This window comes from Takifugu flavidus, chromosome 18 (assembly GCF_003711565.1).
Source record: "Takifugu flavidus isolate HTHZ2018 chromosome 18, ASM371156v2, whole genome shotgun sequence".
Taxonomy (NCBI): domain Eukaryota; kingdom Metazoa; phylum Chordata; class Actinopteri; order Tetraodontiformes; family Tetraodontidae; genus Takifugu; species Takifugu flavidus.
In genome coordinates, this window is record NC_079537.1 from 170075 (window position 1) to 295101 (window position 125027).

Consider the following 125027-nt stretch of genomic DNA (forward strand, 5'->3'; position numbering starts at 1 on the left):
AGCCGGCCATCAGCACGAGGGTCCCCCTACATGAGCCTGGTCCTGCTTAAGTTTTCTTCCTGTTAAAGGGGAGTTTTTCCAGCCACCGTTCCTTGTTGGGGGTCAGGCCATGGGATTCTGTAAAGCACCTAGAAACAATTTTAATTGTATCAGAAGCTATATAAATAAAGATTGATTATTTGTTTGAATGAGCATTTTATCATCAGCTTACAGCCTTACTAAGTGATTAGTCACTAAAAATTATGAGTTATGAATTGTAACACACATACAAAAACACATTAGAGCAGTTACTGATTCATCACAAGGAGTACAAATGAATAAATTAGTACAATTCCTGCAGGTGGTGATCCTACAGGAAGTTGGGTCCATGTCGCTATTTCGGGCTACGCCTGGCCAGGTCCCATACCCGGCCAGCAGACGCTCACCTGCGAGCCCCAACCACAGGCCTGGCTCCAGAATGGGGCTCTGGTAACGCCAATCTGGGCAACGTAAAAAACCTTGATTGTATTGTCATTATGATCGGTTGGTGAACCACCCTTTAGTCTCGCCCATTTTCTAGGAAGGCATTGCCTCTGGTAGTGCCTGGACAACCTAGCACCCAGGATCATTTGGGATTGGTTCAAGGCCCCCCTTGAACAACCACTATTTGAAGCTGCAGATCCAATCAACCTAAATGCAGCAGGTGAGTAAGATGTTGCCTCGGACCTGCCCTGCTGGGAACATGGCAGGAACAGAAAAAAAACAGGCAGGAAAACACAAAACACACTGAATCATAACAGATGGATCTTGAGGGAGTATTTTTGTTTTCTTTTTTGTTTATTTTTTTTGTCTTGTTCTGTTTGTTAATTATTGATATTAATATTATTTATTCTGTATGCCTGCCAATGACTCTCAGGTGATCACCCAGATCATTAGCATGTTAATGTTAACAGGGGCTGTATTTTCAAGCTCTGCCCTCAGGAAGTTTAGAACTGAAGAAGCCTTCTGGTGAGAAGGCGCAACGTCTTCAAGAAAACCCTAACAAATCCAGTTGATGCAGAGATCAAACTAATTCTGTATAAAGTTACAATAATTTGGTGATGCCGTGTGTGTGTTTGTGTTATTTATATTATATAAAGTTGTATTAAACAAATAAAAAATATGATTAAAAAAGAGTTTAAAAGACATTAAAATATTTTAAAATAGATATGGGTCAGATTGGGTCACTAGATTTTTCAGAAAATACAAGCAGTTCCTTTGATATATATTTGATATATTATATATTTGATATATTTTATATACCTGGGGATCCAGGTATATATAATAACACTCCATCAGTACCACGTTCTCTGCCCTGCTCCAGGTGTATACCTGGGGATCCCGCAGGCAAATGGTAACCATGAGGAGGCAGCTAGGAGGTCAGCCACAGCCAAATACCTGCAGAGGTTAAGACAGGTCCTGAAAAGTCAGCTGAATGGTAAGCATAAGATCCAGGCCATAAACACTTGCGCCCTGCCAGTAATCAGATACCCTGCTGGCATAATACCCTGACCACTGGAAGAGATACAAGCCACTGACATCAAGACAAGGAAGCTCCTCACCATGCACGGAGGGTTTCACCCTAAGTCCAGTGACCTGAGGCTGTACACAAAGCGAAGGGAAGGGGGCCGAGGACTAGTAAGTGTCCGAACTACTGTCCAGGAGGAAACAACAAGCCTCCGAGAGTACATCAAGAAGCTGGCCCCCACTGACCTACTGCTGAGTGAATGCCTCAGGCAACAAAAGCCCACCAAGGAGGAGGAACCTGAGGGGCTATCATGGAAGGACAAGCCCATGCATGGAATGTACCACCGACAAATTGAGGAAGTGGCTGATATCGAGAAAACATACCAGTGGGTGACAAAGGCCGGACTGAAAGACAGCACAGAGGCACTACTCATGGCTGCACAAGAACAGGCCCTAAGCACCAGAGCAATAGAGGCCAGGGTCTACCATACCAGACAAGACCCCAGGTGCAGACTGTGTGGAGATGCCCCTGAGACAGTCCAGCACATCACAGCAGGGTGCAAGATGCTAGCAGGCAAGGCATAACCAGATGGCTGGCATAGTGTACAGGAACATCTGCACTGAGTATGGACTGGAAGTCCCAGGGTCCAGGTGGGAGACACCCCCGAAAGTGCTGGAGAACAAGCAGGCCAAGATCCTGTAGGACTTCCAGATCCAGACTGAGAAGATGGTGGTGGCCAACCAGCCTGACATAGTGGTGGTGGATAAACACCGGAAGACAGTGGTGGTGATAGATGTAGCAATCCCGAGTGATAGCAACATCAGAAAGAAGGAACACGAGAAGCTGGAGAAGTACCAAGGGCTGAAGGAGAAGCTAGAGAGAATGTGGGGCATGAAGGCAACAGTGGTCCCAGTAGTGATTGGGACACTAGGGGCAGTAACACCCAAGCTTAGTAGATGCTCCAACAGATACCGGGAACCACATCAGAGATCTCTGTCCAGAAGAGTGCAGTCCTAGGAACAGCCAAGATCCTGCGCAGAACCCTCAGACTCCCAGGCCTCTGGTAGAGGACCCGAGTCTGAAGGAAGGAGGCACCGCCCAGAAGGGCGAGGAAGAGATTTTATATATATAGTAAATGTATATAAAATACGCGGAAATATATGGAAATCGTTACATATTAGATATACCCCTATAAATTTATACAGATGCTTATGTGTATATTATTTATTTATATGAATACTGAATTGACTGTTGCAAATGATATATAACTGTATCTTGGTTGAATATTTGGTGGATATCTCTCCTTTCTTCCTCTCTATCTTTCTGCTATTTTATCTGCATATGAGACTTTTGAGCGATCTGCGTTCTACACCCACTACTGAGCCTGTGGTGGAATTTTTATTTTATTTTAATTTTTACTGTGGAAAATGAACCTAAAACAATAGAATTACTAGAAACACAAGATGGTGAAATAATACATTATCTCGTCAACTCCGGATCCCACTTGCTTAAAATGTGGATGACTGAATAAATTCGTTCACAAATAAATACATAGCGTAAGATAGTCACACTCTTTTGTTAATGGTGCCAATCACCCTTTGTCTTTTCCGCGCCGCCACTGCTCACAATATCCACCCAATCGTTGCCTTTTTTCCCGCAAATGCAAAGCAGCGTTTGTTCCCGGCCAATCAGAAGGCACATCATGGGCGTGTTCAATAGCTGCGCGCGGGAAAGAACCGGAAAAGGACGCGATTTCCCGCGAAACAGATGCATAGGCGGTAGGTTATTCCATCTGCGAGTTCACATACAGGCGCTTATACTTCTCCACAGAAAACTTCATTATGTCTGGATTTGACGACCCGGGAATTTACTATAGCGAAAACTTTGGAGGTGGAGAGGGAACAGGGGTGGACGAAGGTGGACTGAAAAGGATCCACATCAAGAGACGGTTCCGTGAGTTTCTTCGCCAGTTCAGAATCGGAACCGACCGAACTGGCTTCACTTACAAATACAGGTGAAGGGAATGAAAAGCTTCATTAAAAGATAATTTATTGATGAGGTGGTTTGAAATCTATTCCAATAACACGATAAAGTTTCACATAGTTTGAAAACTGCATATCTACCGATATTGAGATTGAGAAGATGCTTTGTCATCTCAACATGAACTCAGAAGACAGCTCGCTGCCTGGTTTGACGGAGGCGACCACGTTGTTTATGGCGAATATATGACCCACAGCGTTGTCTTTATTTGGTGTTTCATAATTAAATGTTTATTAAAAAATGTAGATGATAATAGTTTAAACGCTATTACGTTGAAGCAATACTTGCATTATTTTTATGCAGAGATGAGCTCAAGAGACATTACACACTGGGAGAATTTTGGGTGGAAGTGGAGATGGAGGATCTTGCCAGTTTCGATGAAGATCTGTCAGACTGCCTTTACAAGATGCCCACTGAGAACCTGCCACTGGTCAGTCTATGATGTTCCGTCATCCTATTTTATTTTTTTTAATATCAATCTTTTGTGAGTATAGATTAAGTCAAACTTTGGTCCACTAACTTACATTGTAACATCTGGTGTTTGAATGTAGTAAATGTAGTTATTCTTTTTCAAAATTGTTTTATAGCTGGAGGAAGCTGCTAAGGAGGTTGTTGATGAAGTGACACGACCCCGACCTGTAGGAGAGGAGACAGTGCAGGACATTCAGGTCATGTTGAAGACTGATGCACATCATGCCTCTATTCGAAGCCTGAAGGTATTTGTATACTTCACTGATGTCGTTCACTCCTGGTCACCATTGGTCATGTGTTGTCATTTCCAACTTACAGTCCGATCAAGTGTCCCGTCTGGTGAAGGTGCATGGCATAATCATCTCGGCCACAGCGGTGAAAGCAAAGGCCACTAAAGTATGCCTGCAATGTCGTGGTTGTCGCAACATCCTTAACAACATCCCACTTCCACCAGGCTTGCAAGGCTATGCTTTGCCACGCAAGTGTAACGTGTAAGTACCAGATTTAGTTAGATCAGGGGTATTTTGGCTCGGATGCCGATGTTTTAATCATTTTTAGTTTATTTAGCCTTTATTTGAATAGATGACCTCACTAAGACTCAAGGTCTCATTTGAAAGACAGACCTGTAGCAAACAGACAAACAATAGAAAGATAAAATGACAGGCATATGGATATATCATACAAAGCATAAACTACCTGGTCAAAAAAAAGATGCCACCAGGTGTCGGACCACCTTTAACTTTGATTATGGCTTGCATATTGCTGTCCACTGTTAATTACATTTTCAACAAGATCTTGTATTGTGGGAGAGTTGGACCACTGCGGAGAGCCTTCTCTGGACTCTTAGAATAGGACCCTGTCATCAGGGAAGGAAAAAATTAATTAATGAAATAACCTGCTGTTCAGTATATTCAGATAGTCTTTTGACCTCAGTTGTTCAGCACATAATGTTTCGCAACCTACACCTGACCGACTGCAACAACCCCAGATCATATCACTGCCCCAAGCTGCTCATTTCAATCAGTTAGGGTTAAACGACTTGTTGCCCACTGAAAGAATTACCCATTCAGTAATTATCCAATTTGAGTTCTCATCTATTTGCTTAGAGAACTGAAGAAGCCTTCTGGATAGAAGGCAAAATGTCTTCAAAAGAGAAGAAAGACAGTCCAGTTGACACAGAAAACAGAAAACTACTACTACAAGGTGGTGACTTTTTTGGCCGGGCAGAGAGATAAAAGTAGTGAGCAGAGAAAAGTAGAATATTACTAAAAACAAGAGCAGACTTCCAAGGGTGCCTGTCCTCAGGTTTAAAATACCCAAAGCAGAAAGGAAAACAAATTGTGCCGAATCCTATTTGTAGTTGCACCATATGCAAATAGCTTTTTCAGAGTCCTGTCTGTACTGAGTATAATATGATGACATGTCTGGGGCGCAAGTTATACTAGCACTTTTTTTTCCACACAAGCAATAAGTATTTCAGCAGTATTCCAAGGGTTTGTTACCATAGAAGTTGCCATAGCAGTGACAGAGCCTGCTTATAGGTAAAGTTGTCCAGTAAACCAAAGTACAGTGAGGCAAGGATGAGTGCAGGCTTTACCACCTGTTATGAATCTTTGTGCTCTATGATGGATGATGCCCAACATCTGTAAAGACCTGTGAAAAATTAATTTACAGAGAATTTAGACTTGGGGAAACAAAGGCAAGGCTAATGGGTATCACGTAAACTCATGCTCTTTAAAAAAATAAAAATAAAAAATGTTACCACAGTGAGAATCCTGGCCAGATGAAGTGCCCCGTGGACCCTTACTTCATCATCCCAGACCGGTGCGTCTGCATTGATTTCCAGACTCTCCGCCTGCAAGAATCCCCAGATGCTGTTCCTCATGGTGAAATGCCTCGCCACCTGCAGCTTTACTGTGACAGGTAAGAACACCTGGGATGCTATTTCTTTTTTTTTTTTAGATTGCAAATTGCGTAGAATTACGAAGTGTAAAGAAAATAGTCAAACTTTTAGGTAAACATAAAGGTACAAATAGAGTATTTAGCAGTACTTTTATTTGAAACTGTAGTAACATGGCAGAGCTAAGCTGAATGAATGAATTTTGTTTTAAATTTTGCAGGCATTTAGCATTAGACATTGCCCATAAAAGAGCATGTGTCTGTCTACATCTATCCTGTGAGACGCATACAATATTATAGCTTTTGCCTCCAAAATCTTTATTCATAGGGGTAATTACTAAAATTCAGTACTCAAAGGTAACTTTACCTTCCTGGTAAAAAACATTTTGGCTGCATCTCTTTTCTCAGGTACCTGTGTGACCATGTTGTCCCTGGGAATAGAGTGACCATCATGGGTATCTACTCCATTAAAAAGGCGGCTGTCTCAAAAGTCAAAAGGAATGAGAAAAGTGCTGGTGTGGGTCTCCGTTCCTCCTACCTTCGAGTTGTTGGCATCCAGGTAGACACTGAAGGAACAGGTAGGGTTCTTCAGTTAAGGCAGAATACAACAATATTCAGATGCCAGCTGCAGGACTGTGATGTGGATATTTTGACCTGATTTGGCTGATCTGCTGTGTTAATTCTTTGGCACACTTTTTGGAACAAATTCTTCAAACAACAGAGAAACCTACTAAAAAGTTGTTTCTAGTACTGTGGTCAACTTGTGACAACTTCCTTTGTTTTCCAGGTTGTGGTGCTACTGCAGCAGTGTCTCCACAGGAGGAGGAAGATCTCAGAGCTCTGGCTGCAACTCCTGATATTTACACCTCTCTTGCAAGTTCTATGGCTCCATCCATCTATGGTAGTAATGATCTCAAGAAAGCCATTATCTGTCTGTTATTTGGAGGATCAAGGAAGAGGTGAGAATGTTGATTGTATTCCACTTGTGAATGATGAACCATGTCCTCCTTGTATATACTGTAACACTTACAAATGTGTGGTTATTTTATTTTATTTTTTTAGGCTGCCTGATGGTCTGACCCGTAGAGGAGACATCAACCTGTTGATGCTGGGAGATCCTGGGACAGCCAAATCTCAACTGCTGAAGTTTGTGGAGAGATGTTCACCTATTGGGGTAGGGCTTCCTGTAATATGTTATTCTTTGCTGTCTGATTCTTTAAATTGTTTGCGAGCGTCTGAGTGTAGTTATTTGCTATCAGGTATATACCTCAGGTAAGGGCAGCAGTGCAGCTGGTCTGACAGCCTCTGTACTGAGGGATCCCATCACCCGTGGATTCATCATGGAGGGTGGTGCTATGGTCCTGGCTGATGGTGGGGTTGTGTGCATTGATGAATTTGATAAGGTAAGAGGTTTTTCCTGTAGTTGTTTGATTTTATGTTCATGTCTTAAGATAAGTTTTGAAGACAAGTCATCTAATCCACCTCACCCTAATGTGTTTAGATGAGAGAGGATGACAGAGTTGCAATTCATGAGGCCATGGAGCAGCAAACCATCTCAATTGCTAAGGTATTAACCATAAAAAACATTTTTACTCATCAACAAATAACAATCTAAAATTTCTCAGGCTGGTATCACCACCACATTGAACTCCCGCTGCTCAGTGTTGGCTGCAGCTAACTCTGTGTTTGGTCGCTGGGATGACACAAAGGGGGAGGACAACATTGACTTCATGCCCACCATCTTGTCCCGTTTTGACATGATATTCATCATCAAAGACCAACATGACCAACAGAGAGACATGGTAAGAAAGCCTAAATTACTCCTAAATTCTCATGTAGTTATATTTATATTTCTCATTTTTGGTTTATTTCTAAAAATGTGTTAGACCTTGGCTCGTCACGTGATGAACGTTCACCTAAGTGCACAAACGCAGATGGAGAGTATTGAGGGAGAGATTCCTCTGACCACCTTCAAAAAATACATTGCCTATGCCAGAGCGTGAGTCTGTGTACTTTTTTTGGGGGCATTTTTATGTTATTTTTAATAGAAATTATGTCCTCTTCTCTGAATCATTTATATGTTTGGATTTAAATGTTAGAGGGCACAATATTGCTGAACTCCTTTTTGTAGGCCCATCATGTGCTTAGATATGTTTGTTCTTTACAGTAAATGCGGCCCCCGACTTTCAGCAGCAGCTGCAGAGAAGCTGAAAAACAGATATGTGTTAATGAGGACTGGTGCTAGAGAACATGAAAGGGAGATGGATAAAAGGCCCTCCATCCCCATCACCATCAGGTATGCTCAAATGTTTTATAGATACTGTATTTGACAACAAGTTTAAAGTGCAACTAAAACTTAACACAACTTGGCTGTCCATCCATTCATGCGTCTCCCGTTGAAGCATGAATTAATTCTTGCTTCTCATAATGCAGCATGAAATAATTCATTTAGTTTTTCAGTGGGGAAAAAATAGAGATTTGCTACTCCCCACTAGTGATTGGTCCACTTTGTAATGCTGTGGCTGTACTGCACCAGAGAATCATGTTTTACATCTTGTCTCAGTCTGAAAATCCTTTTTTTAAATTTTTTATAAACCCCAGTCAGATATAATTGGTCTCTGCACTAAAAAGGCTTTACCTTTTTAACTAGATTTTAATTCAAATGTCCAACTACCTACAGACAAACTGAAAATAGTCTCAAATGCATGCTTGTTTGTGCATAAACAATTGTAGGTTGATGTGTCCAAGTTAATTAAAACATAGCATTGGTATGACTTGTCAATTAATTTGGTTCTATCAAAGTCCAAAGTTACATCAGGCCACAAACATGACTTCCACCTCTGAAACTAAAAACCTTATTTCAGGCAGTTGGAGGCAGTTGTGCGTATTGCAGAATCCCTCGCCAAGATGAAGCTACAGGCTGTGGCTGGGGAGGAGGAAGTTGATGAGGCCCTCAGACTCTTCCAAGTCTCTACCTTAGATGCTGCACTGTCTGGCAACCTTTCAGGTACGGTTCTTTCATTTTTCTGCAATAAAAAACTACAGTATATGGCATCAATTGCAGCAGACATATTGCTGCCATAGTACTCGACAACACACCCTGCTGGTGGCACTATATGCAATATCACCCTTTACATGTCAGGGGAATTCCATTCAGAATATTAATATACAAATGCTGTTATATACTACATTCTAGTTCATACAGCAGTTTATACAGCAATGAACAACCAGTTATGTTAACCAATCAAAAACAATTACAGAAACAGTTTAGAAATAAATAAGTGAATTTATTTATTTTTTTTTTTTTTACAATGTGGCACAAATACTATCTTTGGCTTTTTGTGGTTGTTCCAGTACATTACTGTAGGTGTCAGTCCCAAATTTACCCTCTGTATTATGCAGCATGTTTGCATCATGCACGCAGTCATTCCTTGGATTTTGTTATTCAAGGAAAATTGAATTGAACTGCGTTTTCAGAAGGAATTTTCAATCTTGCCGTCAAATACAGATGGTAAACTTGATGCAACATAGCAATCCACACTAGATGCAATGACTGGTAATGGTACAGTGGGTTTTAATTCATTAACTATTGTGGAAAACTGTGGAATTTGAAGCAGGCATCGACAGCCACCATCCCCGTTCTTAGCCAAATAGCATTTTCAGCTATAGTTAATCTTACGTACACCATGTCTTTAAATAAAGCAAGCATTAACCGGTTGTCGTGGTTATCTATTTGAGTATTTCTATTTTTTGTTATACATTTATCTAAAGCCATCTTTATTTATTTTCAATTCAGATGTATTATTTCCTGACTGGAAAAAACATGGTCCCCAGTTTCTTTTAGAAGAAAGATGGCTTTGGGTGTGATATTTTTATTCTTAATAACAAAATGGCCTGGCTGGCAAAAACTGTATATTGTGAAATGGATATCTAAAGATGTGAAAAGGATGCCGTCAAGTCCATTCACAAAAAAGCTACGCATTAAATACCCGATGTGACTTTCGAAATGGGCTAGCATCTTGCTAATAAATGTTGGCGTATGTTTTTTGCTGCTTGGGAACATCGCTACCGTGACTACTGAGAACGATAACTAATTAATGAGGGAAAGTACCTGTCTTTTCCCAGTTGTGTGTTGTCTAAACCCTGCCTTGATCTCTGTAGGAGTAGAGGGCTTCACTTCTCAGGAAGACCAAGAAATGATCTCTCGCATCGAGAAGCAGTTGAAGAGACGGTTCGCCATTGGCTCCCAGGTGTCGGAGCACAGCATTGTTCAAGACTTCACCAAACAGGTTGGTATGTTATGGTGGTAAAAGAGCGTTCAAATTAAATAATGCAATGTTCCCTGTTAAAAAGGAAAAATGATGTATACTTGATATTGGAAACAGCAGCTCTATTTTCAACAAGGAATACAAAGACATAACAAATTAGCACCTTGTAGACACTGGTACTTAATTTGAAGTACCGGTATTCAAAATAAAGTCTTGGTCCATCTGTGGCACCTTTTAAATATGAAAATCAGTGCTACATTTTGAAATTCAGCTGAATTCAGGGTGTTTATAGTGCTAAGATGTTTTTGCCAAATGCAATATTTGAACATATGGGAGAACTGAAGAGTGACTTTACTTTTCTGATTGTTCTTTTACTTTTCCAGAAATATCCAGAGCATGCAGTCTACAAAGTCCTTCACCTGATGTTAAGGAGGGGTGAACTTCAGCACCGCATGCAGAGGAAAGTGCTTTACAGAGTCAAGTAAAGTATAATTAAATGTTGTGAATAGTTGTACTCTTTTCAAGCTCCTGATTACTATGCATGCTCTCAAATTGTTTTTAATCTGGAGTCAGCTGGTTCAAAGTGGTGTTAAAAATGGATAATTTTGTCAGCTAAATAACTCAGTTGAGATATTGTAACAGTGCCAGTGATGCTATCTAATAAAGTATTTGAAACAAACTTTAATTTGTGGAGAGCTGTTCTCTCGGTTAAATACTAAAGTAGTTCAACAAAGGAGTAAATCAGGGGTGCTCACATTTTTTCAGCATGCGAGCTACTTACAAAATGACCAAGTCAAAGTGATCTACCCACCACAAAAATGCAAAACATCTCATTTTCAAATGTATTGAGGATTCTTTGTATGTACAATGTATGTTGATGTACCTTGCATAACTGAATGAGCCAATTTTGCAAAACACACATAATGGGATGCATAGTCCGGACAGCAGCTGCTGACAGCCAGTCTCAAGCACACTTCCAAATGTTCATCAGTCATGGTGGAACGTATTTGGACTTAATAATCTTCATGTACTTAATAATCTTCAACGCGCTTCGAAAATGACATCGTGAAAAAAAAGTCCACCTCCCATTCCGTATGTTGTTTGCGCTTGATTGGTCACCTGAATGTCAAATTCAGTTGTCATCTAACTGGCTGCCCTGTATATCAATCAAGTGATGGGATAAATGATAGGCTGATATTTTTTAATGCCACGCCGCGATCGACGTAATGAGCACCCCTGGAGTAAATGGTTAAATATCAAATGGTCAGCTAAAATGAATGTAAACGGCTGCATTTACTAGCCAAATGTAAGTAACAATTTTGTATGTTTATTATTTACTAGCTAAATAATAATGGCTTGTTTAAAACCTTAAAAAAAAGCACTAGAGCGTGGCCTCCGCAAAGCACATAATATCCCCACATACTGAGGGACAGAAAAGCCTGGATAACCCTTTTTTTATGAAAAAATATTAGATGCAATATATTGTAGATCACAACTTCGCATAATCAATTTCATGTAATGCTGGAAACTACAAATACAGTACACTATGCTGCCACATGTCATATAGTAGACCCAAAACCATCATTGCATGGACTCCACTAGACCCCTGGCATGGTGTTTTCTGCCACCAAGATGTTGGCAGCTTATCCTTTAAGTCCTATAATTATATGAGTCATATTCTGAGGTGCTGTCTCTGTGGATTGGACTTGTTTGTCCAGCACAGCTTACAGATGCTCTGTTTGATTGAGACGTAAGAGATTTGGAGGCCAGGGCACATTGTACTTGTGAAAGAAGCCAAAGCCTCCAGGAAACATCTTGAAGGGTGTACTTGCTCTGCAGCAACACTCAAGTAATTCTGGTAAGTGTTACATGTTGAAGAATCAACCACATTGATGGTAGGATCTACGATTTTCTGACTTCAAATTGCCCAAAGCATCACACTGCCCGTGCTGACTGGCCTACTGTCCACAATGCACCCTGGTACCACGTATTTCCTGGTGACACACATGTAGCTGGGCATCCATGTGATGTGAAATGAAATTAGATTTTTTTTTTCAGGTTAGCTCACTTTTCCATTGCTCTATGGTCAATTTCTGCTTCTTGCATATCCATTTTTGCATGCTTTTCAACTGACGGGTTATTCTAGCATAGCATTGTACCGGTAGGTAGTCCTCGGCAGTGTATGATTGAAACAAGTGATCACCATAGTCAGTAATTTTGTATTTCCTCAATATAATTTTTTTTTTTTAAATGTTCACTTAAAATTCAATGTATTTATATATACTGTATATTTATCTATATATTTCTAATTACTGTTTGTCTGGCAGTTGAACATGGGGTCCCAGAAATGACATTTTCTTCATTCTGGAAGCATGTGCTATTTATTTAATGCAACAATTTTCTTGGAACTGGTCAACTGGTGACACAGTTTTCTCAGTTAGTCTCACTGATGCATGTGAGGAGCGAAGGCCAGACCAGGCATTCTGTTCCAACAGATGAGCTACGGAAACTAAAAAGGCTAAAGAAGTTAAAGTTTGTTCTTACATTAAGGGGTCAGAATACAAAATAGACCACAACTTGTAATGTATTAAGCACACATAAGACATGCCATTAGAGCATTTAATTTGAACAGAAACAAGATGATTTTAAGAAATGTTAAATACATCAGCATATTTTTTTTTAAAAAACACAAAAAAAACAATTGGATAAAACAATGTGTTTTAGTATGAATCGTGATGTTACATATACTCTAAGACTTCACACTAAAAAGAATGTTAGGTTTGGAAGATCATAACAGAATATTTGATAAATTTGTAGCAAAGATGCTTGCAACTTTCTGGCCTCCACCTCACCTTAATTTTCTCTGTCTCTAATTTGTGGATTTTGATGTCAAATATCAAGAACCCAATTGCAGTATTGATTTCTCCCCCACACACCTGGAATTGAATTCACTTTGCCAGTTTTCCTAAAAGTGTTTTACATTGTGGTTTAAGCTTGTGATAGATGTAATGTGGGGAAATGTAAGGAAACGGTATAAATGGGAACCAGAATGTTATTTCTTTTGACAGTTTTTTTTTCTCTGCACAAAGTGAATATCGGGAGTTCTGGTTCATACAGAACTTTATAGCGCAATGAACAACCAATGATCTTACCCACTCAAAATAGAGATATGATTTGGATATAAATAATTGGATTAAACTTTTCCAATCTGACATGAATGCTATACGCTTTTGTTTATTGTTTCAATCCAAAGTGTGGCGTGGACATCCGCCGGACTGTTACGCGCCATGTTGGTTTCGCGCCCTCTTGCGCCGCAGTCACTCCTTGGATGTTGTTATTCAAGGAAATGTGGGTTGTTCTAGTGCTTTTTCCTGCGAATGTTCGAGCTTTGCGTCAAATGCGCATAGTAAACAGGTTACAGCATGGTAATCCACACTAGTTTCACATGATGCAGCGACTCGTCGTAAAGGTAAAGTGAGTTTTAATTCACAAACTTAATGGAATTTACATCCTGCTCAACTGGCGCTGATAGCCACGGTCGCCGTCTTCTTACTCGAGTAGCAATTTCATCTCAAGTTATTCTTACTTACATCTCATCTTTAAATAAAGCAATCCATTAACCGGATGTAGTGATGATCTAGTTGGAGTAAATTTGTAAATACGATGCGACTGGGCCCGCAAATACTCATGCTCACTGTGAGGAAACTAAAACCAACGAAAATCAGCCATAAAATTCCAGGACACTACGAACACAAGAGAAGGCTTTGTATGAAAGGAAGCATGCATTCCACAATCTGGTCTGCATCAAAGCAATTCATAACACATAGAACTAATGTGTAAAATGCTTTGTTTTGCATTTTCACGAACCAAATGTTAAATGTTACTGTCCTGTTAAAAGTGAAGGTCTAACATAAAGGTCAGACTTAAGGTGAGGCGACTAAACACTGTTCAGGCACAACTTTATGACTGCCTGCTAAATAGATGTCCAAGTAATCTCCTGATGACATTGCTTTCCCGTTGATGGAAATACTGAAAAGGATGTGAATTCAGTTACTGACTAATCTAATATATCAAATCTTTGTTCAGCTTGGTTGTGCTGTTTTAGGAGAACAACCTTTTGCTATGAGGCAACTATGTTAACTCCCTTTAACACTTGCTTAAATTGATTAACAAATAGGAGTCATTTATTTTCACTACCTGTGTAGCCTGCTATTCAGAGTCAAGATGTAAGAGTAGCCCTTTGTTCAGCAACTCACTGTGAACCATTCAAAGGAAAAATCAAATCTTCCCAAACTTTTAAACGGCCTACGTGAACTTATTTTCAGCAGGTTTTGGATTCGGTCCTTCCCTGTTTGGCCCTTTTAATTGTTGTTGGCCATGTTCAATCCTCTCTTGGTAACCACTACCACCAAAATGCCAGTCTCTGTTTTGACTACTGTGTGATTGGTGCTGGGCCAGCAGGACTGCAGATGGGATATTTTCTTTCAAAGGCTAAAAGGGATTATATTATCTTGGAGAGGAACACAGGACCAGCCAGCTTCTTTAGAAAGTAAGATATGTTATGAGTGCATCTCTGTTGGTAAACTGTACTATTAGTTATGCCCCTCTTTTTTCCCACCCAGGTATCCCAGGCACAGGAAGCTAATCAGCATCAACAAGGTCAACACTGGAAGACAGAATTATGAGTTCAATCTGCGTCATGACTGGAACTCACTGTTGAGCGATAAACCCAACCTGTTATTCAAGAGAGTGAGCAGTGAGTTTTATCCTCCTGCTGATAGCATCATACTCTATCTAAACATGTTTGAGAAGGAGCTGGGCCTCAATGTCAGGTATGAAGTAGATATTGGGAGGATCAGGACTGTTCAGTCGCAGGCTGGGAGGAGCTACATATTGACTGATCAGCATGCATCTGAATACAAGTGCAGGTATTGTCAGAAGAAAACATCATGTTTGTCTAAGATCTGCAGAAAGCTGTGCTCTCTATTGTTCTGTGTTTTAGGGTTCTCTTGGTTGCCACAGGGCTTTGGGTTCCTAATAAGATCAGTTTCATTGGTTCTGACCTTATTGAAGGTTATGAGTCCATGTCCACTAATGCTGATGACTACAGGAATCAGGCAGTACTCATTCTGGGCAAGGGTAACTCTGCTTTTGAAACAGCTCAGAACCTTTTGGGAAAAGCAAGTGTTGTGCACATGCTCAGCGCCAACACCGTTCGACTGGCCTGGCAGACACACTATGTTGGAGATGTGAGGTAAAGTCTTTTATTTCATAGCAAACACATTCACAACAGCTTTATGTGGGAAGACAAAGGTTTTGTTTTGTGTTACGGCCTCGTGTCGTCAAAGACAGCATTTGAAATTATCAGAAACTGCCTTCTAAGTTGAATTTGTCTCAAACGCAACAGCCATTATCGCCATGCCAACAACTAAGTGACAGTTTTCTGTGAGAACACTCCTATCATCTGGTTTGCACACCATGTCATCTGGTTTGTGATGCAGTTGACAACATAACAACAGTGAACCACTGTGTTGTGCCTGTGTTGTTGAGGCTCCTCAACAGGATATAGATTGTGCGAACCCAACACGACAAATGAAGTAATTTTGTCTTTTGGGGTGAAATGTTGTGTAAACAGCCTCAGTCTGCCATCTGCAGCAGTGCTGAGCACATATAGAGCATAGAAAAGGTTAGTACCGTATCTTCACCTTCTAGATCTCCCACCTACCAGTCTCATCACTATGCTAGCTTCTATTCCCACCTTGTGAGTGAAAATATCCTATTAAAGAAATGTTCTCAGCATTATAGTCTTTGTTGTAAAGGCCTTGGTATAAGATTTACCTGTCTGTTGCAAATGCTGCTCATTGGCCAGAGTAGTAAACATTTAAGGATTTTAATTTTATTGGCAGCAAGAAAAAAAATGCAATAATGAAATAAATTAAAAAAAATAAAATAAAAAATCAGCTACACTTGAAAATGCATTTGAGTTCTGTTCTGGTTGGATATCTAATTAAAGCATTTTTATTTATAAAGTTATGAATATAAAATGTGCACTGTAATAAGGAGGTAGGAGGTAATCAGGAGAGGTCATTTAAAAAAAAAAAAAGATACTAGCATAAGATGTGAAGGTTAGAGATTAATGAAGTCAGAATAAAAACAAAACCTTAGCACCATAGTTAAAAAAGCCCATCTTTTCTTAAATTACAGTGAAATTATTGTCTGAATTACCTGATAACATCCATTTGTTTTTTCCTTTTTCCAGAGCTGTGAACAATGATGTCATAGACACATACCAGTTGAAGTCTCTTGATGGCTTAGTGGAAAACAACATTGAAAATCTTGCCATCATTCAGCAAGGTGGAAAAAAGCTTTCAAATATGAAAAGGTTTTACTTGCTTTCAAAGCATCTGTATGAAAACTTGAAAGAAATGAACAGTACTTATTTGATGAAGGATGTGCTGCAGAAGCATGAGAAGGAAAGAGAAACCTTTTTTTGGCAAAAACCATACAATCGAGTTATACGGTGTACTGGGTTCCGATTCAACTTCAGCATATTTGACAGGTATAGCTCAATGGAAAGTGGTGCATTTATTACATTACATCAGTTTGCACTCCTGACTTTATGTTTGCCTTTGTTCACAAATAAATCTACCCAGCTCTGCCACTCTACTTAAGAGTAAGAAAGCGAACGGTAGGTTTCCTGGGCTAACGGCCTGGTATGAAGGCATCCAGACTCCTGATTTGTTTGTGCTGGGAACTGCATCACATTCAAGAGATTACCGTGTATCTGCTGGCGGTTTTATCCATGGATTTCGTTACACAGGTAAATGTTTGAAAGATAATTTCTGTGAATCAAATTGAGGCTGTGTTTATATCTCAATAAATAATCCTTAATTATATCTCTCTTTTCTGTATACTGTACTACACTACTTAACAGTTTAAAAGCTTTAAAAGGTGTAGATGTTCTACTGTTCTACTTGTGACCATTAGTATTGCTGGTCCATAATGTTTGGCCACTCATTCAACTTCTAAGCCTTCTGGATTTCACAAGTAAATGTAATTTAATTGTCAATCCTGAATTTAATAGACAGCTAACTAAAATGAGTCTGTAGAGAGAATTGTAATCCCTGATGCTAACTCCTGTCAGCATCCAGCATTTTGGATCAACTGGAGCCTTTTTTTTCAGAAATATTTGGGATCATTGAATTACAAGAGTCCAGCCTACAAGAAAAACATGCATGGTCTAGTTTTCCAGCATTAGATAGAATGCTCCTTATCGTGGAAATTTTACTCAAATAAAATAAGACGATCCAAGAGACCTGTTTTATATATCAGCTCAAGGACAGATCTTCATTAAAGATTACCCCAGCATTTCTCACAGTTAAACTGGTGGGCAAAGAAATGCCAGCCTTAGTAGCTGAGAATATCTGATATTGAGGCTAATGAAGTCTTTGAAGGGATATGGCACCACGGCTGTCTGTCCGTCTGCCTGTCCGAATACAAAACTTGTGTGTTTACCTCGGAAGATAGAGATCAGAGTTGACCTTTGACTTTAAACACCAAACAGTCCAGACAAAATAACCAGACAAGATTTAAAAGGCTGTGAAACTAGAATTCAGATTATACTGTATGAACTGGAAAATTGACTGAATGGATAACTTTGGTTTGCATTTAAATTAATACTGTAAATTTTTGATTAGATCTTGGTGATTGGTCAGGTTTGGCTTATTTTGTTTGGGAAAACTGGCATGACCATCTATTTATGTAAAGGTTTAAAACAGGCAGATACAATTAGAAATTAATCTTTCCTTTCTACCCCTTCCTGTCATGGAATTGGTATATACATAGGTGTTAATTACTGTACAACACTATTTTCTTGATGGAGCAAAGGAAGGATGTGCTACTCAGGGTGCACAGACAGGTGAGATAGACCAGCAAAGACAAGAAAGCAGGGAAACACCAGGAAAAACACAGGGTCATACACAAACCTAGCACACCCTATCTAAGGAAGGATGAAATAGATTTTAAAAAATCAAACAATCTGATGGCCAAATATCAAATAATTTACAAACAGATTTTGAAACAAGAGATCTAATGTCTAGTATGTAAGGCACATCTAATTTACCTGTTAACTGCAGTGATGTAATAAACCTTATTAGAATAATTCATTTTAAGGTGTTTTTGTCAGTGTCCACATAAAATGGATGTTTGGTGTTAATCAAACAACCGGAAGAGGACATCCTCACTCGTCCAGGCCATAAAAACTCTAAGCTTAATATAAAATAAACTGGACTTCCTTTAATATTTCCAAGATGTTTCATCTTTTCCAAGAGGCTTCTTTAATTCTAACTCATCCAATGGGAATCCCTGAATTCTATCATCATTGGTCATTGGTGGTAATTTGCATCATTAGTACGGTAAATATGAAATATTAGCGATCGCTACTGTTATTTATGTAACCAGGTAATGCTTGTTGAGATTAAAAAAACTCTTTTTCAAGCGTGACCTGGCCAAAACAGCAGCACAGTAACAGAAAACAAGAGTGGGATCACATGATTACACGGCACAATCACACAACACCATCAAGCTTACTTGTTATTTATATTTGTCTTAAATTCCCCAAAGTTACAAGACCTATCAATTTCAAGCCCTCTACATCATTCAAGGTAGACAGCGAAGAAAGCATAGAGGGCTTCTGACCCAGTTCAGTTCTGACTCTCGGGACCTGCATTTATGTGATATCCTCAATCCAGTAAACCAGCACCGTACGTCAAACTCACCAGTTTGAGAAATTTCCTGGATAAGAGGTGAAACAGTAAAGGAGGTCGAGTTAATTCTTAAAAACTAATAACATTCCCTTTACCTTTTTTGTGTTCAGTCAAAAAATAACAAGTTGTTACACTAAATGCAGACCTTTATATAATGTGAAATAATGCCACTATACTAATCATTTGCTGTTAAAATACTTTTGATAATTTTATTACATTTGTGAGTTGTATAAGTAAACATTTAAACGTGAGCTTTTTTAAACATATAATTGTGGGGAAATTTAAGTTTTTCTTTTATGAATTTTTGTTTTACAGTACGAGCTGTACACAGATTACTCGAACAGCGTTACCACGGCAACCCATGGCAATCAACTCAACTATCAGCAACACAGCTGGTGTCCTGGATACTTAAACGTGTCAACGAGGCCTCTGGGCTCTACCAAATGGTGGGGATTCTTGGTGATGTTATAGTTCTAAAAGGGCAAGTACCGCTTATGTCTTTTTGATTCAGTTTTTTCCCTGCTCCAATAAAAATGAAAAAAATCTTATTACACAAAGCCCTGTTACTTTGATTTCTTTGACTCCAAGGTCTCACGTTGAATATGTGGAAGAGTTTCCTGTCCAGGCCATGCCTGTTTTCCCCTCCATCTCAGGTCATGAGATCTCCAGTGGGGTCATAGTTATGTTGCTGCAATATGGGACCAGGAAGATAGACTTTCTTGGAAAAGACAGAGCTGAAAAAGAATGGGCCAAAGCTTGGAAATCGAACTTTCTGCATCCTGTTTTATACTATTATCAAACTCTACCTACAAGTGAGTGCTAATATCACTATTAGCCTTTACTGTCTAATGTGCATGTCATTCAGTTAATAACTAATGGTCTGAACTTGCTCACATATCAAACAGGTGACACTTATTTTCTGAGTTCATGTGAAAACCATTATGAAACATTATTATTTTTTAATATTTTTCAATATCTTTGCTTCTATTAGTACTCTTTATGTAGGTTATGTAGGAAATGGTTTGCTTAAACACTAAAGGTTATTTGACGACTTGCAATAAAAACTCTGTAGCTATACATTTATTTATTTGAGAAATCAAATAAGCTAACCTTATCAGAACTGATATGGCACAGTGAGCATAATCCAATGGATTAATCCAAATCAAGGTGTGGAAGTGACCTCCTCTTATCAGACCAGGCTATCTGCAGCAGGGTTTCCAGTTCATATTGGACACATTGAGTGCTGGACACCACCTAGACAGCCAACTAAATAAAGATGGCATGCTGTCACTGGTCAGGTTAGACAGGGGTACAAAGTATGAGTACGTTTAGCATAAATCTCAACTGGTAACACAAACAGAAGAATAGAACATACTAATGTACTAAAATTGCTTTATATTTGAAAAAGGTTTTTTTGCTATTGGTGGTTGATGTAGGCAACAGGGTTAAAATCAATCAGAGCTTTTCAGCTCCAGACCCACAGACAACTTTCATAATGTTATTCATGATATAAATAAAAAAAAGATTCTAAAATTTAGTTAATGTTGTTAGCAGCAATTAAAGCTTTACACTGTTTTTCTAGAGAAAGATATGAAATTCCGTCCAAAAGGCTGGCCCTTGCCAAAGCCCAAGGCAATTCATCACATCATTGAGAACTTTTTTACAGAATGGCATGCTCCTAAAATTCATATCCAGCCTCTACGGCGATTTTTGGAACATTGTATGCAGACAGATCTCCGGGCCTTTTATGCAGGTAAAGTGTTTTTAACAAAGTGTCCAAATGATGCATCAAATAATGAATGAAGTAGAATATATTAACATGATGAAAGATTTCTGGCTATCAAAAACAGAAGTGTTAAAAATTAAAGCACTGTTCAAAAGGTTCAGACATTTTCGAAAAATATGAATCACATGCTTCATAATCAAATTATTATCATCAAATAACCAGCAAAATAGTAATTCTTTTTAAAATGGATTCCTGTGACACAAATTATATTGTGTCTGCTTTCATTATATGGTCAGTGAAATTAAAATTCAACATCCTGTAATATACAGTTCAAACAATTTTGATTCAATTCATTGTACTTCATAACTTAGTCCCTTTGTGTTTGTGAACACAGCAGTAGAATCTTTTTTTAAAATATTGACATAGCTCCAGTGAAGAGCTCCACTCATAAGAAAAGTAATATTTCTGTGCATTTTATGTTGGTATGAGAATGCTACAATATCAGAATGTCTAAAAACATTTTAGATTTTCCACTTTGATAATTCTGACATTCTTGTCTTCTTTTTTTTTTTTTTTTTACAATTTTAGAATCATGTTTCAGCTCATCCCTCACCCATTGCAAGCCTCCACTGTTTTGTCAGGAAGGATACTTAAAGCACCATGGAGTTACTCGCCGTATCCAACCATGGCGGGACAGTTATGACCCTGTTATAATGACCTTTAAGCAGGGTGCAAGCCAAGACGCATCAGAAGCCGACTCTACATTTTCCAAATACCTGGCCCAAGCTGGAATGTTATTTTCCTCAGGACTGAAACTTGAACTGTAGTTGCCCCACATTCTCTCATCTGAAAAACTCATTTGCACTTTTGTCCAAACGTTTTAAACTGTTTGTCAAAACAAATCAAACAACTGTTCAAAAGCAGATGAGAGTCCTACTATTAAAAATACAAACTATTTCTACTCTTGATGACCCTTGCCATTTAAAGTTGTTTCCCATGAATATATAGCTGCCTGCTCTTAACTGTACAACTATTAATTCTGACATTTTGCTAAAATAATGACATAAAAGGAAACTGATTAAATTGAGATATTCTGTTTTATATTTTTTGACACTTAAAGATGTGTTAAGATGTATTATTTCCAAAGAACTTGCTTCAATCATTCTAAACAATTTTTATGTAGTGAAATATATTGCAACTATATGTATAGTAAGGTAGATCTGTCCGTCTGTCTATCTCACAATGAAAACAAGGTCTTGTTCGTTTCCTAGTTTTTAACAAAAGACGAGGAACTAATTTATAGAAAGGCAGCCATATGCATAAATGCATAATAAACACATAAATGGTCCCTGAGTTCCTCGTCTTTATTGTTTTAAACCGTGTTATAAATTTAACGAGACATATTCATTGCATAGTTTTCCAACTTTCCTTTTTTAATAAAATGATTGTTTTGTAATGCAGGACTAGACCTGTAGATGGCAGCACAGAATATATCCTGCTCGAAACTAGAAGACGAGGAAGAATCCACATATATTTTCTTGCTGTTTCGAAAACCTACAAGATGTTTCTGATTAATAAGTGGAGAGAAGGACATTATGGCTCTATTCATCATGTACGCTAATTAATTGTAATTTACAGAGCGGCGTCATATTTAGATCTTTTATTAACAGCTTATTTCACCCCTTCTACAATTGCCGTAAACGCTGTAGTTTCACAATAGCATCTATAGTTAAATATGAACTGTTGCAACCCAGAAGTCACAATATCGTCGGAGATCGAGCGATCGAGTTCCGAAGGAGAGTATATGGTGGAGCCGGGAGACGATGCTGACATTCGGGAGGCGTCAGTGTACAGAGAGACCCGGCTGAACGTCGAACCTATAGAGGACGGAGGCGCCGCTATAATAAGTGGGGTTGGCGGAGGCAACGCAGTGCTGGGTAGGGTAAGTAAAGAAGACGACGATCTGAGGTACTTGCATTTATTATGGGAGCCAGGACGAGCGGAACGGTGTACCGGAGGTGTAGCAACCACGCTGCGGAAGATGACGGGGAGCAGGGCCAGAAGACAGCACAGAATGGCTCGGAGCCTTGGTCCTATCGGGAAAGAGATTTATGGTAAAATTGCTTTAGTCACCACATTTTCGAAAAAAGTGCTACATTTTTAGGTTGTGTTAGGTTAAGCCCGTCAATAGTTTTAGGACACAAAGGCATCTAGATGAACATTCTGAAGGAACCGAAGTTGAGTCGTCTTACTAATTACGATTAGGAGTTGTTCAAGACTACACATCCCTGTTGAAATGGGAGAAAGTAAAACACCAAGCACGCTTTTGTTATACCTCCTAGCACACAGAGAAAACAATAACTTGGTCATTCATTCAGGATACCTGTCTTCTGTATCTGCAGTTTTGATATATTGACTCATAAAGCAGTATTTGCAGCGTTTGCATTTTTGTCTCTGCAGCTGTGAAGCGACTGAGAGAGGCAGCAAACTGTAACGACATCGACGCAGGTATCATCACTTAAGCATAACTTGTGCATGTTCACCACTAGAAGTCAGTTTTTTTGGGGGGGTGGCAACTTACTCTTTTTTTTTCTTTTACCAGTTCGAAAGCTCCTGCAGGATGATGTTGACCCCTGTGCAGCAGATGACAAGGGAAGGACAGCCCTACATTTCTCCTCCTGCAATGGCAATGAAAGCATAGGTATTGTCTGAACATCTCGTAGTTAACAACAAACTAATTAAGACTGAAATTCACATAACATTAAGTGAAGACCAAATTGTCTGTCAATAGTTCAGCCTGGTGTCCTGTCCAGGGTATTTTGTTGGCTACCTCACCCTTTTTGGTTCTGAATAGGAATAGGTCATTATTCCAATTGGATGGATGGATAGCTAATGCTACATGTGAAATGTTTTACACTTTTAATCTAAGCATAATTACTTTGCTTTGATTGTTATAACTAATCAATGTATATTTGACCACATACCGGTAGTACGGTACATTTTTTCCTTGACTGCTTTATCTCTTATGGGGTCACAAGAGGGTGCTGGAGACTATACTATCTGCATATAAGCAAAGGCTAGTTGCAGGGTCCTATATGATCATTTGAGGGTTAGATGCCTTCCTTTGTGTCCTGGCATCTCCCTCTACTACCAGAACACAGTCCATATTTTGTCTGGACTTGAAGTGAGAACCTTCACAGCCCAGTCCCACACAGACTGAGCTACCACCACCTTTTTCACACTAAAATAACTCCAATCTTTTCACATTTACAGTACCAGTTAAAATGAAATTTTAACATTTGCAGCTATTTTGTTTTTATCATTTCAGTGAAGTTGTTACTGAGTCACGGAGCTGATCCCAACCAACGAGACAGCCTAGGGAACACCCCCCTCCATCTGGGTAAAAACACTTTGATTTCATAATGATGATTCTGACTAATAAATAACTTAATGATAGTGATATATGTAACTTGCATTTTTAAATTTTGCAATGCAACACTTTGACATATGGTTTTGGAATGAGATTGGTACAATTGTAAGATACAAAAACCAAAAATGGCTACAACTCTGGTTTGCTGTGATCACTCTTTAGCTATGAATGCAATAGTAACAGTTAGGATCACTTAAAATTTGTTTACTGCAGCGGCCTGTACCAACCATGTGCCTGTGATAACCACATTGCTGAAAGGAGGTAAGACACGGGATCGTTTTCTTTTTTCTTTTTAACAAGACATTGAATGGAAGGATAGTTTTAGCTGGCCAAAACCCCTCACCCCAAAACCCCTTTTTATTTTAGAAAATGGTAAAACATTTATTCAGTGTGAATTAGAATTGTTTTAAAATGATAACATTTAACAGAGATTGGGGCTTTTATGGTTGCTGTAAAGGAGCCCGTGTAGATGCCCTGGACAGAGCAGGCAGGACCCCTCTGCATCTGGCACGCTCTAAGCTCAGTATTCTGCAGGATGGAGATTCTCGCAGTTTAGAGACCCTGAGAGGGGAAGTCACACAGGTAAAAAATCAGTTACCTTGAATTTTTCCATATGCAAAGTGGTAGAGCTAGGCTTATCTGTATTTTCTGAATGATCACAGAATTGGTGGTCTTGCTGGAATTATTTCTGTCTAAATTTTAGATTATTCAAATGCTGAGGGAGTACCTGAATATAATGGGTCAGAGAGAAGCCACAGAGAGGCTAGAGCACATTTCAGCACAGCTGCAGGACACATGTACCAAAGAACAGGTGACGGCAACATAATCCCATATTTCTAATTATTTTTTTCGTTTCTACTGCTAGACTGTAGCTAAATACCTTTGTTTTTCGTCTTTTACTTTTAAAACTTTACATTATTTTACATCATTTACATTTATTTTCTTCAAATTGACTTTTAATCAACTGCATATAGCCACTATCATACAAGCATTTAAATGAGAATATCTTTATAGCCTTTAGATTGATTTTCTACATTACTATACTGAGCTATGTTTAATGCATTTTTTCTTTATTTCAGGTGGATGAGATTACTGATTTATTGGCCAGTTTTACATCACTCAGCTTGCAGAAACAGTTCCAGGGATAAGTAAAGGATGAAGTTTTGTCCTGCCCCGCTGCCTTTACTATAATGTCTTTCATCATACCGTACATAAAAAGTTCAAATACGTTCCAAAATTATTTTTTTTAAAACCTCCTTGTTTTTTTTTTCTTTTTGCAAAATGACTTGTCTTTTATACAACCTTCGTATGTACCATGTCATCACAGGGCCAACACAGAAAGACAAACAGCCTTTCAACTTTTAAGGTTAATTTAAATCAGCCAGATCACCTATTCCCCAAATGCATGGCTTTGGACTGTGGGAGTAAGCCAGATTACTCAAGGAAAACATGCAAACACCACGCAGAAAAGTTCTGGGCCCCCAGGATATTGACATGCAGTTGCACCTCAATTTACACACCAATTTGAAATAAATATGTGTTTTTCTTAAAAAAAAACAAAAAAAACTTGAAAGGTATTTGTGAATATCTTGAGAAAAGTACAGGTAAGCTTATCCTTGCAAAATGCTTAAAAAACCATTTCATTATATTTTGCCACCTTTTCTCTAGTAATGCATTGATATTAAACCATAATTGTTATTTAATTGACTCACAGTGAATATTTTGTACAGATGAATAAATCAGTATGTGAGATCTCTGATGCATTGTTTTTAAAAAGCAGAAAATGAATGACGTCTCTGGTTGTCTGTCTAATTAAACAGAACCACTTGATCTTCTAAATCCATTTCTTGAAGCATATCTTTGATATGATTTCCTCCAGCAGATAAACCAACCAACTCATAACTTCAACCACACTCCTGACTTATGGTGTTGAGGTAGAACATGTGTCAGTGTTCCCTCAGAACCCCCTCCTGTCAGATCATTCTTTGATCACTTTTACATTTATGACTAAGGATTCTTCTATCCTCAGAACAAAGTCTTACTATAGCAGATGTCTTTCAGATAATGCTGTAGCTAAGTTTAAGGAAGCAATCCCTGTGCTAATCCCAGGACCACTGTGTGTTTCTCCAGGGATCAATCATTATAATCTTAGCCCTGCTGAGGTTGACTCTATTGCTGAAGGTGCAGCAACCTCACTGAGAATCACGCTTGATTCTGTTGCCCCCCTGAAAAGAAAATAGTAAATCAGAGGAGGTGTGCCCCCTGGTATAATTCACATATCAGGACCCTCAAGCAGAAAGTGCGAAGACTGGAAAGGAAGTGGCATTCTTGTAAAATAGACAGCTATCATGTAGCCTGGAAAGACTGTCTATTAGTTTACAAAAAGGCCTTTCGCAAGGCTAGAACAGCTTATTTTCTTCTTTAATTGAGGAAAATAAGAACAACCCCAGGTTTCTTTTCAGCACTGTGGCCAATTTAACCAAGAGTCACAGTGTTTTAGATCCACGTATCCCTTCTTCCCTTAGTGTTGAAGACTTCATGAGCTTCTCCACTGATAAAGTTCTAGCTATCAGAGAAAAAGCTAACCATGCCATCCCAACAACTGGACCATCACCAGATGTGCTGACTGTGGGAACATACAGGTTCTCCAACGAGCCCTTAAGCTCCTTCAGCCCTATATATTTTTCTGAGGCGTCGTCGCTAATTCAGAAATCCAAGTCCACCACGTGTCTTTTAGATCCCATCCCAACACACCTGTTGAAGGATGTTTTACCATTGATAGGCAGTTCTGTCCTGGACCAGATCGTTGGTTCTTTAGTGACAGGTTATGTACCCCGGTCCTACAAGGTGGCAGTGATTAAGCCGTTGCTTAAAAAACCATCACTGGATCCTGATGTCTTAGCAAATTATAGGCCAATATCCAACCTTTTATCTCTTTTTTCACTTGAGGAACATCACAAAGATCAGGAAACTACATGATGCTGAAAAGTTAGTCCATGCATTTGTTACTTCCAGGCTGGACTATTGTAATTCTTTATTATCAGGGTGTTCAAACAACTCTTTAAGAAGCCTCCAGCTGATCCAAAATGCTGCAGCCAGAGTTCTGACAGGTATTGACAAAAGAGATCACATAACTCCTGTAATGGCGTCTCTTCATTGGCTGCCTGTTAAATTTAGAATAATTTTCAAAACCCTTCTTTTGACCTACAAGGTCCTCAGAGGCCTAGCTCCATCCTACCTGGAGGAGCTAGTGATACCTTATCAGCCCAATAGACCTCTCCGCTCTCAGAATGCTGGTCTACTTGTGGTTCCCAGAGTCTCTAGGGGTAGAATGGGGGGCCGAGCAGGCCAGGCCCCCCTGCTGTGGAACCAGCTCCCTGTCCAGGTATGGGAGGCTGACTCCATCTCTACTTTTAAGATCAGACTTAAAACCTACCTCTTTGAAAAAGCTTATTGTTACTAATTCTGTAGTTCCAGTTACTATCATAGATAGACAAATTATCATACTTAAGGGGTCGTCTAATCGTTAGGTTAACATCTTAGCTGTGCTGTTATAGGCCAAGGCTGCCGGGGTCTGGAAACATGATCACCTGACAGGCCTCTGTCACCCCACTAGGTCATGGTTTCCTCTCCTCTCCTCTCTCCTCTCCTCTCCTCTCCTCTCCTCTCCTCTCCTCTCCTCTCCTCTCTCCTCTCCTCTCTCTCTCTCTCTACCCAGTCGGCCATCAGCAGGAGGGTCCCCCTACATGAGCCTGGTCCTGCTCAAGGTTTCTTCCTGTTAAAGGGGAGTTTTTCCTTGCCACTGTTGCTTGTCTGGGGTTAGGCCCTGGGATTCTGGAAAGCACCTTGAAAAAATTTTGACTGTAAAAGACGCTATATAAATAAAGATTGATTTGTTTTGATATCGACATATCAGGCTTTACTCACAACATACAGCCAATTTATGCCTCAAGGCAAGTTTGGATTATAATAGACACCATATAAATAAAGATGGCTTCATTTAATCTAATTCAAGTGTACAGAGAAATATTGGAAATAAGTTGTAAAGAGTAAATATACAAGAGGAGAAAATGTTGGATATTGTTAAATTCAGACCAAAAACAATTGTTTGCAAAAATGAATGCATTTAAGAACATTTTGTATTCAGCATAAATGGCATGTATTAAATGTGTCATTTGAAATGTCCAGTGCTTGTTGTTATCAACATGATTCTAATGCTTCTCGATGCACAGTGTGTGCACGGCGCTAATATGGCTTCCTTCCTCCCGCAATGGTTGGTTACGGCGCCAAAGCTCCTCCCAACACTAGCTCGCTGTTGTTCGACGACGGTGGAAGATGTGCTGAGGACATTGGATGCGCCTCAGAGGTACACATATTTACTGCTCACGCCATTGCGCTCTTTTCTATGTTATTAATAGCATAGATATTTGACTATTGTGTGGGAAAGCAGGCGTAGATGCCCAAGGGTCGCAGTGTTTGTGCGCCTTGGCCTAGCTGTAAAAGAAAGCCTCGACCTTTCCTGAGTTCTGCTCTGCTGAAGCGCACAATCGCCTTTGCTTACGACGATGATAGTCTGTGTAGGTAATCACTTAATCAGGTCTGTGCAAGGGAAATGTTTCGCGATCTTTTCCTTTTCTGCTGACTAGACTTATTTTAGCGTCCCATTTAGTCATTCCTATAGAGTTGCTCCACCGCTGCTGTTTCGTTTGAGTTAAGTGTGAATTATTGCTGAATTATTTAATCAGTTATGGGACATTTGTGTCATGTTCTTTCTTGTCATCTCAGCTTTAGGTCAACACTGCAAGGGGCAGTTTTCTTGCTTTCGAGGAGCTCAAGTGCACAGGAGGAATGGGTAAACGTGACTGCATGAATATTTTCTATGACAATAGTTTTTGACAATAGCAGATACTCGTATACAAATGACCGGTGACTTCTGGGAGCATTTTCTGAAAGAACTACAAACCTCTGTATTTTAATATAAAGTTATTAAGTTCACATTAAGAAAACCATGCACAGTGTAGTCATTGAACCCCGATTTAGTTTTTTTTATTTCTTTATTTTATCATTCCTAGGAGTAGCCATTCAACATCACTAATTATGAGACTACAAACATGCTCCTGCTTTAACAGGTTTTACCAGACTATTGAGTCAGGATTAATGGTAGTCTTGGAACTTATTGTGAAAAGGGATTCATACGGTATATAAATATACATCCCTCGTTCACAGTGGTCTTTTAGATTAGTAGACCCCTCCGGCCACACCGCTCCCTCTCTTTGAAGAGTTTAAGTACCTTGGATTCTTGTTGAGGAGTGAGGCAAGGATGCCTCAAGGAGCCACTGCTCCTCCACATCAAGAGGAGCCAGCTGAGGTGGCTATGGTATCTATAACGGATGATCCCTATATGCCTTGCTCGGGAGATTTTCCAGGCATGTCCCACCCAGAGGAGACCCTAAGGAAGAGCCAGGACATAGTGACTATGCCACTCAGCTGACCTGGGAATGCCTTGGAATCCTCCTGGAAGTATTGGAGGAAGTGTTCGTGGAGATTGAAGTCTCTTTGTCCCTGCTCAGACTTGCTGCCCCTACAACATGATACTAGATAAGCGGAAATGGACGGATAATTAACAATTATTTTAATTAGTAAATTCTTGTGTTTTAAATGGAATTACACACTTAGCTTATTTAATATAACCAATAACATTCTGTATTTTGTATGTAGAGCTGGGGATGGAAGGAGACAGAAGCCTTGTTGCTGGTCGTAGCCAGAGAGAAAAAAGGCGGTCATACAAGGACTTATTAAGGGAGGAAGAGGAGATTGCTGCTCAAGTCCGAAAAACATCGAAGAAACGGCTAAAAGTAGGTCCAGAGCAACTTTGTAATTCAATATTATGGTCAATATGAAGACAGTTATAGTAACTGAACTTGAAATCTTAACCATACTTAACTAGACAGAAATCATCAGAATAAAATTAACAAGCATACCTGAATTCTTTTTTGTCGATTTTAAGAACTTTAATCCAAACAGGCTCATTGCAATCAAGATCGTTGGTTTATGTCTGTTGATTTTTCGTGAAACAAGATCCATGGAAACGGGTAGTCAGATCTGAAGTGGTAGTGGAAGGGCACCAAATTAGGGGTTAGGCGTCCTGTTGTGTAAGAGTCCTGTTGTAGCCTACCCCCTCACATAGAGTGCAGAAGTGTGAACTTCTGTGCTTGCAGCTTAATTCGCTCCATTTTGAGGGTGGACACCAGGCATGCTGAGAGAGAAGGTGAGCATGGAGACAGTGGTGAGTAATGAAGGAATTTCTTAGGGAAGGAAAGGTTCTTCTGCCCGGAAAAACTTCTCTGCGCTTATCATAGTGGGTTTATTCAAATCACAGGCTTTTATGCCTGTGTATGTGTAATGATAATATTTTCCCAAAGTACATTTTTAAAATAAGTGTACAGTGGAAATTGTAAAGTGATGCATGTCTTTTCAACAACAGGATTCGGAACTGTTCTTGCTTGGTGGAGACTTGCATAAAAAGAAAAAAAAACATGGCGATGACTACTATTACAGAGGTGACTTTTACACACACACACACACACACACACACACACACACATATATATATATATTAATGCAGTTTCAGTAACTGTTGCTCTTTTCTTTCACTCGGTGTCAGACCATGATGGTTCAGGTCCCCCTTCCCACAAGAAAAAGCACAAATCCGTTGAGCATTCCCCTACTATCTCATCCCCATCATCCTTGAACCCAAGAGACACGGCAATGGGTCTTCTACAGGCCATCACGTCCCCACTGGCCACAGGCTCCGACCCCAGCCCTCTTCACAAGAAACCCTCTTACCCCTCTTTTTCCTCACACTCTTCAAAGGACCAGAAACGTGACAGCGGTGTTGGAAGCAAAGGCAGCCATTCCCTTTCCCACTCCCGCCCTTTGGCTTCATCGTCAAATTCTTTTTTCAAGAAACATTCTTCCTCCACCAAGTCATCTTTGTACCATGGTGGGATGCCAAAAGAGGAGTCACTGACATTACGTGAGGCTGATGGGTTAAAGATGAAACTCATAATGTCACCGGAGAAAGAAGAAATGGAGGGATTCTCATTAACTTCTCACTCACCCAAAGGTGTCCTAAAGAAGGAGAAGGACCTAGACCGACTGCAGATTTCCAAATCACCCAAGAAGAAATTCCTGCAGAGTCGAGATCCGCTACCTATAGTGGGGAAAGAAGTAGAAGTGGAAGGTAAAGGCATTATTTTTATGATGTAAAATAATATAAGGCTTGTGTAGAGGCAGATGTGCTTTTTTCAATAAAAGGGCACATTTGTCCACTTTATTTACTTAGTGATTGGATTAAAATCATCATGAATAGAATGCCAGCAGACAAAAATACTCAGAATGCAAAATACACTAAGAATGTCACTGATATTAAAAAATAGAAGGAAGCACACCATATTCTACTATTACCCCTTGCGCTGATCTCCATTAATTAATTATTAAGCTTTCTTAATGGAGATCTAATAACCAGTCACAGGGGTGTAAAACTCAATTGTATAACTCAAAGCACACTTCAAAATCACTAAAACACCATTGCAAACTCGGTGCGCATTGCGCTCAGTTTATCATCAAAATGCAAAGTGGAGCGGAAGGTTTAAAATGTTGGGATGAGCTGTTATCGCTCAACTCATATTTCACCTTTTCATCCTGCAAAACTGTGGAGTCTTTTCCTTTACTCGACATGAACTGACAGATTTCCTTGCTGAGCTTAAAAGCTATGGAAAATTTCCCCTGACTTGGCAAACACAGTTCCTAAAAGGTTGAAACTGCCAGTGATTTAAACCTTTACCTGGAAAAACTTTATGGTTTGTGTGACATTGCTCATTACATGCTCCATTTTTAGGACTTAACTGCACAGCATTTCCTGGTGTATGATGCAGTGATATGTTGTTCACTCACCTGTGCAGTTCTCTTGCGCCTTTACCCGCATCCTTCCCACTAGTCCACTTTTCTCACCGCATATCGCCGGTGCTCCGTCTGTTGTAAGTCCAATAAGTTTTTCCAAGGGCAGTTTCATGTGGGTAACACTTTGACATATGTTTTCATATATTTTCTTCTTGTTTTCCCATGCATTGATTTTAAAGGCCAATATTTCCTCCATAATGTGCAAATTAGAGTCCCCTACATGGAAGATAAAGATAGCCAAGTGTGCAGTGTCAGTCATACCAGGGAAGAGGAAGAGAGTATGTGATAAAGTCTTTGCATTTTTCACTCAGCTGTTTTCTTAAATTAGTGGACATCTCAAAAACTCAGGTTTCTACTCAGGTTTACATTTGCCAACATCTGCTTGTCTGCACACAAGACATTGCAAACGATATATTAATAAATGCTTTGGAGTGTTGTTCATATTCATGTCTGTGTTCCTTAACTTAAAGGTCATTATGGAGGTGGCATTGCTGATGTGAGTTCTTCATCTGGAGGGGAACTGGAAGCTGGTGAACTGGTCATAGATGATTCATACACACACCTGTCGAAAAAGAAGAAGAAGAGCAAGAAAAGCAAGAAAAAAAAGGACAAAGAAAAAGATAGAGAAAAAGAGAAAAGTGGAAAGGACAAGAAGCACAGTAAAGGATTTGGAGGTGACGTTAAATCCTCTGTTGGCTGTTGTGGGGTCAAAAATAAGTGATTTTGCAGTCTGAAAAGACATATAAAGCAGCAAAAGGTTAAGATTTTACCATTTGGATTATATTAATGATGATTACTGATTATTGACTGAGAAGATTCTCTAAAGCTCAAGGTATTATCAAATGATAAGAGGTTAGCCCAAAGAAAAAGAGAATGGTCTGCCTTCCAGGCCAGCTAACAAAGGGCCGTCAGACTGGAGGCTCAACCTGTACCCTTCGTACTAACAACCTCTCGTCTAGGCCCTAACAAATGGAAAAGAAACTGACAACATCTGAAAGACAGGACCAATCCCATCAGGAGTGCTGACATTGATTCAACTTATTGTCTCCCATTTTTCAAACCCTTTGATAGATCAAGCAGGAATTTTATTTTTATTTATTTAGTTAAATAAGTGCTTTAAGTGTGGTAAAATTTGCACTTGTTTGCCTGATTCCAGATAACTAATATATGTTGCTTCATCCTTGAACCATAACGCTAGCTTTTTGTTTCAAAGAAAAAGTGGATTCACATGGATTCACAACATTGCAACTAATTGGCTATTTGGAAAATATTTTCAAAGCTTTAACACTCTTATAGAGGTGGAGGTAGTTGAAGAACATTGGGCTGAGAATTGGAAGATTCCTAGTTCAATTCCCAATGTAGACAAACCTTGGCAGGCCTTCTGTCAGTGTTCAGGTCATGTAGGGCCCTGGATGAGCTGGCACAGGGATGTAAACTGCTCTCTGTAATTTTTGGATAGAAACAGGTATTCAAATCAAATCAATCTTTATTTATATAGATTGATTCAGATTCATAAACATCCAGGTTTAGAAAGAAAGACTGAGTGGACTAGGTCACACCACCATATACTGTATTTACATTAATAGAAACTGATTAAAGTATACAAAGTCAGTCATACAATATGTTCATGATTTACATTTTGAACCAGCTTTGTCTCACCTGATGTTAAGACCAATTCCAGATGGATACATATTTATGCTGTTAAATTAAATGCACAAGGCATGGCTGTTCCATTATTTTGAAATATGTGTGAATTACTTTTCAGTTATATTTTAGTTTTTTATTGTTTTGTTGTAGTTTGCTCTTTATTTCAAGATGTGATCATAACAGATGTGGTCAACATTTATTGTTCAGCCATAGATTGACAGTATCCTGCCATTATTTGATCACTGTTGCTTTCTCTGTGTGACTCTGGCCAGATTTGAGGGGCCATGGACACTCCCATCCTGCTGTTATGCATGGCACTGTGGGCCCAATGTTTGCTATGACCACACCTGTTTCTCCACATCACCATCAAATTACTGATGGAATGACAGAGAAGAAGAAGAAAAAAGAGGACAAAGACCGTGAAAAGCGCGAGAAAGAAAAAGACAAGGTGAGTAGCATTTCTAACTCACTCAAGTTGCTAGTGATGGTCCTCTGCATTGGATGTTACATTAAAGACTGTCATGTCATTGTTGATTTGTATAGGTGATTCCCATTTTTACGACAAAAAATAAGTCTTTCTTTGTTTAATGTTCTCTTTCCTTTGATCATTTCCTTTCCATTCATTTTAGCCCAAGAAGAAGAACACATCAGCATATCAGGTGTTTTGTAAGGAGTACAGAGTTAATATTAATGCAGAACAGCCAGGACTAGGTGGGTACTATGACTCGTGAAAATACTAATTAACAAAGAATATGACTTAAATTACATGTACTCTGGTTCAATGTTATATTGCAATGTATTTAGTTTAAAATCATTTGATCCAAGTAATTTTAGTTGTTTTCAAATATTAGTGTTGTACTAGTGTTGTAAAGATAAATTATTTAAAGAATGATTAAAGTAAAAACATTAAAAACATTCCCTGTGGTACACATGATGTATCTCAGACTAATTAAGAACTTAAACCTTGCAAAATAATTTCTTGAGTTTTAATGTCATTTTTAAAATCATAAAATCTACTTTTAGATTTGAATAGCAGTAACTTTAATTAACCAAATTATACTGTTGTACCTTCTGTTTGATTTCTAGTATTTGGTGAACTAAGCAAGAAATTAGCAGAAGTGTGGAAGGCAATGCCAGAGAAAGATAAATTGGTAAGTTTTTGTAAATAATTAGATAAAAGTGGTGTATTTTTATCAAGATGAAACTATTTTGTGTTTGTACAGGTCTGGAGACAGAAGGCTCAATATTTACAGCACAAACAGAATAAAGCTGAGGCAACCACAGTCAAGCACAAGATCGTGACTGACAACAAAAACAAAGGTATCTATAAACCCATCTGGAATAATTATCACTCTTCCTGTGGTTGCTGTTAGTTGTGTTTTTTCCATTACAGCTGCAGCTACAGGAACAGGTATTGTGCCTGTAAACAAGACATCCAGCACCGTGTCCTTGTCCCCTGCACGAGCCCCAGAAGTCGATCCAATTGATGCAGCAGCTCACTTGCAACTCTTGGGAGAGTCTCTGTCTCTGATTGGGCACAGACTACAGGAGACGGAGGTACAGTTCTGCATATATGGGGTATTTTAATTAGATTAATCACAGGGATGCTGTGGATTGCCTTTGATTAATCATGAAGAAATATCAATTTTAGTCTTTATTACGGTAATCAAGGTTTAATTTTGCGTGAGTACACAGACAACATGCTAGTAAGTGCTAGCAGAATGCCGACTTACCATTAATGTATTTTAAAATGGAATTGCTTCAATGAAATGATAACTCTGTCCTGCAGAGGTGTGTACAATACTTTATGTCATAGTAACGGTTTAGTCTTGCATTTTTTTGTAGATGGAGAGGGCCAACATGCTGGTTAGCCTCTTCCATCTGTAACAGTTGCTTCTGCTGCCTATTATTACTGGATCAACTTCCTAATAGACATGCGCGACTGTAACTCAACTTGGAAAAACTGCCTGAAATGCGTTAATACAGATTCATTTTCCACTGCTGATGGGTTTATTTTGTTAAAAAAAAATTATAGGATTAATCTGCCTTACATACATTTCCAATAGCTTTTAATTTCAACACAACGAATAAAGAATGAAAACATTTTATCAGAATTAAAGCACAACTACCCTGTAATTAATCTGATCTAATATCGCTTTCATTTCACAGCTTTAGTAAAGTATTTATAATCCTGAGCATTATGAGAGCACATTAGAATTGAACATTTTTGCTTTCTTGTTAGGGAATGGTGGCAGTTTCTGGAAGTCTGTCAGTTCTTCTGGATTCCATCTTGTGTGCTCTAGGGCCACTGACTTGTCTCACTGCACAGATCCCACAGCTCAATGGATGCCCTCGCAATGTTCTGGTGCGGTAATAGTTTTAACATACGTGACTTTTTATCATATGTGACTTGTATTTGTTTAGCAAGTCATTTGCCTGATAGGGCAAATGACTTAGGGAACATTAGGGAACATTATTCGGCAGCATGGGATACATTTTCATTGTTATGCTGATGACACTCAGATCTATTTATCCATGAAACCCGAGGAGACAGAGAAGTTAGTGAAGCTCCAGACCTGTCTTAAAGACATAAAGTCCTGGATGTCTTCAAATTTCCTCCTCCTTAACCCAGGAAAAACTGAGGTCATGGTGTTTGGTCCTGAACCTCTCAGGGATAGATTAGATCACATGATCACTCTAGATGGTATCTCATTAACATCTAGTCTCTCTGTGAGGAATCTAGGAGTAACTTTTGATCAAAATCTCTCCTTCAACTCACACATTAAAATAGTCTCTAGAAGTGCCTTTTTTCACTTGAGGAACATCACAAAGATCAGGAAGCTGCTGACGCGGCATGATGCTGAAAAGCTAGTCCATGCATTTGTTACTTCCAGGCTGGACTACTGTAACTCTTTATTATCAGGGTGTCCAAACAACTCTTTAAGAAGCCTCCAGTTGATCCAAAATGCTGCAGCCAGAGTTCTGACAGGTATTGACAAAAGAGATCATATTACTCCTGTACTGGCGTCGCTTCATTGGCTGCCCGTTAAATTTAGAATAATTTTTAAAACCCTTCTTTTGACCTACAAGGTCCTCAGAGGCCTAGCTCCATCCTACCTGGAGGAGCTAGTGATACCTTACCAGCCCAATAGACCGCTCCGCTCTCAGAATGCTGGTCTACTTGTGGTTCCCAGAGTTTCCAGGAGTAGAATGGGGGGCCGAGCATTTAGCTACCAGGCCCCCCTGCTATGGAACCAGCTCCCTGTCCAGGTACGGGAGGCTGACTCCATCGCTACTTTTAAGATCAGACTCAAAACCTACCTCTTTGAAAAAGCTTATTGTTACTAATTCAGTAGTTCCAGTTACTATCATAGACAGACAAATTATCATACTTAGGGGGTCGTCTAATCGTTAGGTCACATCTTAGTTATGCTGTTATAGGCCAAGGCTGCCGGGGTCCGGAAACATGATCACCTGACAGGCCTCTGTCACTCCACTGGGTCATGGTTTCCTCTCCTCTCCTCTCCTTTCCTCTCCTTTCCTCTCCTCATCAAGCAGACTAGTTATGCTGATTCTTGTGTAGTTTTTCTGCTTCTCTCCCCCCCCCCTATTTATTTACAGGTATCGCCGCCCTCGGAGCTGTATAATGACCTCCGGCCCCACTGAAGTGATTGTGCATCATATTTTTTGTGTGTGTTTCTGTGCTCTGTGCCTCTCCCTCTCCTCTCCTCTCCTCTCCTCTCCTCTCTCCTCTCCTCTCCTCTCCTCTCCTCTCCTCTCCTCTCCTCTCCTCTCCTCTCCCCTCCCCTCCTTCTCCTTTCCTCTCCTCTCCTCTTCTTTCCTCTCCTCTTTCCCCTCCTCCTCCTTCTCCTCTCCTCTACCTCCCCTTCACTCTACTTCTCCTCTCCTCTACCCCTCTCCTACCTATCCTATCCTCTACCTGTCCTCCCCCTTCTCCTCTCTCTTTACCCAGCCGGCCATCAGCAGGAGGGTCCCCCTACATGAGCCTGGTCCTGCTCAAGGTTTCTTCCTGTTAAAGGGGAGTTTTTCCTTGCCACTGTTGCTTGTCTGGGGTCAGGCCCTGGGATTCTGGAAAGCGCCTTGAAACAATATTGATTGTATAAGACGCTATATAAATAAAGATTGATTGATTGATAGGTGGTTTATTTCTTAAGGTGAAGGAGCTGTTTTGTAACTGAACATTATCTGTTTTTTAGTCAACCACATTGGACAACATTGCTTACATCATGCCTGGACTCTGAAAAATCATGGAAGCTGAAGTCAAAGCCTTACTTCAACTACGGCTCGTAAATGTCACTGCTTGGGACCTCAAAAGATGGATTTTTTCTTTTATCAGGATCCTTTAGAGGTTATTTTTAGAACTTGTGCTGGTTTTTAAATTTTAAATTGTTTATTTCAAAAAGAATTTTTTCTTTACTTTTTTATGATGAGTCAGCTTAGATTTTACAGTTACTATACTGTATTGTGTGGTATGAATGAGTACTTTACTGTATGTATGTATGTATGCATTTGAAGTTTTCATTTTGTATACGGCAAAATGTTTTTAACAGAAGTGTACATTTAAGTCTGATGAAATTTTGGTCATAATCAACATATGTTTGGCCCATTATGTGTTTTATCTTTGACTCTGTATATATTGCAGTTCTTCCTTGCTGTTTTATGTATTTGAAATTGTACTGCCCAGTTCAAAAAGAAGAAACTTGCCATGTATTTTTTTTTTTTAATTTTCATTTTTACTTATTGTGAAAAACAAAACATTAAAAGTTAGTCACATTTGTAATACGACTCATGAAAAGAAGGAAAAGGAAGTATCCCTACACTCCTACTCATAAGGCATCATGAGGCATTTTCCAGACACTGATATTATATACAAAAAGAGCAGTTCTAACTGCTTTGAATTCTGTTGTTTTACCATTCTTTTAAAAAAAATAAAAAATCTTGTTCTAGGAGGGCTTTAAGTACATTATTTCAAACAAAAATTGAAGCCAAACTTTGAGTAATTCATTTACAGTCAACCACATACCAACTACAGTTTTGAATGTAGGCATAAAAGATTTTAATGAAATACATGTATTCATGGAAAACAAAATAATGCAAAGGTGTTCATTTCAAATGTCAAAGACTATAACTGTTTAAAACCAATTTCATCTATTGATCCATTTTCTGGTAACCTTCCTAGCACAAACACAGTATAAGAATGCTGCTGACTGGTCACAAGTGTAAAAGATTTTTTTAAAAATTAAAAAAAAAAGAAGCTTTATTTACCAAAGCAAGCCAGAAACAGGTTCTATCTGCAGACTCGGCAAACCCAACCAGACTGGTGAGGTGCTTTCCTGGGGACCAAGCAAAGGGCTTCCCCGCCCTCCAACACACGAGGGCGCTGTTCCCGCCACTGTAGTCTGCCACAGAGGGGCGACGTGAGCCTCAGAGGACGAGGAAGTGCGTCGGAGCTCACCACAAACAAATCTATGGAAATGGCAGCGCTGGGGTCTCCCTCTGGTAACTTCACTACTGCTGTCTCTCTTACTTAAGCTTCATACTTATAAACGTGTTCAAAGTTAATGAAAGGGGCCTTAACATCTAAATAATTGTCTCCATATTTGTGTGAAGTGAGATGAGACAGGGCGGTGTCTTTTTGACTAAATGCGCGGTATTACAGAAGTTAATGTTTAAACTATTATTAGAAGGTGATGAAAAACGTATTAATGAAGGAGTCATCATTTACACAACGGGAAGTACATATTCACGCTTACATTCACGTGACATTTATGTACGTGTGGTGTTTTCTGACAGAACTGAGACTGGTGTTACTGGGCCAGGCATCAGCAGCCTGCACCATGTTGGGCCTTCAAGAGAAGCAGGATGGCAAATCTACCCCGGCCAAATACACAAAGGAGGTTGCAGGAAAAAAGGCAATAGACTCTCTCTCTCTCGCTCTCTCTCTCTCAGTGTCTCTTTCTCTCTTAGACACTTAAGCATGATGAATTCAAAGATGATGAGAAAAAAAAATAGTTTTAAAGTATGAGATTTAATTTTCTTGGATATGTTGTGCAAAAAATTCAAATGTATATAATGGATATTCCACTATTGTGGACTGCTTGTCTGGACAGTAAAACCAAAAATACATCAAAATCAAATAAGTCACATACAGAAAGTGACATTTTTCAAAGTAATAGCTGTCATAGGGTTCTCATGTTCATATCATATAAAGCCCTTTGACCTCTATATTTGTCCACAAAGAACATCAAATGAACATTATTTTGTATTTTTTTGTACAATGTTTTTAGTGCTATCTAACACCATTTTTTAACATCAGTTTAATGTGAGTTTTGAGCATTATGTTTCCAAAAAGCCATTGATATTAATTTTATGGTTCTTCCATTTAATGGCAGGTGATAGTTGTCTCTAGTCTGGCTTGGTTCAACGCAGACTCTGGCCCAAATGAGAAAAAAAGAGAGATATTGTCCTTCTTCAACTTATCTACCCCTGGACCTCATGCTTTTCTGGTTTGTGTGTCCCTGAAACAACCATGCAATGGAGAGGCTCAGGCTTTGGATGTTCTGGACCAGTTGTTTGGACCCAATGCAGTCAGCCAGTGCTCTTTTATAATTTTCACCCAGACTGTGGAACTAGATGAAGATGAGTCCCTGGAGGAGTACCTTGGCACATGGCGTAAAGACGTGCAGGAGCTGGTGAGAAGATGTGGAAACCGTTACCATATCCTGGATCCCCACAGTGAACTAGCAGACGATGCTTTTTGTGAGCTGGTTGAGAAGGTGGAAAAAGTAGTGAAGGAAAGTGGGGGGCAACATTTCAGCTGTCCTCTGTACCAGCAGTTAGAGAAGAGAGTGAGAGAAAGACAGGTAGAAATAATCAAGGATAAGAAACTGGTGATATCACCAGAGGATGAGTTACTAGAAGAAGAACTGGAAGCAGTCAGAGAAGAGGCAGAGCAGACCATAGATTTTGAGAGCCTAGATATGCATTGTATATTCCTCCCTGAAAATATTTCACCTCTTCCCTCTACGACCTCCTTCTTTTGGAGCTCCTGGGAGAAACTGATGGGCTGGATGCGTTGGCTACCTACTCTCATAAGAAAAGAGGCCCTGGCTGGAGCGTTAGTGGGTCTCTTCGTTGGGGGACCTTTGGGTGGAATGATGGGGGCCACCCTGGGGTCAGTGGCAACTGAGGTGAAGAGGAGAAGAACCCAGAAAAATAAATAAGTTAATAACAGAATTGATCAACAATCCCTTTTTTCAACAGCTAAACAGTTGTTTATCTCAAATAAGATTAATTTATCATTTTTCATATTTACATTAACTTGAATGTTTTAAATCATCAAGAAAAATGTATTATACAAAGATAATCCAAGTATACAACAAAATGCAGTTTTAAAAATGATGATTTAATTTTATTTATGAAAAATAAGCCAAAACTACCTGGGACTACTTTGCAGAACAGTGGATGGACTGATAGATTACAAAAGAATTCATTAAAAAATTACACCCGTATAACACAGCATACCTGCCAAATGCCTAATTAAATTTGTATCAACTTATGTTCTTACTAGCTATGATATTATTGGACATTTTATTATATATTTGCTACACATCCCTTATTGGAGAGCTGCTGTTATCTATCCATCTATCTATCAGCTGTTTTTCTGGTTCTGTCCTTGTTTTCTTCAGGTGAAGATTAGTGTATATATTTATATTACGCTGTCAGTCAGGGCACTGTTGTACAGTCCAGAGGTGGTGCTAGCTCAGTGTGAAGCCTACTGAGCTGGGAGTTGGAGGGTTTCAAAGGCATCTTATCCACACTCGCACCTCTCCCTAAATGATCATGATTTATTTATGGTAATGTAGGACTGCATGTATCTTGTGCATAGCAAAGTGTGAAAACATTATTTTTCTCCTCTGTGGGATTAATAAAGTGTGCTTTCTACTTCTTTTTCTTTTTGTCCTTATGCCAAGTGAGATCCCTCTGACTTTGGATATGTCTGTGTGGTGACTGTTGAAGCACTGACTCCATTTGTAGTCCACTCATTATTTTTCATACTATTCTTCAATAGTTATTGTTTCACCATCCTCTCAAGGTTGTGGTTATTCCTGTTACAATGTGTTTGGCCACAACATTCTGAGAACAGATAGTTTCTTCAGAAATGTCCGAGAGTACGCAGTCTTCGCCATAGCCCATTAAACCAGGCAGCCATGACCCAATGGGGTGACAGAGGCCATGGTTTTCTGACAAACACTGAGTAAGTCTACACAAAGATCCTTCATTTCAGTCCTAAAACCCTTGATTTATCCATTTGAAAAAATTGCAGGATGTCAGATAATTATTTAAGTCAAGTATTTGTTGTCTTGAAGGGTGGAGCCTACCTCTAAAAAGCCAGAGGTTACTGCCAGCAAGAAAAATGGACAGACTTTACAGTCGCAGTGTGAAAACCCCCAGAAGAACCAAGAGAGCCAGTTGAAAACTGGGCAGAAAAGAAATCATGACTCTAAATACGATGACCCAACTTGTCACGACTCCAAGCGGCCTAGAATTCAGTCAAGGGTGACACCAAGGAAGGATACACGGATAAATGATGTGAATTCCACTGTTCAGAGGAAGCTGCCTGATGGGAAGGATGGTGGGCCTCATTGCTCCACCTTGATGGCCGTGAGGTGGGCAATACACAGGCAGTAAAAAAGTAACAGACTCCCTGAACACATACGTATGTTTGGGGTACAGTCCCATCTGGTCTTTCAATCACATATTCACCCTGAATTACAAAGAAGGAAGCGGATTTTATGTTAAACATTAGTTTCTGTTTTTTCAAGACCATTAAATGTTGACAGAAAATCAAACAACAAATTGGTGCATTCAAATTAATATAATTCTTATTTGGGAACCTATTCCCTTGTTTTGTGGTGCCTGAGGAAAAGTTGACCGATTTTTACTTTGTCCCATTTACTCTGCCTATTGTTGCGCACAAACCTGGAGTAACAATATTTAATATGTTTTTTCAAATATTTTATTCTTAGAAGATAAAAACATTAGCAAAATTAACATAATTTAAGAGGTAAAAAATGTTTTAGCCCAACTTTCTGGGCAATAATGATATATAGCTGATGTACAAGTAGTTTGTATACAGTTGCTAAAACAGACAGGAAACAGCTAATAACTGCTAAAGATATGTTTGGATAAAGATACACAGGATATCCCCATACTACTTGTAACCAACTATTTTTAATTAATCCTGCACAAGGAGAGGAGAGGTAGAGGCATAGAGCATAGAAATACATACATTATATTGAATTAAATTGAATTGAATAAGCTGCTGGTTGAGTGGGTCAGCAGGGTTGGAGGTCAGTATACAGCTCTGAAGGCGGCGATACCTGTAAATGGATACAGAAGGGGGGGCAGAAAAACTACACAGGAAATAGCATTACTAGTCTACTTGATCAGGAGGAGGAGAGGAGAGGAGGGAAGAGGAAGCCATGACCCAGGGGGTGACAGAGGCCTGTCAGGTGATCATGTTTCTGGACCCCAGCAGCCTCGGCCTATAACAGCATAGCTAAGATGTGACCTAACGATTAGACGACCCCCTAAGTATGATAATTTGACTGATCCCTGGAGAGGCACACGGTGCTCCTGGGATTAGCACAGGGATCGCTTCCTTAAATTTAGCTACAGCATTATCTGAAAGATCCAACCTGCAATGGGCTGGACATTTTACTGACATTTTTTTTACTGTCCTCACATGTGATGAAAGGGCCTCTATTCTGGCCCAGGTTATGGCACAGAGTGGTTTTCCAAGTTTGGAATCCCAGCACGCATTGATTTGGATCATGCCCGCAACTTCGAAAGTTCGCTGATTCGACAGTTCAGAGGCTTTTACCGGCTCAAAAAGTCTCACATGACCCTGTATTATCCAGCAGGTAATGGCCAGCGTGAGCGATTTAACCGTACATATCATAATTTGCTGCACACTTTTCCCTCTACTTGAAAGAGCAACTGGCACTGTTGTCTCCCTCAGTTGCTGTATGCGTACAACACTACTTCCCACCAATTGACTGGGGAGTCACCTTACTTCCTCATGCTTGGTAGAGAGGTCTACCAAGGCCTCCAGGTGACTATTTGTTGGGGAGAGTATTGTACAGGGGATCTGTAAATGATTGGGTGCAGGAGAACCGAGCCCGGGTGCACCTGGCCGTTGAAGGTGTTCGTGGTAGGTTAAAGGCTGCTGCAGAGTGGTGGAAGAGCAATCATGACCAGACTTTTGGGTGGAGGCCCATGGTTTAGCGTCAAATGGTGCTGGTGCGAGACTTTAGTGGAAGATGTTGTTGTGAGATCCAGGATAAGTGGAACCCAGTGGTGCATAGGGCAGTCAAGACTCCCTTGGGAGAAGACCCTCTGTAAAGAGTTGCACCACTAGATGATCTCACCAGGGTTAAACAGGTGTATAGAACACTTCTTAAGGCTGCTGTTGGGATGGGGTAGCTCTTCTGCTTCTCCTCCACTTTTGCCTGGCCAGCCAGCCTGTGTGGAAACATGCAGTGAAGCAATATGTTTCCCAACAGACGTTCCAATGCTGTGACACCACTCCAATGCTCTCCCCACAGCGCCAGCCAGAACTGGGAGCCCCTCATTGTCAATGACTCGCTGAACAAACAGTTTTAACGCCTTCCATGAGGTCAGAGTCACACTTGGAGATTCAGAAAAGAGGCTCAGAGATGGGATGTAAATGGTGTGATTACAATAAACACAAACTTAACAAACTTAATACAGCTCAGTTTCATTACATTTTACCAAGAAAGAATGCAGAATGCCAGAGCACCTTAAACTGAAAAGCTAGATGTCCCATCAAGGCTTGACAAGATGACGGCGGCCCATTAAATCCAGAATAAATTACAAAATTATTTTACTGACCTACAAGGTCCTTAGAGGCAAATCTCCATCCTGTTTGAAAATGTTAATAGCAATTTATCATGCCAATAGATCACTGCTGGTTTACACGTGGGTCCTAGAATCTTTTAGAGTAGAATGGGTGGCCAAATCTTTAGCAAACAGGCCCCCCTGCTGTTGAACCAGCTTCTTTGAGAAAACTTACAGTCACTAGTCACTAAATCCTCTAGGATTCTACTGAATCTGTAGACCATAAATCTGGTAAATACCAGCATTTTGCCACAGAAAGTTTCAGACACATTCCCTGCAGTGATACCTCGGGATTATCTGCCAATTTTGGTAAAATATTTAATGGGTGGCTGTTCTTAAATATGGTCTTTAGTTTGTTCCATGTCCCTGAAATTTAGAAAATAATTGTTTTCCAAAATAGAAGGCAGATTTATCGTGTGCCTATTGAAAAGGTTCACAAGAGGGGAAGCTCTACAAATCTATAATTCCTGCTCAATCCACGGAGAGTTGGCGTATATTTGTCTGACAAAAACATCATGATGAGATCAATTTTGATTAAGGTAATCTTGCACCTGAGAAAAGTTGGACCTAAATCCACATTTGCTCATCACTTCAACTAAATATGCCCTCTGTTTTCGATTAAATACCTTCTCAGCAACCACAGCAACAATGATACCTGGTGTCCAATTAAAGTTCAGGCCAGGCAGTCAATAAAACCGGTGTTGTGGTAGGAGTGCTGACCCTTAATGAAACCTGTTTGATCTGCATCTGCCGTGAACCTGCTCCAGTCTCAGAGATAGCATTTTACATACTACCTTGTAGTCCACTCCCAGATGACTAATTGGCCTTTGAAATGAACATAACTCTGGATCCTGATTTTTCTTTGTAAATAGCATTATAGTGGCATTCGACATAAATTCTGGGACATCGATACTGTCTAATTATTTTGGAAGATCCTGAGTATCAGGCTATTCATTTTTTTATTCATAGCTTTAAAAATCTCCACTGGGAACCCGTGAAAGAAATTAGAACAATTAAATTAAATCAAATGAAAAAAATAGCTTAATTTATTGAGAAATTGGGGTTCCAGTTAGTGTCATTTGAAATTAGCCTGTTCTAAGCCTGTCCAAGTGAATTTCTGAATTATACAAATTAGCATAGAATATTTTAAGCCATGAGTGATGAATTTCACTTTGGCATTTTTTGCCAAGCATGTGAGAAATAATCTGGTTTACTGGTTTACTATAGTACTTTATGCTTAGCAAATAAGTCATAACTTTCTGACTTCCTTGTAATTAGGTTATTAAGTGCATTTTATATTATTTAAGCTCGCTCATAGTTATTTCAGACATCGCTCTATAGTAAGCCTCTTCTACTCATTTTATTTTAATTTCAGTTTTGGCTTGCTTTGTGCTTCTTTCTGTTATTTTGTCTTCTAGATGAAATGATTGTGCATCTCATATAGGCCTTCTAAGTGGCCCCACAGTATTTTTTGATCAGCACCAACCCTATTGCTTCATTCTAAGAATATCTAAGTTGGATCAATCAGGGATTTGACATAATTATTATTATTTTTATCCATGAGCATTGCTAAATTTAGTCACCATAAATAAGAGTATTCATTGGGCCTTAGTGGTTGAAAAGGCAGTCAAGGAGTGGGACTCAAGTAATGAAATGTGGAGTGTGATGTGGAGTGGACAAATGCTATCTGAACGAGCAATATGGCCAATATCCACCTGATCTACTGGATGGATAAGACAAGTAGGGATAAAGATATAATTGATTCACAATGCTGACAGACTGCCCTTTTCCTCTTTTGTAATTTGATTAGTTTGCACATTTGTGTATGCATTTTTATACATTTTTACCAAGTTTGCCGATGACACCACTGTTGGCCTGATCATGGGAGGTTATGATTCCGTCCACAGAGAGCAAATATAGGAGGTCGCAGAATGGTGCAGCAGAAAAATCCTGGAGCTGAACATAACCAAAATCAAAGCCTTTGCTTTGCGTCGAAAGAGAAAGAGAAAAAGCAGGAAAACCTTGTCAATGTGTAGTACAGATTATTTCCCAATAGATGTCGCTCTTATGCCCTCCCGCCAGTGTGTGACCGCAAGCGAGATTGCAAAAATGCGGTATTGAGTGGTTCAGAAAGGCAATTAAAAAAACAAAACAAAAACTCAACATAGAAAAAGGATAGAATATGTAATTTAGGTTTAACAGGGTAAATGTACACGCAAATGTAGTAGATTTATCAGACCCAACTAAACGGCCACATAAAACTGAATGTTAAATTTTATGTTGTTGTATAATTTTAAGGGAACATTATTCATATATTCTGTCATATACTTAATGCCCAATATGTCAAGAGAAAGCAGAATTTTACATGAAAATGTGAAAAAGCTAAATATTGCACTGACACAATTATTCAGACCCTTCTAATTGTATGCTGCTACAAGCATTGCACACCTAGATTTGGGTTCTCCGTGGTCTCTTATTGATGTCATATGTCATTAACACTTTTTATTATGTATTTTTGTGCTGTGCATTTTCTCTGATCTATCCATCCATCCATCCATCCATCCATCCATCCATCCATCCATCTATCTATCTATCTATCTATCTATCTATCTATATCTATCTATCTATCTATCTATCTATCTATCTATCTATCTATCTATCTATCTTCTATCTATCTATCTATCTATCTCTATCTATCTATCTATCTCATTAACTACATATTAGTTATAATAATTTTAAAACAGTTTATACTGTATTGAGGAAGGAAAGATCCTTTATACAGAAATACACACTGAAGACATTTCTTTTCTCCTTGTTTAGCGGCAAAATTTGTTTGGATCACTTCAGTTTTGTGGTTATTTTAAAAGTTGACATTAGGCTATGTCATTTGTGATTATTATACTATAAATACAATATTTTATTCAACCATTACACAGGTCACTACTGGTTTGGTGTAGGTGTGGAACAGGAAAAGTATATACATTTTAGTCTAAACGTCTAAACGTAAAGAGCAATATCAAAAGAACAACTATTAACTTAATTATCCTGATTTCTTTCGTAAACCCCCTCTCCCCACACACATACAAGCAAACGCACTTCTGCATTGGAACTGATGGATTTCACCAACAACTGACAGTCTGTGCGGGCGTGTGTGTGCGGGGGATGATCTCCGTCGGTAGTCGGCTCCCCACGCCAAGATACAACACAGCGCACCGTCGCGAAGGAAAAGGCAGACGGCGAGTTAAAAAAAAGGGACCGAAAACAAGGGAAAGGCTGGTGGAAACGTCTAAGCTGATTCTGACAGAGATAGATTTAAATGCAATAAGTGAGGGGGTCCGATCGTTCACGCAGGCTGAGGATAAAACCGCAAATTCTCAGAAATTTGCCATTATTGGCAGCAACCGTGCGCTCACCGAGCCACGTTTAGAATCACTGTTAGCGGAATGTAATGCTAGTTGGTAGGCTAACCGGAGCTAGCTAATTAGCTCATAAGGCACACAGCCGTCGGGCAGTGATCATTACTGGAGTAGATACTATTCGCGATTATTTTTTTTCATTTGAAAGAGGAAAATATCTCCTCGATGTGTTTTTGTTTTGGGGGGGCAGTCCAATGTTAATGTCGACCGACGTTCCTTCTATAATCATATCCGTTACTCGGGGAATAATGGACCGGGAAAAAGACATTGACACAACGGCCGAACACTTAGGAGGCGCAAGCGGGGTTCCGACAACTGTACGCGGGATGAAGAGAGGAGATCCCGAGCCCGACACTCAGGCAGCCGCTCCTCTGACGGACTTAGCCGGGGCGGAGTGCAAAAGACCAAGGATAGACGGAACCGTCAGTGTTGACGTCGGACAGGTAAGATTTCCATTCAGCATATGACGTGAAATTTAAACATATGTGTAATCGGACATCGACTTATTGCATATTCGAACCACCTACTGCGTTTTGTTTTCCAATAATTCCATGGTCCTTTAAAGCATCATATTTTCCCCTGATAGGCCCGTTTCTCTTACCGACCGACACATGTCATCTATCATTGCAGTGTGCAATAGGTTACCGCTTACTCAAATCACAACGACAAATTGAAATTAACTGCATCAAGTGAGAAGGGACACACTCTTTTCATGAGAGTCTGAGTGATACAAAGGTAACGTGATCCGACTCCATGGCTGCGAAGACACTGTGAAGAAAGGGTTCTCATACTGTCTCTAAATCAAAATTTGTCCAGAGAAGTGTTTGAGCACCTCTATATAATGCTAAACAAAACCTAATGCCCAGCTGATAAATAGCATTTAGTGATGACAGCCAATGCATGTGTATTAATCCCCTCAACCCCAGTTGTGGCTAGGTGTTGAAAGAGAAAGACAGGGAGATAGGTTTTGGGGGAGGGGGATGACTGCAACCAAACACAAAGAACATGGCATTTTTTTGTGGTGTAGCCAGAAGGAGAGAAGCTTCTCTGGGGAACCTTCCTTATTAGCACCTCCTTATTGACTTGAGTCTTTCCTGCTGCCCAATGGCTGAACATTGTATGTGACCATAAACCTAAGGAGCCTTTCTCCCCAGATCATTCTTAACATATATTTACATGTGTTTACAGTGTACATAAACCAGAACTGTTATTGACTATTGTTTTAATCTAGCTTTTCCAAAAGTAATAATTCACAGAGGACATGCACAAATAATAAAATACAAGCAGAGTCACAAAAAAATCCAAGAAGCTTTGTGATGAAATGTCAAACATGACTAGATTTATTTATTTGAAGCCACATGCAAGTTGTAAATTGGTGGTGCAGTTGATAATTAGCAAGGATTCCTCTCCCAGGAAAGAGGATGGGATGGTGAACTATGTGACATTGGGGTTATTCACATTACTCGTCGGTTGTAATGTCACAGGATGGATGAATAGCTTCGGAACTCTTCACTAACAGGCAGACAGTATTTGGGCAGAAGAAACACACATGCAAAAATCTACACTGTCCATTTATAGTCTTTCTGTAACAAATTGCTCTCTGCTTTTAGTTTTTCATTTTCAGAATAAGGGAATGCAAGTTTTTTCTGAGATCCATTTCAGAATCTATTAGTGGAGATGTGTTATTAAAATGGATCCTTGAACATGTGACTTTTCCTCTACCAATTCAAGGGTTTTGTACCTAGTTCAGAGAATTCCTATGAGACAGACAACAGACTGTAGTTGGACAGACTGGAGGGGTTTGGCTCCCATTGACAGAATTATGTATTTACTAATTGTTTAATGTTTGACTGTCTGGTATGGACTACTACTGATGTATATTGTTTGAATTTTATTGCACCAAGGGCACTTTAGTTCCTCATTTCTTGTATTATTTCAGTTTGAATGATAGCACTAAATGATGGAATAGAGCAGGGAAACAAAATGTGATGGCTCTGCTTTCCAGAGGCATTTGTTTTGGTCATGGACCATTGGGAAATGTGAGAGGCCTGGACACAATTCACAACACTGAAGAGGTGACTTTTAAATGATGGAGCTTTATTTGAGGATAAATAGAAAGAAAAGAAGGTCACATGCTGGAATGATGTGGTAATTTAATGTTGTAATATTGGATGCAACAAAAGGCTTATTTGGATTTTTACCTGATAGCCTAACCTGGAGAAATTTTGGCCCATTGGGCTGAATATAAGTTGGGGCTTTAATACATGAGAGCAATGCATTCCATTCACTTCTCAATCAGTTAGCAGGCTTTTTTCTCCCTTCTTTCTCCACCATATTTAAAATTGACTTGTCTTTACACTAAATCAGTGAGTTAGCATCCTTGTAGCCTATTTTTCTCCTTATATTTCACATCATATATTGCTTCAATTCTTTTTGTGTTGATGCCATCTGTGTGTCATCTTTAGACAGTATTAGACCGGTGTCGGACAGTGTTGTGTGTCTTTATCTTGGAGAGCTGATTTGTCCTATCACTGTCAGCAAAGAGGCTTTATGTCATGCTAATGAGATCAGAGCTTCTCGAGAAGAGGGCATTAAGCAAAAGGATCAGTTTCTCAGGCCTGAATATTTAGTGGTGGGGACTTGGACTAGGGAGGGTTGGTATGAACCACTGATGACAGAGTATTATTTTTGGAAGGAGAGCTGATTGAAGCAAAAAAAATGCAGATTTAGTCAGATTTCTTTATTGCTATACTCTTATTTAAGGTTATTCTTCCCAGGCTGCACTGACAGTGTCACTCATCTCCAGAGTTTGTTTCTCAATTCAACACAGCTCTGACATCATAATTGTCATAATTATGTGCAAGGAAGACGTTTGTGAAGAAGCTTCACAACAACAAACATGGTGGATGGCAGCAAAGGCCGCAGTCAGTCAGTCAGTCAGTCAGTCAGTCAGTCAGTCAGTCAGTCAGTCAGTCAGTTTGATAAACACCATGCTATGACAGACACAGGTATTTTTTTGTTGTGTTTAAACAGCATTGTCCTGACCAGTCATTGGGCTTTACATTACAATTCATCATAGAAGCTAAGTCACAGGGTACCAGATAGCCATTCATAAAAATAATCAGTTAAGTATATTTATGCACCAAATATATGGTTTTATGGTAGGAACTATTCAGGGTCCAAAATCTTCCTTGCTGACACTTCAGCATGGTGATGCAGGGGGCTGGTATCCGATCAATGACTTGCATATCACAGGAGAAACCTTTGGGCAACCACCAGAGGTGGTCCGTCACAAGTATACCTGTATTTCATTACTCAGTAAAAATAATGACTGAATTATTAATCACTATTGTTGCAGACTGTAGCCCAAAAGTCTCAAACTCAACTTACCTGGGGGCCTCTGGAGATAGAGTCTGGGCGAGGCTGGGCCGCAGGTATTCCAAAAAAAAGTGCAACCGATCCAATCTTCTCAATCTTTATCATTAACAGTTCGTGAACAGGTTCTTCAGAACATAGGCTTCTCTTGCCTACTCCTTGCTGCGAGAGACCTGGCAGTGGTGCTTCTCACACAGCTGAGCCACATTTGGCTTCAGGGACGAAGCAGTTGAGACCCTCAGTATGGCTTGAAGATGCTCCTCAATAAGTTTGGATCTGTACTTTGACTTATTAAAGCTTTTCACACAGATTTGTGCCAAAAAGGCACATGTTCCACTTGAACATCCTGAAAAGCTCAGGGAAGGTGGGGGGGGCAGTTCTCTCAAAAATTGTCCAAGCTTGTCTGCCTTTCCACTCACCTCCCTGAAATTGGCTTTGATTTCTGAATTGCACTGAAGGACAATGAGCTCCATTTGAAGCACATTAGGAGCATCTTCCACAGTAAACCTCTTCCGTGGCAAACCTGCATCCATAATAGCATCACACAGCTGGCAAAATATCTCCTGAGAAGTGGTATGGCCATGCACTGGGATTATTGTGAGCAACTCCTCTGTCACTTCAAAACTCACCACCACAGGCATAGATTGCGAGCTGCGCATTGTCAGTGATGTCTGTGCTCTCATTGAGAGCAACTGAGCATGCGCAGAAACGTTTGGCTTTCTCACACAATTTATCATATATGTTACCTGACAGCGCTCTGCCACTGTGTTGGTTGAAAGGCTGATGTTGCTTATCTGACCCTTCTTTTCCAGACAGACTATACTTGCAACCTGTAACATGCACTTTTTAACAAACTCGCCTTCTTTGGATTGCTTTCCCAACTTCGCAATCAATTAACTCACCACGGAGCCAACTTCGATTGCTGCATCATTATCTTTGCTTGCTTTTTTGAAAACATCTTGTCACTTCAGAAGGCACATTTTAAGATTGGCACCCCGTTTCTCTCCCTCCTCTCCCTGGTATTTTGCATACTTATCAACATGTCTAATTAAGTAATGACGTCTGATGTTGCATTCATGTGCATCGTAACTTTCTCGGTGCATATAAGACATGTCGGGCAGCCTCTGTGCTTAACAAAAAAATAAGCTGTCTTCCACTTTTCCTGATATTATCTTTGCTCTTCACCAACTTTTCTTTTCACTGCAGGTTTTGAGAAAGATATAACTGGGGCTTGAAGACAGGATATATTGTCCTTCTACTTGGTGTCACTCTGGAATCACATTTTTAGCAAGTTCAACCGTTGCTAATCCGTGCTGGCGATTATGGTGCGTTCAAGTTGTACTCGGAAGTCAGAATCTCCGAGCTCCGAAGTCTGAATGCTGAAATCCAAGCTGTTCCAATTAACAACTTCCAACCTAACGGGAATGCACAATAACTTGACAACAAACGCCACACCGGAAGTTGTCATGAGCTTGTGCTACATTAGCCCATAAGTTAAAGACAAAAGCCCAGGGTAAGCACGGCTTGCCCATCAACTCGGCAAAAAGGTGCATTTGAGAAAAATGTGCGGGCCACACTAACACTAAACTTTGATATCAAGTAAGGGGCCACAAAATAACAGCCCTCATGCTGTGGGTTTGAGGCCGGTCTGTAGACCACAGCTAAAAACCACACAACTCCTCTTTTGGTTTATTTCATTTTGTTTCATTTTTGTGTATTTATTTATGATCCATTTCCAATCTTGCCCATCATCTGCTGATGTCAGATGTCTGTATGACAAATAGAAATATGTGTTACACCTCAGTCAATGTACCTCATATCTCAATTTGTATAGCTGAAAAAATTAAAGCTCACCATACATTTTTTTTGGTCCAGAGTTTATTTCTTAATTTAAATTTTGATTAAAAAACTGTTTTTTATCGATGCTTGCAGCTGCCCTATTAATTATCCTGCTCACCCCTTCACTCTGCCCTCTTCTTTCACCATCTGTTGATTCTGTCTAATTTGGAATGTTTAACACAACTGATCCTATTCTCTTTATACCAGCTTCAGACTTACTAACCCCAGCAGCTTTACAATTTTTTCCTTCGCCCAAAATAGCAATTTGAAGGAAAAAAAAAACACAAGCGAGAAACACCCTTTCATTTTGCCCTCTACACACTCGGTATAAAACTGCTTTTCAGTGTTTTTGTCATTCCTTCCTGAAGTTTTAGTCTTTCTTTTGCCCTCCAAACTTATCACTTTGCTCAAAATCCTTTGAAAGTATCTCACATAGTCTTTTTTTTTTTTACTGTATTTAGTTGGAAAATAGGTGCCTTTTTTATATAATGATCAAGAATTGCACCAGTTTAGAGACAGATTGAACATGTTTCTTTCAGTGTAAGTCTAGATAAACAAGTCCCAGAAAACCAGACTCCAACTTCAGGCCCCAGTCCCTTCCCCCATCTCTAAAGAAAACATAAATCACATGAAGTTCTTCACTTATGAGTCATTGTCTCCATTTTCACAAATGCTTCACTGCTTTCTATTTTTTCTTCTATATTGGCTTTTAGTCACCATATCATTTCACCTCCATTTGTCTATATTTTCATCTCATTCTGTTCTTTCCTCTTCATATCTTGGTCATGTTTTCCCCCATCCAGCCACCACACCATCACCATCTTGCAGACTGATTGATTCCAGATGCTTGTTTCCCTCCTTCACTCCTATTCTCTTGTATTAGCACATCTGCATTCACTGCAGAAGCAGCAGTTACTTTATAATTTCAAAAACACTGTGATTTTGTTTTAAACTGTCTTCACTTTTTTCCTTTAGAGTTTGCAAATGTCTTCTTTGCACTTGGCTATAAAATATAAAGTAAAATAATACGTACTACTTATAACCAAAGAAAAATCTTAAATGGAATCCACACTATCAACCTGGTTCTGTGTTGAAGTGCAGTGCAGGGGAGTGTTGCTCGTTTCAAAGGTCAGATTACACACGGCATTTAGAATGAAGAGTCTGCCGTAAATGAACACTTTCATTTCTGCATATGTTGGCCTATGCACCAGCAATGTAGGAGTGTTCAAGTCTGTGAAGCTCATTGGCAGCGAGGGTCTACTCTTGGGAATGAGGCACGAGGGATGAAATTGGTTCCAGATGAAACAGGAAGTAGAGAACAGAGACAAAGAAAAGGCTGTTTCAGACAGGGTAAAGAGAGGACAGATTTGAGTTTGGACACACTCCCTGTGGCATTAAAGAAAAACATTTCTTTCTCATTCTTTACAGTTTTCTTTTAATTGTTGCCATATCCCTATTCTCTTTGGATGTCCCTTCATCTGTTTCCAAATACTTTTTATTTGTTTTGCTATACCATATCACACTTGTTTTTGGTCAGCTTATAGTATATCTTTGAGTGCTACTTGTGCACAAAAGCCAACTGCATAGGCCATCTTTATGATTAGTCGTGACTTGATTGCCCTCTCTCACGTGGCATAACCAGCTGAATGAATGAATGAATGTCTGTCTGTCTGTCTGTCTGTCTGTCTGTCTGTCTGTCTGTCTGTCTAACCCTAACTCCATACATTCTCTCTCTCTGTATGTACGGTATGTGTGTACACACACGCACACGTATATACAGTATGTATGTGTGTGTATATATATGTGTATGTGCGTGTGATTAGAAACTAATCAGTTTTTTATACATGGTGAAATTGTGTAAAATGAGGAAGTTGGTGTAGTTGCTCAAAAACTGAACCTTTACATGTTACTATTTACTTTTCAAATATTTTATTTTTGCTAAGATATTCTCTGCAGATATGAGATATTCTCTTGACAGCCTGCAAATGTCATGCAAAATAATGACTGACTATGCAAACTTTTTTTGCGGTGCACAATACATAAAATACAATGTAGAAACAGTGGATTTTGATTAAAGATTTTAAATTATTTAAAAAAAAACATAAATGTAATATAGCATTGAGAAACCAGGCTGTCATCCCAGAGAGACAATTTTCCAGTGCCAGTGTCTTTGACATCAAAATCTCCAGCATTGCCAGGAGACTCCCATTGTAACAGCCTTGCGATGTATTCAAAGCTGCAGTCAGTGAATTGATGACTGTGCAGTATTCCTTAAGAAACTGTTACTCCTGTTTAACAAAGGCTTTAATTAATAGTCAACTGCAGAGGGAGTTCAACTCCCAACACTGATATTGTTTTCCTTTTCCAGTAAAGAATTGAACTGAACTGAAAAGTCATTACCCCTAATACTGGTTAGAAGATGTATATTTTAGAGTTCAGCATCCTGATAGCCTGAGGGGAAAAAGCTCTTGCAGAACCTGCTAATCCTGCAATGAGTGCTGTGGAACCTTTTTCCAGAGGTTAGCAGAAAGAATAGTCCATGGGGAAGGTGTGATATACAGCTGTGAATATTTAGTGCTTTGGTGCCATGTGCTGAATTGATGGAAGAGAAGTCTCTGCTGTTCTCGCCTCCCTCCTCACATTCCTCCAGACAAAGGATCTGAAGCCGCCATACCACACAAAGATGCGGTACTGTGAGCTTTGTTTTGGACAAGGTGATGTCATCTGTCATCTGAACTCTGTGGTGCTTACAACCACCACACTCCAGCGATTTGTTAATTAAAAATGGAGCATGGCTGGGACTGGTTCTTCCTGATGTTGCCAGTGACCTCACTGATTTTGTCCACATTCATGATCAAGTTGTCCCTGCACCAGTCCACCAGCTGCTCCCAACAGCTCTCTGTAGGCCATGTCTCTGATCTTCATTTGCAGCATTCACAATATGGTTGATTAAAAAAAAAAAAACCCAGGGATGTTATTGTGGCTGAGAAGTACAATAAAACAATAACATTTATGAAATACTTTTACAAAGTCTCTATACAAATTTTGACATGCCACAAAACATGATTACGAAAAGAAAAGAACTTCAGAACTTTAAAACCAAATTAACAAAACAGGATGAACTTTTCCAAATGTGTCAAATGATGAAGTCTATATGTTTTATCCATTTTGTGAAGTGAAACCCACGCCACAAAACATTTATCAAACATGAACAAGTTGTGTTTCCATGCTAACTGGGTCATGACAGTTCCAGAATACCTTGTAATTGATGACCCCTCCCATGGCAAAGAGGTACAGTGGAACCTCTACTTACGAAATTAAATGGTTCCGGAACTTATTTCATAACCTGAAAATTACGTAAGTAGAGATGTGTTTTCCATGTAAATGCCCTAATCTGTTCCAAACCCCCAAAAATTCGGACATAATTTTTTTTAATAAATCATAAAAATGCATCAAAACATGTAACAAATACATGTTACAATTAGATTACCGCACAATAAATGTAGGAATTCAGTGCAAGGCTTCTCCAGGAACAAAATGAACTTCATTACAGGCTAATCTTACATTAGCCATCATTACTAGCAAAGAACGTTAACACTTGTGGTAACACCGCCATCTAATGGACAAACATTCGAACACCAACAATAAATCCTGGTTATGTCCATATTCTTTGGCGAGATCAACCAAACGCATCCCTTTTTAATGCTTTTCTATTATTTCTTGCTTCATTTGTATGGACAAAAAGCTCTCTTCTTCTTCTTTTCTTCTTTTCTTTCTTCTTTTCTTTCTTTCACTTTTCTCCATCATATTCCTGGGGTCCAGAGTGAATAAAAGTTAAACGAAGACGACGCTGGGATACACACGTACCTGTATATATTGACGTCCCTCCTAGCCAATGGGATGACAGGAAGATGCTAGGCGATAGCCAATGGCAGAGCAGCTACAAGCATGTTTGCGTTCGCTAAACTCCGCGAGCTGCGAGTAGCGGATTTTTGCCTTTTGTATCCTGAAATTTCTTTCATAACAAGAGGAAATATCTTCCCGTTGAGACGTTTCGTAACCTGAAAATTCCGCATGTAGAGACGTTTGTAAGTAGAGGTCCCACTGTACCGTAGGCTAGTGGTAATCAAGACGGCCTCAACATACTCCAACCATGAATCCAGTGTTCTGTATGTACAGTAATGTCTATTATTAATGAGAGGGGAAAAACAGCGTGGGGAAGCATTATCCATCCATCCATCCATCCATCCATCCATCCATCCATCCGTCCATCCTCCCTCCCTCCTTCCCTCCCACCGCTTATCCGGGGTCGGGTCACGGGGCAGCAGCCTAAGCAGAGAGGCTCAGACTTCCTTCTCCACAGCTACTTCTTCCAGCTCATCCGGAGGAATCCCCAGGTGTTCCCAGGCCAACCGAGAGACATAGTCTCTCCAATGTATCCTGGGTCTTCCCGGGGGAAGACCGGAGGAATATGCCCTGAACACCTCACCAGCGAGGCGTCCAGGGGGCATCCTGACTAGATGCCCAAGCCACCTCATCTGGTTTCTCTCAACGTGGAGGAGCAGCGGCTCTACTCTGAGCTCCTCCCGGATGGCAAAGCTTCTCACCCTATCTCTAAGGGAGAGCCCAGCCACCCTACGGAGGAAGCTTATTTCGTGATTTTGTTCTTTCGGTCATTACCTAAAGCTCATGACCATAGGTTAGGGTAGGAACGAAGGTCGACCGGTAAATCGAGAGCTTCGCCTTTTGGCTCAGCTCTCTCTTCACCACAACGGACCGGTGCAAAGTCCGTATTACCGCTGATGCCGCACCGATCCGCCTGTCGATCTCCTGCTCCATTCTTCCCTCACTCGTGAACCAGACCCTGATGTACTTGAACTCCTCCACTTGGGGCAGGATCTCCTCCTTGACCGGGAGAAGGCACTCCACCTTTTTCTGACTGAGAACCATGGCCTCGGATTTGGAGGTGCTGATTCTCATCCCAGCCGCTTCACACTCGGCGGCGAACCGATCCAGCAATAATTGGAGGTCACAGGCCGAGGAGGCCAACAGGACCACATCATCTGCAAAGAGCAGAGACCCGATCCCGAGGTTACCAAACCGGACCCCCTCAACAGTATGACTGCGGCGAGAAATTCTGTCCATAAAAGTTAGGAACAGAATTTGTGACAAAGGGCAGCCCTGGCGGAGACCCACCCTCACTGTAAACGAGTTCAACTTACTGCCAGCAATGCGGACCAAACTCTGACGCCGATCGTACAGGGAGCGGACGGCCCAACACCCCATACTCTCGGAGAACCCCCTACAGGACCCCCCGAGGGACACGGTCGAATGCCTTCTCCAAGTCCAAAAAACACACTGGTTGGGCAAAAACCCATGCATCCTCAAAGACCCTGCTGAGGGTGTAGAGCTGGTCCACCGTTCCACGCCCAGGACGAAAACCACATTGCTCCTCCTGAATCTGAGATTCGACTATCCGGCGGACCCTCCTGTCCAGTACCCCTGAATAGACCTTACCAGGGAGGCTGAGGAATGTGATCTCCCTATAGTTGGAACACACCCTCTGGTCCCCCTTCTTAAAAAGACTACCACCCCGGTCTGCCAATCCAGCGGCACCGCCCCTGATGTCCACGCGATGTTGCAGAGTCAAGTCAACCACGACAGCCCTACAACATCCAGAGCCTTAAGGAACTCTGGGCGGATCTCATCCACCCCCGGGGCCTTGCAACCAAGGAGTTTTTTGACTACCTCGGTAACTTCAGCCCCAGAGATATGAGAGCCTATCCCCAGGTCCCCAGGCCCTGCTTCCTCACTGGAAGGCGCGTTGGTGGGATTGAGGAGGTCCTCGAAGTATTCCTTCCACCGATCCACAACATCCCGAGTTGAGGTCAGCAGCACACCATCGCCACTATACACAGTTTTGACAGTGCACTGCTTCCCCTTCCTCAGACGCCGGATGGTGGTGCAGAACCTTTTCGAAGCTGTCCAGAAGTCTTCTCCATGGCCACCGAACTCTTCCTATGCCCGGGTCTTTGCCTCGGCAACAGCCGTAGCTGCACTCTGCTTGGCCTGCCGGTACCTATCTGCTGCCTCAGGAGTCCCACAGGCCAGTAAGGCCCGATATGACTCCTTCTTCAGCCTGACGGCATCCCTCACCACTGGTGTCCACCAGCGGGTTCGGGCATTGCCGCCACGACAGGCACCAACCACCTTGCGGCCACAGCACCAGTCAGTCGCCTCAACAATGGAGGCACGGAACATGGTCCACTCGGACTCAATGTCCTCCGCCTCCCCTGGGACAGGGTCAAAGCTCTCCCGGAGGTGTGCGTTGAAGCTCCTTCTGACAGGAGACTCTGCCAGGCGTTCCCAGGAGACCCTCACAACACGTTTGGGCATGCCGGGTCTGTCCGGCATCCTTCCCCACCATCGGAGCCAACTCATCATCAGTTGACAGCTCTGCCCCTCTCTTCACCCGAGTGTCCAGAACATGCGGCCGCAAATCCAATGACACGACCACAAAGTCAATCATCGATCTGTGGCCTAAGGTGTCCTGGTGCCAAGTGCACATGTGGATGCCTTTATGCCTGAACAAGGTTTTCGTTATGGACAATCTGAGACGAGCACAGAAGCCCAACAACAGAACACCATTCGGGTTCAGATCAGGGGGGCCATTCTCCCCAATCACACCTCTCCAGGTCTCACTGTTGCTGCCAACGTGAGCATTGAAGTCACCCAGGAGAATGAGGGAACCCCCAGAAGGAGCACTCTCCAGCACTCCCTCAAAGGACTCCAAAAAGGGTGAATACGCTGAACTGCTGTTTGGGCCATAGGCACAAACAACAGTCAGGATCCGTCCCCCCACCCGAAGGCGAAGGGAGGCTACCCTCTCATTCACCGGGATAAACTCCAATATACAGGCACTGAGCCGGGGAGCATTGAGGATTGCCAGCCCTGCCCGTCGCCTCTCATGTCTTGGTCCAATAAGATCACAAGTCTGGACTGTACAGTCCTGTGTCAAGACATAATACCTTTTTGCCTTGGTAGGGGACAACTTTTCACAGGATTACTATTAAGTGCCTCCCGAAAGCAATTTCATTCATTCTGAACGGAAATCCCAGTAAGTGGTGGGAATTGTTTTGATTTCCACACACAAAAGAACTAAGTTTTTAGTTTCAAGCATAGGTTTTGAGTAATATTGCTGCACTTGAGCCCTACTATGATGTAATCAGAGAACTTTTTGAAAGTGTCAAAACACAGGTATCATTTTGGAGCTCCACAGAGCTCTGTTATAAGGGTTAGGAGGTTCAACATATAACTGTGGAAGTCAATCAAATCAAGTCTCTGATACTGAGTTACAAACAGTTGTATTGTCTTTAATCTACAGATTATGTAAATGAAATTGTAAATGAACATGGCATCTTTATCTATTGGTGGATAATAATTTACCAGTTTTAAAACGCAGGTCCCAGTTATGGTTGTAAATTCACAGCAGGATACCACTCTTCAATTGGCATGCATGCCCAGGAAAACAGGGTTGGGAGAGTGTGAAGAGAAGTACATCAGCCTTACCATGATTTGTGAGGACACAGGTTTCTGGGTCACATTTAATATCAGAATATCACACAAACAAATCGAAACATGAAACATAATTTTTTGATTTCCCCTTGGGCGGTGTTTCAGTCATGTCCATCTGGGAGCAAAATCCTGTTGTAAACCAAGACTTGATTTCGGATTTTAGCTGTAATCCAAAATCACTAAAATTCAAGGGAAAAGACACTTAAAATAAATCAGTAGGTGTGTGTAAAGAATCTATGCGAGTTTCACTTTTTCAGTTGAATTACTGAAAGTAATGAAACTTTTTGCTGATACATTTGAATTTTTAAAAAATCTGTCAACAAGCAACAAATTGCATCTGTTTGCAGTGCAGATTTGACTCCACTACAAACACACTGCGTCCACTATTTGATTTTAGAAAGGCTTCTTTAAATTTGTGTAATACTTCAAGGATTGAACAATAGTTATTTTGGTCATGTTAGCCGCAGACCATCATCAATTGTCTCTTGCTGTGGTCTCTGTTTGCTTCAGTGCACAGACATTCCAGATTTTTCTGAAATGTATGTAGTTGCTCAAAAAAATTTTCAGATAGTGGTTCCAGAATAAGTTGTTAGAGGCCAACACTCAGATCACACGTAACTCCTATTTGCCTTTATAATGGCTGTGGCTTTGCACTTAAGTTGTGTTCTGAATGGTCAGGAGTAATCTGTCAAAGCATGGGATTGAAACATTGTTTCTCAACTGTCTAATAATAAAACACAAAGAAAACACTCAATAAATTCCTGATCCCTGATCTCCTCTATCTCTTTCTTTTTAGACTTTCATTCCAATGTGAAATTCTGCATTGAGTTTATCTTATCTCACCTGTATTGTGTGTGTCAACTCTCAATGCTGTCAGAATAAAAACTGGTTAACTTTCCCATTGGAATGTTTCCTCTCTTCATCCTTCTGTGTCACACCTTCGCTTGGTGAAACTGGATGGCTGGTCCAACTCCTTTCTCATCTATATCTGCATCAAAGTACAGATTTTGTCTGGGTGCTGAAAAACAGACCAAAGTGAAAGGTTGACAGCAATAATCACAATACTGTGATATATAGTATATGTGGAGAGGGTGTTTTGTGATGTTTCATTTGTTAGTTCAGCAGGTTTTTTTAAAAAGTTTTTTATACCTTCTAAATTAACCTTGAACTCCAATAAGTTTATACATTTTCATGAATTATTACTAAAATCTCTTCGACCATTTTTACTCCTTTACTTTTGTTTGCTTGACATCTTTAATGTAGTTATTTCTTGCACTGTTAATTGTACTGGGAGTAATCTGCTTATTTAAAAAAAAAAAAAAATCTCTGGGCAGCCACTAATAGAATTTTCCCTAATTTTGTGTTTTGCAGAACAATGAGCCTTTAAACCATGCTTTCCATGGGTGCCCATCACACAGTCAGGTAAGAAATTAATGTCTGTATGCAAACCAGCACTGTGTTCACGCGGCGATGGTGTGATAACGATACCATTCCTGTGGATCTGCAATGACTGGAAATACTGCCGTGAGCGTACCAGGACAATAGTTGGCAGTGTTTGACAGACCAGTAGCAACTGACACAATCCTTTCCAAGTGTAACAAATTTGTCTTTAATGGTCACTGTGTGGATAGAGAGGGGAAATCAATATTTCGTTGATTTGTTGAATTTTGGAGAAAGAAAACTGATTTTCTGGCAAATAATATTCTTGCCTCCTTTATAATTGTCAAATCAACTCAACTCAGGAAAGGTCGAGGCTTTCTTTTACAGCTAGGCCAAGGCGCACAAACACTGCGACCCTTGGGCGTCTACGCCTGCTTTCCCACACAATAGTCAAATATCTATGCTATTAATAACATAGAAAAGAGCGCAATGGCGTGAGCAGTAAATATGTGTACCTCTGAGGCGCATCCAATGTCCTCAGCACATCTTCCACCGTCGTCGAACAACAGCGAGCTAGTGTTGGGAGGAGCTTTGGCGCCGTAACCAACCATTGCGGGAGGAAGGAAGCCATATTAGCGCCGTGCACACACTGTGCATCGAGAAGCATTAGAATCATGTTGATAACAACAAGCACTGGACATTTCAAATGACACATTTAATACATGCCATTTATGCTGAATACAAATGTTCTTAAATGTGTTCATTTTTGCAAACAATTGTTTTTGGACTGAATTTAACAATATCCAACATTTTCTCCTCTTGTATATTTACTCTTTACAACTTATTTCCAATATTTCTCTGTACACTTGAATTAGATTAAATGAAGCCATCTTAATTTATATGGCGTCTATTATAATCCAAACTTGCCTTGAGGCATAAATTTTCTGTGTGTTGTGAGTAAAGCCTGATATGTCGATACCAAAACAAATCAATCTTTATTTATATAGCGTCTTATACAATCAAAATTATTTCAAGGCGCTTTCCAGAATCCCAGGGCCTAACCCCAGACAAGCAACAGTGGCAAGGAAAAACTCCCCTTTAACACGAAGAAACCTTGAGCAGGACCAGGCTCATGTAGGGGGACCCTCCTGCTGATGGCCGACTGGGTACAGAGAGAGAGGAGAGGGGGGAGGACAGGTAGAGGATGGGGAGAGGAGAGGAGAGGCACACATACAAAAATACTCTATTTATGCTAGCTGCCGGCCGAGTGGGTCCAGTGGTCATTATGCAGCTCCGAATTTTTTTTTTCAATTTTTGCTTTGTTTAAGTGTATTTTATTAAGTTACTTTACATAAAAAACAAACTATGTTTATATATATATAGATATGTAAAGATACATAAATCTATATATCTATAGATATCAATAGTTTTTTATGTAAAGCAACATGGACTCCATGTTTTGGATGAAAGGTGCTGTACAAATATTTATTACTTTATTATTAATAATAAATAAAATAGCTATAATAAGCTCCATACTGATGTATAATAATTGAAGCAATTACATATTTTATACATTATGCCAAGTGTCATAGCTCTGATAGCAATTCAATCATTCCATGGCTACTACATCATTATGAACAAAGGCTAAAAAGTCAAGTGTCCCATAAATGTGAGGCAAACCCACAAAATTAAATTATGTTCAAAATTAAAATGAAAGATTTCTGTTCCTGCACTTAAAAGCAGGCTGGTTTTTGAGACATCACGTAAATGTTGTTGAGAGCTTGTACACAAAGGGCTAACGCCATGCAAAATGAATCACATTTTCTAAGCTTGTGGAGGTTTTTGATGACTTAAAGATATAGAATACAGAGAAATATTTATTGTAGCTTTAACTGGAAGCATCCTATCAACACAATCTCTTTTTCAGTGTAAGTCTATGGGAGAAATCCTTTCTGGGCCCTGTAGGATTTTTCTGCATTACCACGAGTGACCACTGTGAAAATTGAAGTCCATCACTGAGTACAGATCTTCTAAGTCAATAGAAGTTTTCAAAACTTCACACCATGGAGGCTGATTTCAAAAGTTTGTGGATTCATGTATCCCATGCACCGTTCTTCTGGAAACGAACAGCATACATTCAATGCAATTTTACTGTGGCCGTTTTCATTGTCTTCTAAACAGGCTAGGTTTTCCCTCCTCTTTCGCAAAACTTGTTTGAAGTAAAATTGTTGTGTGTGTTCAGGAGCAGGGCACAGCACGCCACTGTAAAAGGTAGTGTGGGCTGCTACATTTACATTACAGGATAGAATGAGGGCAACACGTATGCAAGGCGTATAGGACAATGATGGTTTTATGTTGAATAATTTGTTTTCATAATTGTGAGAAACCAAAAAAATTGACATGGAATTTTTAGGAATCACCTGGCTCTATGTTGTCGTCTGCATAGTGATCTAAACAGCCATTGATGTAAGGGCTCAGTACCATGAGTTTTTCCATTCTGGCTGTCCATTTATTCATAGTGTTTTTACGTAGTATTAGTGCATTGTGGGTTCAGAGTAGAGTGCACTGCACGCAGAAACAAATGCAGAGCAGCTAAAATGGCTCAGCAATACATGCTATAAATGTGTGTATGTGTCTTTATAAAAGTACAATGTATCTGGATAATCCCTGTTTGTCTTCAGCTCATGAGGTGTGTAACTCACTAGTATTGCCACAGGAGGGGAGTATTGGTCTATGAGCCTGCCTGCCTACAAAACAACATGGGAGGTTCTCATATTCCTCATCCTCTCCCATGTGTATTATTACAATCTGTCACAAATACCCCACATTGTGATGTGTAGAAGCTGGTGTTGGTGGGTTCACATTCAATACAAACATGGATTTCCAAGATACTTTTGCAAATAATTGTACACACATTTAAAGTTTCTAGTGTAGAGCTTCTTTTGCTTTTTTGCTTCTGTTTCTGCTACACAAACTCTCGCCGCTTCTGGTGATCATGCATCTTTGTGTATGTGAAAATGTGTGTGTGCTCCTAAAACAGATTATTTGCTGTTCATCCTCTAATCCTTACCGCATAAAACCCCTAATCTTGTCATCCCTTCGTTGTTTCTCACATCAGCACTTGAAATCATTCATTCCTCTATCAAGTTTCTTCTACTGTATCTTTTGTCCAGGCACCCCCACTCCAGTTTTAAACACTTCCAATCACTGCTTTGGAATTTCTTGCTAATGAATCAATTCCTTCATTAGCTCCAAAATGGTCTTTTAACTTTTTTCTGTAACAGTTACCATATTTTCACAACCATAAGGCGCACCGTATTATAGGGCGCACCTTCAATTAACGACATATTTTAGAACTATTTTCATACACAGGGCGCACCGTGTTATAAGGCGCATAGAAACTGCGTAGTGCCTGTGGTTTCATGACGCATTCACTAGCTCGAGCTGCGCTAAAAGGAATGTCAATAAAACAGTCAGATAAGTCAGTCAAACTTTATTAATAGAATACAAACCGGCGTTCTCACAACTCCATTCACTCCCAAAATGAATAAACAGAATGAATAAATATTATTTTTCCCGAGTGACGTAGTGTTTTCGCGTAACACAGTTCCTTTAATAACAGCGAGTTATAACAGGCAGTGCAACATTTTTACCACAAGTGGATAGTGGAGTTTAATAAATCTTCGATTTAGTGCAACATTTTTATCACGTAGTACCGTTGCGGTAAATCAAACGTTAGTGCAAACACAATATACGGTAACTCGAACTCTCGAAGTAGTGCAAAGCAATAGCAATAGCAATATAACAGCGTTGTTCAAACGGTAATGTCCATATTCACAGTATGACCAGCCTTGTTAAGTTGTAAACACACAAAAGAAACACGTAAAGCTCACTTTATCAGTTCATTCCTCATCCAGGAATCACTCGAATTCCTCTTCTTCAGTGTCCGAATTGAACAGTTGTGCGAATACGGCGTCCAACATGGCCGGCTCCGTCTCGTCAAAGTCGTCATCAGGGTCAGTGTCGCTGGTGTTGTCTGGCATTTCAGTGACAATCCCTGCCTTCCTGAAAGCTTGGACCACGGTCGAGACTGATATATCAGCCCAGGCGTTTACGATCCACTGGCAGATAGTGACGTATGTCACTCGGCGCTGTCTTCCCGTCTTGGTGAACGTGTGTTCGCCTTCCGTCATCCACCGCTCCCACGCAGTTCGCAGTCTAGTTTTGAATGCCCCGTTGACACCAATATTTAGCGGCTGGAGTTCCATTGTTAATCCACTTCTTGCTTTGTTTCCTCGGAAGCTCCGTTGAGTCTTCTTTACCTGGCGCAGGTCGTCTTGTTGCTTCCTCCACTTCCGCACCATTGATTCGTTCACGTTAAATTCTCTTGCCGCTGCTCTATTTCCTTGTTCAACTGCGTGACTGATAGCCTTCAGTTTGAACTCTGCGTCATAAGCGTGTCTCTTGCAAGGAGCCATTTTGGGGTCTTTACAGACAGAAATGGTTTGGGACTGAATTCCTATTTATCGCTCTTACTGCTGTGACTTCGGCCACGCCTACTGACTACGGTAGCCGCGATTAACCAATATTACCGTAATCCATATAAAAGGCGCACCGGGTTAAAAGGCGCACCGTCGATTTTTTTTAGAAAATTCTAGGCTTTTAGGTGCGCCTTATAGTCGTGAAAATACGGTAGTTTTAATTCTTCTACATCTTATTTTTCTTTATTTAAAAGATGTCTGTGTAAATTCTCAGTCATCCAGGTCATTACCTTTTAAGTTTATTTAAAAGGTAATTGCCATTCAAATTTATTCTTAATTCTATAATTTTATAGTTTTATACTTCTACTTTTATATTCATCCAGTTAGCTACTTAATAATGATACTTTTTTATTAACCATATACTAATTAAAAAATTATAAAATACCATCATATGCAGTTACAGCCCCTGAATGGATACAAGAAAAAAACTTTTTTGTTCTTCTCCGTTTTTGAGTTTATAAGGGGCTGACAGTAAAAACCATCCAACTGTTTTCTGTGGATTGAAAGCTTATTTGGGTTAACTAATTTCTTACACTTTTCCTCATAGTCTTCTCTGCTTGTTCATGAGAAAGGGAAGATTTTTTTTTGGGGGGGGGGGGGTACTGGCATGTCAGTAAAGCATCAGCAGTGGTGCTAGCATTTGTATTGGTATCTTGTGGTAAAGAAAAAACACAGTCATTAGGCAATGTTCTATCCTCACCTACAAGCTGTGAGTATAGGCAAAAACACCAAGATCAGAATTGGGCAGAGGATTTCTCTTTAACATCAACTCAGATGTGTGTGACTTTCAAAATATAGTTTTTCTGAGGCTGTACAAATTTGGCCGCAAGTAGCTCTGCTGCACACCTGCTCAACTGATTAGCTGTTATTTCTGCTAATGAAACTTGCCATTTGTGTTGTGTTGTCTAAACTTAAAATGCATGACTGTTGCCTCGTCCCCTTTTCATGGACGCTTTAGAGTGAGTCCTGCCTTCAAGCACATTCAACCATACTGAGGCTTCAGGTAGCGGATTCATATGTGCAACCAGCTTTCACTCAGGCTACTTTTTTCAACCAAGAGCTAGACAGAGGCATAAAAGAATATATATTGTTTCCTAAGTAGCATCTTAAATATTAATTATTTGTTTTAATCCTTAAAAGGGACTAAAATAATTGAGGAGACCTGTGATTCAGAGTCACCATAGACACTAGATAAGACGACTGAAGCAGCAAAATAACAGGGACAGATGATTGTTTTACTGATTAATGGACGAAAGTGCTCCAGCATCTCATGCATAATTAGTTGGGTTCATACTGTATGTAGCCTTAAAAAAGAAAATACATGAATTCATGTTAGCACAACACAGCACAATAAATGTACCATGTCATATTTTCTGTCTATTGAATAACCATGTCTGTATATCAAAGTGTTTAATTTTTACTTTACTTTAATAAGAGATGTGTTGGCAGTAAATATTTCAATGTTGACTGACTGATAAAACCTGCCCTTCAGAGATATGGTGGTCATGAAGAGAAGGGTTGAAGAGAAGAATTTAGATATTAAGAGATTTTATGTTTTTCTTTTTCTTCTTCTACACACTCCCCCTTCCTCCATTGCTGCAGGGTTCTCAGGATTCATTAAGTGGACAGGAAGGAATAACCCCACCTTTTTCAGTGTTTCCTCCTTTACCCCCTCCTCAGAATGGAATGCCAGAGTCAGAGTTTAACCCAGGGACTATGTTCGCTGCAGGGAGTCAAGGTGCCACAGACATCAGTGCTGGTGGTAATGGCACCACCCCTACTGCCACCTCCAACTGTAATGATGTATGTGTTTGTTTGGTTGTGTATATGTGTGCACACACATGCATATATAAGTGCACTACTTGATGATTAAGCACAAAGGAAAACAGCTGGCATGAAACTTTTAACATTTAATCATTTGCTTATTCATTCAGTTACAGACAGTATCAAATATTTCCTATGCGACACACCCCTGTTTCTCCAGGGTGATTTAAAAACGACGCAAGAGATTGAATGTGATTAATAGACCATTTAAGAGGAAGAATAGTATTCATTGACACATTGACCATGTATAACACATTAACAGTTCACATTCATCAAGATGTGAAGAGTTCTGTCCTTCTTTAAGAGTGCAATATTTGGATTTGAGAGCATTAGGAATAATTTGTTAATTTCTTAATATTCCAGACCTAAATGCGGCCATGTTTCTTAATCCTTGCCTGTCCTACACAGGACAAAATAGAGGAGCCATCTCAGGGGGAGGCAAGTTTACAGTGTGGACCAGGAGGCCCTGCAGGAGACCCCAATGAGGCCAAAGGGACTCCCAAACGCCTCCATGTGTCAAACATTCCCTTCCGCTTTCGGGACCCTGACCTCAGGCAGATGTTTGGGGTAAGAGTCCTCGAGTGGTATAAAGCTCTTTCTGTGTAATACATAAATAAAAATGCCTTGACTTGGCCTTAACCTCCGGTTAAGTCAATAAGGGATTAGAAAAATTATAATTGTAACTTTTAACAAGGTCCTAAATTTCTTCTTCTCATTTTCTGGCTGGATTGTTCTTCAACTTCAAATGATGTGAGGACTTTGGCTCTTGCATCAAGGTTGCAATTAGCAACTTGGTCTGTCTTTCACAATGCATGTCTATTGGAGGCAAGCCGATAAAAACCCAGATCTTATTACTGATTTGTTCGTTCACATTGTGTTCAAATACATATAGTTTTTGCCAATTGAAAGGAACTTATGGTGGCAGGCATTTATAACTCACACAATGTCTCCAGGAACTTCAGAAACTCCAGAAACTGTGTTCTTAACATGTAAATATAAAATTATAGTTCATTCCATTATTATTGTTTTTTCATTTCTTTACAGCACTTTGGAAAGATTCTTGATGTAGAGATTATTTTCAATGAGAGGGGGTCAAAGGTGAGTTTCCATAATTTTTTAAATACTACAATACTTATGCTTGATTTGTATTTCTCTTTATATAGTCCATTTTCCAGATCCTGCAGTTACGGGCCAACTGTAACCTGGAGCTGATGTAATAGATGGTCAACTGATTCAACTTACATTGCCTAACTAAAAATGATGGTCCATGTTATTTGCATTTATCAGATTATAGAAATGTATACTCTTTCAACTGCTTGCCATTATGAGTTATGAGTTTTGTGTCTAAGGACATGCCATGTTTTTGAAGTTAAATATTTAGGTTTAAAATTTTAGAGCTCCCATTAGATCTACTTTTCAGAGCAACCCATATTAGATTTTACTGATCATATCTGATCTTTTGACCATGAAGCTGTGTTCTGGCTTATTAGCAGGCTAACTTTAGCCTGAAGAGGACATTTTTTCCTTTCTTTGATTTTGTTGAAATAATGGACAAATGTATATAGATGGCATCAGGTAACATGAATGAACAGCAAGGACTGTTACATCTCTGTTCTTCTTGTACCACAGGGTTTTGGCTTTGTGACCTTTGAGAATAGCACTGATGCAGAGAAAGCCAGAGAAAAGCTTCATGGCACACAAGTAGAAGGTCGAAAGATTGAGGTAAGTTCTTCCCCTTCTCTGTTTTCATCTGTTGTCCCGATAATCTCATCATTATAATGCTTGCTAACTGCTGGTACTGGGTTCCATGCTCCCTCTTGTCATATGATCTGATGCAGCCCTCTAGTATCTTATGCCCTGGTTATCTGTAATATGTTTTTAGATGAACAAAGACTGCTTTCTGAATCTTGAGATTGATTTCTGTTTGGTTTGTGGTGGGAATGCCTGGGTGGTGCAAGAACAACACATCAAGCATGCTCACCATCATCAAGTTGTGTTTTAAGGTTTTATTTATTATTATTCACTGATGCGCCATTTTTAGCCACACTGTTAAATTTTATTTGCAATAAAAATGATGTTATTGTAAGTTGGCACTTGAGGGACATGTAAGGAATGTTGTGATTGGATGATGCATGGCAGCACTGTGAGATGCTCTTATTTATGTTCTTAGAGTAGAACACTGCGTCCCCTTTCATGTCGTGCTTTAGCCAAGTGGTTGTGACAAGCTTTTGGCCCTGGTGCAAAAGTAGCTGAATGCATGTAAAATTAACTTTGGTTTAATTCCAACTATCTGTGTACCGTAAATTCCGTAATATAAGCCACTGCTTTTTTCTCACGCTTTGACTCCCGTGGCTTATAGAGCAATGCAGCTTATTTATGGAATTTTGAGACGTCCTCAATTTGAATGGATATTTACGGCCCCCAGAGGGTGCTCCAGCAGGGCAAGCCAGATGTTGAAGAAATACAGTGCCGAGAAGAGATAACGTGCCGAGGAAGATGCTATTTTAATTGTGTTTTGAACAGTCTTTTTGCACTTCATGTACATACCCTCACCATGGATAACACACAATGCAGCTTTTAAGTTAAAGGCTAGCGATCAACAGCCGGCAGGCTCATTATTTTTTTAACCAGTGTTATTGCAATGTCATTTTGTTGCTGTGTTATAGCTGTGTTTAGTAATTAAACATTTAAAATGATCTGTGTACCATAAAGATCTCATAATGCAAAGTGGCCACCTGTGGCTTATAGCCAGGTGCGGCTTATATGTGTATTTTTTTCTTAAATTTTATGAAATTTGGGGGGTGCGGCTTAAGGTCAGGTGCGTTCTATAGTGCGGAATTTACGCTACTTGTTATTTGTGTCTTGATATTTATAGTTTTAAAATGTAAGCATGTGCTGATTTTCACCTCAGAAGTATGTTTTCTTTATTGTGTTTGTATTTGTAAGTTAGCCAGCTGTTTATTTGAAATCAGTACATCCTGATCCACGACTGCTGCATGGTGGTGTGTGGGTATATGCTGCATGATTTTTAAAGCCGGCTGGTTCTAATATTAGTGCTTTGCTCTCAGTTCTACTGCAGTGTGGTCAAGATTGAAAATGTATCCCTATTCCCTCAGATGCCTTCAGTCAATCAGCAAGCTGGACAAATTTTGAAGTTTACTCCGCATCAGTCTTGTGTTGGTTTACCTTCACAAGTCTTTGCATGACACATGTCATCTTCACAAATTATGAGACAGTTTTCTTCTTAGTTGATTCTTTGCATGTTGTATAGTGTGGTTCTGTATTAATTGCATGTTGTACTACCAGTAGAAGGCCTGTGGAGTCGGTATGATGCATGGGCTTGATATTTAAAAATGTGCACAATTACTGTCGAAAAACATTTACCGATAATCTTACCAAGAAAATAGCCAAACTTATCAAGAAAGCATTTTGTATTGGTTGCTGACATTTTAGTTGTGAAATTATATGTCTGCCTTAAAAGAGCTGAGATATTATATTCAGATATTAGCTATTCCTATTTACTGAATGGTTCTATAAGTTAAAGGGATGGTGGATTTTACTGCAGTGGTAACTGGCACTCTTCTTCATTAATGTTGGAGTTGCTTTGTGTTCTTTCATTTAGTTTAGCAGTGCATAATTTGCATGTGTGCAATTAATATGATATAGAACAAAAGGAAAAGAAAGCTTTGGAAAAGGAGTCCATACACAGTATGTATGGACACCTCTTTCAAGAACAGGCTATTATTTTTTAATGTATTATGAGGCTGAACATCTCTGGTAATGCATTTCAGGAAGGTTGTCTAGGTAGAGTTATCATTGCTCATGTGCAAATAGGAAGTTGATACATTAATGACAGGCAGCAGAAGCAACTACCGTATTTTCATGACCATAAGGTGCACTGTGTTAAAAGGCACAGTCACAGTTATGGGTGCTATTTCTGCATTTAAAACATACACAAGGCTCACCGTATTATTAGGCGCATGCTGAAACATACAGTAAATGACAATGGAAGTAAAACAGTGAGTTTCGACACATTTATTGAATAAAATATGCATTCTTCTGCCACAAAACCATCAAAGTTTTCATCTTCTGTATCTGAATTAAACAGCTGCACTATTTCAATGTCCAACATCCCAAATTCCTCTTCTTAATCATCTGAATCGGACTCACCGACCGGTTCCGGTTCAGCGTTGATTTTGTGAAAGCTCTTACAATACATGAAGACGGTATCATAGCCCATGCGTCTACAATCCACCCGCATATGGTGGCATAACTTGCCCGCCGCTGCCTCATAGTCTTTGTGAAGGAGTGTTCGCCTTCCGTCATCCAGCGCTCTGTCCGTTTCCGTGGCAGCCGAGAACCACGGTGAACGACGACTTCTCGTGCCCCATTTTGCGTATCGCCACCGTGCTGGTCCCTTTTTCTCCACTTTGTGGGTCAAAGGGATGTTAAAAGTCATAGTGTGGCTGGGCGCGGTTATCTTGTCGCGGCAGTAGGTGCGGAAGATGGCCACCCTCTCCTGGTAATCCGCGGGCAGCCGCTGCGCAACAGTTGTCCTTGCGCGTATGGAGAGATGCCGCCTCCTCATAAAGCGAAAACAGTAAGATTGCTCGATTGCCATTTTCAGCCGCATATTCGCTGGCCTGCAGTTTAAAGTAAAGCTCATTCATATGCGTCTCGCTTGACCGGTGCCCTTTTAGAGGATCCTTACACGTAGGTGTGCCGCTAATCGATTGGCGGAGCGTTTACCGTAGTGCACCCACCAAAGGCGCACAGCAGATTTGGGAACTCATTCCACACACAAGGCACTCCATATTATAAGGCGCACCGTCGATTTTTGAGAAAATCTCAGTCTTTTAGGTGCGCCTTATAGTCGTGAAAATACGGTAATAAGGAAGAAAGATGCTAAAGGCCATGTTGGTCCTTTCAATGTACAAAAAAATCCAAAGTTCGACCAACAAAGTGTTATACACATGCTGCAGTTTTCTTTTTAAAGAAGCACTTCCAGGTAAAGATACCAAATTAGCATTAACAAATGGCATATAAGTTTGTGGGGGATTTTGCTAGCACTTCGATTAACGTGTCACCTGGCTTGTGAAAAACCACCCTTCCTTCTTTCTTCAGTCTGTTTGTTCATGCAAAATGAAATGCGGTTAGCATAAATCAAAAATGAATTATAGTTAACCATGTTTATTTGAAATTAATTCACAGCAACCTAGTGACTAGTCCGATTAAAAATTGTAATTTGTCCCTGCTGCAACGGAAGCTTCTCTTAAGTTTAAGTTTCCAAAGCTCCCCAAATTTACTTGATGTGGTTAAGGTCAAGACTTTCACAGGACCAGTCCATCGTTTTCAGTGTACTAGTGGGACCTCTACTTACGGAATTAATTGATTCCGGAAGTTGTTTCGTAACCTGAAAATTACGTACGTAGAGATGCGTTTTCCATGTAAATGCCCTAATCCGTTCCAAGCCCCCCAAAATTCTGACATAATTTATTTTAATAAATCATAAAAATGCATCAAAACATGTAACAAATACATGTTGCAATTAGATTACTGCACAATAAATGTAGGAATTCAGTGCAAGGCTTCTCCAGGAACAAAATGAACTTTATTACAGTCTAATCTTACATTAGCCGTCATTACTAGCAATGAACGTTAACACTTGTGGTAACACCGCCATCTAATGGACAAACATTCGAACACCAACAATAAATCCCATTTACTTCCATATTCTTTGGCGAGATCAACCAAATGCATCCCTTTTTCATGCTTTTCTATTATTTCTTGCTTCGTTTGTATGGACAAAAAAGCTCTCTTCTTCTTTTTCACTTTTCTCCATCACTTTCCTGGGGTCCATAGCGAATAAAAGTTAAACGAAGAAGACGCTGGGATACACACATACCTGTACATATTGACATCCCTCCTAGCCAATGGGATAACAGGAAGATGCTAGGCGATAGCCATTGGCAGAGCAGCTACAAGCATGTTTGCGTTCGCTAAACTCCGCGAGCTGCGAGTAGCAGCGGTAGCGTATTTTTGCCTTTCGTATCCTGAAATTTCTTTCGTAACAGGAGGAAATATTTTCCCGTTGAGACGTTTCGTAACCTGAAAATTCTGCATGTAGAGACGTTCCTAAGTAGAGGTCCCACTGTAATTGATATCACTCCAGTTCTCACAATGTCTTTGCATGCATTTTCTGAAATAATTAGGTGGAAGCTTTCATCCCTCATTGCATCTATATCTGAGTATGCCATCTCATTGAGAAAAATAAGTTTCACTAGTATTTGGGTCACATATATTTTATCACAAATTTTATATTAGATTGACAAGATCTGTCTGATCATTAATACTCAACTATTTATGGTTCTGTCTATTCTGTAGGCTCCCCATTGCCTCCCCATGGCTGGTTTTGTATGGCTGTGCTTATCTAACCTTTTTATCACTGTGCTAAAATAAATTAGGATACTTTGCCTTTTGTAAACTTGTTGATTGACATTTAAGTTTAGACTGGTGTTGCTACAATTCAGTTTGTCCGACACCCTGCCCACCCTGCCCAGGACCTTATCCCAACCACCAATGAGCGGATTTGAAGCAGATCACTGAGTTCCTCTCAGGAAACCTCCTTAACAGAACCACTCTGGTTTCAAGATGGCCAGTCCATGACAATGGACCTGCTGTCTGTGTTGGAGACACCCAAAACGGCATCTGCTCAGTCGTTCTCATTTTGCTGGATTTATCAGCACACTTAATACAGTCAACCACTGCATCCTTCTCTCTATTCTTTCTGGCATGGGCATTGCTAACAGTGCACTTTCCTGGTTTGAATTTTACCTATCTAGATGTTTATTCGGGGTGTCATGGCATGGTCAGTTTTCACCTCACCAGCTCTGCACTGGGTCCCCCAAGGATCGCATGTTTTTTTTATACCATTGCTATGCAGATGACAACCTGCTGTACCTCTCGTTTTACTTAGATGAACCCTCAGTCTCAAAATCCTAAACTGTCTCTCGGACATATCCGCATGGATGCAGGAACACGGCTTTTCCATTTAACCTTGGTAAAGCTGAGGTCCTGGTTTTCATAACTAATTAATAGAGTCATCACAACATTGACATCCGAAATTGTCACCATGTCTCTTCCTCCTACCAAGGCTGTTGGAAATTTTGGAGTCATGGTTGGTGATCAACTGACTTTTTCTGATCATACAGCCTTGGTGCCATTTGCCTTATTCAACATCACAAATCGTAGGCCATTCCTAACTCGACCACTGGTATGAGCCATGTGACTGTTGCAGTGACATAACAGGTGTGGTGAGGTGTGTGGCGAAGCCACTTCAGATGGTCCAGAATACAATGGCATGTCTTCAACCAACTGAAGCGGGCCTACATCACTCCACTGCTGATAGAGGTCCATTGGCTACCTGTACCCGCCTACAAGGTTTTTTGTGGAGAATCCTACATAAAGAAATGCCCAAATTTGAACAGGTATTTGACCCAAATGAAAACTAACATCTGAAAGTATATGGTTTCATTGTCTGACATAATATTTCTGTTACTAAATTGCCCTAATGTGGCCAAATGCCAGGCAAGATCAATGAAAAAAACTGATCGGAAAAACAAGATTGAATTTAAAATTGGAGAGTGGATATGAAGCTTAAGGTCTCATTGGAAGCTGAAATGATGGATAAAGATTTTGCTCAAAAAGTTTTCAACAGTTACTATTCCAAATTTTATCTTTGTACTCCAAAGCCTATTTATTGTACAGAGGTTTTTAGCAGGAGTAATATTAAACAGACATGAATTTGGTGAAATTTGGAGACTTGCTAGAACCACCGACTCATATTCCATACATTGTCTGATGTCAACATAATAAAGTCATTTCCGAATAAGATTTAACCTGCTTAATAGAAAATCTACCATTGTGCATGGTCTAAATTTGATATGCCTCAAAATAGGGTTTTATTGGAAACATTATAAAAAATGTAATTATGTAAAAATATGCATATAACACATGTTTGCCGGTTGATGGGGGTATTTGGGGTGCCGGTTACCTCCTTGAAAAAAAAAATCATCATTTTCTAAATCTGAGTCAAGTGGAATAACACGTGCGCTGGGATCATCATAAAAATAGGCTAAAACCATTTTGGTTCAATATTTTTTTGCACTTTTCTACCTTATTCTTTATTGCCTTGCTTGTGCTTTCCTCTCTTTTATCTAAAACAAGCCTATCCCACAGACTTGTGTGTGTATGTATGTATGTATACTGGATAGCTCAGTGGTTTATACTGTTTTGACTGACTTTGGTTGGCAGTTCAAATCCAAGTGGGCTCTTAGGCAAGACCCTTTATGCTACATGCACTTAAAAAATAAATGAAAGAGATATAGTGGTTTGGATGTTGCCTGGGACAGCAAGGTCCCCGTCAGGGCAACCTGATGTCACATTGGCCACTGGAGTAAGGCATTCATGGAGCAGAGCAGAGAATGTGGTACTGATGGAGTGTTACCATGGTAGTAACCCTAGTGAGAAAGGGTACATGCAGAGGATGTGGGAGAACTGGTTCGAAACCCCACATCCTCACTGACTAAGAAGCAGCTCTTAGCTCAGTGTTCAAATATTGCCTGGCAGCATAGATGAACTAACTGCTAACATCGGGAAACTACCCAGAGTGGCTAACCCAGGGCCGGACACTCCTCATATTGAAGGAACCCCAGAAGGGCACAATACCATCCAACTACTGGCCCATAACCTGCCTCAGCACCACATGGACGCTTCCATCAGACATCATAGCGGCTAAGATCAGTAGGGATATGGATCAATACATGAGCAGAGCACAGAAAGACATAGGCAACAATACCAGAGGTGCCAAGCACCAGCTAGTGGTCGACAGGGCAATTGATCAGGACTGTAGGAGGCAGCACACCAACCTGTGCACGGCCTGGATTGATTTCAAGAAAGCCTATGACTCAATGCCGCACACTGCATTGGCCTAAACCCCCTCAGCCAGATCATCACAAAGAGGGTACCAGTTCTGAAGGGGAACAACCATCAGCCACCTCCTCTACATGGATGACATCAAGCTGTATGCCAAGAACGAATGTTACATTGACTACCTGATTTACCTCACTTGGATCTACAGCGAAGACATTGGGATGGCATTCGGACTAGATAAGCGTGGGTGAATGATATCTAGAAGAGGACTGGCCAAGATCCTGGGGGACTTCCAGATCCAGACTGACAAGATGGTGGTGGCCAACCAGCCTGACATAGTAGTGGTAGATAAACACCAGAAGACAGTGGTGGTGATAGATGTAGCAATCCCAAGTGATAGCAACAAAAGGAAGAAGGAACACGAGAAGCTGGAGAAGTACCAAGGGCTGAAGGAGGAGATAGAGAGAATGTGGGGCATGAAGGCAACAGTGGTCCCAGTAGTGATTGGGACACGAGGGGCAGTAATACCCAATCTGAGTAGATGGTTCCAACAGATACCAGGAACCACATCAGAGATCTCTGTCCAGAAGGGCGCAGTCCTAGGAACAGCTAAGATCCTGCGCAGAACCCTCAGACTCCCAGGCCTCTGGTAGAGGACCTGAGGGCGAGGAAGATATATACACACACACACACACACACACACACACACACACACACACACACACACACACACACACACACACACACACACCATTGAACCACTGTGCGTCACCAAGACACTGAATCCTGCTCTTTTCATTATCTTGCAAAATCTGAAATGTGTCAGTTAATTGGTGTAATTTTTTTTTTTTAATTGGTTTGCGTTTATATCATAAGTGTCTGTTTAAATTTTAAAACTAAATCAACAATTCAAATAGGAGTCAAATAGGACCATCATTATTAATACTACATTTTGGACAATCCTAGTATTTTGATATACAGTGCTCCTCTACAGAATAGAGCATCCATTCAAGTATGAAACATTACTAAAAAATGTTCACTTACTATTTAATTGTGGAAAAATATCAACTGCCATAGATAAAGGTTTGTTATATATTTTAAAACGAGCATCCAACCTCTTTTCTCATCTTTGATTCATTCCTGACAATTATTTGTATTTACTTAAATTTTAATCTAGAAAAATACCCAGCCTATTGTTGTTGTTTGACGGCATGTAATGTAGTTTTTAGTCATACATCCAGGAGTGGGGCCAGGGTTTGATCTCCATTCTCCTTTACTGTCTTATTTTTTGAAATGTTTTGTCAATAGTTTACAGTAATTTATGTCAGAGGACCAGGTTATCTTCTGAGTATTGTAAACATGCACTATGCTCTTTTAAGCATCATCTTCCCCCTTTCCCTTTTTCTCTTTTTTTTTATATTCTGTTACATGGCTGCTGTCAGTATTTTATTTCACATGGGGCATCTAGGTTTTTGTTTCTAGGATTATGTGTTCCTTTATTTATTATATTTTTTCTGTTTCCCTGACGACTTCTGTGTGTTGTTGTCAGTCTCTACGGTAACCACTTGCTGTATCTACGGCCACGGTAAGTTCAAACATTCATCACTGGACTGACCTATTCTTACCCCACTCTCACCCCATCCCTGAAATAGAAATTTTATAGTGTTACACTTACTATTAATATTGGACACTTTCTCATTATTAAAAAAAAAGCTGAATGGTCTACAGTGCTATTATATAGTTATCACAATACCACCAAAGAAACATAGTTACACCCTCAGAACAAAAGCTGATATTTATGCAGTATTTTTCACTGTGAATTTTAAAGATAATTAAACTCTTTGAAGATAAAAAAAAAAGAAACCACAATGCTACATTCACAATGCAGGTCATAATTGAGCTTTTTAAGTAAGATCAGATTTTTTGTGTAACTTTTCAGGTTTTTTTAAATGCAGCTGACATGTTAAGTGTTTAAAAAAGATCTATAAAGGTATTTCCTGGAACACTGGGCGGTTCTTCTGAACAAGGGTTAATAAGTCTGTGCATGTGAGTATATGCATGGATGTGAAGTCGGAGCAGGATCTTGATCCGAGCAGTTGACAGAAAGTTTACCCAAACATGTTAGATGTCAAAGCATTTCTTTACAACTGCCAGCACCTCTCTACAAGACTCTTGTAGAAAGGAAATCCTCTAAGGCAACAGTGAGTGAGGAATAAGTGATAGTTGACTGGTTAGGCCGAGTTCATATAAGAAAACATCAGACCTGTATAGCCACTGTGTGTCTGAGTTGGGAAAAAAAATCTGATATGATGTTAGTTGCTAAAAAGTTAGATTTGCGCAACGTCTGCCTGGATTGTGAATGTACCCCAAGTTGGTGCTAAATGCAATGAGTGACAATCTTTTTTCTCACATCAGGAATAATAACAACAATAATAATTAACCCTCTCTGTTGACCTGTTACCTGTTAATCCTAATCATCAAAATTCAAAGACACTTGAAAAATATTAATCTCTTTGTAATAATCATATATAATATATGACTTTCACTTTATAAGTTGAGTTCCTTATATCCATTAACTTATTGATGGTATTTTAATTCACAGACATGCACTCATTATAGTCTGGTTGGATGAGACTTGAATAGTTTGGTTACGTACGGTATGTTATATACGTATGTTTGGAGGAAAAATGGCACCGCATATCTTCCCAAAACAACATACCAGCAGTAAAGGTTGGGGCTGTTTTTCAGTAGACATTATTGGTATATTCCATAGACCTTTACAGACTAATCATTCTTGACAGAAGTCTTTTGCCATATACCAGGAAACTGAAGATGAAATATCCAGCCAACCACGTAACTTGAATTCAATTTAAAATCTATTGAAAGATCTAAAACTCGTTCGATAGAAGAGGCCCACAGGAACTTCAAGATTAGAAGACTGCTTGTTTAGAAGACTGGGCCAAAACCACACCTTTACAATGCATGTAACTAGTTTCTGCATACAGAATGGCTCTTGAAGCTGTTTTTACAAAGGCTTTCTCTGTACTGTCTGTGTTAGTAGTAGTAACGTATTAGCCTCGGCGATGCATAGTTGTTATGCCTGGCATACAGTTTTATGTTTATTTTGTTTCTTTCCTTGAAAATTAAGATATCTCTCACTCTCCCCCCCTCCAGGTTCACTGTCTCTTTCTTTCCCTCCATCCTTTAGTGCTTGTGTTTAGCACATTAAAGGTTGTTTTCAGAAGAATGTTCACCAAGTGTGGCCTCATTTGAATGATGCACCTTTGTTTGGATGTTATTTTAAGCAATATGTTTTAAAATTATATCTTGTGTTACCCTCCTTATCCCTTTGTGTTTATTCCACCTTTTTCTTCTGTGTGGTATATCGACTGCCTGTTTTTATTCTCACCTGCATCCACACTTAACAGTCTCATCTTTGTCATATATAATACATGCAATTATTTTAATTGGTCTATGCTGCATCCAGTGCTTGCTGATTGGCTGAGTTTTTATTTTTTGGGTTTGTTACTCACTCTTGGTCATGCGGAGAACTCGTATTTGGCTGTGTGTGGTTTCTCTGTTATATGATTATTTATTTTGTAAAACAGATGTTTTACACACCCCTTTTTTCTCCCTATGTATTTATTTAATGTATGTAAAACCACAAAATTTGTTTTTGATTCAACAATGGATCATTTTTTTTAATATTCTCTAATCCTGTATTACTGTTTTTGTTTTCTGTGACACACGTACACAAATATGTGGCATGGGTAAATACTATAAAACCATAGTTGGTAAAATTCTTGATTTGTAAACAAAATCGCTTTAGCCAGGAAAGGCTATTTATTTAAAGGAGCAATGGTCTAATCTTAAAGACTATCAAAACAAGTCAAAGGGAGCAGAGTGTGATGCTTTGTATTGAAAATTCTGCTTGCATGCATATCACACACAACACAGGTAAACTATAATATACATCTGCACACCAAAGACAAACAAGCAAGTACTGTTTTCTTACACCACTGACTAGACATTTACACCAGTTAATTCTGTTGCACTCCAAACATTCATTGACTACAAAGGATATTAGTGCAATTAGAATTTGCTGGTGATCATATCATACAGTAATTTTCTGATGTGTACACATAAAAGCAATCTTATCAATTATGTAGGCATGTCCCTAATCGATCATGCAAATGCAAATTCGGGCCAATCATGTATCTTTCAAAGGATTGGAATCAGGTGAAAACCAATCACTGATGTATCAAAAATGTAACGTTACGTACTGGTGCATAGAAATATACAGTTTTTTAGTGATCATCAGATCATTAAGGTGCAGATGGGGGATTTTGCACCGTGGGAAAAATAATAGTTTGTTTTGATACCATTGTTTTAATTGGGCAAGCCCTCACATATAAAATTCCTCCATTTTGGTTAATTATATAGTGTTGAATTTTCCACCCATTTGGATCTATATACTAAGTTTCCCAACTTTTTAAAAATGCATTAGCACCTCAAAATACCCTATATTGCCAATAGTATATGCTAACTTTTCAAATAATGGGAATCAGGTGTTCCAATCACTTGGCCACAGGTGTATAAGATGAAGCACCTAGGCATCCAGTATATTTTTACAAACATTTGTGAAAGAGTGGGTCACTCTCCGGAGATAGTATGATATGGGATGCCACCTGTTTAACAAATCCAGTTGTGCCATTTCCTCGTTCCTAAATATTCCACAGTCAACTGTCAGCTGTATTATAAGAACATGGAAGTGTTTGGGAATGATGGCAACTTGGCCATGAAGTGGTAGACCCAGAAAACTGACAGAGTGAGGTCAGCGCATGCTGAGGCGAATAGTGCGAAGAGGTTGCCAGCTTTCTGCAGAGTCAATCGCCACAAACCTCCAAACTTCATGTGGCTTTCAGATTAACTGAAGAGCAGTGCATCATGCAATGGGTTTTCATGGCCAAGCAGCTGCATGCAAGCCATACTGTACATCACCAAGTGCAAAGTGTCGGATGCTGTGGTATAGAGCACTCAGTCACTGGACTCTAGAGCAGTGGGGAAGCGTTCTCTGGAATGACGAATCACGCCTCTCCATCTAGCAATCTGATGGAGGAGTCTGGGTTTGGCAGTTGCCAGGAGAACGATACTTGTCGGACTGTAATGTGCCAAGGGTACAGCAAGGTCCATAAAGACATGGAAGACAGAGTCTGGATGTTGATGAACTTGACTGGCCTATACAGATTCCTGACCTCAACCTGAAAGAACACCTTTGTGATGAATTAGAGTGGACACTGAGAGCCAGGCATTCTCCCAGAAGTGAAAATGGTCAAAAATTCCCATAAACGCACTCCTGAATCTTGTGGACAGCCTTTGGTCATATGGAACCCTATGGATTAGAAATGGGATGTTATTTAAGGTCATAAGCGAGTCAAGTGAGCAAATACTTTTGGCAATATAGTGCAGGTAACTTTGCGTTACAAATTGGTGGTGCTATAAGTATGACACAATATTGAGATATACCTATTGTTCAGTGTTTCAATAACAAAAATAACCTTAAGGGACAACTTGAATGTGCTTTATTGTTTGTTTTTTACTGCATTACCAACGTACCAGAATGTGAGGTGATATCGGCAGATAATCAAAATCAAATGACAGGCAAAAAATGTGATTGGGACATCCCTGCAAATATACCAATAAAAATGCTTACTGATGACGATGAACTAAAAGTATGCCTACAGTAACTACCATGAGCAAAATATTGAAACCTATTAGATCACACCATGAAAAACTACTACTCTGCTTCGGGACATTTAGCATGCATTATTTAATTCTTCTAGCCTGTTTGGCACGTTATATTTGACATTCCTTATATTTACAGACTTTATGCAGCTCCTCTGTTCATATAGATTATTTTTTAAAAACACAACATATTCGAGAACAATGCACTGTGACTAAAAGTAAATACTTCATTTAAAAAAAAAAAAAATCACTGACAGTCATACCTAATTCTGTTAAATTCTGTTAGTAATAATAATTAAATCAAGCTAGCTTAACTGTAACATAAATCTACCGTGGTGCGGTAAATGTATACAACTATGTAACCCCACTACTCAAAATTAACATATCTGATTCATATACCTGTAAAGGGCACATCATTGCACTGTAAAAACTGAACACAAAGCCACAGTCCCATTCTTGGCCTTGGATTTGTGTATTTCTGTTTTATGTTGTGAGCTATGCCTTTAATTATCTTTTTTACACTCAGGTGAACAATGCCACTGCCAGAGTGATGACTAACAAGAAAATGGTCAGTCCCTTCCCAAATGGAGATGCTCTCAGCACGCTGCCTTATGGTAACAACTTTCCTTTTTTGTGAAAGGCAAACAGAGATACAGTATAAAGGCAATCATGAATATTGGGTTTTAGTGAGTAAAAGCAACACAGAAATTTCAATAATGTAGAATTGTGACAGTAGTGACCATCTGATTTGAGCCTGGAATTACCTCACAGTGATATGATGACTGACAATACTACAGTAGTTTATTATGAACTAGACAAAAAGTCTTCTGGGAAATGCAGCTGTATAACAATAGACTGTTCACAATAATGAACAGCCTGTTTTTCCCTGTATGACTATCAGCAGCGTGGAAGTTAAGTCCAATGGTGGGAACTGTGTATGGACCAGAGCTCTATGCAGGTATGACTCTGCTACATTATGGACCAAATCTGAGCACTTTTTAACTTTGTTTTGTTTATATTTGCATTTGTTCCCACCTTATCTATATTATGCTACCAAAGGCTTTCGACTATGGTTTTTCTCTTTATTTTGTCTTTGCCGGTAACCACATTTTGTTTTTTGTTTTATGTGTTGTTTGTTTGTTGATTTTTAGTTCCAGGCTTTCCTTATCCCTCTGCAGCAGCAGCAACTACAGCAGCAGCAGCAGCAGCTGCAGCATTTCGTGGTGCCCACCTCAGGGGCCGAGGTCGGCCTGTGTACAGTGCAGTGCGAGCTGCTCTGCCACAGCCAGCCATCCCTGCATACCCTGGGTGAGAGATGTGTGTTATAGTCTTAATAACACTATATATGATTGTATTTTTAAATAGGTTTCCAACAATTTCATGCAGGTCATGTTTCATGTGTTTATCACAGCAGTGTCCATGTTGTCATGCTCAAACATCATTGTTTGACTCCTTCTCAGCAGCTATGCCACATTGAAAGCTGTTCAGCACATTGGGGTTCTCTTATATAGCTCACATGTGCCATGACATTATGCAGTGTGTGTCTGTGTGTCTGTGTGGTTTTCATAGGCACTGTTTGTCTGATTGTATATAATATAATGCTTTTCATTGCATGGAGTGGACTGTCCTCACATGGGCTCTGCCAGGCTCTGCTCTCCTTGGTTTTTGAAGTGTATGGTTGTTTTACATTGCAAATGCTATGTATTTTTATAACTGGTGTGGCATTAAATACACAATGATTACCTGAAATCATTGATTATTGATATCATGTCTGCAAAGAATAAAGAAGCAATTGGGAGATAATTGTAATTGCTTTGTAAAATAAATATCAAGTATAAGACACATTTAGCAGGTTTACAGCTCCAGAATCTATATTTCTAAAACATCTTAAAATTATATCTCATCTAGTAATAAAAGGTCTGTTATTAGTGCAATGTTTCAAGTGTTCATCTAAATTGTGGCTTTATTTTATTGAATGATTTTGAATTATTAACCATGTTTAACAATATATTGCATATCTGGATGTTTTGCTTCAATTTTCATTAACTCACATGAGTATCTGGGTTCTCATGTGTAGTTGGGATCATTAAAAGCAATATAGGAAGAAGTACGAAAAAGGTCTCCTGCTAAATAGTTAGCTAGGATCTGTGACAGTTTCTAAATATATCAGAGCCATATTTATATTCAGTTTATTAAGAAATATTTACTGAAAGATATTAACTGCACTAGGGATAAAAGTCTGTTAACATTTTAATTTTTATTGTACAATTTGTGTTCTCTGCATGCCGCATGGGTGGGAAATAATGAATTACTTTCTCCTTCTCTCTTGTGTTTTTTTTCTGTTATGACATTCATCCACTCTGACATTGGGACTGTGCACCACTGGTTATGCCACTGGCTGTGCCACTGTACCCTTCTCTCCCATTCGTCCTTCTCTCCTGCTATTCTCATCCTCAGTGTGGTGTATCAGGATGGGTTTTACAGTGCTGCAGACTTATATGTAAGTACACTCACCTGAAGCCCAACACAGACATTGTTTTATGCCTCTCTCACACCTTACAGTTTCTTCCTGCTCTTCTTCTCTGTGAGTGATTCTGCATGTTGTGTGCAGTCATGTGCTGTACAGAGCTGCCTGCAATAAGGTACTGTAAATAAGCCCGCAGTTTACAGACAGTGCATGGCTCACCAACAAGCTTTGCTATAAAATTTAAACACAACTGGTTGAAAAGAGTTGTATAGACACTTGGTAACACAAGTATAAAGGCTGCTCTGTGGGTGGATGTAAGTGTTTGACTGTTGATGTGTGAGTGTGTGTACAAACAGGAGTGAGTGTGATCATTCGGTTGACAATAGTTGTTTCTGTTCTCTCTAGACTAGTGTTTCAGGACTCAGTCCTTAGTGCCAGATTGCCTCAGGTAGGGTCAACTCGACACCAAACCCATAGTGTGCATTATTCCTCTGTACTACCTCCCCTGATCTTATGAATCGTATATTCTGATCTGATCTGGAACTTTTTAGATCACTGCTGCTTTGAGTGTTTCTTTGTTTTTCAACTAACTTACTGAGATGTGCATTTTTTTCTGCTTGTTTGTTTACTACTAAATTATGTGGGGTTTTCCTACCACTTTCTTCAAAAGAGAACCTGGTCTCTCTTTTTCTCCTCAGTTAAGAAAAAGGAGAATACAAAGATCTGTTTCCTTAGATGCACCTAGGATGGTACAAGTTTTTTTTTTTAATTTTTGAGTCATTAGATATTGTAACAACATTTCAGTCAGTGTGAGCATGGGTTGAGATACGCTTCTTCAAGCGTAAATGGAGAACATGGCCTCTTTGTCAATTAAACCCATTTCCCACCCAGGGTGAATAGAGAAGCATGTGCTGATTAGGTGCTGCATGTGGGTGCACTATAGTGCTGTTACTCCTTAACTCACCCAGAAGGCCTTCCTCCTCCTTCCTTTAATACCCTGTGCTTTTCCTTGCCCCACTCTGCCTTCACCTTATTCTTTAGACAGTGTTGTGTCAGGGAGATGTTTTTTATGCTTTGGTGTACACAGTATTTATGTAGTGGTCTAATTTTGCATATGCAATTTGGGTTTTGCATGCAGTCACATTGTGAGATTTGCAGTCAGTGTAGGCCTGTGTGTATGTTTGCGTGTGTGAATAGTTTCCTGCTTTTTGTTCTCTTTTAATTGTGTCCCTTTATTCTGTTATATAATATAACCAGCTACATAACAGGCAATGATGTACACATCAGTAATAACAAAATTGTTATTACTATAGCAATGGCTGTCATAAATAAACAGTTAAGCTGACTTCAGCATTTCCATTGCCCACTTTTAGTTTTTAAATACAACAAAATATTTGACCCTATGACAAACCAAAAGGTTGCCCAATTTCACACCCGGTTTTCTTGAAAGAACCCTATCCCTATTTGATGGCAGTTTGTCCCAGCTGCCTCTGGGTGAGAGACAGGGTATGCGTTCGCCAGCTCTTTGCAGGACTAATATAGAGGACAAACAAGTTTGTCTGAAAGAAAATTCACCTCTAAACCTTTGAATGCTCACTTGGGAACTAATAAAACCATGATCATGCAGAAGGATTCTGCTTCCACAAATGATTTTTTTAAAAGGATTTTGCGCCATCAGAATGCAGAACCACTTAAACCAAATATGAAGTAATACAGCTGAATTGAATTTTATTGACGCTTTCAGGATCAGATATTGGAGTATGAGCAGTTACTTGTGAATGTCTTTTTCAACTAATTACGCACTAAATACATAGCTGATGCTTGTCGACTGTTTTGCTTTGCTACCTTGACCTACATTTGGATCTACTCTGATAATATGTTTCATTAAAGACAATTGTGCTGTTCTGCTCAGCTATGCATTAGCTACATGCACTCTCAATATCCTGTACAAACATCAAAAATATTTACTATCTAAGTGGCATTAGATATTGTTGCCACCTCCATCTAAACCTTTAAATATTTACTTATTTACTGTTTACCTTATTTACTGTTATGACATATGAGGCTAATAAACAGATGTAGCCGTGTAGCAGTTATACAGTATCTCTTCATCAAGCTGTGCCACAGGCACTATTAGAGCTGACAATTGTGAAAAACCACACCTTGTCACATGACTTGTTGACGTCAAATAATTGTACTTTACCTAAATGTGGAAAATATAAACTATTATGTCCTCTATTGTACTTTATTTTTTCAGGAAAATGGAATTTTTATAAACTTGACTGGAGTGGTTAGAGACAAGTTATTAGTGATTCTCAATTATTTCCAATCAGTGACTTTTTAACAGAAAATATTTGATAAAAACAGGTTTGCCTTGTAGATAAAATAGTATGGGACTGATTTAATAAGATGTCAAAAAATTTGCATGCTCATGGTAATATTTTGCACGTTTGATTTGTGTGAATTTTGCAGGTGATCTACTAAAAGAATTTGCACAAGTGGCTACAGGTGCAAAGATTAGTATTTAAATGAGGAGTTTGCGCTCTGCTGCTTTTTCCACCATGATAAAAGTAGAGTAAGAACAAACATGCAAAATGAAATTTGATCCAACTGAGTTGGAATTGCTTGTAGAGGACATCACAAAAGGAAATCTGATGTAGCTTGATAAGGAAACTTTATCGAGAAAACAAAGGCAACAGTGGAGGAATTAAAAAGAAAGTGGTAAGACCTGAGGCATGTAATGTAAAAAAAAAAGATCATAATAACAAGTTGTTGGCAGAACCAAAAACACAAAGCAGCCCTTGATCAGAGGCTACCATCTATTGCATGGGAGGTGAGGCAGTGTCCAAAACAGCTGGTCAGCGCTGAGTCATTCAGTGCCTCCTGGCTTGATGAAACTGTTTGGCCCAAAATAGCATTTAAAACATCTGAGAGCAAGCCTAAACTGTCATGGCTGGTTAGGCGGCATGCCTCAATATGTCTCAATTTTTTCTTCTATCATTCCCAATTTATTGACTGAAAAAGCAACTGCAACTTTTTTCATTGTTGCTGTGTCTCCTGGTGAAAATGACAGCAGCCACTGTGTGTTAAGCCATTTGCACCTGCCCTTCCAACGTTCTATGTTTAGATGCAGTCAAACCTCCACAAATACTTCCAGGTCTGATAAATCATCCGGTGTGTACTAACATTTCTAATCTGCATATCCTTCTCCCAGTATTTTGCTCACCTGGGCAGAAAGGCCCCATTTGTCATATTTACTAAGGTCAAGGTGCTAAATGGACAGCGCATGTTGCTTTTCTCATAAGACTGTGTGCTCACCGTGTGCTCACAGTGCTCACCGTTAGTAGATCAGCTTACACAGTTTTTTGCAGGTGACATCAAGTTTGCACACATTTTAGAACTCGCAAACTTTTGGCAAATCAGACCCTGAGCGTACTATTGTCATTCTCTCTATAAGGTGAGCTGTGATTTCGGGAACATCTCTTCAATGTAATATTTCAGCCTTTCAACTGTCAAAGCCTCTCCTCTGTCTCACTGATAAAGCACTCTCATCACAACCAGAACCACACTACCTCCAGAGATGCAATAAAGTATTACCTATTTTTGTCCAGCTTCCTCTATCCCCCAGACATAGTTTGACTTCTCCTTACTGTATTCTGTAGGGGGGGTATCCTGCTGCTGCTGCCGCTGCTGCTGCTGCTGCCGCTGCCTATCGCTACACTCAGCCTGCCACAGTAACCGGAGCAACTCCAGCAGCAGCTGCCTATAGTGACAGGTGAATTCAACTAGACCATATATTGTACACACAACTGCAAAAGGAAACTGTGATGACTGATGAATTTTAGGAGAGAAAAACAGAACCAAAATGTCACATTATCATTGCTTAATTTATCTGATTAATGTATGTAACCTTTAATATAAGTAACGTTTGTCTGTTTCTGTGTTACTAGTTATGGCCGTGTATACACCACAGATCCCTACCATGCTTTAACTCCAGCTGCTGCTTATGGGGTTGGAGCCATGGTGAGAACACTGACATGACTGCAGCGAAACATCAGTTGTTTTTGAGGATTTTAATATTCACATCAGTATTGCATAAATGTTTTTGGCTGTAGAATAGATAAATACTGAGACTAAATGTTCTAAAATGATTCTCTCTTCTGTCTCTTTCAGGCCAGTATATACCGGTCAGGATATAGTCGGTTTGCTCCTTATTAAAACCTCATATTGGAACCTAAGAAATTTACAATAGCTCCAAAACTCCCAGATCCCCGGCCATGTCCCCAGCTGATCATATAGATGGTTGTTTTCTTTTCTGTCATGTTTTTGTTGTGAGTATCATCAAATTAATTTCTCCTTCCCTCTCTCTCTCTCACACACACACACACACACACACACACACACACACACATACTTACACACACACACACACACACACAGAGTGGTGGTCACTGTGATCGTCACACAAATGCCTGCATATTCAGACTTCTTACACACTACAAGAAAGTGACAGAGAAAGACTGGTATTTTCTGATGAGAATACACACTTTAAATTTTACCTATCTTTAAACTGAAAATGCCTTGCTTTTAATGAACAGTTTCTTTTGTGTTCTTCATTGTTGACCTTTATTTGAAAAAGGTACTTGGGAGTTTAAACACTACTTGACATACCGTACATATTGCCCATCTACCCAAGACCCAAAAGAAACACTGCGATATGTTTTGGATAATATAGGTATTGGGGTTTGAGGAAACATGCTAGGAGAAAACATTTCTGAAAATGTTTTTAATTTTAAAATAAGGTCTTGCTACATTGCCGAACAAAATTTTCTTTAAAAAAATAATAAGAGGAAAGAAACTAGCATAAAATCAATGTGCATGGGTGAAAGCCCTTTTTAAAAAACATTTAAGACACATTAAATAGATGAAATAAATGTTTCATCAAGTCAACGAAAATCATCACGTTTGAATTGCAGGTGTGCACAATTATAGTTCTAACATTAACACTAAGATGTTTTTTTGCCCTCTATGGCACCTCCCCACCTGCTGCTTCTTACTTCTTTCTCATCCAACATCAGGCAACAGAATGCTTTAGTTTAATATGAATATGTCGAAACAATGACAGCTAAATATTCTTACTCCTATTCTTACCAGTTTTACAGTATCATAAGCCAGTTTATAGACCAAACCACTGTCTTGTATCAGTATTATGCATGCAGATACTCTCAATATGTTATATCTTATTTTGTTTGTTTGTTTGCTCCAAAGATTCTCTGAAAAAAGTACTTTTTTGAGGTTATTCTTGTTTTTTATGTTGTATTTTGCTGCCTTGTTATTTATACAATTCCATTTTTGTGGATTAAAGCAGTTTTCATTGGTGCCGTGTTGAAGCAGTCTCTAGAAACGGAAAGACAGCCCTCTTCATTTTGATTTTTTTCACTATTTTTTGTTGTGACATTGCAAAGAAGAATGCTATATGTGTGTATTGTGTTGGCTGCAAATAAGGAAATCAGATCAAATGGCGTCAAGGCGGATTGTTGAAAAAGCAGTTAAAGTAGATGAAAATTATGTCTTTGTGTGGGAAGAGTCCAGGGAAAGCTGTGGAAATGGAGATGCTGAACAGCTTAGTTGTTAATCACAAGTTAGCAAACCCCAAAACTTTTCTCTTTAGTTTTCACTTATCACAGTGGTCACAGGCAGAGAGCAGTGTTGCTTTACACATTAATGGTGTCAAAATATATATGGAAAAATAGGATAAGTGAATATTTACTGTGTATTATTTTTTCTGTCCCAGGTTCTGTGAATAAAATCTTTGTTTTTAAGTAAGCAAATGTCAGTCTTGTTGAAAAAGAAGTTCCAACATGTGGAGCACTTGAAGGTCTCTGCTATTTATTTTTACATTTTATTGACATCCTGAGTAATGAATTAGTATTAATGTAAAATGTCATGATTGTTAAAAAGGTATGGAGGCTTTTGGTCATATGTACACAATACAGTTATATGACAAAGACTAAAAAAGCAAGTAAAAATATTTACATTTGGAACCAAATACTAAATTCTAATTCTGGTTGACTGATTAGAAATATTGCTGGTATCAAAAATGGAATTAATGCCCTTGGTATCCGTTCTTTGGTCAAGATCAAAAATATTTGTTTGTTTTTCATTACACATATTTAAACTACAAACACTACTATTATTGTGAAACCTCTAGTCCAGTGAGCCTCTCCTGTGTTACTACCCTCAAGTGTTGTGAAAGTGTCCCTATGCATGCCTTTGTGTGACTTTTTTTTTTTTCATGCATAATTTCCCATTGTAGTGCTAAAATAGAAAAAGTGAGGAGCAGGAGGAATAATGCGGATTATTTCCGCTCTGTGCCCGTCTGGCTTGTGTATTGCGTAATCACAAGTCATATCAGCCATGTAAAATTTAATTTGCTGGGATTTTTTTTTATTTTTTTTTACCTGTGGTTTGTTTCTGTATTGCTTTTGAATGAGAACGCAAGAGCAAAATACTTTCTTGGCTGGTACCAGTAAGACGAACACATTCACAGAAGGATTCACATGACGCTGTGGAGCTGGCTTCGGCTGCTCGTCTCTACTCTCTGCTCTGTGCTGCATCTCGAAGGAGCTTTTGTTTTTGTACAGATTCTTTCCACATGTGTGCGCATGAGTTGTAAGTCTCATTTATCCAAGTGAAGTGTATTTTTTTTTATAACATGTATTTTTGAAAAGCTCTTATCCAAGTTGCTTCTTCAGTTGTAAATTAAATGGGAATCCCAGTTTTATATATACTGTGCTGGTTTACTGATATCGTCCATTAGTTGTCGTTGGTGGTCATTTGTATTGTTAAAATGGTCATCTTGTGTGAATAATTGTGAAATTTTCTGGGAAGGGATCACAGGACAGCATGGTAAACAGCCGGCAACTTGTGTCTGAAGTCTTCGCTTCTGTTCAGTGATGATGGACAGTAAATGGACAGCTGAATACTGTCTTGAGGAGTTGTCTCTCCTGTCTTGGGCCATACATCTGTGTGTAGTGGCTGTTTATTCTCACTAATGCACAGATCTGAACATTCTTCACTGCACTGGATGGCATAAATCACATGACTTTGTTTATGCCTGGCTGTTTTGTCCTTTAGGTGGACCAGTCTCTGTCCGAGTGTGTTGCCAGGTTTAAAATGGACAGGGATGCTGTTCTTGTTTTGATTTTGTTAAAAAGTAAATGATATTCCGATGTAACTGCTATGTATGATATGACAACGCTGTTGCATTGCATCTCAGATTCATCTCTCTGGTTAGTTCTTGCTTTTCTTTGTGGATTTAAGAAAGGCACCTTAACAGCACCTTTTCAAAGATTTTCTGACGTAGTTCTCCTACTTATCCTGATCCTTTGAAGATACAGTTTGTGCCCTGTGGTTCAGGGTTCCTATAATACCCAGCCTGTTTTGTAGACGATAACGGGAGTCAAAAATAAGCTTCTGCCAGCTTCAGTGTGTACTGTACGGTCCAGAAAGGCCAAAATGTTGTCCCTGATATCTTCATGAGTGAACTTGATGCTATGATCCACTGCATTGGTTTGGCCAGTAAAGGCTTCTACGACCATTCTGTTAAGCAACACAGTATATTTACGTACGTACGGTATCTCTGGGATTCCCATCACTTAGTTTAGAACCGAAGAAGCCCCTTGGATGAAATGTCTGAAAAACTAAAGGAAGTCCAGTTGAATTTTCTCAAGCCAAGAGTTCTCTCAACCTTGAAGATTTATTGACCTTTATTTAACTGGACTTCCTTTAGTTTTTCAGTTCTCATTCTCTAAACTTTGAAGACTGAGAACATTCATTGAGACTTGTATTTTCACATGTTTTATTTTCTGCCTTATATTTAGTCTCATCATTATCATGATCAAATGTATATAATACATAAACTGGTTTTTAAAGTGATCTTTGGTTGATTATTGACTCTGTTAGTGCTAAGAAAGTAAATCAGAAATAGAACCAAAATGAGATTTTTAATTCTCTGGAATAGGTTTGAGTTGCTCTAGTTGAACTTACTATTAATATCAACATACTTCTAACTATTGCTGGAGCTGTGTGGGACACAAAGATGTCTAAAACACTGAAAATGATGGACTGGCCCCCTCAAAGTCCATAGATAAACCCCTTTTAGCAAACATGGAAATACTTATAATGGGCAGATTGGATATATATTCAAAGGAAACATTTTGGCTTGATTTGAGGCGACAGGGATAGCATTAGTTTTATCCAGTGAGATGTGAATTAAAAATCAATTTAGGTTTCCTTATAACTGCTCAGCATAAAGGGCATAAGTAAATAAACACAAGTACATATACATAAATACATACATTTTGGTGTATAGGGATTATATTTGGACTATTTATGTATATGTGCATTTATTTACATATTAATTTATTTTTTACATGTATTTAATTTATATGTTTAATTTCTGAATTTATACATTTATGTTATTCATTCATCTCATGCTAGTTTGGCGGCTAGTGCTTAAATCAATCAGAAACAAGATGCCAATTGAGATTACATGTACTCTACATGCACTACATATATAGTACATGTTATACTTAATTACATTACTTGCACAAATTACAGTAGTTGAATTTAACAGAGTATATTATTCATAAGGTTCTCTGTAGTTGGTGGTCTTTGGGCGAGGGATACTGAAGTCCTTGCCAACATCGATTTCCTGAAAAGCACAAACATAATTTCCCACACATGTCAGAGAATTTAAAAATCATCTTCCATTACCTTTGAGTATCTCTGGACTGTAATGGCATCCAGGTTAGTGCATAATCTTAACGTGTAATATCAATATTATTACTCACTGTCATGGAGAAGCCGGACTCATAAGGTGATCTCAGTGATGACACTCCTCTTCTGTCTGAAGGGACCGCACACCAAATTTTAGCAGATCATTGCATGAATAGCCAGGTTTAATGATGTAGTTCACTTTACAACTTTTCAAATTAATTTCAAATTGTGCTCTAATAACTGCAAACCACAATATACAATTGAAATGCATGATTGGAAAAAATAAGCCAAGGTATTTCCACAAATTCTTTTCTATAGTAGTAAGATGTGCTAATTAGTATACAAATTCCTATGAACTACATTTTACCTCTCTTGTTCTCACCATCCACCACAAAGCTTTCATTGTCTCTCCCTTCCCTTGGGCTGTTTAGCCCGGGAATATCGGCACTGGGACTGGTCCAACCTGAAAAGTTTAGAGGCATGTCCTTGGACTTGGCTTCTCCCTTGCAGAGGGAGGCAACTTGGGAGAGTCCATGACCCATTAGTAACACCCATCCGTTTGCCACCAAGGTGATAGTGAGCACTGGGTCATCCCACTGAGGCTGGCGGCCCACATTATGGTTTCCCCAAAGGATCATGGTAATCCATACCATCCATATGCAGGTGGAAAGTAACAGAGTGATGCTAAGCAGTATGGACTGGATTCTGCCACGATAACGGGCAGCTTTTTTGTAGCTGTAGCTGTAGTTAAAGCATGAACGGCACAGGAAGCGCATGGAAAAAACCAGGCCAATTGCCAGAAGGCACATCACGTAGATCTGTAACATGACTAGTTCATTCTGGGTGATCTCACAAGACTTTTTATCACGAACCAACACAATAAGCAGCCACTGGGTAGAGATGATCACCTGAACAATAAACAGCCCTAGTGCTACACCCGGCTCCCCCCATCCCCGGGCTGCAGCAAATCCGAGCAGAGTGAGACACCGTGCCAGTAAACAGGAGAAGGCAAGGGAGAAGAGTACACTAAAAAGAAAGACCCTTGTGGGGCATGTCTGAGGGGTGAGCCGGATGATGAATGAGAAGGTTGTTGCAAAGAGCCCAGCTGTAGCCAACAGGAACATGGACATGGATGCCACAATGCCTCCAATGCTGCTACGCTGATTCCTGGATGAAAGACAGAACCATATCGACCAAACCAGCAGACCAATTAGGAGGGCCAGGCTAAACAGGAAGCCTGATGAGGCTAGAACTTCAAGGACAATACCCCATGCTGCCTGTCGGTCGCAAAGGTACCTAAACATGGGGTCTAGTCCAGTCCCACATCCTGGTATCTTCAGGGAGTCATTTGATGGAGGAGAAGAGGTGGCTGTTATGGTAGAGCTGCTGTTGGAGGACTGACATAAACATGTAAGTGGAACATGGAGGAGTAAGAGCGTGAACAGAGAGTTGTGCTTCTTGAAAATAATATCCATGATTATTTAGTCGTCCTGAGGTGGGTGGCCTGTTTTCCTGAAGCAGAAAGAAGCCTATCAGTACAAAATAGCTACTGAGGTAACAAGACTGAAAACATCAACAAAATAAGATTTAAAAAAAAAAAAAAAAAAAGTTTAGTTGGTATAGACAGTTCTAAAATTAATAATCCATTCTAAGGTCCATTCTCTGGACCTCAATAACATGCAATTTCATTATTTTTTAAATAAATCTCCAGATTGTACTAAAATAATTTTCTGGTTAAGGCATAATCTTTATTATGCTACAGCATAGGAAATAGCATACTAAACTATCTAGCAATCTAAACTAAGCACCATATTTGAGTAACTATTAGTTACTCAATTACTTATTGCTGTCTGTGCATGTCTGTGTAAAGGTTAGAAGAAAACTGAATATTCTGACAGCCAGAAAAAGGAGTGTACTTTACAAACATGCCACAACATGCCAGAGAAGCATGTCAGCTCAGAATAAACTCTTATTTCAAATGTAAGTTTGGGGCATAGCATGGAGATACAGTGACTTTCCTCAGTTATACACTGCATTTGTATCTATATCAAAAGAGTAATAAATGAACATACAATGTTTGCTGTGAGTATCACATCCATGACAATGGAATGGACCACCTCTAATAAAAGAACAATCTTTGATATCTTTTGAGAATTACCATCATAAAAGGTCGACCGAGCCCACCAAAAATAGAAAAAAAAACAAGCTGCTTCTACCTACCTGTTATCGCAGGATTAGGGTTAGGGTTGTGATGCAGGCCTTTACATGTCCACCTCCAGTAATCTTGATTTGAAAAACCTTTATTGTGAAACAATGCTATCCATGTGCCATAGCAAGGATGACCAGGTTTTGTGTGGTAATGGTTTAGTCTGAGATCTGAAATGCATAAAGCTGTGTCGTGTGAACCTGAACAATTCCTCTTGAGGTTAGTATTTAAACCACTCCTATCCGCCTTTCACCACCATCTCTCTGTCTTTGAATAGAGGCGGGGGTTCACACCTGGAAGTAACTACTTCACTCCTCCCTGCCAACGACTCTGCTTCCGATCAGAATTTGCATTGTTTTTAAATGTGCTGGATTATCTGCAGTCATGATGAGGCCTTCTGTATTCCCGAAAGATGAGTTGCATGATTATATGATGAGAAGAACAGTGAATGTTATTTAGAAGATTGAGTAAACCGTCCTCCTCCTGGATACCAGTAAATTACAGCAACAAAAATTCAAAAGGGTGTGTTCACTGCAGGGAGGTTGCATCCACAGTTGACATCATACCTCAAATCAAGCCTGCACATGTTAAGAAACAACAGTTCGATCATTTCTGTATTTGTGTGTGTAGAACACACACACCAGTTAAGATTAACATTAAGATGTACTTTATTCATCCCCGTGAGGAAATTGAATTGTAGTAGCAACCTATACAGAGTATAGAAACAGAATAAATAAATACAGATAAGATAAGGATTTTTAGGCAATTTTGCAAGTTCTTCATTTTTCTCTTCAGCTCCGTTTGTAGGCCAGCTTATTCTTTTAACAATGCAGTGTGAGGTAAAGTAAATTTAAGATTTCAATTTTCTAGCTTACACATCCCTTGCCACTGTTAGGAGCACTGTTTTGTTCTGTCACCTCTGCTTCCCTTGAATCAAAAAGAACAACTTCAGATGTGCTGTCCCCACCGGACCCCAATATCTACACACACAACAGAGGAGTGTGATGGACATGAGGGAAGACTGCCAGACTAGACAAAGTCCCATGAAAAGTACCGGTACTCAAAGGATCTAAATGCAGCTTTTCTCTGTATTCACCAGCATCTTGAACCTATTCCTTACTCAAGCTATATTCCCATCCTACCTGTAGACTCTACGATGTAGATATTTATCATCATCTTGTCCAAAAAGCTTTCTCTTCCAGCAGTTTATATGACTGTTGACCAGTGACCAGTCACCTCTATGATTATGAAGCACTTTGAGAGGCTGATAGTGCAGCACAGAGATTGCATAGAGATTGAACAGATCTCTGGAGGATGCCATTAGATTAGCTCTCTTTAAAGTCCTGAACCACTTGGTACACAGCAGGATATGTGCATGTGACGATGCACATCAGGTCAACTCCTCTCAAGAGTTGATGACCTCTGCAGCACAGAAAACAACTTAACACCAATCACAGGGGAAATGACGTGGAGCTGACCCCTCACGCTGTACAACAGCGATGTCTGTGGGGAGAGGGTTAACTCGCTTAAATTTCTGAGAACCCACATCTCAGACAGGCTCAAATGAACAGACAGCACCACAGCTGTGACTATATTACTGAGATCCACAAACACAACGTGTGTGAGAAGCTGCTGGTGCTTATCACACTTAGTGTCTAGATTTCTGGCCTTGGGAAGATGATAGAGTTGTCTCAATACCAGGACTAGCAAATACAGGAAAAGATTCTTTCCCAGACCATTAATAGTCTTCATTTCAAACAAATTATCATTATTTTGTGTGGTTAAGCTGTGTATGATCTGGTTTTCTTATGTGGTTTTATGACACCCAGTGCTGTGTTCCAATATGTTTTATTTTTGATGCAGTAATTGACAGTAAAAAAGACAGTAATTGTAATATTTGTCATTGTGTAAGTCATTGTAATATGTGTCACCTACTGTTATGGTTGGACTGGTGACTGGTTAACGACAAGGCACAATGTGGGCATTGCACTGCTTTCAGCTTTGGCTAAAGCTAAATTAAGAGCATTGACCTTCAGCACTTCATAATACCACACTGAAGTATGATGTTCTCTTCTATGAACTTCACCTTTGCCAGCTGCTTAATTTCTTTTTTGTTTCTTTCATTTGTCATGTTGTAAAGAAAACATTTTTAACACAGAGATGAGGCTTTGTCTCCTTATTTCCTGTTTTATTTTGAAATACAACTCTTCTCTTGATTCGAGTCACTTGCTTTCCTCAGGTTTCATCTGTCTGACTGTCTTCCCTGTTTTCCCACTACCCTCATGTGTCTGTTTATAGTCTGCACATTCCCCACTCCTGTTTATTTCCCTTCACCTCTTGAGGGTGAGTTCCGAGTATTTGTCCAGTTCCTTATTCAATTTCATATATATTTGCTTTATGCCCATTTATTTGGTGTTCAATAAGGACATGAAGAGACGAATGTTTCTCAAAATAAATGCATTTTACTGCAGCTAGCAGGACATGTCATTTTCCAGTACATTTCTGTAGCATTGCATCACTTTTGTTGTGGTTGGTGGGATGTTCATGTGGGTCCAGATTTAAGTAGAGCCTGCCTCGATGAAGAATTGTTTATCCTGAATAATCAGGTAATGGTGCATGTGCTCTTTATTATGAATTTACCTTTACTGAAATTACAATCCAAAGTAAGAGGTTGAACAAAATGTGGGATGTAAAATGATAAATCAATCTTAAATACTGAGAAAAGAATATTTACATTTCAAAAGACAACTAGAAGCAAATGGTTAAAAATTGACTAGTATTTCACTTGCGTCTATTGCCATTAGTGAGCAGGAAAGGGAATTCACAGTCAAACTATGACAAACATTTGAAGTGGATGTAGAAAGATGAATGTGGGGTTTTTTTCTCGTCTTTTTAAATAAATGTCACATAAACAGTATATAACAATAATAAAAAAATACAACCATTATTATGCTTTTATCCACTCGGTAGAGTGCCATTTGAGGTAGACAGACGAGACGGCATTAGGGGGTATGCTGGAAACCTAGGAGGACCAAAAGAGACAAGAGGGGCACAAGCAGGAGAGGGAGGCAGTGGCTTTAAATAATGCCATATTTGGCCAAGTCACTGAGCTCCATGTCACCAAAGGCTTCCCATGGGCACACCACTGTGATGTCAGTCCCCAAACCCTCCATGCCAGGGATATCATCACCAAATCTGAAAATGGCAGAACAAGATGGTGAACAGTCAGCCACTATTGTTTTTTATTTACATTAACACAGTACAATGACGGAATTCTTTGTGTTCATAAATAAAATGAAAAAAGTTTTGCTTTATTACCCCTTCTGGCCTGGTTTAGGTGCCTTGCTCTTGAATGTGCGGGTCTGCCTTTGTTTAAACTTTGGTGGTCCCTTCTTGGGTGTAGTAGGACCAGTGGCCCCACCTGGGGCCAGAGCGCTTCCTGCAGGGGGGCTGGCGTTCATTTTGGCTGTGGGTAACTAAAAGCAGTAAAGATTTTCAATAGTGTGTTTGTGTTTTCCATTTGCCCTCCATCTGCCCCTTTATTTATCCGGTTTAGTCCCACGTCTCAGTGGTAATTAGTAAAGATTACACAGATTAGCAGAAAGACCTTGGATTAGTTTAATCCAGCTGTGATCTCTATTTGCCTCAATGTCCCTTGTCAAAGGTGGAATCTGGTTTCTGGTGCAGCTTCTATTTTTATATTAATCATTAATTTTCTATTATATTTATATATATTTGAACCAGCAATGTTATATTTCATAATGGTCTTCTTTGTCTCACTAATGTAGATTTTGTGAAGGAGAAAATTTGATTAGATCTGAAGCTTTGAGAATGCATTCAAACATTTTATTAACCAAGTGTGACTGTTGCCTCTCAAGTCAGTCCTCTTCATGTGCACCTGTTTGAATTGGTGGAAAATTTCTGAGTTGTCTTTTTTTCCACCATCATACAGTAACTTTTTAATATCTTTATTACTGGCATTTGTATATGTATAAAAATTGTCCTATTAGAAAAAATGGACATAGCCAGGACATACTGAGGTTGAGGTTGGTTTTATCCACATTACAGCATCAAACAACTCAGTAACTAAAAACCTCAAGTCCAGTCATTCATTGATTTGAAACAGCCTTATATGTTCATTCTTCATTCTTGCCCGTCCTCCTTCATCCTTGATGATATTGTTATTGTCCACGCGTAGAATACAGCTCTAAATATTAACATTATCATCAGTAGGTTCAACTAATAAGGAGAGCACTCACCTGCTGTCACAGATATCCCAAGAGGCCACCAGCCAATCTGTTATTTCTGTTCCTTGACTTTGTGAAGTCTGTGCCTTGTTTATATATCTCCATCACTAATCCCTACTTCCTCCGCTTAACCAGTCACATGGGCTCTTGAAAAGGTCAGCCAAACTTCCATACTGAGCCATCCTCCTTTTTCCTCCCTCCCCCCTTTCCTCTTCCCTAAGCACAAATGTCCTTGTTCCATTCGCCACCCCACCCTGCCCTCGTATCACTTCTCCGTGGTGTGGGAAGATGGTGCAGCCAGCTGACAATAGAGGCCATGTCAAAGATTAGTCCAGAATGATTTTAATCAGGCTTAACTCTAAACGTCAGCACACATGCTCTTTAGCAGAGCAGGTGACTTTGTTGGTCATGCTTCAGACCCATGTGAGTGGGTGTTGCTGCCCTTGTTCTCGTGAAGTGACTTAAGTCTATGGAAAGTTTTCTCGACCACAAAAGCTTTCCTCAAACACAATGTATCTGCCATTTTGATTTTAAGGTTCAAACTGATTTTAGAATTGCTTGTCTTTTTTCTTATCTAAACAGCAGGGATTCATAATTTTAGCTTCAAACAAACAGGAATTTTATGCTGACATTCAACATACTTTTAAAGAATATTAAATTGTGATTCATCTGATATAGAGGATATCATTCATATTTTTTTGTCTTATGGGATAAAGCCATAGGAGATGGATGGAAGACCTGCTGAGGACTGGGCTGAGAAACAAAGGTTTCTCAGTTCATGACCTGGTGCGGACAAAACAAGGATTGCTGAGGGACCCTTGAGCAAGTTACCTAAACCCATAATTACTCAAACAGGGCCCTGCAACGAGCTGGGGCTCATCCCATATGCCCATATGTACAAATAGTCTCCAGCACCCTGTGACCCCTGAAAGTGATAAAGCGATCAAGAAAACAAACATGAGAAGTTTCATGTAGGGCTATTTCAATATCACCTTGCAAAAAACACATCACTTCCTCTGATGTGAAAGGCTTAAAGAATAACGCAATTAAATGTCAGGGCAAGTCTTTCATCCAGAGATAGTTGGGGGTTTTTTTCGGAAAAAAAATGATCTTGAATATCGAGTTTCCTAGTTTGCCATCTAGTTATTTAGAAGAAAAAAAAAAATCAAAATCCATGTGATCTACATTTTAATGTTTGGGTTTTTTTGATCAAAGAAAGGATAGTTGATTAACAGTAGAAAAACAATTTTCGTGGAATGAGTTGAGGTTATTTGGGCACTCTGTCATAATGGGGACAAGACATAGGTTAAGCCTTATTACCAGCATTATGTAGGCTAAAGAAAACTAGGACTGGCATTCATAACAAGGCAGAAGCAGCTCCAGGCCGTGAGAGCAATGACAGTGTCCTCAGGATCATCTATTCGCATGATGAAAACACTATCAAATCAATGTGGTTATTTACATTGTGGTATGAAATGCAGAGATTTAATTACATCCAAGCTGTAGCACTGCTCAGATAACATTATATTGGTAAGCCTAAACACACTGGTGTCCAGAGCACGATTGTTTGGTATTTAATATTGTAGGTTAACATGTAAGGATCCACCTTTTTCTATGTGCAGAGTGCTTAAACCTGTCTGCTAATTAGATTGAGAAACTGACCAGTGTATTGTGGGTTAGCACTAAGTGACTCTGTGTCTCCATGTTAATGGATATGTCAGTTACTGTTAAATTCAGAATATTGAAAAGCTGCAGCTTTTTAGAGGTCACACTTTCTGGTGAATGTTGATGAAAATTGCACAATGGCTCTAATGACAACAATGTGATGGTGAGGGTAAGTGAGTAGAAAATTGCTCTCGTTCTGTCTTCTGTCAATCTCTCTCTGCTCTCTCCCTTTCATGGAGTTGGTGAAATGGTGCAGTGATTAAAGGTTTTAAATAGGTTCTATTTCTAGAATCTGTGTCACTCTACATTTCATTTATGCATTTGCATATCAGTATTTGAAAATTGTTTTAGCACATTCTATTTGTAATTGAACATTTCGGGTTTGTTTTTTTTTGCTTTTGTATGCGAGCTGTACATACAGCTAGTTACAAAGCTATGCCACAAACCAATTTTCTTACAAGAGTAGATTTAAGGAGCGATTAGAAGAAACCAGCAGCTCGGCTGGAAAAAAGAAACATAAAATACAATCTGATTTGCTTTTACCCTGGTGGCAACATAAAAAATATTCATTTCCATGTTCATACCTCAGTTTGAGCTCTGTTTTGCAAAAACAATTTGTTTAGTTTTAATTTGGTTTTAATTCATCCAAGAAATATAAAAATGATCCATTCATCCATTTCTAGCCTCAATGGAGTGCTGGAGCCTATCCCAGGTGCCCCTCAGGCAAGAGGTAGGGGATACCTTGGATGAGTAGCTATAGTAAATATATTCTTTGTAAATGCGTTGTTATTGATTCATTCCTTTCCTTGTGTACTTTGAGCATGATTTTTTAATATCACTTAATTGTATTTTTTTAAAATCTGAAACTGTTTCATTGCTGTTCAAAATGTAGTACTAGCCTGAGAATCTTTCCAGAGATGCACAGAGCTTGCTTTTTTGCGTCACGGTTATGTAAGACTTAAGAGGCCATTCTGCTGAACTAATTGGATGCTGGAAAGAATTCTCTGAAGTGCAGATTGACCTGAATCTTCTTTTCAATGTTGACATCATTTCATTGCAAAACACGTAACACTTAATTTAATTGTTTCATTAAATGTCTGGAGATCAGAGATTTCATCTACAGTATATATCTTCTACCACCTCTCACTTAATGGGGTTGTTGGGCTACCTGCAGCCTGTTCCATCTGCCTTCAGACATGAGGCCAGGTCACCAGCTCATCAGGGCAGAGAGGGCAGAGAGAGTAATCAATCAACACATAAAACCCAGGCGGGCGAGTTTTTACCTTGTGTCTACGTGGAGTCAAAATTTAACGAAGCATGATAGAGGCACTTTTCCACCTCCAAGGAATCACTGCCAATGACTCCTGGCATTATTTGATGGTTGGAGCTCTGGATCAACAGTCCACGCATCTGCTACGGGCCCCACTGCAGACCGAGGAGTACGCCGCACCCAAGCAGCTCCTGCTCCGAAGATAAGCTACTTTCTCTGCCCAGTTTGGGTGATGGATCAGCAATGGATCTCATGGACAATATGCTGTCATTGGTAGGCTTGGATGAAAGTGCTGTCCTTTTCCCGCACATTTTCCTGTGCCTACTCGTTCGGTATGTGCAGATGTGGCAAACTCTCTGTACATGGCTATTGGTGATTTCCGTGGTTTGACTGAAGAAATGTTTCATGTACTGCTGTCTTCTAGGTGTTTTTACATTTGTGAAGTGGTGTCAGATACCCTGCAGCCAGCTGCGTGGACCCGGCAATGTTGACTGGAGTTTCTGCCCAGAGGTGGTGGGGCGACCTGTGCTTTTTCCAACAGCGTTTTGGTCACAAGGCTGGGCATTGCGTCCCTCCATGCATGTTCCAGGTGACAGGAAACGCCAAAGCCAGCGCTCAGTAGCGGCCATGGGCACTGTGAACAAGAGGAGCTGCTTTTTGTCAAGGACTCTCTGTATGGTAAACAGTTCTTGGTGGACTATAGCTCTCAGAAGAGCCTCAGACCTGTCGTCCACAGCCTGCCACCCACAGCTGAGCGCCGCTAATGGGTCTTCTATTGGTATATTTGATACCAGCATGTGGCGGGGAAGGCCAACCCTGTGGCTGATTTTCTGTTGCAGGTGCTGGTGTGCCCGGTACACCTCTGGGTGGATTTTTCAGCCATGGCTGCTGACCAGCCTGGCGCTTAAGACCACTGGTATGGGCCTGAAGCTTGAGGATGCCGTGGTCCAGAACAGTGGGACTGGTCGACCCTGTCCTATCATACCTGTGACATGGTGCCATAGGGTTTTAGACATGGTTCACTCCCTCTTGCACCCAGTCCAGGTGTTGGTGAAGCTGGTTGGGTCCAGGTTTGTCTCGCCTAGTCTCCATGAGGTCAAGGAATGAGTAGCTGCTTCTGTGGCCTGTCAGCGTGCTGAAGTGCACCGGGAGACTAAGGCACCCCCTCGAGCTGTTTGTGATTCTCACCAGATGTTTCACCCACATGCATGTCAACCTGGTGGGCCCTTTGCCCCATCCCAAGGTTTTACACACCTCCTCATGCTGGTGAATCAAACCACCGGGTGGCCAAGACCTTTTCTTTGTCCTCCATGTCATCAATGGATGTGGCTTGCACGTGTCTTTCAGCTTGGGTCACATGCTTTTGCTCCTCTTCTGACATCACCTTTGACAGGGAACCCCAGGTGACCCTGTTAGTTTCAGAGCTTTGGTCAGTGCTAGTGAAATCCCTAGCTCCACAGGTTCATTCCACTACTGTGTAAGGCTAACGGTTTGCCCGAACATTATCACCGGTAGCTCAAGGTGGCGTTGTGTGCTGCCATCTTAGATGCTAACTGGGTGGATCGATTTCCTTGTGTGATGCTTAGTGACCTTAGCATTCAGCTCTTAAGGAGGGCCTAGACACTTTTCTTGCAAAGTTGGTATTCAGGCAGTCCCTCCGTGTTCCGGGAGAATTTCTGCCAGAGGGTTCAGCCTCAGCACCAAGGTGGATCATGGTTTGGGGGCGTGTTCCATGCCCTTTTTGTAGGCAAATGTGTAGTGTTATTTAATTTTGGTTTTGGCGTTCACAAAAAAAACTAAGAAAACACGTGTCTGAGTCATTCTTTGTCCTACCACAATAGTGCCTTTTCCTAGTATTTATTTGAATAAAAGGTAAACATACATTGGTTGTATACACACTCATTATTCAGTCACTATTGCTTTTACCCACTTCTAACTCTCCCCTGATGTGCTGTGTACCATTCGATATTCTCTGCTAATCAAATTGCCCACTTTGTTCTTCCTTGAAGTCATATTCACTGCCTTTGACCAAGACCAAACCATTTATTCCCCACAATCAGTGCTTTTGTCTGTCTTATGTACCTTTAATCATGGATGTGAGGGTCCATCCACTGGTTTTCAGTACTTCCTTGATGCTTCCTTGGGATTTCTCACATCTATTGGTGTTTTAGATGCTCTGCTGTTTTTTTCTTTTAAAAATAAAAAGATAAATCAGGTGTCACGCTCACTACCTCCCTTCAAGGCCTCATACTCACTGTCTCTGTTCAAGGCCAAGGACTAGTGCACCACCTAAAGGCCGTTATCCATGTTACATGGAGGAAACAGGTGCATACTAAATTAATGTACGTTAATAAAACTGTACAAACTACTGAAAACTACATGAAAACAGTTCTTAATACAAGTAATTCACACATTTGATACTTTTCCAACAGTTTTCTAGTAAATGCACAAGTATTAGACAGATACATAAATTGTACACTTTAAGCTGATCAAAAAATATGCTACACCTTGACTGATTAGATTAATCAATTTTAGGCATGAGGACTGATGAGCTAATCAGAGGCAGAGTAGAGGGTCATGCCAAGCAAAATATTGCGACAAATGTACTCTTACAATTTTACTTTAAATGTTTTACATTTGCACAAAATGACAAATAGGTATGATAAAGCAAGCCTTCAAACAAAAAATTGTGTGTATATGCTTATAACGTTCTAATCTTATTTGTATTTTATTTATTCTATTTCCATACTTTATTGTACCATTTACCATCTTAATTATCATATTCCTCGTGTTACTGGTCGAGGAGGGGGAATGGCAGCAATCTATCACTCCAAGTTATTAATTAATCATAGACCAAAATATGGCTCCAGTTCATTTGAAAGCCTGACTCTTGCCATCACCCATCTGAACTGGAAGGCAGAAAAGCCACTTCTGTTTGTAGTTGTATATCGGCCCCCTGCTGGGCCACATTCAGCGTTCCTGTCTGAGTTCTCTGATTTCTTATCTGACTTGGTCCTTAGAACAAAGTCATTATCATTGGAGACTTTAATATCCATGTAGACGTTGTAAATGATAGCTTTAGAAAGGGCTTCATTTCATTACTTGAGTCAGTTGGTTTCCTCCAGCAGATAAACCAACCAACTCATAACTTCAACCACACCCTAGATCTAGTTCTGATTTATGGTGTTGAGGTAGAACATGTGTCAGTGTTCCCTCAGAACCCACTCCTGTCAGACCATTCTTTGATCACTTTCACATTTATGATTAATGATTCTTCTATGCTCAGAACAAAGTCTTACTATAGCAGATGTCTTTCAGATAATGCTGTAGCTAAGTTTAAGGAAGTGATCCCTGTGCTAATCCCAGGACCACTGTGTGTTTCCCCAGGGATGAATCATTATAATCTTAGCCCTGCTGAGGTTGACTCTGTTGCTGAAGGTGCAGCAACCTCACTGAGAATCACGCTTGATTCTGTTGCCCCCCTGAAAAAGAAAATAGTAAATCAGAGGAGGTGTGCCCCCTGGTATAATTCACATATCAGGACCCTCAAGCAGAAAGTGCGAAGAGTGGAAAGGAAGTGGCATTCTTGTAAAATAGACAGCTATCATGTAGCCTGGAAAGACTGTCTATTAGTTTACAAAAAGGCCCTCCGTAAGGCTAGAACAGCTTATGTTTCTTCTTTAATTGAGGAAAATAAGAGCAAACCCAGGTTTCTTTTCAGCACTGTGGCCAAATTAACCAAGAGTCACAGTGTTTTAGATCCACGTATCCCTTCTTCCCTTAGTGGTGAAGACTTCATGAGCTTCTTCACTGATAAAGTTCTAGCTATCAGAGAGAAAGCTAACCAGGCCATCCCAACAACTGGGCCATCACCAGATGTGCTGACTGTGGGAACATACATGTTCTCCAATGAGCCCTTAAACTCCTTCAGCCCTATATATTTTTCTGAGGCATCTTCGCTAATTCAGAAATCCAAGACCACCACGTGTCTTTTAGATCCCATCCCAACACACCTGTTGAAGGATGTTTTACCATTGATAGGCAGTTCTGTCCTGGACCAGATCAATGGTTCTTTAGTGACAGGTTATGTACCCGGTCCTACAAGGTGGCAGTGATTAAGCCGTTGCTTAAAAAACATCACTGGATCCTGACGTATTAGCAAATTATAGGCCAATATCCAACCTTCCTTTTATCTCTAAAGTTCTAGAGAAGGTGGTGGTGACTCAGTTACTGGAGCACCTGCAGAGGAACAGCCTGTTTGAGATGTTTCAGTCAGGCTTTAGAGCTCATCACAGCACAGAAACAGCACTTCTTAAAGTTACTAATGATCTTCTCATAACTTCAGATCATGGACTGGTCTCTATGCTGGTTCTTCTGGATCTCAGTGCTGCTTTTGATACAGTTGATCACAGCATCCTGTTACATAAACTGGAACATGTGATTGGGATTAAAGGGACAGCACTAGACTGGTTTAGATCATATTTATCTCATAGATACCAGTTTGCTCATGTCCATGGTGTTCCCTCCTCATACAGTAGGGTTAGCCATGGAGTTCCTCAAGGTTCTGTACTTGGACCAATCCTCTTCACCTTGTACATGCTTCCCTTAGGGAACATTATTCGGCAGCATGGGATAAATTTTCATTGTTATGCTGATGACACTCAGCTTTATTTATCCATGAAACCAGAGGAGACAGAAAAGTTAGTGAAGCTCCAGACCTGTCTTAAAGACATAAAGTCCTGGATGTCTTCAAATTTCCTCCTCCTTAACCCAGGAAAAACTGAGGTCATGGTGTTTGGTCCTGAACCTCTCAGGGATAGATTAGATCACATGATCACTCTAGATGGTATCTCATTAACATCTAGTCTCTCTGTGAGGAATCTAGGAGTAACTTTTGATCAAAATCTCTCCTTCAACTCACACATTAAATTAATCTCTAGAAGTGCCTTTTTTCACCTGAGGAACATCACAAAGATCAGGAAACTACTGACCCACCATGATGCTGAAAAGTTAATTCATGCTTTTGTTACTTCCAGGCTGGACTATTGTAATTCTTTATTATCAGGGTGTCCAAACAACTCTTTAAGAAGCCTCCAGCTGATCCAAAATGCTGCAGCCAGAGTTCTGACAGGTATTGACAAAAGAGATCACATAACTCCTGTAATGGCATCTCTTCATTGGCTGCCCAATAAATTTAGAATAATTTTTAAAACCCTTCTTTTGACCTACAAGGTCCTCAGAGGCCTAGCTCCATCCTACCTGGAGGAGCTAGTGATACCTTACCAGCCCAATAGACCGCTCCGCTCTCAGAATGCTGGTCTACTTGTGGTTCCCAGAGTCTCTAGGAGTAGAATGGGGGCTGGGCATTTAGCTACCAGGCCCCCCTGCTATGGAACCAGCTCCCTGTCCAGGTACGGGAGGCTGACTCCATCGCTACTTTTAAGATCAGACTTAAAACCTACAACCTAAAAGCTATGCTGTTATAGGCCAAGGCTGCCGGGGTCCGGAAACATGATCACCTGACAGGCCTCTGTCACCCCACTGGGTCATGGTTTCCTCTCCTCTCCTCTCTTCTCTTCTCTTCTCTTCTCCTCTCCTCTCCTCTCCTCTCCTCTCCTCTCCTCTCCTCTCCTCTCCTCTCCCCGCTATATAAATAAAGATTGATTTTTTAATTTGGTTTTAATTCATCCAAGAAATATAAAAATGATCCATTCATCCATTCAATCAAAAAAGAACCTACACTACAGTTATATTAATCCACTTTATACTGCTACTATAATTCAATTTCCCTACGGGGAATAAAGTACATCTTGAATCTTGAAGTCATTTAGCTTGAGGATAGAAATCTTTGCTGACCATTAACATATAAAAATAAAACCAACATTTATATATATTTCTTATTGAAATAAGAAATTGAAATATTGAAAAAAATATTTCAGGACTTTATACTGAATTATAAAAATGGAAGGTGCTTATGTGTTTCAGCAATTGATTGACATGGAATGAAATAGGAATAAAATTATTTCTATCACAAGATCGACTGGTACGAGAGCTTTAAAGCACTTGAACCCATCATTTCCACACAAACAATACCGAAAATGGGTGACTTGAAGGGTATGTGTCAAGCTAATTAAATGAGTATTTTCTTCCTTTTCCTAACCAGCTGTGAGCATAACAAGACTGAACATATGACCATTTCTTTCCAAAATATCATCCTTTCCACATCCCTGTCTACAGGTTTAGGTTCAGGCAGTTGAACAGAGTTCCCAAGTCTGTGCAGCCAGAAAAAAACAGTTCCTCACAGCTACTTTTATGTTCTTCTTTCATTTTTTGTATAAGGGTAAAGAGAACATTTTAATATTGTGCATTAGACGACCTGCTCACTGAATCCACAGTGGTTACTGCCTCATCTGAACATCTCTTATGGCTTATGCAATAACAAATATGTTAGACTACAACAAGATTTGTCCATCTCTAGCATATAGCATCTTTCTAGTCATCTTTAAATATAGTATTTGTTATAAGTCTACATTCATCTATTCATACTTACATAACTCTGCAACATGTGCAATCTGTTTTGAACATTTGGGAGGTCACATTTCACAGTTCTCCACCAGATCTCCACTGTTTCCTCTTCAGCCCCCGTCCATTCACCGATTCACAATTATTTACTGGTGGTCAACAGGTGCAACATACTTATTAAAATACAACCCACCTACATTTATATAATGAAGACACATTATCAGGAATCCTATTAGTAGAGTATCTCACCCAAGGATGCTTCATCATGTAGACTACATGGACCCTCAACTAATAATCCACTAAATACCGGTAGAAATTTGTAATCAAGGTCCTAGACCAAACAATTAAAATGAATTTAGTTTTGTGCTAATTCCTTGTCTTTCATATGATATCACAGGCTGAATTTTCAAAGCACTTGCAACATTAGGCCAGAAGAGGAGCCTGCAGGAGGCCACCAAGGTAGTCCCCTGCAAAATGAGAGATAATTAATCCATCTAGAATGTTGCAGACCTTTATCAAGTTCCAGCTGAACATGCCTGAAACACTAAACACTGCTTTATGCAGAAGAGCCATGGCTCTATTCTGAGGTATGGCGATTGAAAAATAAACACAAGCACTTCAGCTTCAATGGTTAACTTTTCAGCAGCTACACCACTACAGATGACACACCCATCCAGACTGAAAGATTTACTCCACTTTAAGAAGGTCACTAACTTATATACTCATTTATGTTATTTCTAGAGAAGTGGTGCCTTAGGCGGCTCTAACTGCAACCTGTCCAAGTCTAAAATAAAGTTTACTAAAAAGCAGGAACAAATACCTTAGGTTCAGAATTTGTTGAAAAAAAAAAAAAGGCACAGTCTAATCCTGCATAGTGATCGTCTAAAGTTTTTGTAGTATATAGCGGGGAGTGAGATGCCCAACTTGTTTTAAATAGACTTGTTTGGAATTGATTACAATTTGTAATATGCAAATATACTTGAACATATACATTTTTGGAAAAGGATTGATTCCAATATGGAATCAAATTTCCAGAATTAAACAGACCAACGGGGGCACACAAATGTTTTATACTCTTGGAGATTATGTATGTACCTATGTAATTTGAAATTCATTTGTGTATCTCACAAAATGATCACATATGATCAGTATTAAAAATCAATTAGTTTACATGTTCTGAAAGATCCACAAAATAAAATGATGAACCTGAACAAAGTAGAGCTGAAAATGTAGAGGTTTAGCCCATTTGAACTTCATCATTTGAGGAAAGTAATGGCAACTGTCATTGGGGAGAGGAGGTACCTAATGCAAATTTATCATGTATAGCTTTTGTTTGGTTTATTATTGGAAATGTTGTAAACCTGTTTAATATGTGAAATGTTATATCCATATACATCATTGGCCCCTTTCATAATATACACCTCTTCAATTGCTTGTTAATACGAATAGCAAATTAGCCAAGTACACGACAGCAATTCAGTGTAGTAATTTGTGTAGATGAGAAGTGGAAGAAGAGAAGTGGAAACAGAGTGTCAGTATGGGTGGGATGATCTAAGTGACTATCAATGGTGAGTGGTTGTTTGGGAAAGAGGGGGTAGTATTACAGGAACTGCTGATGTACTGACATTTTCTCCCCAACCATCTACATGGTTTACAAAGCATGGTCCACAAAATATAGAGACTATGTAGCAGTTGTGTGGGCGAAAAATAGGTCAGAGGTTGAAGGAGAATAGGCTGATAGATTTGATAGGATAGAAGGGGTAATAATAACTCAAACAACCAAGAAATGCACAATAGCTTCTCTGAAAACCCAACACATTGAGCCTTGAAACAGATGGGCCACAGCAGCAGAAGGCCACACCTGATGCCACTCTTCTCAGCTAAGAACAGGAAAGTCAGGGTCAGTACAGTTTGTGTAGGCTCCCATCAACTGAATAGAAGGCTGGAAAATGCTGTCGGGTGTGATGAGTCTCAATTTCAACAGTGACATTCAGTTGGTTGAGCCTGAATAGCATAAACAACATGAAAGTATGAATCTACCCTTCCTTGCCGAGGAGTTCATCTAGTGAGCAGCTGCTCCATTGCTCTTCTGCCCACCACAGACTCACCACAAATGTCAACATTCTGCACTACATTGCTTCACGTAAAACCCATGTTTCACAAGAACTTCCAAACTAAACTGACTTCTGCAGCTGTGTAGGGTGGACAACACAGATGTGCCCACAAAGAGTCCTGACCTGCAATTGCCATGGAAACTACTGCCAGCCTGGAATCCATACAAGGCCACGAGACTTTCCAGCACTGTCAAAACATGGACAAACAGACATCACACTCCCTGGCAGTGCCAGTCCTGCAATGTGACTTGTTGCTGACAGCTTTGCACTGCACGTGTTTAACACATAAAGAAAGAAACACTGTTCTCCATTTGATACAGTTGAAAATAAATAGGCAACTGTTTGATTGCAGTGTAATTTTACCCCCACCTCTGGGAGTATAAAGCACCTTTGTAAATCTCTGTACAACATATGCATAGTTGAGTTACGGCTGTATACATTACAATATATTCCTATGATTTCTTGGTGTCTAACTGGGTTTGTTTCCTTTTCCAAGATCTGGGACAGAGATTCATCAGCAGCTTCATGAGCCACAACACTGATGTGGTTAGTTCAGCTCATCTTTGTCTATTGGTACTCTCCCTTTTTGCTCCGTGTGGAGGCGCAGTTGTTTGTTGGATTGCCATTATTACACATAGGTCCTCACATTTACTCACCTTTGTTTTCATATAGTTTCCTTGTTTGAACACTTCAAATTTTGTCTGGTCCTCCAACCTTGCTGAAGCCAAGTTCTGTTAAGTAAGAAGCCAGGCAATGACACCATTTTTAGGGTTACTCTGCTGGGCTTGTAGTTGACAGTGTGTAAATACCCACCATGTGTAACTGCCCGAAGACTAGTAAGGGAGCCAAGTTAGTTAAGCAGTTAGAGGGACAAGTCTATGTTACTGTGTTGGTTGTGTTTGTATCTAGTTCTAGTTCATTTGATGTTGTTGGTAATCTGATATTAGTTCCCTAGTTCTATGAGCAAGACCAGATACGTCTTCAAAGTCAAAATCTGCTGCACTTGCTGCATCTTTAAAACATGTTAAACCTGTCATTTTTCTGTGTCTCTAGGTGAAATTTGTGCCACCGTGTAGGTCAGGTGAGTTGGGTTTTAAAGCTTTTGTGTCTGAACGTTCAGTGTCACTGGTGATGTCTGTGTACCCGTTAAAATCCTTTGAGACACTTGTGATTCCTATATTGCAAGTTGCATTTTGCCATTTACCAAAGAATCGTAAACAGGGGACCATGTTTTGGTGAGAGCTATAGCTTTAGAATTATTGTCTGTTCAGTTGCATAAAATAATATTAAAATGTGATTTGGTTCAACGTGAAGTTATTATTCCAACCTATAATACTTCCCAAAAGAGCATCTACCAAGCATGCACTGACTGCATATCTCTGTTAGTCAATGAAAAATTCAACATTAGGATATTAAAACATCTTCCAGGAATCATTACTGATTTTTTTCTTTTGTGGTTTTTGCAGTTAAGCTAAATTTCATTAGAGACTCAGTGTTTTCAAATGTTTCTCTTTGAACTTCAAAGAAAGACCTCACACCTCTTTTGAATAACTCTTTTTATTCTTTCTTTTACTGAAAACTTTTTCTGTTAGTCACAACCAGTATGTTCAGCTTTGCTGGATGTATTATGTCCTGTTATTCACCTTTGCCTTGTTTTATATGTATCAAATATGCTGACATACTACAACATTTTCAATACAAAACTCTTTCTGTTGTCCCACCAAAAAAGTGACTTGAAGACTGTCATAGGCTAGTAAAAAATTGTGTTTATTTCTTTTTCCCATAACCAGCAGTGAACATAACAAGACTGAACATATAACTATTTCTTTCCAAAATATCATCTTTTCCACACTCCTGTCTGTAGGTTTAGATTCAGGTAGTTGAACAGAGTTCACAAGTCCATGCAGCCAGTGAAAACAGTCGCTCACAGCCACTTTTTGCCCTTTCATGTTGGTATCTATGGAAATGGGACATTTTAATATTGTTCATTAGAAGACCCGCTCAGTGATTGTAACTACAAATGAATTAAAGTCAGGCAGGGTGATGGGGTTTAGATAAAAATCCAAGTCATTAAAATTAAGGGCGATTTTTCCACAAAGAATGTAGCAAGTGTCAACAAAAGCATATTAATGATATTATCTCATTGTTTTGAGGACAGCTGTAAGTCTGAGCTGGAAACCAACCAACCCACCCAGCAATTATGTCAGAAAGCCATCTATACTGTCATTCACTATAAAATGTGAGACATTATGACAGAATGACCAAATAATGTGAATCGCTTTCAATAAAGTTTAAGTGATCATCACTTGGTTTTTAAAAGACAGTTAACATAAATTAAGAGCTACTGAATTTCAGAATATTATTTAGGAAAAATATGAAAATGAGATTTCTTTGCCACGATAGCACAAAGTAAATCTTGGACATTGTAATGTTATTATAATATTTAATTGTAAGAGTAATTTTAAGTGTGCAACAATCTTTTATTATCTTTCCATGTCCTACTGGCAGCCTGGAAAACAAGAATGTTATAAACCTGCTAAGAAGTAGGCGTGTTCACCCCTCCCCATCACTTTATAAACTGCAAGTATGTCTGGAAAAAGCAAGACAGTGGGGAATGGGTCAGCAGGGAGAGGTAGGTGAAAGACTGGTGACTATGAAAGCTGTGCTGTGAGAAGTTAGATAACATTTTACTTTTCCAAGACTCAAGTAATTTTTCACAGAAGTTAAAACTCTAATATCTTAAATTAATGAGCTGAGAAGTTGCCTTTGAAATATTTACTATTTTGAATGAATGCATTAATTACCTGAGGAGGATTTATTTTACACACACACACACACACACACACACACACACACACACCTGAAAATGCAAAAAACTCTGTGCTGATATCTAACTCTAAATGCAATTGAACAATTTCTCTTGTCTTTGTAGCTGATGCACAGATGAACATGAGGTCCCTCCTTCAGTTTTTGGTGTTCTGCTCTGTCATCTGTCTTTGTGCCTGCTATGATGGTACATGCCTTCCATGTCATCAGTTTTTTGTTATATAATTGTAATGTAACTGACTTGCAGACTTACTGTGCATAACCTGATTTAATGTTTTTCTGTAGACTCTGATGAAAGCAAAGAATCTGCTGAAGGTGATTAAGTATTCATCATTAATGCACTCTTCCTCATTATACTCATACTGGGTCAGACTATAAAACTGTGTCTGTCTGTCTGTACGTTGGCAAAGGAATGCTCCATCAGGGTCGGCAACAAAAAATTAAAAGCCTTATAGTATAAGCCTTATTATGAAGGCAACACATGCTCTAAGTGTCTATATTAGCTACCGGTATATTAGCCTACTTTCAAAATGCTAAGTAGGCTACAAATACATAATGAGCATTCATGATTAAATGTTTATTTTCCCTGCAGCACATCCTGGAGAGAATGACGCACCACGTGACTAGTCTACTGCACGATGGTGCTTTAAGTTTAACTTCCATTATCATGAGATGCTGAAATTAAATATTTATTATACAAATTTTTACAGCATTGGAAAACTTTAAGAAAGTCATTTTATTCGACCTACAGAATTTATATTAAAACAAAAAATGTATTCACGCCAACTTTTTCCATTTTCATATTTTTGAAAATGCTCCAGGGAACCACTAGGATGGCGCTAAAGAGCCACATGTGGCTCTAGAGCCGCGAGTTGCTGACCCCTGATCTATTCATTGTATGACTTCAACAGTTCTGATAACAATGGCTTCTTATTCCAGATGTGTTTCTTCCATCAAGCCAAGCCAACATATTTGTTGTTCCTCGGAGCAGAAGCATTTATAGTCCCAACAGTCAGAATGGTTTCAGACAGTACAACTTCATGAGGTAAAAGACACATGCACAGAGACACGCATGCACGCATGCACACAGACATTTATTCAGTTGAAATAGTCATGGTTCCTTTTGTTAGATCAGAATTTTATTAATAGAAATACTGATTTTGCAGATCTTAAATTAACCTCTGTCATAGGTCAAACAATGTCCCGCTTTTCTGTTATCTAGGAGACTGAAGTCTCCGTTAGAGCTGCGTGCAGAGACGTGTGAGGATTACTTTCCATGCCGGTTTTATGCCTATCAACATGGTTTCCAGCAGGCCTACCAGCGATACTATGCATTAAGGTTAAAGGCTACTCAGAAGTCTCACTAATGTAATATGTCCATATAAAACAAAAACATAATTTTGAGCTTTTCTATATTTCAACAAAATATTCCCATTGAAAAATAATTTAATTACTCAGGCACAAGTTAAAAAATGAAGAGTTTCAATGACATCAAAGTGGACAGGTCTTAAAATGTTAAAGGTAAGGCAAAAGGCATTCTGAGTCAATGGGTTGATTTTTATTTGGGCTGAATTATTCCTTTAAGAATATACAATCTACAAATATTAGGATATATATCTAATCAGCTGTCAGATCAGTAAATATATCGTGACCAATTTTATACATACTTTGAATTTAAGTAGTTTTCACTAAGCATTCAATTTTCAGTGTGAATGTTCCAGGTGGTTCTCTTCAATGAATCAAAGATGCTTTACAATAGCTGATTACTGGATATTGACTGAAGTTTATGAGAGCTTTTTGATGTTATATTTGCAAAAATATCCAAATAAAATGCTTTTTATGCCAGTATTCTAGCATTGTTATTACTTAGGGAAGTTTTACACGTAAATATTGGTTCAAGTGCAAAACTGCACCTCCTACTGGAAAGCAACTGTAAGCTTTTATGAAACAACTTTCAATCACACACGATTTATCTCATTGTGTCACATACCTATAGTGATTAATATGCCTAATATACAGGTGAATAATTTTTGAAATCCCATACCGTTTAGACATATGTGTAATGTCATTGTAATCTACCGTACTGTTGTACATGGTTGCACTATGTTTTAAGAGTCAGTCAGTCAGTCAGTCCAATTTGTCTCTAACAATATAGAGACAAATTAAGTTACAGACTGGCCGAATTTCTCATTAAAATAAATAAGCTAAATTGGTGGTGTTGGTAAAACTGTGTTCTATGTGGTGAGACTTGTCTTTCCTGTCCACCTACAACAGCGTGTGTGTGTGTGTGTGTGTGTGTGTGTGTGTGTGGTGTGTGTGTGTGTGCGCGCGCGCGCCTTTGCATGTGCATGTGAGTGCACATATGAGTGTGTATTAGAAAGAGAGAGAGAAGGAAGAATAAATGAAGGAAGTTCATTCATCACTAAACACTGTATTTTTCCACTGCAGAGAAACTTTTCCACCTTTAAAAGCATTCTGAACTTTGGGCAGATTGATATTTATTGTAATAATTACAGTACAATAACTATTTTCAACACTCACATTCTTAAACTCTGCCAGAGTTATGTGACGGCTGACATCTATCTCTCTGTCTTTATGTCAGGAGGGACTTGGACTCTTGATCTTCTGAAGATCAAGGCAGAGGGCTTTGATTTTACAGCAACATATCATGTTATGGAACCTTGTATTACCACTGCCTATTTACTGTATATATCATACTATACTATGGGTGTAAGTCACAACATTTAGGGAAATGAGTTGCACAGCTCAGATTGCTTTTTTCTAGTTAAACAAATGAAATAATATTTAATACTTCTATTTCTAAAATTACAACATACCTAAAAGACATCAGATTATGATATGATATATTACAAAAGAGATAGTTTTCTGTCCCATATAATTTTATTCCATTTCTATTTACATTTTTAACATTTTCCCCAATTTCAGAAATTAAGGATTGTTACATGGCTAATCTAATCTAATCTAATCTAATCTAATCTAATCTAATCTAATCTAATCTAAATCAATCAATCAATCAATCAATCTTTATTTATATCAATCAATCAATCTTTATTTATAAAGCGTCTTTTACAATCAAAATTGTGTCAAGGCGCTTTCCAGAATCCCAGGGCCTGACCCCAGACAAGCAACAGTGGCAAGGAAAAACTCCCCTTTAACAGGAAGAAACCTTGAGCAGGACCAGGCTCATGTAGGGGGACCCTCCTGCTGATGGCCGGCTGGGTAGAGAGAGGAGAAGGGGAGGACAGGTATAGGCAGAGAATAGGCAGAGATCTAATCGATTCTGTTTAAGTTTAAATTGGGAATTCCAGACAGCTGTGACACACCCCTAACTGGAAAACACCTTTGTGTCAACACTAAACTTGGAAAGTCCCTCCTTCTAGCACAAGGAAATGAAGACATATTTAATTTGGAACTACTGAGTTTGTTACCCATTTCACATGAACATACTCATCATGATGGACCTGTTGGTGTTTGAAAAAGAGAATTCTGAGCAAATCAAGGGAGTGGAGAATTTATTTGGGCCGTTTAGTCAGCCTCTGTTCAAGCCCGGGCGGTTTTTATTGGGTCAGGGTCGCCTGATGAAGAAGGGTCGGACAAGGTGGCAGGTTAAATCTTTCTTTCTTTTTAATGATGTTTTTGTTTATGGAAGCATTCTTCCTGTCGGCAACTGGCACAAAAAGCAGAAAATAATTGCACTAGGTAAGAAACTAATCTTTGTATTTATTTCATTTTCTTAAAAAAACAACAAATGTTTTTCCTTCTACACAACACATTAAAAACCCAAAAAATTAAAAACCTCTCAAAATATTACCTGCACTATCTTTTCAGAGAATATCCAGGTGGAGGATGTTGAGGACAGCGTTGATATAAAGAACCAGTGGTTGATCCGTACACCATGCAAGTCCTTTTTTGTGGCTGCCAGCTCCATCAAGGAGAAGAAAGCCTGGATTGAGCATATAAAAGATTGCCAATCTAATCTACTGCTGGATGGTAGTCGTCAGTCGGGTTCTTCCTTCGCCATCACCTGGATACCAGATGAAGCAGCCATGAAGTGCATGCGCTGCTTTAAGAATTTCACCCTGATCAAACGCCGACATCACTGTCGAAAATGTGGGTTTTTGGTTTGCAATCCATGCTCCAAATACCGAGTTCTGTTAGACAATATTAGCACCCAGAAGTGTGTGCGAGTTTGCAGCAAATGCTATGCTCAGAGTAAAGAATATTTGAACTCTCACCAGACTGGGGACAAGCAAGGATACAGTAGCTGGGAGGATGAAGATAGAACAACGTTGCAAAATAATGAAAAAGGGACCAGGGATTTAGACTCAAGGAACCTTTCTGGACAGCTGGATTAGCACATACATAGCAACCCAAACAGTCAGAAAATTAAAATCAGAATGTATATATAGTGTGCATTTGTTTCTTTTTTCAACACTTTTAAAGTGGTTCACCTGAAACACCAGATGGTAAAAGGAAACTCTCAGAATATTATTACTAAGTAATGTTGATAGGAAGATTGACTTAAAATCAATGTGTAATGTGTACTTTGAAACAAAGAACTGCCATTGGAAGTGATTTGCTAGGTAGCACACTGCCACCTGGTGGAAAATATACCTTTTCGCGTAGAAGTCCGAAGATTTGAAGATTGTATTTTTGTTTTGTCTTTGGAAGGGGTCACAATAAACATGGCAATAAGCATGATATAGTTATAGTTGAGAAACTGGAATTATTTCCCTTAATTCTTTTACAAATAAGCTTACATCTAATGCACAGTGCATATGTGTAGATATACTTACAGTTTTACAATTTCTGTGTTTAACATTTTAACAAGATAAGAAAATTTAAGATTTAAGTGCATGTAAAGTTTGCACAAAAAATGTTACTGACAAATAGAATTCTCAGTATCCCAAAGAACTGCTGAGAAAAGAGGGGGCCGACTCTTCCCATTTTGTACAGTGAAAAATGATCAGGAGTGTCACATACATAGGCACACATTTGTCCATCTGCTGTGTTGTATTATAGCAGATCATCATAGTGACATTCCTGGTTGGTATGGTAGATAAGATTAGCTGTTATTGGTTTGGTCTCTAATTAAGCTTTACAATAAGTTGTTAAGCCTAACCCCAGACAAGCAACAGTGGCAAGGAAAAACTCCCCTGTAACAGGAAGAAACCTTGAGCAGGACCAGGGTCATGTAGGGGGACCCTCCTGCTGATGGCCGGCTGGGTGGAGAGGAGAGGAGAGGAGAGGAGAGGAGAGGAGAGGAGAGGAGAGGAGAGGAGAGGAGAGGGAGAGGGAGAGGGAGAGGGAGAGGAGAGGAGAGGAGAGGAGAGGAGAGGGAGAGGGAGAGGGAGAGGAGGTCATAAGAAAAATTAAGGAAAAATATTTGGTTTACACCAGTTAATATAGGCTGTATCAGTTCAGACAGAATCAACGTGAAGGTATCTCAAGTTTGTTTTCATGTTTAGAATTTAGTTTTTTAACCATAAATTGATTTTAATTGTGATGTGTTTTATGTCACAGGCACAATATTTTATTCTGTTCTATTTTATTACTTATACCGTAATCATAATGAAGCTTGGGAATTAATTGTGATAAAGTGCTACATACGAATGTAAAGTTTACTTGCTAATGTACCCTACAATTATAAACGGTATCAACAGCATCAATATCAATATCAAAACACTCATTAAAATAAATATATTTCACACAAAATATCAAGTCCGTGTTTTTTATAAGGCCCTGTTGTAGTAATTGTGCACAGTTGGTTACCCAGGTAAAGAATGGAAACAGGGCAATGACGGTGAGGATGCATAGTGGTGACAAAGGAAATCCTGAAACTAGTGATGAAGGAGCAGACGGTAAAGCCTGGAAACTTCAAATCTTCCCTGAACTGACCTTGGACGTGGCAGAGAGCAGTGTTTTGGGAGGTGAGGAGAAACCTGAGGAGAGCGAAATTATTCACCGTTGACTGTTGGGACTGGAAAATCAAAGATGTTAATGGATCACCTGGAAGCCGAAGACTTTTAGGAATCTGTGGTCAAGCCAGGACTGCACCCAAACCTGACTGAGACTGCCAGGACCCAAATCTGACTAAACTTTGAGAAAAGAAGATTGGCAGGTATGAAGTAGGGACAAATTATGATGGAACTAGAACTATATGCCTGTTGTATGACTATGATAATGACTATTGGGAAAAAAGGTTATGAATTGAATAATGATTGTCATTGTGAAATTGATGCCATGAGAAATCGCATGATAAATAGACAATATCACAGATGTTTGTGCCGAGCCAGGGAGCAGTTCTGAAGTGTGTTTGTGAGTATGCGTGTGTTTTAATAAAGTACAAATCAAATCAAATCAATCTTTATTTATATAGCATCTGTTACAATCAAAATTGTTTCTAGGTGCTTTCCAGAATCCCAGGGCCTGACCCCCAACAAGCAACAGTGGCAGGAAAAACTCCCCTTTAACAGGAAGAAACCTTGAGCAGGACCAGGCTCATGTAGGGGGACCCTCCTGCTCATGGGGGGCTAGGTAGAGAGAGAGGAGAAGGGGGGAGGAGAGGTAGAGGAGAGAATAGGTAGAGATCAGGGAAATACAGTACATTAATAGTATAAGCTGCTGGTATAAGAGTAGAGTGGGTCAGCAGCTCGGAGGTGGGCAGGCCAGCATACAACTATAAAGGCGGCTAGACCTGTTGATGAACACAGAGAGATGGAGGGAGCAGAGAAACTATACAAGAAACAACATCATCAATGATGTACTCGGAGAGGAGAGGAGAGGAGAGGAGAGGAGAGGAGAGGAGAGGAGGAGAGGAAGAGGGAGGAGGAGACCATGACCCAGTGGGGTGACAGAGGCCTGTCAGGCGATTGTGTTTCTGGACCCCGGCAGCCTTGGCCTATAGCAGCATAGCTAAGATGTTAACCTAATGATTAGACGACCCCCTAAGTATGATAATTTGTCCATCTAGGATAGTAACTGCAACTACAAAATTAGTGATAATAAGCTTTTTCAAAGAGGAACGTTTTAAGTCTAATCTTAAAAGTAGCGATGGAGTCAGCCTCCTGTACCTGGACAGGGAGCTGGTTCCATAGCAGGGGGGCCTGGTAGCTAAATGCTCGGCCCCCCATTCTATCTCTAGAGACTCTGGGGACCACAAGTAGACCACTATTCTGAGAGCGGAGCGGTCTATTGGGCTGATAAGGTATCACTAGCTCCTCTAGGTAGGATGGAGCTAGGCCTCTGAGGACCTTGTAGGTCAGAAGAAGAATTTTAAAAATTATTCTTAATTTAATGGGCAGCCAATGAAGAGATGCCAGTACAGGAGTTATGTGATCTCTTTTGTCAATACCTGTCAGAACTCTGGCTGCAGCATTTTGGATCAGCTGGAGGCTTCTTAAAGAGTTGTTTGGACACCCTGATAATAAAGAATTACAATAGCCTGGAAGTAAAAAATGCATGGACTAACTTTCAGCATCATGCCACGTAAGTAGTTTCCTAATCTTTGTGATGTTCCTCAGGTGAAAAAAGGCACTTCTAGAGACTAATTTAATGTGTGAGTTGAAGAACAGATTTTGGTCAAATACTCCAAGATTCCTCACAGAGAGACTAGATGTTAATGAGATACCATCTAGACTCTAGATTCTAGAGTGATCATGTGATCTAATCTATCCCTGAGAGGTTCAGGACCAAACACCATGACCTCAGTTTTTCCTGAGTTAAGGAGGAGGAAATTTGAAGACATCCAGGACTTTATGTCTTTAAGACAGGTCTGAAGCTTCACTAACTTCTCTGTCTCCTCTGGTTTCATGGATAAATAAAGCTGAGTGTCATCAGCATAACAATGAAAATTTATCCCATGCTGCCAAATAATGTTCCCTAAGGAAAGCATGTACAAGGTGAAGAGGATTGGTCCAAGTACAGAACCTTGTGGAACTCCATGGCTAACCCTACTATATGAAGAGGGAACACCATGGACATGAGCAATCATGAGCAAACTGATATCTATCTGATAAATACGATCTAAACCAGTGCTGTCCCTTTAATCCCAATCATATGTTCCAGTCTCTGTAACAGGATGCTGTGATCAACTGTTTCAAAAGCAGCACTGAGATCCAGCAGAACCAGCATAGAGACCATTAACGAACAAGTAAAGAACTTAACACACTTCCATATTTCTTATTTAGTGTTCCTTCTTCCTTAGTTTCTGTTTCTGAAAGCATTAAGATATTTTGTGAAGGGTTTTTTTTTTCTTTTTTACATTTAAATGCATTGTTTTTGCTGAATACTTAGGCCTACTGCACACCTGTATTTTACTGTTGGTCATTAAGGAGAACCTAGATTATTTCTTGACTTTGTGTAAAAAATTCAAGAAGCACTGATTTAATCCTATGAATGTGCTATAGGACTTTTATTTAGTAATGTTTTGGCTATGCACGGGGAAGAAAGTAAAATTTTTGTTTCAATATAATATTTTACAGACATGTTTTTTATCCTTCTCTATGGATTTTCTTTTTTTGCCAGAGATTCCAGTTGCATCTCCTACAGCAGTTTACACTAGCTATGAGGAGCCATCAGGTGAACAAACACATCATTTTCTGCTGATTTTTAATGCAAATCATGAGATGGCTTTGCCTGTACTACATAAATCATTGTACAACTAAAATTAAATATTTGTTCACATTTTTCCATCCACTCATATGTTACTCTGAGTGTGAGAGGTTCACCACTAATGTGTAGGTCAGATGTTTTGCTAGTGTTCCCTGTTGTTTTCTAGCCTGTACATCTCCTACAACTCCTCATGCATCTCCTACAGCAGTTTACACTAGTGATGAGCAGCAATTAGCAGGATAGATCATGTTTTGCTAATATTAGCGCAAATCATCATTTGGGTTGGGATGCGTTGGGTTGGAGTGTGTGTGTGTGTGTGTGTGTGTGTGTGTGTGTGTGTGTGTGTGTGTGTGTGTGTGTTGTAGCTCTGAACATAAATTGGAAGTTGAATAAAAGTGATGTCAAATGACCTTATATTACATATGAAGGCATTAAGGATAGCTCATTTAAACATTTGAAATTTGAGGAATAAGATCCATAACATTTCAGCTATTCAGTTTTCTCTGAAAGATTTAGAGTCAATAGCACCTTGTTCAGCACTGAGGGAAACACATCTACAGAAAAGTTATGAATATGTGGGGTGGTTTTTTTACACAGTCACTGTTTTATGACTCACATAGTTTTTTATAGAGTCATACACCAGTGAGGGTGAGGGAGGAACTAGGAGGGAAAGAAATAGAGGTAATCTGCAAATAAGTTTAACTCCCCTGGCTCAAAACAATACTCATGGGATGCTGTTATAACCACTAAATGCTGCATCGATGTATCTAGATCAAGAGAGTCAAATGTTAAACAAGGTAGGTGATTCTCATAATGAAATCTGCTTCCTTTTTTATTTGAATCTTGACTGGAATTTAAAATAATGTGCTCTTATAAGTACTCTCTTGCAAACATATGACATGACAAATCATTACAAAGCATATAAAATCATCTGCTACTTGCATAGACCTGATTTTTTACAAATGCTGCTCAGCTGCACTCAAAACAAATATCAGTTTCATTAGGCTGCAGCCACTATAACCCAGTTACAA

The 125027-nt window shown here is 39.6% G+C and overlaps 10 protein-coding genes and 1 long non-coding RNA gene across 24 annotated transcripts; 8 read left to right on the forward strand and 3 right to left on the reverse strand.

The window, feature by feature from the left end:
- The first annotated feature begins 3229 nt into the window (after window positions 1–3229).
- On the forward strand, window positions 3230–10843 carry mcm5 (minichromosome maintenance complex component 5). The gene is made up of 16 exons (XM_057014471.1): window positions 3230–3500; window positions 3830–3956; window positions 4114–4242; window positions 4316–4488; window positions 5765–5920; window positions 6305–6474; window positions 6684–6855; window positions 6959–7070; window positions 7156–7299; window positions 7398–7463; window positions 7522–7698; window positions 7783–7895; window positions 8064–8192; window positions 8761–8903; window positions 10058–10185; window positions 10548–10843. The coding sequence occupies exons 1-16, from the start codon at window positions 3328–3330 to the stop codon at window positions 10647–10649; spliced, it is 2214 nt and encodes a 737-aa protein (XP_056870451.1). The 5' UTR covers window positions 3230–3327; the 3' UTR covers window positions 10650–10843.
- Window positions 10844–13437: 2594 nt separating this feature from the next.
- foxred2 (FAD-dependent oxidoreductase domain containing 2) lies at window positions 13438–22008 on the forward strand. 5 transcript variants are annotated; one of them, XM_057014041.1, is made up of 10 exons: window positions 13439–13633; window positions 14490–14713; window positions 14787–15092; window positions 15167–15418; window positions 16424–16723; window positions 16818–16984; window positions 19245–19410; window positions 19518–19741; window positions 20596–20682; window positions 21244–22008. In XM_057014041.1, exons 1-10 carry the CDS (start codon window positions 13610–13612, stop codon window positions 21480–21482), a joined length of 1989 nt encoding a protein of 662 aa, XP_056870021.1. In that variant the 5' UTR covers window positions 13439–13609; the 3' UTR covers window positions 21483–22008. The 5 variants fall into 5 exon arrangements, with proteins under 5 accessions (XP_056870022.1, XP_056870021.1, XP_056870023.1 ...); XM_057014038.1 differs by having other exon boundaries at window positions 13440–13633; window positions 20512–20682; XM_057014039.1 differs by having other exon boundaries at window positions 13454–13633; window positions 14493–14713; window positions 20512–20682.
- Window positions 22009–22171: 163 nt separating this feature from the next.
- Window positions 22172–25628, forward strand: ankrd54 (ankyrin repeat domain 54). The gene is made up of 8 exons (XM_057014047.1): window positions 22172–22769; window positions 23116–23163; window positions 23258–23356; window positions 23984–24055; window positions 24299–24346; window positions 24543–24667; window positions 24789–24896; window positions 25165–25628. Exons 1-8 carry the CDS (start codon window positions 22391–22393, stop codon window positions 25231–25233), a joined length of 948 nt encoding a protein of 315 aa, XP_056870027.1. The 5' UTR covers window positions 22172–22390; the 3' UTR covers window positions 25234–25628.
- Window positions 25629–28299: 2671 nt separating this feature from the next.
- On the forward strand, window positions 28300–38495 carry hmgxb4a (HMG box domain containing 4a). 3 transcript variants are annotated; one of them, XM_057014045.1, is made up of 14 exons: window positions 28302–28451; window positions 28871–28937; window positions 29804–29940; window positions 30570–30645; window positions 30750–31121; window positions 31212–31328; window positions 32518–32721; window positions 33967–34142; window positions 34324–34405; window positions 34781–34845; window positions 34918–35014; window positions 35088–35251; window positions 35937–36059; window positions 37912–38495. In XM_057014045.1, exons 2-14 carry the CDS (start codon window positions 28934–28936, stop codon window positions 37954–37956), a joined length of 1662 nt encoding a protein of 553 aa, XP_056870025.1. In that variant the 5' UTR covers window positions 28302–28451; window positions 28871–28933; the 3' UTR covers window positions 37957–38495. The 3 variants fall into 3 exon arrangements, 2 of the variants coding, with proteins under 2 accessions (XP_056870024.1, XP_056870025.1); XR_008946994.1 differs by having other exon boundaries at window positions 28300–28451; window positions 30750–31328; window positions 35937–36121; window positions 37837–38495; XM_057014044.1 differs by having other exon boundaries at window positions 28301–28451; window positions 30750–31328.
- A 587-nt stretch (window positions 38496–39082) lies between these two features.
- si:dkeyp-69e1.8 (uncharacterized protein LOC100001340 homolog) lies at window positions 39083–41659 on the forward strand. Its single transcript, XM_057014046.1, has 3 exons — window positions 39083–39214; window positions 39509–39627; window positions 40108–41659. Exons 1-3 carry the CDS (start codon window positions 39184–39186, stop codon window positions 40936–40938), a joined length of 981 nt encoding a protein of 326 aa, XP_056870026.1. The 5' UTR covers window positions 39083–39183; the 3' UTR covers window positions 40939–41659.
- Window positions 41660–47782: 6123 nt separating this feature from the next.
- Window positions 47783–93669, forward strand: LOC130514479 (RNA binding protein fox-1 homolog 2-like). 8 transcript variants are annotated; one of them, XR_008947002.1, is made up of 13 exons: window positions 47783–48497; window positions 62215–62265; window positions 68367–68567; window positions 68997–69155; window positions 69633–69686; window positions 70218–70310; window positions 83791–83878; window positions 84166–84222; window positions 84416–84572; window positions 85722–85764; window positions 86137–86179; window positions 89394–89506; window positions 89682–89708. XR_008947002.1 is itself a non-coding variant. In XM_057014085.1 (13 exons), the coding sequence occupies exons 1-13, from the start codon at window positions 48249–48251 to the stop codon at window positions 89947–89949; spliced, it is 1380 nt and encodes a 459-aa protein (XP_056870065.1). In that variant the 5' UTR covers window positions 47783–48248; the 3' UTR covers window positions 89950–93669. The 8 variants fall into 8 exon arrangements, 3 of the variants coding, with proteins under 3 accessions (XP_056870065.1, XP_056870066.1, XP_056870064.1); XM_057014085.1 differs by lacking the exon at window positions 86137–86179 and adding an exon at window positions 89905–93669 and having other exon boundaries at window positions 84169–84222; window positions 89682–89754; XR_008947005.1 differs by having other exon boundaries at window positions 47784–48497; window positions 85854–86179; window positions 89682–89754.
- LOC130514482 (uncharacterized) lies at window positions 74178–74743 on the reverse strand. The gene is made up of 2 exons (XR_008947007.1): window positions 74467–74743; window positions 74178–74313 (listed from the first exon to the last, which is right to left on the reverse strand). It is a non-coding gene; the product is annotated as an uncharacterized LOC130514482 (long non-coding RNA).
- Window positions 93490–97141, reverse strand: LOC130514480 (G-protein coupled receptor family C group 5 member D). The gene is made up of 4 exons (XM_057014088.1): window positions 96733–97141; window positions 94880–96024; window positions 94587–94642; window positions 93490–94447 (listed from the first exon to the last, which is right to left on the reverse strand). The coding sequence occupies exons 2-4, from the start codon at window positions 95985–95987 to the stop codon at window positions 94376–94378; spliced, it is 1236 nt and encodes a 411-aa protein (XP_056870068.1). The 5' UTR covers window positions 95988–96024; window positions 96733–97141; the 3' UTR covers window positions 93490–94375.
- Window positions 97142–99160: 2019 nt separating this feature from the next.
- On the reverse strand, window positions 99161–101136 carry LOC130514481 (retinal cone rhodopsin-sensitive cGMP 3',5'-cyclic phosphodiesterase subunit gamma-like). Its single transcript, XM_057014089.1, has 3 exons — window positions 100978–101136; window positions 100037–100194; window positions 99161–99913 (listed from the first exon to the last, which is right to left on the reverse strand). Exons 2-3 carry the CDS (start codon window positions 100177–100179, stop codon window positions 99796–99798), a joined length of 261 nt encoding a protein of 86 aa, XP_056870069.1. The 5' UTR covers window positions 100180–100194; window positions 100978–101136; the 3' UTR covers window positions 99161–99795.
- Window positions 101137–112914: 11778 nt separating this feature from the next.
- On the forward strand, window positions 112915–117210 carry mgp (matrix Gla protein). The gene is made up of 7 exons (XM_057015287.1): window positions 112915–113082; window positions 113590–113617; window positions 115045–115168; window positions 115469–115549; window positions 115648–115677; window positions 116302–116407; window positions 116585–117210. Exons 3-7 carry the CDS (start codon window positions 115123–115125, stop codon window positions 116727–116729), a joined length of 408 nt encoding a protein of 135 aa, XP_056871267.1. The 5' UTR covers window positions 112915–113082; window positions 113590–113617; window positions 115045–115122; the 3' UTR covers window positions 116730–117210.
- Window positions 117211–117731: 521 nt separating this feature from the next.
- LOC130515183 (pleckstrin homology domain-containing family F member 2-like) lies at window positions 117732–120090 on the forward strand. The gene is made up of 2 exons (XM_057015286.1): window positions 117732–119082; window positions 119212–120090. Exons 1-2 carry the CDS (start codon window positions 118821–118823, stop codon window positions 119736–119738), a joined length of 789 nt encoding a protein of 262 aa, XP_056871266.1. The 5' UTR covers window positions 117732–118820; the 3' UTR covers window positions 119739–120090.
- Window positions 120091–125027: the final 4937 nt, after the last annotated feature.

What these genes read in the sequence shown, in the direction of transcription:
- mcm5 (XM_057014471.1), top strand. Translation starts at nt 3,328, where the DNA reads ATGTCTGGATTTGACGACCCGGGAATTTACTATAGCGAAAACTTTGGA. An exon ending in GCATTGATGAATTTGATAAG is followed by an intron (nt 7,300 to 7,397) that starts GTAAGAGGTTTT and finishes TAATGTGTTTAG; the next exon opens with ATGAGAGAGGATGACAGAGT. An exon ending in TTCAAGACTTCACCAAACAG is followed by an intron (nt 10,186 to 10,547) that starts GTTGGTATGTTA and finishes TTACTTTTCCAG; the next exon opens with AAATATCCAGAGCATGCAGT.
- foxred2 (XM_057014038.1), top strand. Translation starts at nt 13,610, where the DNA reads ATGATGCAGCGACTCGTCGTAAAG. An exon ending in CACTATGTTGGAGATGTGAG is followed by an intron (nt 15,419 to 16,423) that starts GTAAAGTCTTTT and finishes TCCTTTTTCCAG; the next exon opens with AGCTGTGAACAATGATGTCA. An exon ending in GATGTTATAGTTCTAAAAGG is followed by an intron (nt 19,411 to 19,517) that starts GCAAGTACCGCT and finishes TTTGACTCCAAG; the next exon opens with GTCTCACGTTGAATATGTGG.
- ankrd54 (XM_057014047.1), top strand. Translation starts at nt 22,391, where the DNA reads ATGAACTGTTGCAACCCAGAAGTCACAATATCGTCGGAGATCGAGCGA. An exon ending in AACCACATTGCTGAAAGGAG is followed by an intron (nt 24,347 to 24,542) that starts GTAAGACACGGG and finishes GTTGCTGTAAAG; the next exon opens with GAGCCCGTGTAGATGCCCTG. An exon ending in ACACATGTACCAAAGAACAG is followed by an intron (nt 24,897 to 25,164) that starts GTGACGGCAACA and finishes TCTTTATTTCAG; the next exon opens with GTGGATGAGATTACTGATTT.
- hmgxb4a (XM_057014044.1), top strand. An exon ending in GCGAGAAAGAAAAAGACAAG is followed by an intron (nt 34,143 to 34,323) that starts GTGAGTAGCATT and finishes CATTCATTTTAG; the next exon opens with CCCAAGAAGAAGAACACATC. An exon ending in GACTGACAACAAAAACAAAG is followed by an intron (nt 35,015 to 35,087) that starts GTATCTATAAAC and finishes TTTCCATTACAG; the next exon opens with CTGCAGCTACAGGAACAGGT.
- si:dkeyp-69e1.8 (XM_057014046.1), top strand. Translation starts at nt 39,184, where the DNA reads ATGGAAATGGCAGCGCTGGGGTCTCCCTCTG. An exon ending in AGCGCTGGGGTCTCCCTCTG is followed by an intron (nt 39,215 to 39,508) that starts GTAACTTCACTA and finishes GTTTTCTGACAG; the next exon opens with AACTGAGACTGGTGTTACTG. An exon ending in AGGAGGTTGCAGGAAAAAAG is followed by an intron (nt 39,628 to 40,107) that starts GCAATAGACTCT and finishes ATTTAATGGCAG; the next exon opens with GTGATAGTTGTCTCTAGTCT.
- LOC130514479 (XM_057014084.1), top strand. Translation starts at nt 48,249, where the DNA reads ATGTTAATGTCGACCGACGTTCCTTCTATAATCATATCCGTTACTCGG. An exon ending in TAGAAGGTCGAAAGATTGAG is followed by an intron (nt 70,311 to 83,790) that starts GTAAGTTCTTCC and finishes TTTTACACTCAG; the next exon opens with GTGAACAATGCCACTGCCAG. An exon ending in GCAGCTGCCTATAGTGACAG is followed by an intron (nt 89,507 to 89,681) that starts GTGAATTCAACT and finishes CTGTGTTACTAG; the next exon opens with TTATGGCCGTGTATACACCA.
- LOC130514480 (XM_057014088.1), bottom strand. Translation starts at nt 95,987, where the DNA reads ATGGATATTATTTTCAAGAAGCACAACTCTCTGTTCACGCTCTTACTC. An exon ending in GGATGGTGAGAACAAGAGAG is followed by an intron (nt 94,643 to 94,879) that starts GTAAAATGTAGT and finishes CGGTCCCTTCAG; the next exon opens with ACAGAAGAGGAGTGTCATCA. An exon ending in AGTCCGGCTTCTCCATGACA is followed by an intron (nt 94,448 to 94,586) that starts GTGAGTAATAAT and finishes TGTGCTTTTCAG; the next exon opens with GAAATCGATGTTGGCAAGGA.
- LOC130514481 (XM_057014089.1), bottom strand. Translation starts at nt 100,179, where the DNA reads ATGAACGCCAGCCCCCCTGCAGGAAGCGCTCTGGCCCCAGGTGGGGCC. An exon ending in CCTAAACCAGGCCAGAAGGG is followed by an intron (nt 99,914 to 100,036) that starts GTAATAAAGCAA and finishes TGCCATTTTCAG; the next exon opens with ATTTGGTGATGATATCCCTG.
- mgp (XM_057015287.1), top strand. Translation starts at nt 115,123, where the DNA reads ATGTCTGGAAAAAGCAAGACAGTGGGGAATGGGTCAGCAGGGAGAG. An exon ending in GAATGGGTCAGCAGGGAGAG is followed by an intron (nt 115,169 to 115,468) that starts GTAGGTGAAAGA and finishes TTGTCTTTGTAG; the next exon opens with CTGATGCACAGATGAACATG. An exon ending in TCTTTGTGCCTGCTATGATG is followed by an intron (nt 115,550 to 115,647) that starts GTACATGCCTTC and finishes GTTTTTCTGTAG; the next exon opens with ACTCTGATGAAAGCAAAGAA.
- LOC130515183 (XM_057015286.1), top strand. Translation starts at nt 118,821, where the DNA reads ATGAACATACTCATCATGATGGACCTGTTGGTGTTTGAAAAAGAGAAT. An exon ending in GCAGAAAATAATTGCACTAG is followed by an intron (nt 119,083 to 119,211) that starts GTAAGAAACTAA and finishes CTATCTTTTCAG; the next exon opens with AGAATATCCAGGTGGAGGAT.